Consider the following 144,179-nt stretch of genomic DNA (forward strand, 5'->3'; position numbering starts at 1 on the left):
CTTACATGCTGCTTTGTTTCTCAGAAAAAATATTATCATTCTTCCTGCTCCTCCTCCAGAAACAGCCATTTCGAGTCCCTGAGACAAACCCAACTATTTTCTCTTGTTCTTCCTCTCTTTATCAAGCTCTGTTCCCACAGCAGCTCTCCCTTGCAGCACCTGCCACAGTTCACACAGCTTTGAGGAGCTTTCCAGCTTCCTCCTCCTCCTCCTCCTCACCACCTCACCTAGCTCTGTTTCCCTCAGCCCCACTCCCAGGCATGATGAGCATCCCCAGCCCCTTGTTTTCTACCATTTTGGTGGATGGTTTGCCATAACCTGCTCAAATTTTCCTTTTAAAATTCTTTCTATTCCCACAGCTCTTCTGACTCCTCTCAGAGGAGAGAAAGCTCTGACAGGTTGATTTTTCAGACCAGCTGCCTGTTGATAAATAATGATGCAATATTTAGTGGATATTAACTGATTGCAGGGGAAAGCAAGCCTGTGGTGATCTGCAGAAAAGCAAGGCAGGGATCATCCTTCCAAGCCTCAGCAAAGGAGTTTTGTTGGATGATTAGCTCTCAGCAGCATCTGCAGTGGAAGCAGTTAATAGCTGTATTTTTAAAAACCCACGAACATAAGACTAAGAGCATTTAAAAATATCTGTTCTTAATGTTGCTACGGAGACTTTTATTGTAGCCAGTGTACGTGATGTGCATTGATTATATCCCTCATAGGTAACATTTCTCAGAGTACTAGAAACTGAGAATACTCCCACTTGTACAGGTGGTGGGAGTACACAGGCTGTGGAACTAAACAGCGCTTGAGAGGAGCTTTACTCAGCTTCTCAACCCTTAAAAATTTGTAGATGTAGTTTCAGCACTCCATTAACAGTTTCTGGCCTTTGCAGATATCCCTTGTTTAACACATTCTGCCTTTTTTTAAAGCAGAAGGGCTTAGGATCAGTGCTTAGGATCATTGTAATTGGGGTGATAAACGCAGCAATCCTATTATAAAAATAAGGGTTATCACTCATTTGGCTGGCAGTGCTTGCATTTGGAGCTCCCTCAGTAAAATCTGAGGAGTTTCAACACAGGGCAGTCAAATAAAAACTGCATTGACTGCATTAAAGATTTTGTCTTTAAGCTGAGCTGATTGAGTCACAGTACCAATGGCAGAAAATGTATTGCTGGTACTCATGTAGTTACATGGGCTGCTCTTTTGAGAAAATGTTGCTGATCAAAAGCAGCTAAATCAAAATCTTGGCAAAAAAAAACCCTCCAAGTTTTTATTACCATATTCTAAGCTTTACCCATTCCAATAAAAATAACATTATTTGGAAATATAGCCCTCACAGAACTTCAGTTTTACTTTTTAGATGACAGTTTTCATCTTTCTGGCTTTTTAAAATTTTAATATTGATTTGGATTAAATAACCTTGTAGGGATGACAAATTTTAGCAGAAATTATTCAGGAACCCAAGCTTCTTTAAGGCTTATTTCAGAGTAGTTTTAAATTTCATATTGAAAATATTTGCTTCAGTTTTTCCATTTGTTAGATGTAGAGCTCAATAAGTAAATTCAAATAGAAGTGCACAGGCTGCATTTCAGGCAGTTGTGGTTTTAGAGACATACTTCTTAAATTAGGGGAATAACTGAAAAGTTGAAGGCTGGTGGTGGGAGGAAAAGCTAATCTGCTGTGATGCTGAGGACAACAAGAAGGTTCCTCACTTGTTTTAGCCTGCAGGTTGGAATTTCACCTCCTCACTCAATTCAGCATCCTCAGCATCACTGAGTGCCCAGGAAAAGAGAGTAGAAGTTGAACAGATCCAAAATTGTACAAACATCCATGAGCTTTGCCTGCTGGCCTAATGATGCTACAGGAGTATAGTTTGTCCAAAAAGGGGAAATTGTTCTTCAGATAAGAAGGATTTGGAATTTTTGCCTTGTCAGAAGTTTGGAAGTGAAGAACTTTGATTTAAATTGCATTTCTGCCAGAGATTTACATCTACTTTTACTGATAATTCAAATGCTAGAACAACCTCTCCAGTCTGCTCATTTTCCTTACTATTTTTCTTAATAATTTTTGTTGCTTCCTCTGTGTAGGTGGTTCACTTAACCCATTCCTCTGCAATGCCTTATGCACAAAAAAAGTGTTAAAAAAAGTGTTAAAAACTTATGGCCAGCACTCCACGTCAAAGGAGTCATTGTTACTACAGAGATAATAGTTTTCCAACTTGCAAAATGTTTGTGACATTAGGAATTACTTCTGTCCTCTCAAATGTATCACTTCTTGAGTGTGAAACGTGAGGTTGGGTTTCTGGTGAATTTAAATTTGGCCAATGTTTGTCTTGCTCTGAACAGTAGCAGCACAGAGCAGTATGAAACCAGACTATTAAATAAAGTCTAAAGGGAAAATGGCAGGAATTGTAATGTTATGCTTTCTCAGCTGCAATGTGTTACTAATGGTATTTACAGAGATTTCAATAATACAGCTATTTGTCTTACACAGTTAAACTAAGTAATTCATGTTATTACAAATATGTAGTCCAAATTGATAAGTATATGTATTAAAATACAAACATATGTACATACATTAGTTCAGATATGGTTGCAGTGATTATCATTTGTCATTAAACATAGTCTTGGGGATATCTGAAGAAAATCTACTTGAGGTTGTGCAGAAATATGTTGTAAAGGGAAAAAAACTATATGTGTATAGATTAGCTTTGGGAGCTCACATGCAAATTTTCATTCCCTGAATACAGAAACATCAATAGAGGCAGGGAAAGACTGTTGTGAAAATGTATTAGTAGGAAGAAACATAAATGAGAATATGTAAATATTTACATATTACATTTACCTTCCCTGAGCTTCCCACCAATACAAAAGGTACTTTTCTTCCCAGATTTATTTACATCAAAATGCCTGGTCTACCTTTGAATGCTTGGAACAAGTTACATTCATTTTAGTTTAAACAGCTGGGTTGAGGGGAGGAAGGGCTGACCAACAGAAGGGGAGATGAAAGGATCTCTTGAGGCATTAGTTCACTTCCACAAACATGTTCACAGATGCTGAGATGGACGGCTTTATGTACAGCCCTGTCAAGGTGCCTGAGAAGCCTAAGGAATGCCAGGGGTACAGGATAATGCCATGTCTGCCCACTGCACTGCCACCAAACACACCTTCCCCATCAAGTACATGAGCTGATCAGAAATTTCCTTTTTTTTGTTGCTTTCATGGCTCAAGACCTCATACGAAACTTAGCAGCAAACAGAGACACTGAGGTGAATAACAGAAAAATCCCAGAATCTTCCTTTTCCAAGAAAAGTCCAATCTGAGCTAAAATTTCTGAGATACTCCCTCCAGCTTGGAGGACTGGAGCAGATCTCCTGTTCCTTTACTCCTCTGTCCAGCTGGGCCAGCATCAGGATGCATGGGGGGTGTGAGCAGCTGCAGGAATGCAGGACTTGCCACAGCATGTCCCCAAGCCCAGGGCTGGAGTGCTGAAATTTGATTACTGAGTATTTGCAGGAGTAATCGCTCTCCTGAGACCAGGACATGAACTGGGGCTGGGATTGTGGCAGTGCCAGGTGGTTCTTTCCCACTGCCCCTCCTGCAGCCCTTTCACCCTCCCTGCTGCAGGACAGAGGGGCTGAAAAAGGGTCAGACACAGGGGCTGAAAAAGGGTCAGACACAGGGGCTGAAAAAGGGTCAGATATAGAGGATGATAAAGGGTCAAACACAGGGGCTGATGAAGGGTCAGACACAGGGTTGATGAAGGGTCAGACACAGGGGCTGATGAAGGGTCAGACACAGGGGCTGATGAAGGGTCAGACACAGGGGCTGATGAAGGGTCAGACACAAGGGCTGATACAGGGTCAGACACAGGGGCTGATGAAGGGTCAGACACAGAAGCTGATACAGGGTCAGACACAGGGGCTGATACAGGGTCAGACACAGGGGCTGATAAAGGGTCAGACACAGGGGCTGATAAAGGGTCAGACACAGGAGCTGATAAAGGGTCAGACGCAGGGGCTGATGAAGGGTCAGACACAGGGGCTGATAAAGGGTCAGACACAGGGGCTGATAAAGGGTCAGACAGAGGGGCTGATAAAGGGTCAGACAGAGGGGCTGATAAAGGGTCAGACAGAGGGGCTGATGAAGGGTCAGACACAGGGGCTGATGAAGGGTCAGACAGAGGGGCTGATGAAGGGTCAGACACAGGGGCTGATACAGGGTCACACACAGGGGATGATGAAAAGTCTCTCTCTGCACTGCAGTGGCTGCAGCCCAGCCACGTGTGCAGCTCTGACCTTTCTGCAAGGGTGATCACCTCCAGCAGCAGGGAGAGCAGCAGGGAGGGAAGCAGGGAGGGAGGGAAGAGGCTTCTCATCCTGGCCTGATTTGGCTGAGCTTATCTGGAGCTAACAAAATGCAGCAGATGCTCCACAAGCTGCCAGACATGTCCAACTACCTGTGGACTAATGCAGGGAATTACATTTTTAATGAAGGGCAAGTGAGGCACAAAGCCTCACAGGAACCCTCCTCTCAAACCCCACATTCATCCCTGAAGTGTGTATTAACCCTTTAGCCAGTGAATCCCCGTGCAAAACAAAATTGCTTTTTAATGCAGTTTCCTGAAGCCTCTCCATCAGCCAGAGGCTGCTTTGGACTAATCCAGGAAATGAGTCAAGCATTAAACAAAAATAATGTGAGGTTATGGAACATCAAAAACATATTGACCATAGTGTAATTATACTTGAAATGGATTAGGGGAAGTAGCTAAAACAATCTCCACGCTGAAAAAGATAATTTGGGGGCTTGCAAGAGGGCCCTGGGGAGGGTGCCTGCAATTCTGAGTAGGGATGGTGAATGTGCTTCAGAGCATGTAAGGAAAAGGTACTAGAGTGAGCACTAAATGACAAATGTGATAATCACTGTCCCAAACATATCATTTGCTAAAGCTTAAGCAAGCTGGCATTTGCATGAATACCACAAGTCAGCAAAGTAAATGCAGGAAAAAGGGAAATACTTGTGACAAGTCTCACTCGCATCTGTGAATTAAGTAACAGTTTCTGGACTTAAGATGTAACAGCAGACAGGGAATAAAGGAAATCTTCAGTCAGCCTTGCATACTGGTAATATTAAAACCTGAATTTCTTATATTTACAATTAAAATAGCTATTTTAATTTTTTTTTTAATCTTGGAAAAGTTATCTGAGAGCTACAGTTCCTAAGTGGAGTATCTTTTTTCGTGATATAGTAAAAACCAGAGTCTGTGTAAGATAGTAACAGAATCCTAGTTAAGAACTATGATACTTTAAGCTTGAGTATTGTTGAGCCTCTTGAAGTAAAGTATCCAAAGCATCTTTACATTCAAAATGTTAAGCTCTTGATTAAACAAGCAGAACATACTTTAAAAGATAATTAAAGATGAGCTTCAGTGAAAATACTGGGTTTGTATTTGGGCCAAACTAAATCTTGGATGCAAACCCTCACTGTCTTTTTTTATTTTAACATGTTCTGATCGAAAATGTTTGGGCTCTTACCAAACAACACAAGTGCTGTACTTGTTGCAAAGCTGTACATAAATGACAGTGTCCCTGTTGGGAGACATTATACCAGATCTACAAATTTAGAAATGGAGTTAAAAACCTCTTCTCTTTCAGAAGTGTTAATTTGGGGGATCTACATCTTTACTCAGCCAATACAATTGTTTTGGATTTTTTCCTCCTGCTGCACACAATATTCATAATTCCAAAGTAAATTCTGTGGTTTCTCATTATCTCTGAAAACCAAGGGCTGGGTATCTCAGGTAGGATCCACCAAAAAGCAAGATGTAATATGCACTCTCATCTTGAAAAAAATAATTCTTCCAACAAGACATTTCTAGGATAGCAATAAAACCCCCTAAAATTCTCAGCTGCCATCCTCAAAAATAACTAGAGTTTGGGGGATGCATGTGTCATTTTTTTGGTAGGATAGGTGGATGCATTAATGCAATAGAGCCAATGATTTATTCCAACTGATGAAATGCTGGTGGTTCTCTGCAGCACTAACACAGCCCAAATATGATTGAGTCACCCAAACTGTATTTTTTTCCAACAAAATTCTGAGTGAGGGAATTTAGCTTATAATAGTGAAATGTACTTGAGAGATTTGGGAATTAATACGGAGCTCCAAGCAATGGATCCTCCTCTGGACAAGGAATGGGCTCAGAGGGAGCATGAGACAAATTCCTCCAGGTGAATTGAACAAATCTCCCCAGGGACCAGGGTGAGCTCTTTCTGCCAGTGCAACCTGCCCCTTCAAAGGCAGAATTTAAAAAAAAAAAAAAATCTCACCTGGTCTGAAGTTCCAGTGTTTTAAAAGAGGTTTATACCAATAAAATGCAGAATTGTGTGATATTAATGTAACACTGTGCAGAACTAGAACTGGAAGCAGTACTGATCACTGTCTTTCCTATATATATATATTTTTTTTTTTTTAACATATCTTCAGCATTGGAGCAGACCAGCTGCTCTCTGTGCAGCATATCCTCTCAGAATTTGTAGATGCCTGAGGACAGTCAAAAGGAAAAGACACCCACCAGCTGTCTGTCACAGTGTAACTTCCAGCAATCTTTGTTTTTAATAGCCTTCAATGGATTGTTTTTCCCTCATGAATTTACTTAATCACTTTCTAAATCCTGTTTCATGCAGCACCATGAGAATGATAATCTAGTTTTGGTCTCTAAGAGATGTAATACAAAAACAATAGGAGGCCCAGGAAAGAATGAAATCATTTTGCCAACAGATATTACAAAAGAAGGCAACAATTCCAGTGCAGTGATGAAGAAAATTGCTAAAACCACTCATTACAAAACATCCTGCTTTGAAAAACAATCTCTTTAGACTACTTTGCAATTCTGAAGAAAATGAAACCCACCCCATCTGTAATTGCCTTTCCAAGATTGTGATGTGGATGTTTCTTTCCTTGGTGCCACAACATGAAGTTTAAAGGGTGAAACCTTGCCTGGTCCTGCTGCCTGGGGTTACTGAAAATGCTCCCAAAGCCCAGTGATCCTTGGATCTGGCATGAGTGAGATCAATTGAGACAAATGTTCCCAAGGCACCACCACTCTGCTTAGAACAGGGCAATTGCCTCAAACACACCCCTGCTGAGAATTTATGCTACTTGCTCTCTATTATCAATTATGGAACTCTCTATATTTTGCAATCTTTGTGCACTATCATTGTTGAAATCTCCCACAAAATTTTGAAGATCTACACTTAGTGATTTGCTGCCATCATGTACCAAATTGATTTACACATGAAAAGAGTATTTTCCCTGTTTAAATACAGGTAAAATATCCCTTTTAATAAAATATTTCCTAGTGCTTTTCTTAAAGATCAGTATAAATATAGGCCTTTTTATTTTGCATGTCTTCAGTCCTATTTAATAATTTCCAGCTATTCAAAGAGTAAACAATTGAGTACATTCTACAGAGTTTTACAAAGCTCTGTGTAACCAGGGTGAAACTGGTGAGACTACAAATCTTCCTATTTTTCTAGACTTCCAGAAAATGCAAAGACCTTCCAAATGGAAACCAAAGTAAAATGTGTTCTTAAAGGCCCTTTTTAGATGGCATTAACATGAATCTCCTTTTTCTTCTCTACCGGACAAATTCAAATATTTTTTCTTTTATTTCAATCCTGTGTTATATAACATTTTTGCACAGTCATTTTGCATTCACGTTAACACATTTGCTATTTCCTTCCATTCTCTCATTCTCATTGAAAATGCTAAAACACGCCCGATTCTCGCTTCCTAAAGTGTCTTTTCAGATAACACAGCTCCTGTTGAAAATGTTCCCGGGGAAGAAGAAAAGCGATTACTGAGGTGAACATTTCAGAGGCTCTTAAGCTGCCATCAGGTGCACAGAATGTGCCAAATTCCCTATTCTGCTTGTCTAACAGAAGAAAATACTCAATTGAGACATCTGCAACGTGACTTTATTTTTTTTATCCTCCTGCTGTTCCTCCTGACCCAAAAGCAAGGCTGCTATTGCCTTTTTGAATAGATTAGCCCCTTATCTGAAAAGCCATTTAGTTGCAAATCCCAAACCTTTCCATTATTACCACATATGTCTGTATTAGCCACGGTAAAGGCCCGTAACAGAGCAGCTCAAATGTTGGACTAATGACCTCTCTGGTATTTCTATAGAAGTGCTCTGTTAAACACCCAGGCATTTCAACTTTCAGTCACAAGACCTATAAAAAATTCATCCTCTGAATCTCTAGTTTCAAACCACAGCGCTGCATCATTAAGAGCTTTTCAATCCTCCCACCCCACACGCTTTACAAAGGGGGATGGGAAAGAGAGCTTTTATCTTCTTGGTAGTAAAATTTCACATTTTCTTCTCCTCTTGTTTGCATTTTTAAGCAGTTCTGGAGGGAAAAAAAACAACCAACAACGTGAGCATGAGTTTTCTTTTATTCTATTAAAATATAACATAATCTAAGAACATTTAGCTAGGTATTTAGCTAAACATAAAAAACAGTGTGAAAAACAAGGTTAATAATTTAAGTGACTTTCTCCTCCATTGTGGTTGCCTTTCAGAAATCATAAAACTTCTATTTCAAGACTGAAAGAAAAGACTACCCCTGACAAAGGGAAGCACCTGGAAAAACAATGTACAGCTGACATAGCGCATTCTCCAGCAGTACATACAGCTTTGATCTGGCCTTTAAACGAGTTTGCTGGATTAGAACAACAGGAGTTTCTCTTGGATGTATGTTTTTATTTTCCAGTAAAAATATGGTTATTTTCTGTGACAATTCAGTAAGCCGAAATTGAATGGATCTTCTGAGTTAACCTCTCAAAATATTCAAAATTTCTGAAGAGTTACATGTTTCTTCTGTATGCTGTAGCCTTCATCTCACATTTCTTCTTTCTATCCTCGCTCACTGATTTTAATTTTCTCCACAGGTTGGGTTGGGTTTTTTTCCCTCATGCATTCAATGACGACTTCTAAGCACAAGTAGCTAGCTGAAGGGGACGGAAACAGATTTATATCTTAGCACCAATAATAGCAGAGCTGGATAAAATGCCATCTAGGCAGGATTTTTGGTTTTTGTTTTGCTTTCTTAACGTGCTAAAAGCATCTCTCATCAGCAGGAAACGAGGAGGTTTCTAGGAAGTCGCACAACGCCCACGAAAACAGAGTTTATCTCATCGCCCCTCTCCGGAGCGACCTCACCGACACCATCCCCGTGCGCCGCCGATCGCTAAAGATGCTCACTGACTGTCCTTCTCCTGCCACCGCCTCCTCGGGCCACCGAGTGCCACCCACAGCGGTCCCTTGTCACCCGGACCGTGCCCAGCCCGCCTCCCCTGCCCGGACAGCGGCACTCGGCCGCCTCGGGAGCGCGCCCGGCAGTCGGGACTGCGCCCTGGGAGCAAACCAGGGCAGCGGGTACCGGGGGAGCGGTACCGGGAGAGGGTCCCGGGACTATGCCGGGTACGAGGAGCACGCCCCGGGAGAGGGTCCCGGGACTATGCCGGGTACGAAGAGCCCGGCCCTGGAGAGGGTCCCCGGGAGCGCGCCCCGGGCTCACTGTCGGGAGCGCGCGCCGCCCCTCACGGCCGCGGGTGACCCCTCCGCGCGCCCCGCCCCGCCCACGCCGCTCCTCCCCGCGCGCACGCGCCCACCGCGCCGTGACGCCACGGCGGCGCGCAGCGCCATGACGTAACCGGCCGGTTCCGCCAATCGGAGCGCGAGAAGGACGCGGCCGGCCGCGCTGATTGGCTGTCGCCCCGCCCCGCCCCGCGGCCGGCGGCGGGGGGGACCCGGATGAGGCGGCCCCTGGCGGCCGCGGCCGTTAAACGCCGGTGGGGCGCGGGCGCGACCCCCGCGATGGCGGCGGCGCGGTGAGGGCGGCGCGCCCGGGGCAGCGCGGAGGCCCGAGGATGCCGCTGCTGTACGTGATCCTGCTCTCGGCGCTGGCCGGCTGCTGCCTCACGCTCCTGCTGCAGCTCCTGCTCGTCTACAGGCGGAAGCCCGAGCCCCCCGGCGGGAACGGACCCTACGGCGGCATCGTCTACGCCCGCGTGGCGCCCGAGCACGGCCTCAGGGAATACCTGCAGGGCACGGAGCCGGCCAGCGGCCCTGCGTCCCCGGAGCCAGCCCCCAGCCCGATCCCGGCCTCTCCGCCCGCCGCCGCCCCGGGCCCCGAGCCCGGCCCCAAGCAGCACCCGCCGCCGCCGCCGTCGCCGCAGCCGGAGCCCCCTCCAGCCCCCTCCTCCCGCGAGGAGACGTGCCACTTCCTCAATGCCATCTTCCTCTTCCTCTTCAGGGAGCTCAGGGACACTGCCCTGGTCAGGGACTGGGTCATCAAGAAGATCAAGGTGGAGTTCGAGGAGCTGCTCCAGGCCAAGATGACCGGGAAGGTGCTGGAGGGGCTCAGCCTCAGGGAGGTCTCTCTCGGCGATGTCCTGCCCGTCTTCAAGTCCGTGAAGCTCATCCGGCCGGTGGCCTGCAATGAGGAGGGCTGTCCCGAGGAGCTGGGCTTTGAGGTAGACCTGGAGTACAATGGTGGCTTCCACCTGGCCATCGATGCCGACCTGGTGTTCGGCAAGTCGGCCTACCTGTTCGTGAAGATCTCCCGGGTGATGGGGAAGCTGAAGCTGGTCTTCACGCGCCTGCCCTTCACGCACTGGTTCTTCTCTTTTATGGACGACCCCGTGATACTCTTTGAGGTGAAGTCTCAGTTTGAAGGGAGGCCCATGCCTCAGCTCACTTCCATCATAGTGAACCAGTTCAAGAAAGTAATTAAGCGCAAGCACACCTTACCCAATTACAAAATCAGGTGAGTTGTCCTGCGTCCTCAGCGTTGCTTTGGGTGGTGTGCAGCAGAATTGCTGTTTTGCTCCTAATGTGTATTTAGCATGGGACATTGCTTGTCTGCTGGCAGAGGCTTTCTGTGGAAGCTTCATTTTCCATTTGTAACAGGTGAAGAAGCCATTGCCCAGTGAGGTTGTTACGTGCCCTCATCTGGGTATAAGTGGCAGAATTAACACGTGTGAAAGGTTTGGGGATCTTGTCAGGTGTGTGACAACAGGACCATGCTGTCCCTCTTTGGAAGAGGTAGGAGGATGGCTCCATGGAGAATGTGTGTGTTTGGGGTGTCCTCCCAAGCTTCTGCCACTGGTGAGCCACCAGGGCAACACTTGTGGCTGGTGCTCACCTCTGGAGGTGAGGTGATTATTACTGAATATCAACGGTAGTGTTCACTGTCTAAGGAGTGTTTTTGAGATCCCATGATACAGGCAGTCTGCTTCTTCTCTGGTCTGCTTAATTCCCTCAGTAATTTGGGGGAAATCTGAAAGTTGATAAGAGAACTATCACCACTGCTGTGGTAAGTAAAACTGAGGAACCTTTGGGGGTTTTTTGGTTGGTTTTTTTTTCTTTTTCTCTTACAAATGCAGCATAGACTGTATTCTATAGTGAATATAATGAAATGTGCACTGATACTTCTGTAGCAGAAGTGGCAAGAGGCATATTCGCTTTGTTTCTATCCTCTGATACTGATACAGAATGTCTTACCATTGCTCAGGTACTGTGTTTCCTTTCTGTTGTCTTACCACTCTTAGGATACCATGTTTCCTTTCTCTTTTATTTGTTTTGTGTAGCTTTTGTTATGTGTTAAGTAAAGATTTTAGGTTTGTTTATCACATTTTTCTGCAATAAGGTTTTTCCCTGAAATTCATGAGGGATGAGTAACTGAAAATGCCTATTTGAATTCTGAAGTGTAATTAGCTTTGTAGTGGTGTAATTTTTGAAGCCTTTTCAGCTGGTTCCCTTGCAATTGAATTTATAAGTGTTCTCTTGAAAGTGGATTTTTAAAATATCCAAGATTTAGATAGCTCTGACAGGGCAATAAATGGTTTATTTGACTAATGTACTTGTTCTTTCAAATTCTGAGGCAGTTGCTCTCCAGAAGGGAGCAGTCCCTGGACAGCAGGGAAGCTGTCACAGCAAGTTTGCTTCCATTCTCTTACTGTTTTGGAAAGAGTGAAGCTGTAAACTGTGGAGAGGAGCCCGAAGGAGAGGTTGGGATAGCACAGTCATGGTGCAGAGTCAGCACTCTCAGCACACCTAGAAAGAACTAATGAACTTTGCACTCCCCAGACAAGTTTTTAGGGTTCCTGTGCAACCTGTGATGATGTGCTCCTCCCCTCCAGCAGATGAAGACAGACATCTTCACTTTGCCTCTGAGAGATGCACGTGGGCAGTGATGTGTTCCCATAATTTAGTTGGAGATATTCAATTTTCCACGTGTTTCTCAAACTTTCTGCCACCATAAAGAATGAATGAGATGTGTGAGTGACTGGAAGGGCAAGTGAGGAAAGAAGCAGAGTGCAGAGCCTGGGACAGTAATGAGAAGTATGATGATAGAAGGTAACTGACACTGAGAATGATATTTGAAGCATAAATGTAAAACCAAGAAGAATTAACAGCTAACTTAAAATGTTCTCTTTGGTTGAAGGAGTTGGGAATCTCTGAATGCTTCAAAGGAAAATGCAGTGTGTGATTTTCACACTGGGCTGGTGCCTGCTGTGTTCAGTGAAGCAGTGTCCAGCTCTGACCTGGTGCTTTTGGCCTTTACATTTTATGCTGTGTACTGAAGGTATCATTCCAACCCCCGTGTTGTGAAGGGCAGGACACAGAGCTCAATGCACCCTGATGGAATTGTCCTAAGGAAGGAAGGTCATTGCTGTTCCAGCTGTCTGTAACATGGCCTTTAAAGTTTCAGGTGGGAACCTTGAGCTGTCCACAGTGGCCCAAGGTTTTGTGGAACACAGAAAATAAAAATTCATCCCCAGTGTATCCCAGCTGAGTTTGGGCAGGTGAATACCCAAAGTTGGCAAGAACTGAGTGGTAACAATACACTCTGAGGTGGTGGCAGAGCTGAGAGTTCAGGTGTTACTGAAAGCTGGTTTGGAAAATCAAGTCCCTTGCTGATAAGATGCAAAAGTGGGGCTTTAAACAGAATTGTAAGATTACTTTGGATCTGGGATTATGGGTGTGCTAGTATATTTCCTAGCAAAGAATGTATAGGAGAAAGTCAGGAGTTTCACAAGTGCTAAATAACCTCTTAGCTTATTTAAGGCTTAAAAGTTTCTCATCTACATGGAATGTGACTATTCTATCCCAATTTTTTGCTATTCCCTCTATGTCCTTAAGCACATGGTATTTGCTTCCATGTGTAGTTCAAAACTTTTTTGATGTCTCCCTACTCTTGCTGAAGTAACTTTGTAAATAAAACTGGATAGCAGTGATTACAACATTGTAAACAAAAGTACTTGGGAGTGTAGGGAATTCTCTGTACTTCTGGTTAAAAGGGGCACTTTGCTACTCTCTTGGCTTCCACATTGAAGCCCACAAAAGAGTTTTATCCCATTTCAAGGTGCTTATTAACATAGAAAATATGCCATTTTCTTTGTTTTTGCATTAGGCAACTTCTAGAAGTTATTACTGAGTGGTGAATGGTGTATGAAGAGAACCTTTGCCAGTAGTTGATTTTGAACATCCTGTAACTAAGTTTATGTTACAAATCCTGGCCTGCTCTGTTATTTAGTTACAAAATACTATATTTAAAAAATGTATATTCATATGTGCATTCTCTGTTGCTACAGTTAAATTACTACACAAGTACACCACACTTGTTTCTTTCCAGTCAGGTACAAAATTTATGCAGCACAGCAGTGATGAGTAAGATCATATTTTGTATCATCCATTTCTACAGACTTTGTGTGATCTGCATAACTGTACCTTGAAAGCAGAAAAGGGCATCTTGCATTCCTGCTGCACTCCTATGAGTCTGCAGGGAAAGGCAGTGTAGCTTAGTAAGTGCATTTAAAGTTTTATAGCATTTTATACACATTTTTCTCCACAAAAGCAATTGTCTACTAATTGAAAAAGAAGGGCTGCACTTTGTGTCTAAACTAATAAGTAGTAATTTGTGTTTTACTCTAATAGCATGTAATACTTTTCTCTGTCTCTTTAATAAATGTGTTTGTGTCTGGCAAAGCACCCTATTTTTGTAGCTGCTCTGCCATTGAATGGGAATTGCTGTCTTGTGTAGTATAATTTGAGTAAATCCTTAGATGTAAGGCTGCTGGTAAAATCCAGTGAATGTAGGCTGGGTTTTACTTTCTTTTTCTTGGTCATAATTGATAAAGGATTTATGCAATTCTATTGATAATAGCAATAGTTAAATTTTTGTAGTTAATATTAATGTATTTGATGCTTTATAATAGAAATGCAAACAGCTTTTCTGCAAACATTTTGGTAGTCAGAGCAGTGTCTTGTTCAGATGTGGAGAGGATGTAATACAACCTTGTTTTCATGTAGGTTTCTTTTAAACAGACCAGGGCAATGGATACTATCAGCACAAAGTGGAGTTTATCTTGTCTTGTGATCTGAGTCCAGCCTTTGCTTTTCATTGTATACACTCAAATGGTTCTTTAATGCTCTAGACACTGTTCATATTGGTTCTGACTTTATCATGTCCTTTTAATAGTGGCTCTTAGACTGATTAACACTAAGCTGCAGCTCCTTGCATTGTCACAGCATGTTCAGGATTAGAGGCACAGAGTAAGGGCTATTTCAGGTGTCTCCTTGCATGATGGTGCTGTTGCAGTAGTCATGGGTTCATCTGTGTTAGTTCTCTAATGAGCTTTAACTTGCTCATTAACCTTTTATTAAGTTCTTTGTGGTGACAGCTTTGCTGTGCCCTCCCCCTCACCTCAGGTTTAGCAGCACACTGACTGTGCTGTGTCCAGCCTTTCTGGATAGTTGGGTGTAGTTGGTTCTTTTGTACAGCTCCTGATCTTGCTTTTGGGTTTTGGATCCCTTCCAGGCCATAAAAATACACTTTGCCATAATGAAGATACAGAGCCTATTGTGTATATGTAAAGTCCTCTTTCTGCCAAAATTTAACTTCTTGGTGTTTTTTAAGTAATGATGTAGAAAAAACCTGAAAGCTACCTTTTTTTCCCCCTCTTAAATAAAAGATCTCACAAGTTCTTCTCTTCAGATTCTAAGCAGACCAGGTGTTGCCTAAGCAGTGGATCAGTTCTGTATATTTTAGGAACACTTTGTTTCTTAGCTTGTTGCATTAAAAAATACAGATATTTTGTACTGATGTTAGCTTGCCTTGAGAAACCATTTGTTTTATTTTAATGCATGCTGCCACAGAGGGGAATAACTTTCTTTTCTTTTCTTTAGAAGTATTCTCACAAAGCACTGCTTCTACCATTTCTGTATTGGGTGTTTAGGTGACCTCCTTTGGGTGCTTCCAACATGAATTATCCTTAGAACTGATCATTTGCAATATATTTAGTTGTGTTAAATAGTTTTAGGCTTTACTTGGAAGCTGGGGCTATATTGAATTTCTCTGGGAAGAACAATTAAACAAGCCTATTTTTATTTACTATTACAGAATGCAATTTGAGAGTTACATAGTAGCTTCCTATTTTGGGCAAAACTTAAGCCTAGAAGTAATGTAAATAGCTATTGATTTGAAATGTGTTTTACAATAGAAGTTACTTCATAATGAGGAAATGGAGGTATTGGGAAAAGTATAAAATGATACAAAAGTATATATTATTCATATGATGAGGCAGGAGTACCAGAAATAATCATGTCTTGGGACTGTGATCTTGTCTTTGCTTCAGAGCCCTTTCTCTGTAGCTGCTGCAAAGGGAGGGTTTTTCTTTTTGAGTGCATTTCTGCTGTAGTTGATATGAATCTCTCACTAGTTAAATCTGTAAGACACTCCTGTTTGAAGTTCTCATTCCTTCTGCTGCTGAAAGGAAAGAGTGATTTGTTTGTTGGTTCTATTTATTGGGTTTTTTAACACCATACCTATTTTAGGTACAAAAGCATTAAAAAAGCCTCCAGGATCTGAGTCCTTTTCTGCTCTGCAAAAACTGATGGTAAAGCAGCACTGTGATTTTCAGACTGTCCCAGACATACTGCCCTGAAGGATACCAGCACAGACTATTCTGCTAATGGCAAAGTGGTGATGATTTCACTCAGTACATCTGTCTGTAGTCAGTAGTATCTTCAGATTGTATGAAATTGTATGGTACAGTGTCTGTTTGTAAATCTTATGTAGCTAGCAAGTTCAAACCCATTGCTTCTAAGGGTTCTGAAACATTTTTAGTCATCTTCCCCAGCTCCAGCACTTCATGAGTTTTCCCACTGGAAAGTGGAATTCTGAAAGAATGCCAGTTTGAAACTTGCTCATAGTACAGTCAGATTTAATGAGTGCCCAGCTACATACCAGACATTTCCCAGTATACAGGTGGCATTCTTTTCAGCTTAAGAGTGAGCCTTTTTCTCTGCTTAGTCAACAAATCATACATTTTCTGTTCTTACCTACAAGGGTGAGGAACTGACACATCACTGACCTGAGATGAATTAGTGAAAACATTGGGAGACCAGAGGTATGGGACAAAGAGAAAATCTCAGTTGGAGGGAGAGATGGATGAAGATATAGGATAAAGTCAAATGTTTGGATGATTAGTGTCTACCTTTGCAGATAGAAATCCAACAGGCTTAATTGGTCTGACATGAAAATAGAGCCTCTTGCAACAGTCTGTAAAACACTGTGCAATAATAATGTAAAGAAAAATACCTCATTTAATCCTTTGCTGGTTTGTATTAGAAGTTACTTGATCTTAGTCCTGCAATGAACTTTCCTGTGAATAGTGAATAAAGACTCTGAAAAATTTGCTGTGATTTATTCAGTACTTGATGGTGTTTTGCATGCACTAGCATTGAGACCACATTTTTATTCTTCTGGACTCTGATCTTGAACTGATCATGCTGCTCAGTGAAATGGAGCTTTTTATTCCATTGTCCTAATTTGTGTTGCTTTCAATGCATTTAAATGAAATATGAAATGAGCAGTAGTAGCGTTTAATTTTTTAAAGGTAACTTTTCAAAGTATAGATCATATAGGAGTTAATAATTTTACTGAACTGTAGGCACCTAAGAAATGTCTGGATTTGGTTCTGAGCCTGTCTGCTGGAGCAGGGAGGTGTGTTCAGGCTCTGGAACGGAACACCTGAACACCTTCTACAGGTATATTATGATTTTTAGACTGTGCATAGGTACTATGTTTCACGTTCCCCACTTGTCACATGGACCTGAACACTGGGTTTTCCTGAAAGAGATTAATTCAATGAAAAAAACAGAATTTGCAGTGTAGTTGTATAGCTCTTAGTAACTCCTTGGATGAAAAAAATGTAGGAGTCTTTTTTGTCAAACCTGTTTATATATATTAAATGCATAAAACAGTTAAGCTTTTATTGATAAATGACACTTGATCAGAAAGCTCTTCACACAGCCTGGGTAAGGACAGGAGGTTTTAGTGGGGTAGAACAGTGCAATGCTGGGGGAGCTCAGCCTCAAGCTGCTGGATTCACTATTGGAGCCAGTCCTTTCATGTTCTGGCTTTCTGTGGGAACCTGCTTATTCTGCATTCCTGCAGAGATGGCCTAAAGTCACCCAGTGTGCTCCTGTGTTTACAGTTCGTGTTCACACTTGTTTCATTTAAAACCGTTTTCAACATTTGGGAATTCTTGATACTATTTTTTCTTGAGAGTATAGTAGAAGACTTTAACACTTCTTCTAGGATTAATAAGCTTTATTTTCTAAACTCAGTATGGGGAGAAATTAGCAACCCACATAGGCAGGTTACATGAATAGATAATCTGTGTCACTCCAGTCTGTTAAAATCCCTGAATTGTGGAACTACAGAAAACTTTGATCTCAAACCATCCTTTAATCCAGAAAAAAAGCAATGATCCAGTGTGATGATGAAGATTCTCCTACACCTGCCCAAACCCATTTGGGTATATCTGCTTCCCTAAGCACCCTTCCTGCTGGAAGGACTCCTTGTGGAGTCCTGCCTGAGTCCCTGCCTCGGGACTGTTTGCTGTAGACACAGCTGGAGGCTGGCAGGGTTTTAGACCTGTCTGTGGCCACCAAACACAGCTCTGCAAACTGCCAGGAGATGCTGGAGGTAGCAGAGAATAAAAGAGAGGGAAAGCCTTAAATTTCATGAGGTAAAAAAACACAGAAATTGTGTTCAACGCTAAATTGGGCTCTGGAGAACTGCTTAGTTTTTTTTTTTTTTTTTTTTTTTTAATCTACTAGCTTCTCTAATTCATTTTAGCCTTAAAACTACTGGGTAAAACTTACCTTCTTAACACCTTAATTCCCCTGTTCAGGCTGCTGGAGTTCAGCAGAGTGGCCTGAGAGCAGCAGTGTCCCCAGCCCTCTCCACTAAAGCTGTTTCATGAGGAATTCTACTACAGTTCACACATTTTTGAAGGCTTACCAGTTGTCATAAAGCTCTGTCAGAAATAGAGTGTATGACAGTGATCAGCTGATGATAGTTACACACAGTCACATGCAGTAATTAATTGCTAGATATGACTTGCATAAAATTAAATTAGGATAATCATTTGGGAATTCATTTCTTGGCAATTTTTTGTTACTCTGTCTGAAAAATTTACAGGGACAGTTTGAGATGCAAATTCAAAAGTATTATTTCTTACTTTGTCTTTTAAAAATTATCTCACCATATCTAATGGGAATAGTAACACTTACATACTTTGTTCCTGACTTTCCTAACTGAGCCCTAATGCCAAGCAGAATATTTTCCTGCATCAGTGTAAATGGCAACATTGCTGTGAAAAATGCTCACTCAGAAGGAAATGTGTACAAATATTAAAATTTACTCTTATAGTGGCATTAAGTACAAGATTCTGTGGTGTTTGGCAGTGAAATGAAGATAGTAATACTGGTAGTAACTACTACCACTTATGTAAAATGCTTTAAATATGCTTAAACTTGTGAAAAACTTCCTGTCATATGTTTTTTATGTAGTATCTTAAAGGAAACCCATTGATTAATAAAAATTAAAATGGGCTTTTTCATGAATGTCACTTGTGTATTAAATGGTATAAATAATTATTAAACCATTATTGCTGCTTGCCTGAGCTCAAATGGGAGGAGTAGAAATGGAAGCCCCCAGTCTTGCAGTGCCATGGCACTGGACTTCCTGGTGGTGTTTGGGTCACCTCTGGATGATCTGGCCAGGTGAATAGTTCCTAAAAACTTCAACAGATGTGTGGGTTTTTGTTGGTTTGGGTTTTTGGTTTTTTTTTAAGAATAGCTGTGTACTTGCTAACAAAACTTGATGCAATATTTTAGAAGAAACTAAACAGGCCTCATGTTTCCAAGCAAAGAGCCGAGTGAATTACAAAGGGAGGTGGGGTGGGATCAGCATTGTTAGGCAGTGGTATTGTTCTAAAAGAATATTACAAAAACTCAGATTTTTTTTTTTTCTTTTCCTCTGTTCTTCTGAATGAAGGGCAAATTAGAGAAAGTATCCAAATTCATAATTTGAGCAGCTGCTTCTATCTAATGCAATCACAAGTCCTAAGTGTAACTTGCCATGAGTGAATCTTTCCTGTTAATTAACCTCACAAACCCTTCCTGTGTTTGTCAACAGTGGTGCCACAGGTCATGTCCAGAGTGAGCTTCTGTGTTACTTCATCCTGTTTACATTCTGGGTCTATTAATAAAATGCTGTGACTTGCCTGTGGTGTCATCTTTGCTTGGGGGACAGCTGGCAGTGCATGGCCATGTTGTGTCCTTGGGTCCACTTGTGCCCTCCCTGCCACTGAGTCCTTGAGCTCTCTGCAAACCAGACCCATACTGACTGCTGCTCACAGCTTCAGGGTGAGCTGTCACTCATCTCTGCTTGAAAATGCTGCTACCAAACCAGAGCTCCCAGGCTGTGAACTGGAGCATCTTCTGTCTTGTCAGAAGTGGCTGCATAAATGTAGGTTGAGGAGAAGTTTCCGCAGTTTGAGCATTTTTAAAACTAACTGCAGGAGTGAGGATAAACCTTGGGAAGCTCTCTTGCCTAGAATTCACAACAGATACCAATATTTTTTCACTTTTGGTTTACAGCCAGAGACTGCTTTCCGCAGTGTGACAGTTGTTTTCTGTCTAAGCATCTTAAGAGATGTCACTTTTTTCACGTGGGTGTAGGCTAGGGTTTAGAGCAGAGGATTAAAACTCTTCAGCTCAATGAGTGAGTCGTGTTCAGAGCTTAGACTTCTCATAGAACATCATAATCTTTTTGCTTTAACCAGGATTGCAGCCAGGTGATGTTTGTAGACTCAGACTTCCTTATCAGAGAACATTCTGCTGAAGGGAGCACAAGTTAATGTTTGCCTGCCATCAGTCACTGGGACCAGTTGCTAATCCAGCTGGCTGAAGGTAGAGTTTGGGTGGTGTGAGTTTTATTTACTTTCTTGTGTGTGTGCTTTTTATTTTTTGCTATTTGTTTTTTTCCTGCTGCTGTTTTCCTTGAATGCCTAAAAGCTGGTTGCTAAACCACACCTACTTCTCTTTGAGATCTAAGTGAACATAAGCACATTCTGTGTTTTCTGTCCCATTTGGAGCAAAGCCACAACAATTCAGGCTTTTTGGTTAGACAGGGAAATTTTGTCTTCATCCTGTCTGAATTACAGCAGGATTTTCATCCTTTAATTTGAATCAACAGAACCTGAAAACCCAGGCATCAAACAGATATTTAATTATCAAAGCTGTTTCAGCATTTTGAGAGTTTAGAATTTGATAGGCTAGTGTTCCTGAAATGCAAAAAAGTATGGTCAAGTTGATCTGGTTTGTGCTGATAAGAAAGAAATTTTGGTGAGATTTGTTTTTACCTGTGGCTATTCTAATATAGGCAGTAAAACCATATCCTTAAGACTGTCCATGTCATATTTGCAATTTCTGTCACATAAGCAGGAAAAAAATAAATGATTTTTTTTTTCAAGAAGCTATTAGACTGATTGCATTTATTCTTTTATTTGTTCTTGTGGGAATTGAGAACAAATTGAAGTTTGAGAAATGTCTTTTCTCAAGTGTGTGATTCAAAATACACCTCAGAATTACTGAGAAGGAGACTATTCTAAGAAGCTGGAAATGTGTGTAACTTCCTTGGGGGAAAAGAAAAATAGTAAAATCCTTGCCTTTTTTTTGTGTTGAGATCTTGGTTTGAAAAAAAAAAAATTGGACTGTTCATATATTGAGACCTTGCGTGTATGAACCTCGTACATGTGTGTGGCAGAATATCCTGCAAGATGTGGGTGGATTAGATCTGATTTGCAGTTTACCATAAAACTTCCTAGGAAATAAACACTGTCTTATTGTAATGTTTTTTCAGGCTGCTTGTAAGTCAGATTTTCATGGCTATGAGTAAAGCTGAAATTGGTCTTATTCATTATAGAAATCTCCTGTAATTTGAATTGTTGAAGTCCCCTGAGTGTGAATACTGATACAGTTCAGCAGCATTGTTCTTGGAGAAATTAGTGGAAGCTGGAAAATTCCTTTTGTAAAATCTATAACAAAATCTATAGAGAAACCAGTACTGCTACTTTTTTTGGTTCAAAATAGGGATAAACCTTATTTTTATATCTTCAGTGTGAAGAGATATAAGCTGTTTACATTAGAATACCTGACAAGTGCAAATGTTAGCTGATAAGCACTTAAAAAATCTCTTTAAAATTATCATCTCTTTTTAGGAGTGGATTATAATATTTTAGAATTTTTGTAGAAGTAAAACTTCATCTTGAATTGCATGCAGTGTAAGAATAGAGGACTTCTTTATATGTTAAAATATCTGACCTCAGTCACTGTGAAATTTACTCACTGGTGTTTCTGTGACTCAGGTAAAAAACACAATCTAAAAATGACTAAATTCTGTTGTGTAGTTAGTTGAAAGTTTTGATTCATCCCCAAACTGAAGATGCATCCAGCAATTATTCATTCAACAGTATTTTAGGTACTAGAATCTTTACATACAGTAGCACTTGCAAAATTGAAATCTACTAAACACAACCTTTTTTAGATTGTGGTAGAATTTTGCTTAACATTCTAGATGAAAATTAAAACTTGCAGTGCATTCAAAGTAGCTTTTGCTTGCACTTTTGATTGATTGATTCTTCCAAGGTTTAAAACATTTTGGGTTTTTTTTTAAATTCAAATGTTCAGTTAATGAAACTTTAAAATTCCCAAAACTGAAAACATTAAATCTTTATGTCAATAGAGTAGTGCTTGGATACGTATCGTACAAGTGTTTAATGTGGTCTTAAACTGCTATTCAGTAATTTTAAACTCTGGTTTAGATACCAAACTTCCTTTATAAAACTGGAGAATAATTTAAAACTTTTCCTATAACTTCCTAGAAAAATATTCTCACTTCTTAGCAAAAACTCTACAAAATCCCACCTCCTCCTGCACTCGGAAATGAAACTAAGACTTTCTGCTTCTCCAAGTAGGAGATGGAATACTGAGAGCTTTTGAATTTTGTTCCTGTCTCTGTTTAGCTCTGAAAAATTTATTGCCAGGCTTTTTACTGTGATTCTGGATATTCTTAACTGATGCAATGAGCAGACACTGAAGCATATGGTTATCATACCAGATAAATCAATATTTTTTTTAGTTCTGAATAGATTTCCTCATGCAACTAAAAATATTAAGTAGTTACTGAGGGGAGCAGTTAATTTGGAGATTAGGTTAATTAAGCTAAGGTATGAAAGACTTCAGTCCTCTTTTCTGTTAAAAGTTGGCTAAAGAACCACAAAACAATCATCACAGGACAGTGAATTTAAATTAAAGGGAATGTAGGTCAGACATCTTTAAAATTAAATCACCAAATCCAGACTTGTTCCAAGTAGATGAGTTCTGCCTCCAGAACAGAATTCTCCCTGTTCGGGGGCTGAAAGACTCAAAATGAAAGGAATAAGCCTGATGTGCTCGGGGTTTTTCTGGATACACTTTTGATCTAGAGGGAGGGAGGTGGTGATGAGAGGGAATGAGTCACTGAAGAGCAAAGGAGCCGCTGAAGTGACTCTGAAGTCTGGCAGGAGTGGAGTGTCCAAGTCCTTCACTCAAGGAGACTCTGCCTGCAGTGCCTGGGAACGTTTTTGCTGTGCCTTGTGTGTGGAAGAGCTTAGTACTGTGCTATTTTAGTGTCTACCTTTAATCCTATATATTCATACAGTAACTTTATCTTAATTGCTTTCAGGGCAATCATCTAATGCCTCATGTGAAGGAGGAGTTTTTGCTGTTTGTATTTTGCAATATTTGTTAGAAACACTCGATGTGCTACAGCTTCTTTTAAATATTGTTTCTGTAGGGCTGAGTTTTTTGCATTTGCTGAAATGTCACATGAAATTTGATTGATGGATATTCCTCTTCATATTAATGCTAGATTTTAGCTAGCATTTCTTAATAGTGTACTGCCTGAATTTCACATCTTTGGACAAATGAGTTTGTGGAGGGATTCTGGTAATTTAAAAACAAGCTGAAAAGACACTATAAGCATTTAATATAAAGCACTTTTAAAGATTTTTTTCTGCATCCATTGGTGGCCTGCTGCAGTCCTGCCAAGCAGAAGGAGAGGGATGATGATGGCTCTGTCAGAACATGTGTCCTGCTTTTAAAAGGTGGGGCAGCTCACAGGCTTTTCCTACCATGGGGAGGAAGATGGGAGAGCCTGTGATGCCTGACCCTGTTGGCAGCAGGGATTTCCTGTGTGTGGTTTTACAGCACAAGGAATGGTCCCAGCAGTTACCAGAAGTCCCCTCTGGGTCTGTATTAGTTCACCAACTCCCAGGGGGAAAGTGTTTCCAAATAAATAGTGTTGTCTTGCACTTGAATTTTATGACAATAGTTCAGTTCAGTATGTAATTGAAATCTGCAAGAAATAGTAATTTGTCCAGTGTTTAATTTTGGAAATGCACAAACTTTGTAAATTAAATAGATAAGTGCTATGATATAAATTTGGAGGCCTTCAGAGCAGCACTAAAACATTAAAAATTCATTTAATATGGGGTATTAATATCTTTATATATTCCTAGAACCATGGAAATAGGTGAAGTGTTCCTTCTTTTTTGTAATTATTTTGAAAATTAGTTGTGGTGGTAAGAATGTGAACATATTCATACAACAATTCCTTGTTGTAAATTAAATGTGATGTTGAGACTTTAATCCCATATGTGTAGAAAATTTTAGAAGTGCTGCACAAAGTTCCCCCATACCCTGCTAAGTGTTTTATGTATTATTGTACATAACTGTATTGGTATTTTAGAATTAATTCCTCTTTAATTCATTGTTGTATAAATTAAAAAAAGAAAAAGGATTTTGAAAATAGAAATCAAAATTACAGTAAACATTGTCTTAATCTAGCAAGGAAAAGGGCTTTTTCTGGGGATTGTTTCATTGTTCTGTGCTGCAGCAAAGCTTGCAGTGTGTGTTGTACTAAGTCTTTGTTCTGAAGTCACTTGAGGATGATGTTTTTGCTTTGAATGTGTAGATGGATATGTCTGCATCCTTACTGGAATGTTTCAGTCTGTTATTTTGCTTTTCATGTTTGTTCTTACTTTCAGCATTTAAAACAGATTTTTCCAAGTTTGTCTTCTTGTAAATGGCCTGCAGGATGTGTGCATACATAAGTGAAATGCCAACACTTTTAAGCATGGTATTTGCAGAAATTGGGAGAGCTAATGGCAACATACTGAATCCTCTTCCTTTGTCTTCTTTCCCTGCCAGAAATTTTGTTTCAGTAAGTCACTAAAACTCAGAATGGTTGTTGTTTGATGCTCCCATGGAAAACTGTCTGTATAAGAGATTTGGAAGAAGGCATATTGGCAGTTGCTTGTACTAATTGAAAAGTAGTTTATTAGTGCTTAAAAATCCTCAAACCTTCAAGTACCTATTCAGTCAAAACTTGGCATTATTTTCTAGTGTGCTTGCCTAACTCTTCCTTTTCTGCCTAACAAAATCTGAGCTAAGTGTGTATTTTGAGGAGGTAAAATCATTCCTAACAGGACCAGGGTACCTTTGCTTGTGCTTAAAGTGAGGAATATGAGTGGGAGGTGACCAGGCCCTGAAGTGGTACAAAGTTTTGTAGAATCAAAACAATGGGGTCATCTTGCTGGTTTTTCCCTTCCCTTGTGATGCTTGCTATTACTTTAGTAATTCAAGAGCTATAAAGGAAGATTATGAGTAAAGTACCAGATCAGTCAGTACTTGAACAAGACATATTTTGAGTTAGTTGTTTGTGGTATACTCATAAACCTAAATTGTAGCCAGAGTGATTTAATAGCCTCATATTTTTCATGCACAAGACTTAAAAAAAAAAAGTATTTAAAACTGAATATTTTTATGTGACATGTTTCAAAATGGTTTTCTTCATGAAGGAGTTAATGAGGGAGAAACTTGGAACCAAATTAAAGTTAGAAGTTGAATTGGATTTCAGGAAAATAGCTGGAGTGTTGAGTTGTGTTTATTCACAAAGAGAACAAAAGAAATGTCTTTCTCATGGCTCTGTAATAGGCTGTTGCTCGTACAGAACCAAAGTGTCTTGAATCAGAGCATGGAGCTCCCTCCCAAAGTGTGTGCTGACAGTTAAAGGATGCTTAATTATTTATTTGAGTTTCTGAAACTCTTCAGTTCAGCTCCATGTGACTGTTTCCTGAACATATTGTGATCTCTGAATGTGACAAGCAGATGCCTCTGATGGTTGAGCAAACAGTACTTATGAAAGACTTCTTTCTCATGAAATGGCAGAGACATCCTGCAGGCTCTGCTGCTCCTCTCCTGCTATTTGTAAGTCTCCACTCAAATAATTGCTGGGAGGCTGCATCAGTGACAGAGGATGGAAACCAAAGCACAAGGCAGTGCTGGGAAATGAGAGCTATAAATAAAGACAGAAAGGAGGAATACCCTGTAAGAGAGTTTTTTCCAAAAAACTTGAGTACAGATGCTGTGATACCGTTCTTTGTGCAGGGTTGTGGCCCTTGCTGTTGGGATTGCTGTATGTGTCAGCCATGTGATGGGGCTGCAGCTGTGCAGCCTCTCCCCCTCCTCCCCTCCCTCAGATCAGGGCTGTGTCCGACACCAGAGCACTATCACTTAAAAACCGAATTGGTATTTATAACTCAGCATTTTCTAATCAAAGAGACAGAATTATGTGGTGAGATAGTCGGTGTTTTACACGCGTTATCTTGAACATGAACTGCTTTTCCTGTGAATCACATGCTGCAGTGAGGGAAATAAAGCTCAAGGGTAGATGTTTAGAATACCTGTCTCTGTATTCAAAAAGACTGGCTAAGAAGAGCACCTTAAAGTTTTTCACAAAGTGAGAGAAGAATCAATCTGTGTAACTAAAGTGAACTGTTCATTAGGGTGCACCAAGAGTACTGCCATAAAAGTTCAAGCTTTAGGGTCATAGCATGTTTTCATCTTTGTGATGTTTATGCAGATAAAGGTCTCATAAGATATTTACTGTAATAGGACTCTTCTGTTAAATCATGTTTGCAATCATAAAAATACTGTGTGATTTTTTTACCAGCTTCCCACTTCCTAAAAATTATCTTTGCTGGTGAATGGTGAATGCAACTCAATCTATTCCTGTGAAGCAATTTTTGTTTGTATTGTCCAGTCTGCTACATTCAAAAAGCTTTAGTAGCTCCTACTCATTCCTTTTGACCAATGAAAGTGTAGGAATGGCAGTATTTCTCTTTTTAAAAAGTGTTAAAGATTCCTTATCTTCCTGTTAACTTTTTTGTATTTTTTGGTGTGTTCATGTTGTGCAATTTGAATTAAGTGAATTTTCTTCTATATTTTTCAGGTTCAAGCCATTTTTTCCATGTCAAGTGATGCCATCTGATGAATATGAAGATCGAGACCTCTGTATCCAGGATTTTCTGTTGACAGAAGGTCGGCTGAAGGTCACATTAATTGAATGTACAAGGTATATTTTTGTGCACTTTTACTCATTCTTGGCTAAGCAAGGACCCATGGTTCCTCAGTTTATAGTAATTATAGTTATAGGCCAGTTCTGATTCACAAAGGGGCAGCTTTGGTGTTATGATTGCACTCTAGCCAAGAAATGTACTTTTCTTGAAGTAAAAATGAGGAAATGAATGTTGCAGTTACACTCTGAGGCGCTTTTGGTTTGTGTGGGAGCAAGCCTTTGCCTTTCTGAATTTTGCCTGGTTACAAGTTAGTCTGTGCCTCCTCTTGTTTGCTTGGTTTGCTTTTCTGTCACACCAAATTATGAGTGTCTTTCCAGGACAATATAAATGTTGTAATTATATTAGTGTATTATGTAAGCAGAGGGGAGTAATGGTTTCATTCAGTCTTACTTACATAAATCTAAATCACTTTTATAAGGCCTTATTTATTGTCTTGGTCTTGAACAAAATAATGGAAAGAAATAAAATCCATTTCCTTCGTTCATTGAAGAGAATATTATTCTCTTCAAAGAGAGAAGAAAAGGTGTGTGGGCTCTTGGTTTGTTGGGGGTTTTTTGTCAGGCCTCTTGGATTATGTTAGATCTTATCCAAGTAGTGCTAAGGCTTTGATCTAGTCTTGTGCAGTTCTACTCTTTATGAACTCAACTGCTTTGCAAAAATACTCTTCTTTTAATCTGTTCTTTTCCTTGCTTGTATTCCCTTATCACCTCCTCTTTGCACTTTCTTTCTGTAGCACTGTACAGCCATTTCAGCTGTATTTGCTGTACTTATGTAAGATTTATCAGTGGTGAGGATTTCCTGAAGATACTCTTCTGCTTCTAAGGCTTCTGCAGGGGCTGCAGAGGTTATATTTTTGTGATAAAATTCCTGCTTACCTATCTCCCTATCTTTGTCTTGTTTTCTGTGGATGATCCAAGGGTGCTAAATAACATGTCTGTATTCCTTGGCCACCAGGAGCATTTCCCCTTTGGCTGTACTGAGTATGGGAACTCTGATCTCTCTTCCTAGCAATTCTCCAGTTTCAACCCTGTGGTGCATTTGTTTTTATCAGGAGAGCTAAAATGACCATGTTGCATTCTGTGCAGTTGTTCTTGGTTTGGATAGTAATCTTTTAAATGCTGCTTTTCCTGAATCTGAAACACTGTGCAGCATCAACTCTTGAGTTTCTTTGCACTGAGAACTCATATTGCTCAGTCTGACATCAACATCTGACCTCTCAGGATTTTCAGTTGTCACAGATGCTTATCAGATGGCTGGGAGAGGATGGAGTTGCTGATTTGTCAGGTCTGACATAATCCGAGTGTTTTATGCCGCTTGGAATTTTTCAGCGCACACTTGGAAATTGTCTCAAGAGACACTTCTCAGCCAAGATGTCTGACTGTTGGACCCACAGTAATTCCTCAGACCTTCCAGCTGTCCCATTCTTTTCTTGAACTAAACAGCTACAACTGCTGTCTGTAGAGTCCCTCAGTGAGTAAATATTCTTGTTGAATTTGCATCTGAAGATATTGATGAGGTGGAAAGAGAAATAGAGAATTTTGATACACTACATACACAAAAGTAACAGGGATCAAATTTCCCTTTTTCATCAGCCCTCTGTGAGTGGTGTGAAGGTTGGCTGGGCCAATTCCCAGTGCAGCACTGTGTGCTGACATCCAAGGCTTTGGCACTTACATCTACCAGAGGGACCTGAATATTTTTCACATGCTCATTCCAGAATGAAAGAACACTTCAATTTCTGTGTGGTTTTCAGTTTTGCTTAGTGCCCCAGTAGGTTTTGTATGTTCTCAGTACAGCAGACGGTCTTGGACTTAGAGGGTAACAGAGTTCTGCTGCTTCTCCCATTTAAGTCTGGACATCAGTGGTGAAACTATAGTGGTAAAATGTTTAGCAAACTTTTTCTGTATTATAAATGACTTGTTTAATTAAATTACACTCTTCACATCCCCAAATGCTTGCACTTTTTGCACTTCTTTTCTAATTGCAGGATTGACCATAGCAATTTTCTGCTGTCGTGCTGTTGAAAGAAAAATTAAATTTGCTCATAAATTAATGAAAGGATGGGAACTTTGATGTAAAGAAATAATAAGGAGTATGTCTTGAAAATCTTTATCTGACCTGTACAAAAACCTTAAGTTTTCAAAAAGAGTGATGCCCTTAAAGATCTTAATTGTTGCAAAAATGCTGTTATCTCTCATTATCTTAAAACTTCTAAGACAAAGGGAAAAACAAAGCAACATTCTGTTAAATTTTTGTTTTAATTTTTTTAAAAGAAACACTGTGAAGAGAGTAGCAAAACTCATAAATTCTGATTTTATTGGGCAGGAATACATTTCTTGCCTAATAAACTGTGCCATAAAGTGGGCACTTTTCTGTCTGTAGGATCTAGATATCTCTTTAATATATAGTCATATATAATAATGTCAGTCTTTATGTGCAGCTGTCTTACAAGGTTTGCATATTGATGGAGATACTGTTCAAACAAAAATTTTCTTAGTGTAGCAGAAGTTAAAATTTCCCCTTTATCTTTCTGAAATTGGAAATTGAGCTCCAAACTCCAGCATGAAGAACTCTCTAAAATTTAAATGTGTAGTTTGGCTGTCTTGTGCTGTGTTTGTTCACCTTACCCCAGGTGCTGTTAACCTGCTGTGAGGTGAAATCTCAGTATACCTCTTTGTTTTCTTTGTGACTTCTGTTGCAGTTCTGGAGAAAAATTGTTCTATTCCTGTTTTGGGCTGTCTTGTGTGCTTGTTTTTCTGTCCAGTACAGCAAAATAGATCCTGTGCTGATATTTTAAAAGGGGCCATAAGTACCCCTGAAAAATTCCCTAAGAGTGTGTCTAAGTGAGCAGAAGCAAACTTGAGAGCTGTCACAGTCAGAGGTGTTTACCCTTGGGTTGTCTTAATTTTACCAGTTCTAATTATGGGTGAAAGTTGTCTTCAATAGCTTTACTTAATTTCCAAAGTATGTTTACTACAAATCTCCACATCTGAAAGATGAGGTACTTTTTGATTATAAATATTTAACCTACAAGCATTACTTAACAATGTTAAGATAAACAGAAAATTGGCATGTTTTTCTATCAGCTTTTGACTGTATCATCTAAAGAGCGGTATAAAACATCACAATCAAAAATAAAATACTTGGGATGAAAACTTAGAAACTGTTCTTGTCAAATGTATATAGAAAGTTTAGGGGGAATTAAAAACTAACAACTCCTTTTAATGAGTAAGGTTTGTTTGAAGTTTTTATTCCAGAATGTTTTTCTGCCTTCAGCTATTGTGAGATAAGCTGTGAACAGCTGGATTGCTGTTCTATAGCCTAAAGTTTATGATCTGGCTTTTTTTTTTTCTTTTCTGGTACTAGAATCTATCTGAAAAGCTTTGTAGCCTTCTGGAATAGGGTATCATGCCTGCCTCTTTGTTATAAATGTTACAAAAATCATAGATAAGGGGATCCCAGTTCAGTGAAATACAAATATAAGCAGAAGTAAGCTGACTTTATTCTGCAGTAGCACTCTCTTAAACCAGCAGCAGCTTCCAAGAACTTCACATTGTGATGTTTAGGACTGAAGTGGAAGACTCTGGTGGCTATCCTTGCTCTCCTTAAAATAAAACAAAAGCCCTTTATGGAAAAATGCCAATTGAACACTTTATTTAAAAACAAGCCAACCAACCAAAAAAACCCAACACTGTAGGAAAAAGTCAACTCAAAAAAACCCCTTAGCTAAACATTCTGCTATGTTTTATATTTTTGGAGTTCTTCCACTAGAGGGTGGCAGTGTCTTTCCTTTGGTGTAAGGCTGTGCCTGTGGAATCTGTTCTCTCTGGACTTTTGCACACTGGTAATAATAGTGTATAGATTAAAATTAGGGAATTTAATGTAATGTTATTTTAGTTCTTACCATAGGTTTTTCTATTTCAGGTTACTGATGTTTGGATCCTATGAAAGAGAAACAAATGTTCATTGCACAATGGAGCTGAGCAGTAATGTTTGGGAAGAAAAATCAAGAAGTTCTATTAAAACGGTAAAAAAAGAAGGGTGTGATCTTTGCATATTGCAGTTTGTCTAATGCTCTTGATACATTGCCTAGAAAGTGTGTCTTTAGGCAATCAGATGGGTGATATAACAGAAAAAACCAAACCCAAAACATAACAGACCAGTTGTTTTCTTTGTAGTCCACTGTCAAATTACCATGTGTGGATAATATCGTGTTCAGTTCTCACAGCTGTGCTTGAAACTGTACCTGGTTTGAATATGCTGTCAGCTGTCCAGCTGCATTAAAACAAACAGTGGAAAATATGCATTTTATAGTCCTGTTATATTTACTTGGGTGGGGCAGTGTTTAGAGAGCAGTGAGTAAGATTCACCTGTCTTTGCCCTGTAAGTATTGTAAGTAATGTTTTACTAATTATTGTACTTGTTAACAGGAGCTTAGCAGCATACAACCTGCAGACTGCCTGCCTTTTTTTGTGTGTGACAATGATCTTTTTCTATTTCTTCAAAGAAGAGGTGTGATGTATGAAAGAGCCTTTCAGTTTTACATTAGAGGGATATTGTGTTAGTAATCAAATGGAATTGGGCTTGTGCTGAGCAGTAAGTGGTGTGCTTATTGAAGAAAACCCCCCAAAGCTTTAAAATGACTTCATGTTAACAGTTGGTTTCATGTAAAGAAATCAGTGGAACAAAAATGTCTGTCCTGCATTTTACCCTCTGCTGAGTGCCACTAACTTAAACCTGTGCCTTTGTTACATCTGACTGGAGTTGTGTTTGGAGACCAGCATGAAGCACTGGAGCAGCAAGAATCCAGAATTTCAACATCTCGTTCAGTTTTCCACCGTTAAATTTCACTTTGCATTTGGTCTAAAATCCTTGTAACAAATGCTGTTTTCAGCTTGTTTTCAGCTTACTGTATTTTATGTTTTGCCAAAAAAGGTGTAAGGTGAGCAACAGCTGTGTATGAAAACATGCACAGATCTGCAGGGTTGATGCTCTGGCAGTGAAGGTGGCAATGCATTGATTTACCAGTGCACTCCTCCAGACAAATTAGCATGTGATTATTTTTAGAGGTTGAGTAGCAGTGTTAGAACACAAACTTTTACACTCTAAATGCAGAATAGGAAAGGAAAAACGCTCTGCAGGGACTGTGGCACTGATGTGCTTGTGACAGCAGATGGCAGCAGGGGTAAACGAGTGAAGGTGGAATGGTTCCTGTTAAAACTATGGAAAAGTAGTCAGGGAGAGACTCTCAACAACTCATCTTCTGTGTCAGTATCTAAAGTGAAATGGCAGGTTTTTAAATGAAGTGGCAGTTCATGAAAATGTCCTAAGTTTTTGGAAATGTGGCCCTGAATGTATGCAGGGTTTTGTGTACATCTGTGGTGCACTCCTTCATTAAATGTGTTCAGACACAGCCAGAGAGCAGAGTCTCCTTCCTTTGGGTTGCTGCATCTCGAGCTCAGCTGGCACTGGAGAATTCACTGTGCTCAACCACCTTGAACTTGAGGCCCCTGGAATGGTGGGCTGGTTTAAAGATCCTGCTTTTGAAAATCTCAGTATGGGACAGTATGGAAACTGAAAATTAGCAACTTACAGAACTACTTTTTGGTTCTCAATTTATATTCAACAGATGTAGTGAAATCATGGAAATCTCTTTTCCTTAGGAAATCCAGCTAAATTTGCAAGCTAAGTTGCAAAATGTTAGGACACCTCACAGAGTGGTAAGAGTATTTTCAAAAGTCCTCAACAAAATAGGAAGTGTTGCTTACACATTTAGCACTGGAAATTTGTTCTTTTCAGAAATATTAATTGTGTGAGTTAAATAGTAAGTTTAATGAAAAAAATGTTTTACTTTTCCAAACAATAAGTTTACTTCTATCCTTAGTTATGATTGTTAGCCCTAATGCAATATTAACCATGAAGCAGTTGGTGGCAATACTTAATACCTTTCTAATATTAAATCCTTATTTTAATGCTCATATGTACAGTACCTAGTCAAGATGAAGTTAGAATGAATAACAACTTCAGAAACTATGAAGGAGAAATAGCAAAGTTGAAGTGAAAAGTTAAAAGATTCTGGTTTAACAAGGTCTAATTTACACAAGCCTCACAAAGGCATGACAATGCAACTATGTTCTACAATGTTCCTGAGGAAAATTCTCATAACTTTCTATACTTCCTGACATTTTCATTCTTTTTATTGTGTTAGTAGTAGTGATAAAAGATTAGGCAGCTCTAATACTTTGTAATGAATTTTGGCAAGACTTTAATCTGATCCCAGAATTTATGGAACATTAGTAGATGTCACAATTGATTTTGAAAAAAGGTGATGTGTTATTGAATATATCTGGAGATTATTGAAGTGTCTGTTACAATACAAAGGTGTCTCAGGCTTATGTTTGTCAGATCTGAAATAAGTAAAACTTCAGAGAGTGATTTGGCACATTCCCATGTGAAACATAAACTTCCTGAAATACCTTAATTACTAGTACATGCTGCTGGAATTATCATTAATCAGGGCATTGCTATGTAAAAATGATGTATGGATAGGATGCAGTAATTAGCATTTACTATTACCATTTACAATTACCATTTAGCATTAACCAGGTAACCTGTCTGGGTTACCAGACAGGTGTTCTGTGGTTAAATAATGAGATATCTCTACATAATGTGATGCATACTTGTAGATCTGAAGTGGAGGCTCTATCATAAATGTGGATGGTTATGTCCACTGGACTGCCAGTCAGCAGTACCAGGTTGATTTCTGCAAACAAAAAGAATTGTTCTGTTTTCCCTTTGATGAGCACATCTGTTCAGAGGGAGCTCTGGGCCCTCTCTACCCTTGGTGAGACTCTTGCTGTGACTTTACCAGCACCAGCATTTCCTGTGTAGTGTTATGAAAGAACAGCATGGTTTTTCAGCAAAAATCAAAGTTGCTTTATGTATAAAAGGAAAACACATGGAGATGAACTTGAAGTAAGAGTAGCAGAGACCTGAGGTGGCTTTGTGAGTACCCTGTGCACTGACTGCAGTGCCTAGACTGCTCTATAGATGCTGCTGCTTTTCTCTGGATCCAGCTCTGTACAGAAGAATGACTCAAAAGTGCAGTTGTAGTGAAGTGAGAATCTTGTTTCTTATGAACTGCTCTGCAAATCTTTGTAGTTGTGTTTCTTTTATCTACATTCTGATTTTTCTGATAAAGATTAGGGAGTTTTCTAGAAATTGTAGAACATATTGCAAAGAGATCAGTAGTCTGATAGTCTTATTCTCAGAAAACATGTAAACTGTAAAGGGTTTGTGCTTTTTGCTGGTTGTAGTAATATGAAATAATGGGGAGAGGTTCTCAACTGCACACCAAAAATGTACCTGTTCCAAGTTTTCTCTTAAAGTCTTTTTAATAGAAATTCAGGAGCACAAGAGAACCATTATTGATCATAAAATAAGTTACATAACTATAAGAAAAATATGAGGGGACACCTTTAAACACTGGTGTCAACTCAGTTGTCTGAGGTGGTACTGTAAGAATAACCACAGCTTCATATTTCTCCAGTTTCTTATTTCTACAGGGAGTAAGTATTGGGGCTTTTTTGTTGTTGGTAAGGATTTTCATTATGATTTTTTTTAAAATCCCTTCTATAAATATTAACTTTAGCAATACTGAAACTGCTTTTCATATTCTGCAAAGTAAAAATTTTCATGTAAAATGCCACATCTGGTAGACTATAGGATTCACTCTTGCAGCAGTTTTCTCAGAAGCACACAAATATCTCCTGAAGTAATCTAATAATGGAAAGAAATAAAGAATTAATAAAAGCTTCCCACTGCTTTTTTATGAATACTGCTTGATGTTTTCTCCAGTGCATTCTGAACATTGTGGTCAGGCCTGGAGTAACTCAAGGGGAGGACCTATAACACCATCTTTCAATCTTGCACTGTGAAAAAAAAAGAGCAATATTTCACAGCTTTTCATAAAACTAAATTTCCTTTATCAGGGATTAAGGGAAACTTCAAGGTATTCCAGTACCATAACATATGAATCTAAAATGAAAAATAATGTAAATCAAATCCAGCACCTTCTGAAATGAGTTGCCTGAAGGTACTAAACTATAATGTCAAAATTTAAAGCAACTGTGAAATGTTAATTTGTGAATACATGGAGTTAAATGCCTCACAGTTGGCATTTCACTGTGCTTATTTAACAGCCTGCCATTTCAGCATTTAATCCTATCAAAAGAAAGAAGGAGGATTAAAGCAAGAAAAGCTTTTTGAAAATGTCACTTTTTATGAAAATTCATGATCTTGTAAAACTTGGTAATATTTGTAAATACAATGGGGAATAGTTCTGAGATTTGTGCCTTACATAATATTCTGTAATCTGTCTTTCAAATAAACTTGAAGGCCATCAGGATTTTTTCAGTCTCATCCTAAACATTTAAGCTTTTTGACTTGGGGCTTCAGAAAGCTTTACTGTGATTTAATGAACAACCTTCTGTGAAAATGCACTGTTAGTTCTTTATTGCTTAGAGACTGTTGAATATGAACACTAAAAACCCCCACCAAAACCCCACTGACAGGGGTTTATTTCAGTGTATATTCAAATAGTTCTTTAGAACCCAAAGTCATCATTCCAGTCACAGTCTGACCTGGTGCTTGTGATGAGCAGTGCTTTTCTTACCTGCTCATCAGAAGCTGTCCTGTGCTGCATCCTGGCCATGAGCACCCTCCTTGGGGCAGGCAGAAAGGGGAACTTTCCACACTCTGGCATTTGGCAGCAGACAGTACTAAATGTAGTGTGTGCATCTGAGTCTGGGGCTGCCCTTCCCTGCACCTTTTTCTCCCTGTGCCCAAATGTGACATTGTGATTTTCCCTGGACTGCTGCAGACATTGACTGTGTGCGATCAGTCTGACTTGCTGAGTCTTAAATTTAAAATAGGAGGTGAGAAGATTAATGGATCTCACTCAAGTTCTTTCTAACTTGAGTGAGAAGAAGCTGTGCTGAGCAGTGCTTAGTGCTCTGTTTTTGCACTTCTCCATCCCCAGCTCTTACTTTGAGAGCTGCCAACAAGGCTAATTCATGGTCCTCGGATTCAGGAGTTCTTCTGCAACCAGATACTTGTCTTGTATAGTGAAATAAGTTTGGCTTGAAGCCACCTAATTCCAATTGAACTCTCCATTAGATTTTGTAGCCAAGCTGTATTGCAAATGCCATTGGTGATAGTTATCCAGCTGAGGTCTTCCAAACTGATATTTTGTAAGGTCTTGACCCCTAAAACATGGCAGTGACCTCCTGATTCATCACAGAGGCTCCAGCCTTTGGTTGGTTGTGTTGGGTGAATTGTCCTTAGTAAGACTTTTCTATATGACTGTTCTAGGATAAAAGGTACATGAAACTTCAGGCTTACTCAGGGGTTAGGTCTGTTCTTTAGTACTTTTTATGGAGCTAATATTAATACTAATACTAATAGCTAATACTAATTTTTGCTCTGTTTTTACTATTGGAATAGCCAAGCTGTAGTACAGATTTTATGAGTTACCTTTCAGTTGACTATTTTATGTATCATCCTGATAGTACCCAGTTTGACTGTCAGTTGTATGTTTTTCTTATCATACTTTTTAATCCACTGGTTCATATTTAAAGATATGTAACTATAAAAAAACCAGTAAATTATACCTTTTCCTTAGAAATGCTTGTAAAAGGGAAGACTGTTTCAGTGTGTCACCAGATGTGATGTTGGTGACTTTTTTTCCCCTGTTCTTGTTGCCTGTTCTGCAACATGTCCAAATACTGAATACAGTAAAGAGTTTTAAGTAGGTTTAACAGCAGCTGTCTTTCTCATTTGCAAAGAAATTGATTTACAGTGATAGCTGATCTTGCTAAATAAATAGATGGCTGATGCATGAAGGCTAACTTTGTTTGTATAAACAGTATGGCTTATTGTAAGAGAGATAACAGTGTTTTATTGACCAGAGTACACAAAGTGGTTCATGGGTAATTCAGTGTTTCTGGAAGGACTTTTTCAATTATTTTGTTTCATCCTACTGCAAAGTTGCGTGGCCAGATGAGCTGGCAGCTTGGGCTGGAGGCTGCTTCACATGGCTGAAGTGGAAGGGGAGGGACTTACTTAAACACAGCTATCTACAGCCACCTTTGGAAAAATAAACTGGTTCTATTCTCACTGGTTTGTAGCTTGTTTTCCTCTTCAGCCCTCCAGTTTACTTTTAAAATGTATTTTCTCTGATAACCTTAAAACAGTTAGCCTTTTCCTAACATAGTTTTTTTCTTTTCATATTGAGAGGCTGGGATCTGTTCTTACTAAGGAGGCAGTAACTGTATTGGAGCTGATTTATTCATCTGTGTGGATTTTAGTGATGTTGCAATGTTTCTCTACCAAATCAGGACCTCATCAAATTGGGCAGGTTGACAGCTGTTTTCCTTCCATTGGTGAACAGTTATATCTCTCAAAATAACGAAGAGGGGGAGTCTGTGCTTGAATGTACAATTACTGAACAGAAACGTTTTCCAGAGAGAAAGCCCAGGAGTGGGTAAAAAGTTGTGTAAAAGACGCCTATGGCTGTGAGTAAAAACACTTGTTAAGAGATAGCAAGGTACTGGCACTTGGTGTTCACAAACTCTCCTAAAACCAGTCACCTTCCAAAATCTGTATGAGGTGTGGGCAGGTTTGACATGACAGAGTTGCAGAGTTTTCTTTTCTGACTGCGCGTTGCTCGGTGGGAACTCGTCTGAGCGTTACTGCCACAAGCAGTTCATCATCTGGAAGTTCATCTTGCAGTTAAGGAAGAGAAAATTACACTGGAGTTTCTGCAGATTGTCACAGGGTAGGCAAGTGCTTGTAGTTGTCACAGAACAGCTGAGACTTGACTTCTGCCCTTCAGGAATCTGACACTGTCCTTGCTTCAGAGTATGAACATCTCACCTGTTCATAGACTCTGGAGTGCATTAATAACTATTGAGGAGACCATACAAGAACTCTCAGCTACTTGGTTCTGGCTCCTATTTTTTGGTTTACACTGGCTAAATTATCTATTATATTAGCTTAACAAAAGCATCATCAGGTTGTATACCAGCAAGAAATTTGGAATGGTGATTTTAAAAAATACCTTTAATTAATAACTATAAAATAATTATTTATGTTAATTGTTTAACTAAAAAAACTGTAATTCTTTAACGTAGGTATCCAATGCCCTTCAGTGGGATAGAAATGAATTTTCATACACCTCAAATAGTTAGTTGATGTCAGTCATTTTAAATTTTCTGGTTCAAGTGTCAAAATACAGGCATAGGGTGTGCTGAGTGACTGCAAAGAAAACCTTTAATTTAGTGGGAGGAATTCCTTATTCTGTGTATATTCGAATGTATTGTTACATTTTTATGAAGTCAAATGCTTTAAGTAGTTCAGATTCTTGGACTCAAGGTTATACAGTGTTGTAACATGTGTCACATCTTGCCTTCCTATAATGTAATTATTTAACTGAACATTATCTCAAATTGACTGTTTATCTTTTTGCTTTCTCCCTCTTCAGTCACAAGTTGAACCAGAAATTAAGTTCTTGTCACAGTGTTGCATACTACAACACATGGAGGCCAAACAGAGTGAATGAGAACAGTGGTGTATTTATATTGTTATTTTAATTTTCACTGGTTACTGCATTACCAGTTACTGTGGCTGTTCTGTGTCTGTGGAACAGCAGGAGTGGAATCTCACTTTGTAGGCAAAAGTGATTATTAAGATAATTATCAGTGCAAGTTAAGTGCTTGTTAATGATGACCAAGGATCTTAAAAATGGTTTCCATAATTTTAAAAAAAAACATGTAAGCAAAAATGTCCTCAGACAAGTGCAGTGCACGTTCTACCAGAGCTCTGTAATGATGGCAGAGAGCAATAAGAGAATAATGTGAGTGGGCAGTGCAGCAGTTGTCCTGGAAAAGCCTTGGGGATCAAACCTGGAATTGCTGATTCCCATCATACAAATGAAATGACTGAAAGGTCACCTGGTGTATCAGGGTTGGAGGGAACAGAGTGATGCTCTGCAAAGGCCACCTGCAGATCAGAAGTGATCAGGAGTAAATCATCCTTAGGAAATGGAGCATTTCCTTTAATGCAGTCTGGTAAAAGGCTCTCTGTCAGAGTTTGGGTAAATAGATAGTGGATAAATAGAATTTATGAACTGCCAGTGACCAAAAGTCAGTATATTCAGATCTGTACTTATGTCATCCCTTTCCATTTTTAGATGCTTAGTTTGGAACAAATATCATGTCTGTGCAACTTCAGATCCATTTGATGTTATTCAGAGCTTTAGCTTTTCCTTGGCTGAAGGAGAGAAAAGAAACCTAATTCCTTAGAAACTTGATATGCAGAAATATTTTTGGGTGTTCTGTTTGCTGGGATTTTTTTAATTATAAAAACCATCTAAAAACATATATATTATAAATATGCATATGCACTTTTTATGTGTAAGTTGTGCATATACATAAGTGCATGAACTTAATAGATACATTTATATAATGAAAAACATCAGTTGCTCTACTTCAGTTAAATATATATGGAAGTCTGATGGATAACAAGTTGACCATGCATTAAAAAAAATAGATACTTTGCAAATACAGTAAGTGGTCCTTGAGAAACTGGAATTGACTCACTTGAAGTTCATCAGCAGAGTCAAGAAATAACAAAGTTGATGTTTAAAGAGCAATTGCAGAAATCTGTTTCTAGGTTCCAGAGTAGTTAAATCACACATCTGTGGGAATATATCAGGAATAGTCTGTACAGCAGCTTGTAAACTAAAAACAATCATTTTACACAACAATGTGAGCTATATGTAGCGTAGGATTACTGTGTTCAGAACTTTTAATGCAAACAAACATGTGGTTCATCTGTAAATCTCCCCCTTTCAAACCAGTGATTTCCACTGCTTTAAATCAGATGCACATTTACAGTAGGATTTTGTTGGACTTAAGTGTACAACAAGTAACTTGCTTAAGTCACCAACTGCTGTTCACTCACATGGTGTTTCTGTGAAATGTGGAGTCCAGTTCTGTTTGAGCTGTATGGTCTGTTCTTGGGGACTGTGAAACACACCAGTATGGCAATTGTTGTATTTCTGGATTCCAGTATAGACTGTATCTCAAATTCTCTCTATGGACATGTACATATAAATAAATGAGTTTGGAAAATGGATTTTGCAAGCCAAGTGGACAACAGAGTGCTTAGGCTGCCCCTGGAAGATCTAGCATGGCCTGGGGGCTGAGGGCAGCACTTCCACACAGTCCTGGAGGCCTTACTAGGCTCTGCTTCTGCTCTGTCCTCCTGGGATACTCACTCGGGATTGGCATTAGGACCACCACTGCTGACACACTGCTGCAGCTTCCTCTGCAGGGAATGCACTTGGTGTGTTCCAGGAGCACTTTCTAATGCAAATCAAAGCAGGGGAGGTGGGGACCATGGGCAGTTCTGCCTTAAGAACACACTGAACTAAAGCTGAGCTAAAAAGCTGTGCCTCTGCACAGCAGTAAGGAAGAGCAAACAGTGACTGTCAGCTTGGTGCAGACCATGTGCAGTGATAAATACCTGCACCAGTTCTGCTGCATAAACAGAGAGCAGAGGAATAGGACAAAAATCAGCTCACGGGGGGAGAGTAGCTGTGAATATTTGGCTAATGCAGATTTTTTAAAGTGCCTGATTAATGTATATTATTTACAGGTTTGAGAAACTCCCAGGAAATATGTAGTTGTACTATCAGAAACATTTGGCAGAAAAATTGGCTTGATTCCAAGCATTTTTTTCTAGATATATATGTAGTCCAAAACAAGATTACAATGGTATCTGGACAAAGTATCTGTGTCAAGTCAGTAATTTAGAATGGAAGGAAGTAATCTGGCCCCAGCTCCACCCAGGTCAGTGCCAAGCTGGCTCAGATCCTCTTCCTGAGCACAGCCAGGCAGTGCTCGTTGATAAAAAAGTCTTTTTTCTTGGAATTGTATTTTCACTTCTGCTAAATAGTGCGTGACAGACTACGCTGTTAAACAGGGAGGGGAGGGCAGCAGAGCTGTGATTTCAACTAGTTAAAAAAAATAATTCACAAAAAGACTAATTTAGTTTTCAGACTAGCCTAATTCATCTGTAGGGATGGCTTCAGATGAAATAAACTTTTTTTGTGTAGCAGGCAGTCAAGGCTGGAGAGAGTTTTAGCTTAAAAATTTTTAATTAAATTGCATCAAGATTGCATCTGAGGTGCAGACCTGCTAGAGAAAGTAATATTAAAACATCTTCATTTTGGCTACAATGGGTGTTTTGCCAAAACATGGGAACATCTATGATGGATTTTTTACTTCTTGCAAAACAATATTTGAGAATTCATTTTTTTAAACGAATTTTTTGCCAATCCTGATGAATGTTTGTATTTCCACTGGAGTTGTTGAAGCTTCACTGTTGGAAGAGAATCTGAAATAGGAAGTATTCTAAAAATGTTTGTAATAACTAGGAACAAACTGTTGGCTGCTGTTGTGAGCAGAGGCATTCAGATCCTTGCCAACTGATGTGCAGAAATGGATGAGGAACCAAAAGTCTTGGTTGCATTTGATTGAGATAACCAAGAATTAATTCCCGAACTTTAAAAATAACTGCTAGGAGGAACAGATTTTATGACAGGGCATTAAACAATATTCCCTCATGTCTAGTTATTGTAATGAAAATAAATGAGATTTACCAGAAAATGAAGAACCTGATTCTCACTAAGACAAAAAAATTTACTTCTACAGAGATTAGTTTTATTTCTGAATTTGTTTTAACAGATGGAAGTAGTAACTTATAAAGGCACTGGAAATGTGTCCTGGACACAATACACACTTTTCTGCACATTCAGAAGTAATTTAGTGGAGCAAAGGGTTACTTTTTGATTTTTGCCAAATCCTCAACCTGGTGTATAACTCTTCAAATGCTGAGGTACGTACTTTAAATCTACAACAGAAAAGATTCAAGGAATGCTGCTGTGGCTGCAGGAAGAACAGTGCAGGGAAGGATTCTGTGTGGGTCTTGACAGATTCTATCCTGGGCCTTCTTTTCAGCAAAGTAGTGTGGGAGAGGTGCAAGCAAATTCCTTTCTCTTTCTTCTCTTCTGTCTATATCACAAATAAATCTTTGACATTGAAACTTGGCACTCTTTCTTATTTTTTACTTTTGCGTTTTACTGGGAAGTAACTTTACCAACCAGTTTCTGAAAGAGATTCTTCTTCCTTTTGAAAGCTAGATTCTTCTTTTCTTGCTGTGTGCTTTCCTGATGACTGATGTTTAGCAGTTCTACAGATCACTGGGTAAGCTTTAAGTGTTATGTATTGACAAATGCAAAGTGCAGGAGTATAAATTTCTACTGTCAATGGAACAGATTGAATTTTTTTAAGTGGAATTTCTCTTGAGACAGCAGCATAAACTCAGAACAGGAGAGCAGTGATTAATTTGTTATTACTGAAAAGTGAAAATTTTGCAAATAAGTCATGAAGTGTACAGTCTTTTTGAAGTCATTAACTTTGAGGAGTACATCTTTTTATGAATCTGTAGGTATCATCCATTTTTACATAGCATTTATTAAGGAAGGAATAGCAGTTGAGAGTGCTGAATGAGCAGGCAGCCTGTAACTATCAGTTGGTCAGAAATACTTTAAAGCAATATCTTCTGTAAGAGAAAGTGTGGCTGATATGCAAAATGTACAGGGGTGCACTGTAGATACAGACAAGCTTTTTTTGAGTTTCTATCACTTCACCTCTTCCCCAGCATATCTTTAGTTCCATTTCTTGAGTATTGCTTCCATTTATCTTGAATACTCTGTAATGTGAATGTTGGCAAGGGGTCTTATCTAGTGTATAGATTTATTTTTAACTGGTTATTGTTAGTAGTGCAATTTTTTGTCATTTAAGAATTTCAGAAAATCATATTTTAGCCACACTGCTTTAGGGTTGGTATATCAACTGAGTGACTGTCACTGAAACCTGGAGGCATAACTTTGATATCCATTTCAAAGAAAGTGTCTCACTGGAAAAGTCTCATCTTTGTATCTTTGTATTAATTTAGCTATGTCCCTTTTTTTATACTTCTGAGTGTCTGTATAACTGTAAAATGCCTTTTTTTTTTTTTTGTGGAAAGCATAGTTATTTGTAAAATAGGGTTTGAACTTCTGTTGGAAAAAAGTTGTTTACTCAGGCAGAGACTTAAATCAAGGAAGTGGCCTCGCTTGGCTCTAGTCCTCCTTCGCCCTGTGTCACTATTTGTATGGGTTTTTTTAGCTGTATTTATTTCTCAGGCATTGTACAGTGTTGACAAATTCTTTGTTCAATTTTCAATTAAATGAGTGAGTTGTGAATTCTTTGGGGAAGGTAGTTGGCCAAGGTCCCAAGCAAGCTGTATTTCTGGTGGCAGAGGAGAAGCGGGAAAGGGAAATAAAAAGATGTTGGGATATGAAACCTTGTGTGGATACTTTGCAGAGAGCTGCAGCATGCCCAGGTGAAAAGCTCAGGGTTCTGTGGGGTGAGCTGGCTGTCAGGTCCCCCCCCAGCAGGGCAGCCTGGCTACCAGGAGGGTCCTGCTGCTGTGGGACTCACCTTTGGGCGTGGGTGGGTGCTGCCACTGCTGCCACTTGTCCCCATCAGGGCTGGGTTTACCCCTGTGACCACAGCTCTGACAGCTGCTGTGGAGGAGGGCCTGCAAAAAAAGCTGATATTCTTCACTGTCTGTGTAATAAAACCATAGCTCTTATTAATTATTAACAGCTCATTAGTTGATGTTATCATTATATTCAGATTATGATCCTTGCATGCCATTTTTAACTTTGGACTGCTTTCTATGCAAAATACTGTTTCAACTTAGAAATGTGTCCTTGTATGAAAATGGCAAAAAATCAGTGATGTTTCTGCTGAAAGCATCAAACTCATCTAATTTTGATGTTTGTCTGACTTAATAGTGTAGATTTACCTGAGGTTTAATTACTTTGCAATGCTCTGGATCAGATGGTATGGGAGTATATAAGTCACAGACTGGTTTTGTGGACTTAAAGAAGGGCAAGCTGTGCATGATGAACACACATTTATTCATTATGATTTTCTTTTAGTATAACTCCTAAGTAAAAAAATAAAGAATTCATAGTTTTACTTCCTTAACTCCCAAGTTGTTTTTTTTTTTTTTCCTTTTTCAAGCAAAAAAGGCAATTCCTTTGTTAATATAGTGTAATATATCGTGGACGTCTCTACCGAAATGTAACAGTGTACATAAATAATTGAAAATTATCAGTTTTAAGCTAAATGCATTGGTTTCTTGGTAGTTGATGTGAATTAATTTTTATTAATCAGAGGTCATGGGAACGGGAAAATTAGAAGTCTTTTGCCGTCATAGTGCAGCCATGGATTTACAAACTGAAATTTTCTTGTCCAGATCTGATTTTTTTTCCATCTCCCATCTCCTTTTCCTTCCCATCTCTATATACACAATCTTTTTACCCTTTTATTTTTTTTCCCCTAAACCTTGACTAACTATGATTTTTCTGGTAGGTTTTTTCAGTGTGCTGTGGAGGTTATTAAAAATATTGAACTCTAGTGGGAGGAAAGTGGCTTTATAACATTGGGAACAAGCTGATGACTAAATTTGTAATTTTGTATCCTGAAGCTTTGCTATTGGGAATTTTCTTGGGTTTACTCTTCTTTTTACTGTGAGGTATTTCACCATTCATCACATTGCACATTGTTTTTTTCTATAGAGTCCTAATGTCTTAAGCCTGTAGGTTTTCAAATGAAATACTTTTTAAATTATCACTTTAAAAGAGAAACCTCAGACTTTTGAATGCTTGGCATTGAATGTGCCATTTATGGACGATTTTTGGGCCTTTTTTGGGCTGTTTCACCAATACCCTTACAGTGATGATCAAAAAAATATAGTACCATAGTCTGAACCAAGTCTTCAAATTATTTCACAAGTTTTCATCAACTTCTTGGATGCAATTTCCTTTTTCTTTTATAATAAGGGTCATTGAAATTGTTAAGTAAGCTGAATTATTCCTATCTTCTTCAGTATGACTTTTTTAAAAGTTAGATTTATTTCTCAAGCCTTGTACGGTATTGACTAATCCTTTGTTCAATTTTCAATTTAATGAGTGATTTCTGAATTCTTTGAAAGAGGTAATTGGTCACAGTCCCAAGCAAGCTGGGTTTCTGGTCACAGAAAGAGAGAAGGGAAAAAGGGAAGTAGAAAGATGTTGCTTTATGAAATCCCGTGGGTATTTTTCATATATATTTCACCAACTATCAATAAAATATGTTGTTAATTTAAAAATAATAGAGCATAAAACCAGAGTGTATGAAGTTATAGTGAGTGCTGAAGTAAAAGAAGTTTTTAAGCTTGACATAATTTCCTATTCATTCTTTCACTTACCTTGCAAAAGGGAGATGAGGAAATGATATCTGTTGCTTTCCTGAGCCAGAAGATACTTGGAAAAAAAGGTCAAAAAAAATGAACTTTTACTTCCTCTATGGGTAGTGTTCTGCTTCTCTTGTAACTTTTGTGGGGTTTGCTCCTAGTAAGCTGCTTCTGGAAGAATATTTCTTTTCAGCTCTTTTCCATGCTTTAGTGTTAGTGGTTTGAGATCTAAAACTGATTTCCGGAGAAGACGTAGTTGCACAAATTGTTTTCTTGTCATTCAGATAGCTGCCTATAGGGAAAGGAAATCCTACTTTCTACTAGGCAGTTATGGTCATGCTGGTTGTGTGGAGAGAGCACTGCAAAGATCCCTTCTACAAAAAGTTCAGATGTTTGGGTTTTCATGAAGCGTTTTTAGAAGCTCGGTTGCAAAGCTGGCTGGTATGTGGATTCCAATTTACAGCTCACGTTCTGTTTCCAAATCATTCTTTGGATCTATTTGGAATTGATCTTTATGTGTATTAAAAAATAATCTGGATTATTTTTTCAAGTGCAGAGGAGATAGAGCTGGGTATTGATTTCTTTTGCAAAGTGAATTGTCAGTATTTGACTGAGTTGATGTAAAGATATTTTCAGTTTAATTGTTGTGGCAATTTTTATAAGCGATGGTCATCAGTAACAGAATGAAAATCTGGTTTCTAGGTGTGCTGTTGTCTTGGTGCTGCTAATTAGATGTGACATTGAGCTGCTGTTTCACTGCCTACCAGCGACTTGTGCCCTATAACCATAAATAAATTGATTTGATGTGATGTGTTCAACAAAATAACCAGAAATAGATGTATGGTTGTGGAAACCTTTACTGGTTGTGTGGTTGTGTGTTTATGCTGCAGCATTTTGTCCAGAATTTAATTGAAAACAATTCAGTGTGGTTTGGCTGCCTCTTGAGGTACAGAAAGATTGTTATATACAAAACCTTGGCTTCTTGGAACAATTATTTGGAATAATATAAATCCTCATTTCTTCTGGCCATGGTAACATAGAATTTCAGAAAAGTGTTGGTCTGGTTTTACCAGGCAAAGAGTGGGGCTGGGGCTTGTATATGCAACAGAACTTCATTTTGATACAGATGGGTCTTCTATTTAATCTCTGAAGAGCTGTTAAGATCACGGATCATTCTGCTACATCTGCTTTAGTTCCTTTGGGCTTAGCTAGTTCAGTGGGAATGTGGGAGTCTGAACACTCCGTGGGTCACACAGGATATTATTCAGGCTTGTGCTTTAATAGCCATCTAGCCATTAATGTTGATGAGAAATGTACCATTTGCCAAGAAAATAGTGTTTCTGCAGTGCAGAAGTAACAAAATGTTCTCTTAAGTTCTATGATATTTCAAATTGTGTGATTATGGAGGTTCGAGGTGTGAGGTCCCTGTTGCTTTGGCTGTGTTATTGATGAGACTGTAATTTGTATTATCTGCTGTCTTAGTGCTTTGTTTGTGAGAGTATAGCTTTTCTGTCAGGAAAGTAACTTCTAAGCCCTTTAAAATGTGACTTTAAAGCCCATTATTGAAATCTAAGAGTTATTACATTTTAGTGCTTATAAATTTTATTGTCTATCTTATTTCCATGGAGACTAGCATATGTGATGCATATTATTGCAATCCCAGTGGATAGTAACTTTTCATATTTTCAGTTCTGATGGCAATATCCATGTCAGTATTCAGGCAGTTAATGCTGCTGGGTCCAATAATCATAATTGCTGAGCAGTTTCTCTGTGTGGAGAAAACTCTCCACTTTCTCTATTATTTCTATTATAAAGAACTTTACCTGATAGTCCAATATTTTGAGTTTATTGCAGGAATTAATAGTAGCTGTCTTATCACCATTGATGAGATACTTCCAAGGTACAGATAAGTAATTACTGTTTTAGAAGGTTTATTTTTAATGCATACGCTTAAATGTTTTCAGTTTTTTTGTTCCATTTCGGAGATGAGCAAACCCCTCACAGTGCATTAACTCACAGGTTCTCATCCATCTCCTTTGTTTGTAATTTGCAATGCAGTGATTTATAACAAGGTAAAGTTTTTATTGGTTTGATGTCACACATGGTATTATTAATTAACTTAGTAACCTTATTTCAGTATTTATTAGGCTACCTGAGTTTTGCACAAAATATTTATATGATGATCCAGTAATGCTTAAGCAATATCAGAGGAAGCCTTTTTCCAATCAAAGGCTTATATGGTGATATGAGATTAGGAGAAAAAGCGATCTTTTCTATTTCTTCAGTGCCGAAGGAAAACATCAAAGTTGGGTTTAATGAAGACTAAAAGGATGTCAGTGAGTAAGAGCACTTAAAGAAGAGCTATGTTGCTGTTTGTGCTAAATTGCTCTGCAAAGAAGAGCTCCACCTAAAACTGAAGGCCTTTATTTTACCTGCCTTTGACGCTTCAAAGTTAAATGCAGGTTTTCTGCTGCCTTGTTTGTCTTTAACTCCTCCATTCAAGTCCTATAATTGCTGTAAGAATGCCCCAGCAATTCATGGTAATTGCTAAACAGTTTGCTTTTTGCATGTCGTGTAACCTGCTTCACCATGCAATTGGAAGGTGCAATTTTTTAGGAGTATCTTAGCCCAAGAGTACCTGCAATGTGTCAGAAGGATTTGGGAAAATAAGATACAGCTCCACATTCTCTTCAGTAACAAGCCTGTTCTGGATTTTGCTGATGTCAAAAGTTTTCAGTGCTCATCAGGCAGACATGCAGATGTTTAATTTTCCTATGAGGAATTGTCACATTTATTTTCAGACAAATAGTTTATGATGGTGAAGTTAGACACGTGCATAACATTTGCCATATTGTGGCCTTAATGAATTGCTATTTTAAATATGATCTTGGTCCAATGTGTAACTCATTTCAGAACGAAATTAGGGTCATATTTTGTAACTTGTATTTTTTGGGTTTTACAAGTTACCATGTAGAACAGAAAATGAGTCCCTCTGGCTTGCTATTTAGGATGACTAGTAAGAAAATAACAATTTTCTTGTCCATACGTACACTTCCTAAAAGTAAAGCAAACCAAAGGGGAAAAACGCGGTGTTCATCTGAGGTGGTTGTGTCTCCCCATGCACAGACCACAATTCACAAGGCTGCAAAGATTAACAGCAAAAGGTATTACATCTCACTTCCCTTTTTTCATGTTTATAGTCATCAAAAATGTGGTTTTTGTGGTGTTCCACAAAACAGGTGGTGGCTATTCATTCAGTGACACTGAATGAGGCACCAAAGCATAGCCAGTGCTGTAAAGCTGCTCCAGCTGATGGGGTGTGGAATGCAAATGTATGTCAAAAATGCAGAAATTGCAAAATGGGTGATGTTGAATTAAAGGAAAGAAGCTGAAGAACTTTTTTTTTTTTTAATATATTTTCTGATACTCGTGCTAGGAAAAATTGTGTGAATAATTAGTCTCAAGATGATTTTGAGTGTTGGCTAATTCCTTTGTTTTACTGCTGAAAATTTCGGGTTAAGCAAAAAACAATTAATAAAAACTGTCTAAAATTTGAAGGATCAACCTGGTCCAGAAACCCTCTACAAACACTGCAGTGAACATTGAGTAGAAGTAAGGAATGGTTTAACTATCAAATAAGTGGCACAGAACAGAAAGAGAAATGAAGAAAATGTGGTTGAAATTTTCTTTTTATTGGTGATACCTCCTTATGGTAGAAGTCCATTTTAGTAGCTTTTCCAAACTTATTTTGGTTTTGCATGGTAAATTTTTAATAGGATCATCAAATTTCTTCTTGCAGGCAAATTGTTCATAAGAATATCTTTCTGGCAGTTGCTCAGTCATGACTGTAAAAGGAATTGTGCAGAAACAATAATTGGGAATGCTGTTCAACAAGATTTTTTAATAAGCAGCAGATCGTTTCCTTTTGATTTCTTATTGAAAGTTCTATTCACACATATATATATTTAAATGTTTAAATGTATTAATAAATTTAGTTATTTTGGAAAAAAATATCACACACCTCCCCCTTCACCTACCATTCTGTATATCTAGAAGAAATTAATTCAACATATTTGTCTGATGTTTTGTCAAAATTTTAAAAAACCGAGAGGGGACAGATCAAAGTGTTTGTCGAAATTAGCTGAATCAATGTGAACCTGGGAATGGTGGAAAAATACATTAAAATTTCCACTTGAATGATGCTAAAGATGTGTTTGTCTTTGGTATGGAGGAAGGATCACATAGCAAGGAAGAATATGTTAGTTATTGTCATAGAAGTCTTGATACAAATTGTGGAACAGTAACAATTTTAGATTTGGGATTTAGATTAAATTACGGAAAAAATAAAACAAATTTTTATTCAAACAGTCTTTTATTAATTATTTGGAAAAAATTATTTCACAAATCAGTAGATTAATTTCCAAATTTGTAAACATGTTTTCTAGAATGGCATATTGCTTCTAGCTGTAAGTAGCCGGTGTATTATGTTTTACATTACATTGCCATCAGTCTTTTTCTAATAAGTGATTTGTAATTAATGCCTCTTTCTAGTGGAGAGGAACATAACCTAAGTCTATTTTCTGTGTAGATTTAATTTGATTGCAGAGATTATTTCCTTCCTTTTAATTGATTGTCATACTGCATAGTCTAGTTATTCTGTAAATATTACTACAGCTTTTTATTTTATTTAAATCTTTCTGTCAGTGTGTTTCAACATTTCTGAACCCACTAAAGGAAATACACAGGTTAAATCTGGAGATGGAGGCACATGCACACATCTGCATCATTGCACCTGTGCATGTGTGAGACATAACAGTGAACACAGTTTATAACTGAGAATTAAGGCATACTTTATTGACTACTGAGCTGTTTAAGCATCCCAAGAGCAGTGTTAGCTGTTGAATGCTCAGAAAAGGTTCCTCTTTCTGTAATTGGGAGTTTTCTCTATGCCTGGAAATGAAAGTGTTTCTGTCATCATGGATTCCTTAGTCTGAGTTTACATCAGAGCAGGTCTGGGGTTTTCGCGCTCTGTGGACGGGAGAGCTGGAGAAGAGGTTTGGAAGAGTTGTGCTACACGGGCACAAGCTCTCTTCTTTGGCTTCAGGTCTGTGTCACAAGGAGAAGAAAAACACCTATTCCTTTTCTAAAGCATAGATTGAAATCCTTCCAGAACATTAGAAGAAAATTATTTGATTTCCTTTGTGTCCAGTGTTTCTAAGAGGCAAATCAATTTGGTGACACCCGTTTCCTTTTACTGCCTCTTCTCCCCTGTAAATAATCTCAGTCTCTTTGCTGTGCAGGTCACATATAAATAACTGTATTCAATAATAGGGTTGAAAAAAGCAATAATAGTAAAGTCAGTGTTTTAAGGGTGTTTGCCAAAAACCTTTTTTCAATAATACAAATAACTGAGTCTTCTGAAGAGAAGGAACTGCTTCCCAGTTTTTGGACTTTAATGTTTTGGGGGATTTGACATGAAATATTCCTTCCTCTCCTCTCGGTGTGCAGGGTTGTGTGGGAGAATTCAATACTTTGCAGACATATTCACAGATATTTTCACTTCTTTTTCCTCAAAACATGTTAGACTATACCTTGCAAGAATACCTAAGATACCTAAGATCCCCTCTGGCAACTTCAATGGTTTCGCAAAAAAAAAATTTTTATCTGTCCTGCAGCACTGCTATGGGCTCAGTTTCTGCTACATAGAGTGTGTTACATACCCCTGATAGGGAATGTGAACAGTTTGGAAAAAACAGTGTTCTTCTAGTGATCTAAAGTCAGTAAAATGAGAATTGTTGTTTGTGCTTGGGTGATCAAGCTTTTCTTAGCATTTATTGAAAAGAATATGACATGCTTACTAAATTTTAGTAAAGATTAATGATGTTAATGCTTACAAATAGTTAAACAAATTTAGACCATTAGAAATTATTTTACAGTGTAAAATTAAGCTTGCAAAAACAACAATTTCCTTTTTAGTTTCCAAAAATAAGCAGTTTGGTTTAAAAGCAAAAGTCTTATGCTCTAATTATCCTGCTATGGCTTAATTTTGTGATTTTCTATTTTTGTATGCACCTAATAGTTTTTAAAGTTTAGCTGAATGATATTCATAGTGCTGGTAAGAGATTGTCACACACCCTTTCCTAGATGCTGTAATCTCTATATTTATTCAGGGACATTATTTTTATGTTTTATCTTAGAAATTCTGAATGGAACTGCTGTATCTAATTTTAACTTAGGTTCTACTTACGAGACTACAGTGTTACTGATGGCATTCTTACCTCTGAATCAAATAAATCTAACTTCATATATGCAGTTTTGGAATAAATAGTAATGAGATGGCATCACATTTGTGTGTTGCCTATAAAAGGGATATTTATTTATCATCCCATTCTGTTTGTAAATTATTTCAGACTGATAATTTCATGAAGCATTTGAAGATTAAAACTGTATTGTGTTTTGACACTCATGTAAATATTTGGCCATTTAAATGATACTAGCAAGCTGTAACTTCTAATTAATCACTGTGGAGTTCACTACTGGTATGTTTGAAAAGGTTTGGAAAAATTGATTTTCACTGACATTCAACTGCTGGGCTCACAGAAAAACAAGGCAAGGAAAGGCTGAGACACAAGATCATTTTCTCCTGCATTGTGTTTCCAGAGCAGACATCCAATATTGAACTGAAAGTAGCATTGGGGTTGTGCTCTGCAGTGCCTCATACACTGGTGCTTATAAACGAACTAAAGCCTGTGCTGTGGAATCAATGCTTATGGACTTTGGCCTGTAAAAGTCAAGTGTTCTCAGCTCCACAGCAAAATATTCTCTTAATTTTAAAGTTAATGGACAGCTTGTGCCCTCGTTTGATTGTTGGCATTTGGGGTTTGTTTTTTTGTTTTTTGGGGTTTTTTTTTTGTTTGTTTGTTTTGTTTGGTTTTTTTAAATAATAAAACACTAAGGAAATTACATCCCTTTTTAAATTTGTTTTTTATTCCTCAAATAGTAATTCCTATTTTGTTACATCCTAATCTCAACAAGTATTTAATAAATAGTCTGGGGATTGCTTGCTTTTTTTTAAAAAAGGTACATTTTCTAAGCTCTGTGATACAGTTTAGCTCTAAATATTTCAATGCTAAATACACTGAATGTATGCTGTCACTGACAGTGAAGTACTAATATCTGCTTTGTCTTGCTTCTTATTTAAATAACTACTAAGGTTTGCAGGAACTAGTAAAACAGAGCTATTAATTAGACCAAATTATAATAAACTTGCTTTAATATGATATAGCTAATTGGTTAAAATTTCCCTTTCCTGAGTGCAGCTGTTAGTTTTTCTCCCTTGCAGCAAGGTTTCTTGATAATAAATGTCCTTTCATTAACAGCAATTTTCTTCTAAACTCAGTGTCATTTAGCTGATTTTCATCCTCCTCGTGTTCTGTGTTTCATAGCTCTTTGGTTTTTCACATTTATTGTCAAGTCATAATTTGAGGAGGAGACTGAAAGGCATAAAGTTGTGCTGGGTATACAAAGATATTTGGGTTTGTGAGTGAACTTGTTGGGGTGGGGGGGTGTTTGAGAGCTCCAAATGGTCTTCACCTGCATTCATCTTAGCCTGAGATAGCATGGTGTTTCTTGCAGGAATAATCAAGGAAACTATTCATCTGGTTTGGGTTGATAAATAAAACCACTTTACTTCATGAGAAAGCTTGTGACTGTGCCAAAGTTAATAAAAGTTGAGATGAACTTTGCTTGTTATGTTCAAAGGCGCTCTTCTTCCAAAAACAGCTTTCCATCAGATTCTGGATATTGGAAGTCTCCTTGCCATCAGTGAGTCATACATGTTGTAATCTGCAGGCTGTGTCCTTCCCTGCATGGGAGCCAAATGTTCAGAGATACCTACATATCTTGGGTCCCAGCTGTCCCTCATTGCTTTCATGTGGTCTCTCCCTGGAGGAGGAGGGAAGGGTGAAGAGCTGGGGATCACCTCAGGAGTTTCTAGTCTTTGCACTACAGAATATTTTCACTGTTAAGTCATTCACTGTGTAGTTCTGCTCAAAGGAGACCTTGGATTCAAAGGAAACTCAAAAGCATCAGAGTCTGTACCGACAAACACTTTAAAAAAGAGCTTTTGGTAACTTTTTTTTCCCTTTTTACTGTCTAATTATCCCCTTTCTCCATATCTGCTCATCATGTACTTTGCCATGATTGCAAGTACCGACAATGGTTAGAGATCCTTGCTGCCTTTCTTCAGAAAGTCAGATGTTGCAACCCCAGCTGTTCCTCCTGACACTCTCTTTCAGACAAGATTTGTGACTTTCTGGAGAAATGTTATCACTTGGGGCCACTCTTTGAATGTATGAGAAAGGGGTAGGTTTTCCTGGCAGGGTTGTGGTGGTCACCTTCCTGCAGTCCTTGGGAGTTTTTCTGCTCTGCTCAGACACAGAGTGGACAAGAGTTGTCTCATGTTGTGACAGAGTCACTGCAGTGTTTCTGCTGCCATGCAAAGCTAACAGAATGCCCACCCTGGACAGGCCATGACTCTAAAATATCTTGTCTCACAAACTCCAGTTCTGGGCTTTGAGATACAGAACTAATGTAAGATTTCAGAAGAAACTGTGTACAGTCAAAATAGGTGACTTCCTAAAGGAGTATAATTAAATTACCAGAACAACAGGGTGTTAAAAGGAAAACCATCTTGAGGTTTTTGTTGGTTTTTTTTTTTCCACTGTTCTAAGCATCCATTTCTTTCCTGGAATTCTCTCACTAAACAGCTTTCTACTTCAGTGCACTAACAGAAATTAGGGGGGAAAGTGGTTATAATTTGTTTTTCAGCCCTTTGTAATTTTCATGTTTGTCAGCATTCCTTAAATGCGAGTTTACTTCCTGATCTTCATTATGATAGTTCCTCTTCTATTCAAACACAATGATTTGGAAATTTTTTTTTTGAGCTTAATCACTTAGAGCAAGACTTACAAAGGAACCATCATAGGAAAACTGAGATTTGAGTACTTGGACTCTGAGCAAAGCTCAGAAATAATGGTTTCCTCATTGTTTGATAAGAATGTGCAGTTATATTATTGTGATCTTTGGATGTTGTTATTGTTGCAGCTTTGCGTGCTGCCAAAGCAAATTCATGTCATTTGTGTTTTTGACAGTTAAAATATTCAATTAGTGTTGTTTGAAATTGCAGTAATTGTTCATGTTGTTTCCTTACAGCACATTGCAACATTTGTGAATTGCTAGCTTAAAGCTATATTGCATATAAATAAAGGGATAAAGCAGATGAGCAATTCTTTTAAAAAAAAAAAAAGTTTGTTTTCTTCCACAGACATTTCTGATACTTCTTTGTTTCTTAACACTTAGTAGTTTATTATTTAGATTTTTTAAAATTTAATTATGTAGTTGTAGTTTTGGTGTAAATGAGGATGACATTTAAACAAACAAATGAACAAAAATCACCCAAAAACTCCATCAGTGTTGTTTCTGTAGGCAATTATTTACTTGTTCCATTCTGGAATAACCTTTAAGTCTTGGAACTGCAATTAAGCTTATATTGGTCTTGTTATTCTTACACAGAGTACTGGGTATTAACAATAGAAGTTTGAGAAAAAAGAGTAGGTGCCTGTGGGAAATGCAGAAAATAATGACAAAGCTTGGAAAGTTAATGCAAGTCTGCTTCTTCAAACTTGGTGCTGTTCTGTAGCAAACTGCCGAGCAGCACAGCATTCATATTTCTATAAAGATCTGAACTACAATTAAAAAAAAACAAGATGCAGATTGTTGGAAAGGAGTGACAGTCATGCACCAAGGAGAGAGCCATGGACTGAGCTAAGTAATCCACTTCCATCTGTGGAAAGCCATTGCACAAACTGAGTAAACAAACACATCCTCCAAAGAGGAGGCTCAACTCCAGACAGTTCAAACATCCACGATTGAACAGCAACAAAGTAAATGCAGAAGCCGGAGGAGAAGGCTGTCTACCTGAACTCAGTAAATTGAAACCAAATACAAAATTTCCTGTGGAGGTTTCTACACTGTCTGCCTCTCTCTTCTTGGGAATCAAAAAAGCAAATTAAATTTCTACCCTTGAAGCTGAAACATATGAGTTTTCCTTTCACATAGAATATCTTGATGGAATGATGGTGAACAGTCATTTGAAATAGTCTAACAGGAATGTGCTTTAGGGGAAAACATATTGTTAAATTCATTAGGACTGCTTTTATTAGGAAAAAAGTTGCCAAAGGTCTATAAATAATTGATCACTGCCTAGGTCTGTCATATGAAAGTCAGCTACAGAGATTGCACCTCAATTGTCCTTTTTTGTTTGTTTGTTTGTTTTAAAAGGTATTTGAGGTTATTTGAGTTAAAAATTAAATTGTCTTTATTTTGCAAGATAAGTATGAGGAAAGGATTAGCATCTTTGAAGAAACTTTTCAGGCTGTTGTTAATTGAGATTTGTTCTAAATCTACTTAAGCAATATGTTAAAACATAAGAGTTTTGTCACTCCAAACACCCTTTTGCACAGACTACTGGAGAGCTGCTCGTAGTGTTAGTTTTATAACACAAATGGGCTACATTCAAAGTGATACCTAGACTGATGGTACAGTGCTCCTAATAAAATGGATAAATGAGGTTGTGTTTAATTATAATGTTTTATTTAGGACTGGGACTTTTTGTGAATAACTCCAAAGGTGTAAACTTTGTTGGCAGACAGTTAATTAATGAAGCTAAGTCAATGGATGTCCTAATGCGTTTTCTAAATAATAATTTGTTTTTAACATTAACCTTGTATCATTTTGATTTTTATTTAAATCATTGTTTGTAGCCATGAATCCTTGCTGTCAGCTTTACTGAGATACTTTTGTCTTCTTTCTGTGCAGGCAGAACTTGTGAAAGGGAATCTGCAAAGCGTTGGGCTCACGCTGCGCCTTGTGCAGTCCAAGGAGGAGGATGCAGGGCACGTTGTCATCGAAACTGTGACTCCAAACTCTCCTGCTGCAGCTGCTGATCTGCAGAGAGGGGACAGACTGCTGGCAATTGGCAGTGAGTGATATGTCAGCTTTCACTAAGGGTCATCTTGTCGTATGCAGTTGAGCTAATCTCCCTTTCTTAATATTTACAGTTGTGCTTGGCACTCAAAAACTAACATTTATGTATTTATGGTCACTTAAGGTCTTTGTTTACTTGAATATTTTCTTGAGTATTTATTTACTCCTTCTTAGGTAAAAGGCAAAAGAAGCTTGAATAAACATTTGGCAACAACATTAAAAACAGAGCAAACAAACAACAAAACAAAACAATAAAAGCCCCAGCCAAAACATTAATGTGGGCTAGCAGGAAGTTTAACCTTTTACAGAGATTTTACAGACCAGAGCTTAAAATCTACAATGAGTTCTTTTGCTTAGGTACTGCCTAAATAAATCCCCATTGCAATACTCCAGTAATTTAAAAGGCTTTTCAGTTCCTTTGAAGAGATAACCGATGGTTGCTTTAGAACAAAGGAAGAGTCATTTTTACATGACCCCCTGCATGACTCTGTTTGTATGGTGTGCTCATTAAGATATTTTGGCTTGCATGTAATTTGGAGATACATCAAATGACTTTGAAAATTCTGCTCAGGAAGATGGTTCAGCTCCCTCCAGCCACACTGATAATGTAGTATTGTGCCCATATTTTGTTAACATACTGGAACTATTTTCATTTTAGCCTGCTTCTGTTACAATTATAACTGTGTTTAAAGATACCCATCTTTTTTGAGTCCTTTGTTAAATGTCTACTGATGAAAAGTCAAAACTTACAGTAAGAGCAAGGTTAAAACTGTTTCCATATCAAATCAACATTACTATGTAAGATTACAGTATTATTATGAGCAGCAAACTGGAGTATTTATGTAATTATTTTTTCCAGCTGCATATTTGTATGACTAAAATGGAGCAAATCCATCTGTCACATTTCAATTAAGCTCTTCTGTCATAATTGACTTCCTTTGTTACTGAGCAACAATGTGTTTGTTGACTATTTTTGGTCACTTAGATTATTATCATAATTAGAACTTAATAATGTTTGTCTTTTTTTTTTTGTAGGTGTTAAAATCACATCAACTGTCCAAGTGTTGAAGCTTATTAGACAAGCTGGGGACAGAGTTTTAGTTTTTTATGAAAGGCCTGTTGGGTATAATCAGCATGGCTCAGCTCTGCAGGATGGATTTGGACAATTGGAGGACACAGCTTTCTTGGCACCGTCAGAAGATGACCAGACTAGTTTATCAGCTGATACTGATAGCAGAGATTTTGATTCAGAGTTTGAAGACTTGGCTTGTGATTCACCTGACCAAAAGGAAGATCTGCCAACAACTCCAAGTCCCAAACGGTCGGTAGTAATTCTTGCTGCTGCTAAACCTCTTGGAACTATATCGCCCATCCTGAATCGAAAACTGCATTTAGGAAGTCACCAGGCAGCATCAAAAACGCAACAAAAAGATGGGGCAAAAGTGGCAACACCTAAGATTGAGGTTTCAGATATGTCACAGCCATTGGGTAAACAGTCACAAGGATCTAGCACTAAACCTCCTGTGCCACCTAGGCCACAAATAAAGCCTGTTCTGTCTGCTGATAGCCAAAATGTGTTAGAAACTGGAAGTGTTTGTTCTGATAAATCAGAGAGGCTACCTCTACCTGCAAATAATGGAGAAAAGTCTACAGAGAAGGTAGTTAAAATTAGTGATCAGATAGAAGAACCAGCAGTATCAAAAGTAGTAACAGCACCAAAGCAAGATACATTAAAAGATGGACTTACAGAAAATGCACGTAGTTGCAAAGATAGCGATGATCATCGAACGTGGGAGTCACCAGAAATCCCTTACAAAATCCGTCAGGGCCGATGGCCAATGACGAGAACATCCTCCTGTCTATTTGAAGTAGAAAAATACCATAAGTACCTTAATGTTGCACTGTGGTGCAGAGACCCTTTCAAAGCAGGTGGTTTTATCTGCTTAGGATATGCAAGCATAAAACTTGAAGAAATTGCTTTAGATTGTCTAGCTACATCCTCGATGGAATTTGTAAGAAAATTCCAACTGGATGCTCCTACACCTAAAGCAGCGGTCACCAGAACAGCGTTGCGGAGTTTGACAACCCATAAAGGTTTCAATGAAAAATTTTGTTACGGTGATGTGACTTTACAATTCAAATATTTAAAAGAAGGTGAAATTGATGATTTAAGCATATATGTGGAGAAAGAGAGGGAGAGTCACTTAGAAGAAGAAGCTCGTGCCCTTCAGAAAGAGGATCCTTTCTCAGGACAAGTTCTCACAGACAACAGGCATAACTTCCAAGATACTCAGTTTCAGAATCCAACTTGGTGTGATTACTGCAAAAAGAAAGTATGGACTAAAGCAGCTTCGCAGTGCATGCTCTGTGCTTACGTTTGCCATAAAAAATGTCAAGAAAAGTGTTTAACCGAGATGCCCTTTTGCGTAGGAGCCGAGAAGCGGCTCGATCGAACTGTGGGCAGCGGCAGAGCGGAGGGGCAGGAGGCTCCCGCGGCCGCACCCTCTCGGGTCGATGCCGAGGCCAAGTCTGCTAACAGAACTACAGGTCTGACCAGGCACATCATCAACACGAGCACGCGCCTGCTGAACCTGCGGCAAGTGCCCAAAGCGCGCCTGGCCGAGCCGGGCCCGGACGTGGCCGAGCCTTCTCCCAAGCACACCCCGAACACGTCTGACAACGAGAGCAGCGACACCGAGCTCAGCGGGCCCAGCAGCCCCTCCAAGCGCGCCGCCGGCTCCGGCATCAAGCTGGTCCGCAAGGAGGGCGGCCTCGACGACAGCGTCTTCATCGCCGTCAAAGAAATCGGCCGGGATCTCTACAGGAGTTTACCCACAGAGGAGCGCTTCCAGAAACTGGAGTTTATGTTGGATAAGCTGCAAAATGAAATAGACCAAGAGCTGGAAAACAATAATTCGCTGGTTAAAGAAGAAAAAGAGACGACCGACGCGAGGAAAAAAGCCCTGATTTCTGCTGCACTGGCCAAGTCAGGTGAGAGACTGCAGGCCCTCACGCTGCTGATGATCCACTACAGGGCAGGCATTGAGGATATAGAGTCCCTGGAGAACATGTTCTTAGAGAGGCAATCCAAAAAAGTGACTAAAGAGTTTGAGGAACCCAGTATAGCAGAAGAAGTGGATAGCGAAGATGGCAGTCTGACAGAGGCTCCAACATTGAACATCATATCAGAAGAACCAGTTGATCCACCTCAATCAGCAGACTGATATTTACATATTTAGTCTTTGAAGGAATGGACTAAAAGAATACTTTGCACTTAACTCCAAACACACAGAAATTAAATTAAAACACTGGTATAATGTGCGTGTCCTGCTTCTCCACAGTTAATTGCTAATAGTGGTTTTTCTCCAGCTACAGTACCATCATTTTGTTAAACTAGCTGGTCAAAACTACACTTTGGGGTTTATATTGGAAATTTATTTTTAATAACTTATTTTTATTTTTTCTAATTATGTAATGTTACCATTTCACATCAATGTGTGTGGTTTTTCTTAATGTATTATTTACCCCCACTTCCCCTCTCGGTATTATTTTTTTTTAGCTAGTGTTTTCAATGGGAAACAGGCAGGGTTTTCAAAATGTTTAGTTTCCATTGTATGATGAAAACGTTACAAGCTTGTTGCATGCCTAAGCTGATGACTGACACAGAAGTCACCGAGGGGCCAGGCTTTTAAGTGTTAATCACAGTTTTATTGTATGTCTTCTAGGTAGCTGTGTATTTTTTTTGCCAAACATATCATGAAAGCAAGCAAAAGGTCTTTCATTTTGTCTGTTATTAATACCTACTGAAGTTACCATTGCATATCATTTGTTTTCCATGTTCTTGTTAAATACAAGAACTTTTGTAGTTTGTATTTAACACGAAATATAGTAATGCTATGCTAAAAAAAAATCCTCCTTAGAACTTTGGATTATTGTTAGGTATCAAAGTATAAACTGGGATCTCATAATAATTTAATTGGGAATATTTTCAAGGTAAGAGGCTCATTGCCTTCCAGAACAAAATCATATGTTTGTGATGTTGTATTATCTGATAGCCTGATGAAGGAAAGTTGTTCTTCACAAGAGTTGGAGGTTTCATTGCCTTCTGAAAAGCATGTAATGATGGTGTAAGTAATATAAAGAAATTAATATTTTGCTGCAGATTATCATTTTGGAAAACTTAAGGTGCAAAATACAAAGTAATGTTCTCTCAACACTTTTGAGTAATCACAGAGTGGTAAGTTGCATTCAGCTTCTCAGACAGAAGATAGAGTCTGAGCAGAAGGCTCACCTTTGTCAGCAAAATGTCCTATAGTGTATATAACATGTTTTATTTCAGTCAGTTTGTGAGTCCAGTAGAGATGAGGAAGAAATTCAGCCAGCTGCTTTTGCAAAGAACTGTCTGGTCTTGTGCTATATGTAAATTGTGGATCTTAGCATCACCTGGCTAAGGCCATCACTCTTATTTATTTCCTGGAGACATGTCTTTGTTTCATCTTCTGTGTATAGAAATTTTGTATAAAATATCATCTTTATTTTAGGTACTGTGCTAGGTACTTGTATCATTATCACTGGTATTGCTGGTAGTAGAAAAAAAATGCCTTTGTGGGAGTGGAGTTTGAGATGGTAGAATAACTCCTTTAGTTTTTGAGGTCATTTATAATGTACCTCTCCTTTAAATTTGCTTCTTGGTTTAGTTTGTGATGGGCAAAATTAAGAAGCAGTGGTTTTCACCATGGAGCAGCGTGCTTGTGCTTCTAAACAAAATGGTAACTGCCAGTCATGCAACTACTTGCACTTTTTTGTGAGTTCTGGGCAGTTGATACTACTTAGCTGATGTATGGAAAACACTATCCATGCTAAAACAGGCATGTGACACACTTCTGAAATTAAGCTTCAGCAAATAATCGCACAAAACTAGCTTCCCTTCTTGTCTAAAAGTTATTTAACCTATACTTGCTTGAGATGCATATTAAGACTTCCCCACTCCATTTTCTCAGCAGCTTACCATTGGTGGTGATCTGCATTCAATCCCATCAGTGTTTGCTCTTACAGACTACTACAGAGGTTTTCAAATATATCCAAGTGCTTCATTTAAGCCCTGGTGCACATGAAGGAGCTGTGAAAACAATGCAAATACTGATTTCAAAAACACATTCATGGTTTTAAATGACTCAGTGGGTAAGAAAAGCTGGATATCGTTTTCCTCGCATAGTGTTGCTAATGATGATGATTGTAAGAGGTAAATTAAATGTAGTGCAATATTTTTAAATATACTGAATGGAAAAAGGGCAGAATAGTTGTATTTTAGTGGTAAGAAGGAAAACAAGAATTCCTATCTGGCATTATTTACAATAAGCAGTGAATCTTGAGGGGGTAATTGTAATCCTACATTCCTGATGTAATCTTTGCTTCATGCTTGACTGTAAATAGCTGAAAATAAAGAATACCACAGAAAACAAGAATATCTTGACTTAATGATATCTGAATAGGTGGCAGCTACACACATTTGCAGAAGACCTGCCTAATATGATTTTGTTGGCTATTATTTTATCATGAAAATAAGCTTTAATAAAATAGTTTTGCTAAATTATCAACTTTCTTGCATTGTGTCAATGTTTTTTAAACACTTGTATTGCAGCAGCTTATTATCAAAAGCCACCACATAAAGGAAGGATCAGGGGAAAAACAGATTTTGCATTATATAAAACTACTGGTAACTGGATTAATTGGGCTGAGAAGTTTGAAATAAGGCATCTGTGGAAGTTTACAGTTGCAGAGGAGGAATAAATACTCTGAGCAAATGAATAAAGTGTCTTTATCACACTTGAATTGACAGAGATCAAAATATACAATACAGGAAAAATCCACATTTTTCCAGGACAGAAGGGGGACTTGTGTATTTTCTGAGTAAAATTTCTTCCTGTCTCCAAAAAAGGTTTGGTTACTTATTACTCAAAAAATCCAAAACAACTGCTAAGTTTTTATTTGGGAGTGGGGGCAAAGGTGGCACAGAGATTCCAAACATGAGTGTTTGTATTTTAATTAATCTTCCTCATCTGGTGGAGCAAGAGAAGGGGAGCCACTGCACTGCATTGATCTCAGCAAATGATGGGAAGATGCTGCTCCCTAAGGCCCAGCAGAAACCTGGCTCCAGCTGCAGAAGAGGAATGAGATCCATTAATCTCTCCTTGGGTCTCAGATTAATGCAAATTCCTCCTTAGTTTTAGTGTGCTCAAAAATACAAAACTAAACCATGAAGAAAGCCTTTCAGTGCTTTTAAAAAATGAGAGTTGCTATGTTTGAATTATATACTTGTGGATTCCAGAGATACACTGGTTGAGCAGCTGGCAAAAAGATGAACAGGTCCTGTAATAATTCAGAATTCTTGCATTGGTATTTCAGTCTCAGATTTGATCAGATTAACAATTTGATGTTGAGCAAAAAACTTCAGTGAAGATAAGTAGAATAACGTCTCTTGGGGCAAAGTTTCAAGTGTGCAAATCACAGTAAAATCTGAGCCTGATGTAAATAGTCACTGATGTGCACAATTGTTACTTACCTGGTGACAATGAAGAATTCATCACAGGACAGAATCCTGGTTTTGGAAGGAGCTCTGAGAAAGGCTGAGACACCTGCCAGCTTTCCCCACACTGCTAAAGCACACTGCATAAGGCAAATCATGAGGGGAGGTGGTTCTTTTTTAATTCTTTTTTCCACTTTATTACAATAGATCATGGACTTCTGTCAGATAACTTTATTTTGATGCGTTCTGAATGCATAATTATTGACAGAGCAATACTTGAAGTTTGATCCACTATATTTTTCATATTTTTTGACCATAGTATATACGCTTTACAAAACTATATGTAAACATAGTATCTATGCTGTAGTACATAAAACATCTGCAATTACATGAGAGAAGGCACATAAAGATTTTCATTTTACAAATGAAATGGTACACCATGGCTGAGAAGGACATTGGGATTGTTTTTAAAATGCTTTCTTTCCAAGTCTTGTTTTTTTCTAAGTGCAGACAGGGACTGCCTAATACAATACTTCCCCTGTATTGGACTGTGTCCCCAAAAGTTAAGAGAAATTGGCAATAAACTCGCTTTTTCTTCCATTTTTTAAAGCAAAGAGTCTATTTGAACTCATTTTTAAAAAGAAATGCACGTTGAATTTTTAGATGTATCTGTAAGTACATGTAAAAGAGTGATTTGAATTGCTGCAGTTGGCAGCTCACTTTCAGTACATGCTAAGTCTAAATTCTGTAATACTGCAGCTTTTCCTAATCAGTCACTGAAGATGCAACTAAAATAAAGTTGAAATATGTTAAAAGATCCAAAAGATAGAAATACAAAAAACATCCTCATGCTGTTACATTCCCTGCTGAGGGAAAGGAACAGTGCATGTTCATACTGACTTGTTTACCTGGTGATGTTTGAGGGCTTCATATTGCACAACTGCTTGATTAAAATTTTGTTAAATACCAATAATAGCAGCACACTCATCTGTTTAACAACATGCTTTCCTCAACATTGGTGGTTCAGGGAGAACTCAGTTTATACTGGCAGACAAGTTGTGCCTCAGTTTTTTATATATATTATTATGACCTGAAGTTGATGAAAAAGTGATAGTGCTGTCCACACGCTGAATTCCAGCTCCTCTCAATGCACTTACAAGGGTATCACTTAAAAGGATGCAAATTGGGTAGGTTTTCTTTGAGGGTTGCTTTTTAAAATTTCCAATCCAGTAAGAAAGCCTCAAGTTTGACAGTAACCTGTGACTTCAAATAAAATATGAAATACTGTCAAGGAGGTGAAGTTAAAAACCAAATAGTTAAAATTCACATTTTATACAGATTAATACTTCACATTTAATAAAAAATAGAGTGTAATATTCAATAAAATTAAATACACAAAGAGTAACACTATACAAATGGTCTATAAAAGCTCTTTCCTCCCTGTAAGGCAGTTTGCAGTCTGCTTTATAGTCACGGGCAATAAATAATATACCTTTGGTTTTTCTGACCATTTCACTATTAAATGTACAGTACAGCTAAAACCTATTTCTGGATGAGATGTTTCACATGAACCACAGCATTTTGTACACCTAAATATGTTATATGGCTTTTCTGTTATTCATCACTTTCATATTCCTCCTCTTCTTCACCTATGGGGTAGGACTGGATGTTGTTCTGGGTGTACATTTTTGTTTTCACAGGACAGTTGTGATCCATGAGTATTGCCTGGAAGAAAACAGAGTGTGAGTATTCCTGCTCAGCATCCAGCTGAGGCTGGGGCTGATCCAGCACACTGCATGCACCTCTCAGGGATTCACCTCTCCTCTCTTGAGGAGCCCAGACTGATTGCAATTAGGGTAAATTGAGTCCACAGGTCTGTGTGAGGGGGGATCTTGGTGCTAAAGACATCTCATGAAAATTTCCAGTATTTCATCCAGGTGTTATTGAAATACACTTACCTGCTCTCCAGATACAGTAGTTTATCCCTCCCATAATTAATTTCCATCTATTAAAACCTGGATGAATGGTCAAGAGGAGTCCTAGTGCTTCAAGCCAATTCTCTTTTACTGCTCTGGTCCCCTCTTTCCATGGAGATCCAGAACAGCATAACTGAGATAATGCCAAGAGTGGTGGTCCCAGTACTGTGCCTTGACACCCACAGCAAGCTCAAAGTGGCAGTCACGGTAAGGCCAGATAAATACTAAATTCTCTGTGTTGAAATTTCCCAAGGAGTTTTGGAGCAGCTGTGTAGTCTTCATGCTGAGTGTAATTAAGTTTGGGGGTTAATAATTATGCCAGGACCACAATTTTGGGACCCTGCATTTGACTCTCCTCCAGCCTGAAAGAACTGGTACATCATTTTACAGCCATGAGCCACTTTGGGAACAGGAGCTATTCTGCATTTAAAGGATATTAGAGGTGGCAGATGCTGGAAGGTGTTGGAGCCATGGGGAGAGATCCTGTCCCCTCAGGGGTTGTGATGTTACAAATGAAACTGCCAGGGACCATGGAAGAACTTGATAAATTTTATATTGCCAGGAGAGAGCAGCTAATATTTTTTTTTCCTTTCTGTTCCTGAGCCTTATTTAATGTAAGAAAACCAAAACAAACTACACCAGTACAGTCAGCAAAGGTCATGGCAAAGGATTAACTGGGATCTCTGGGATTCTGCAGTCCAAATACAAACAAAACAGAAGGTCTCTGGCCTCACATACACCATTATTTCAGCAAGATTCAATTTTCCACCTTCTGCCAGTACAAAGTGAGCAGCACAAGCAGCAGGTGCTGCCCTTACTTTGCAGAGAGGTGCCACTGCAGAATATGATCATGACCATGCAAAATTAGTTTCTTTTCACCCAAATAAGCAACCAGCAACTACATTTTGGGCCCAGGTCAGCCTTTTTCAGGAAGAGCAAGGATGGAGTGCTGGGTGGGCCAAACTTGCAGATGGTGACACTGTTCTTACACACCCTACAGTGGTGGGGGAGCACTGAGGGCTCTAGAACATTCAGTCTTTGACAAATTTATTTAAAAAAATAAACAAAAAAAAGAGAGAGAGAAGCCCTATGGTACAGACTGGACAAGAGAAGCCACTAGTTTGCAGGGATAAGTGAACTGTGTGAAGGAAGGAGAAGGAAGAAAAAATAACTCAAACTGTTGAGAACCATGGGAAAAAAAGAGATTGAGGCACACCAAGAAATAATTTGGTCAATTGGCCAATAGAGTTCTGGCTCTTCAAGGAAAAGAGAAATGAATTCTATATTGACTCCACCACAGCATATACTGTTGCAGAGGAATGTCTGCAGGACCCTGTTTCATAAAAATCAAATGTAGCATCTAAGTAATAAAGGGTTTGCCTTTATACATCTTGGACACAAAAAGAAGGGGGAGTTCATTCCAAGTTAATGCCTGAGTGAAATACACTGTGGTAGTCCCATTTTGAGGAAGTTAGAGGCAAAGAATGTAAATATAAGTTATCATTTTTTTCACTGAAAAACCCCAAATAAAATAAAATTTAAAAATAAAAGAAACCAAGTTACCCTTACCATTTTCTCCTCTTTGGCAGGTGGACTTCGAAGGAAAAAGCACAGGGGAGCAAAGATGATATCCACAATTCCTATAATTGTCATGAGCCATGGGAATCCAATGGCCTTGGCAATGGCACCACCAGCAGAGGGACCTTGCACAGATAAAAACCCTTTTCTGGAGATGGCTCAGACACAAAATTTGCAGCAGTCACTTTAAACAATGGCAACTTTCTATCCAAAGTCCCCATCATACAAATGGATTTGAGGAATGTAAAGACATGTTTGTAATTATCTCATAAAACTTTCCTGGCTCCATACCCCACATTCCTTAAAGAGATGAGAGATGCTCTTAAGGGCATCTGTGTCATGCTCTCGAGGAGGCAGGGGGTCAGGGGGCAGATATTCCCCTCACAGACCCTCGGAACACAGCTGTGGTGTTATTTAAATGTTCCAAGGCCTCTTTCCTGGCATATCCCATTTGTGTTCAGCGCCTTCAGACACCTTCAAGCCTCCTGCAGCTCAACACTGCTGCAGAGGAGGGGAACAGATGCCAAACACCATTCCCCCTGCTCTGATTTTTGAAGAAAACAACAACCTCTTCTAATAAAATCTGCAAGTACCACTGAGATTCACATTGTAGCAGACTCCCCTTTTCTTAGCTGTGCTTTCCAGGCAGAGGAAGGCTGGACTCACCTATGGCAAAGCCCATGCAGAAGGCAACGTCAGCTATCGCGTACACGCTGCCATAGACCGAGACGTGGCGCAGATCCACCAGGTAACCCATGATGGGCATCATGGAGGAGTCCACCATCCCTGCAAAACAATTCCAGGAGAATGCTGCCTTTCTTCCCCTTCTTTTAACATCTGTGGGTGTGCTTTGTGCTAAGAAGGGATGCAAAAGCAGCTAAAAGGATGCTTATTCAAAATATTTTTGTAAAAGTAGTCTGTGTTAGGTTGGATTTTATGTTCTTTGCTGTGTCTGGGGGCACATGTGTACAGGTGGCACCTGCCAGAGGGCAGGAGAGATGTGAGTTTAGGGTGTATCCACACTTCTCACCAACCTGCCAAGTAATTAGGGGAAAGTTGTGAGCTTGCCCTGACTGAAGGCCTAAAAGCCCCCAGTCAATCAAAATTATTTACAGTGTTTTTATTATGTCTTTTGTTACACAGCCTCATTTCTGGCAAGAAACAGCACAGACAGCTCACAAACCTGCTGAGATACTTGGGATGTGAATTTGTGCCTGTAGTTTCTTTCCTTGTGTGCAGATGCCCCAGAACATTTGCTGAGCACTGCAAAGCAAGGCAGGGTCCCCACTGCAGCCTGCCTGCATGGCCAGAGCAAGGACAGTCCACACACCTTACTCAGAGTACATGTGTGTGTGAGCTTGGGAATTCCTCTCTAGGTACAAAAATTTAAGCCTATTTTTCCTGTGGAAATGTCTATACAAATCCTTTCCCACTACAGGAAAGGCTGTGGGTTTGGGGCAGTGCACAGCTTCATTTCTGTTCATTTCTACATTCATGGGCAGGCTGAAAGATCTGTTTAGGTCAAGGGAGAAATTCTGGACAGGCTTGAGGGTCCAGCTTGTCTGAAGCAGCCTGGTTCAAACTCCCTAAGCACTGTTCCTTAATCCTTGCTCTGCCTGCCAGTTTGGGCCACAGCTCAGAAACTAAACTGATTTTCTGTGTAATTTCACATCAAATCATTTTTACAGAAATAACAGATGGTAAAAACTCGTTGCAAATTTTCTTACCTATGGCAAATCCAACTCCAAATGTTGGTGCTATGAGCCCATAAATGTTTTTAGCAAAGGGTACCTAGAAAGGAAATTCAGGCAGTTAATTACGTCATGCTGCACATGCTAATGAGGTTAAGTTCTTTTTTCTGAGATAAATTCTCCAAGTACTTATGGCCCACAGATCTGAGAGTTTGATCCTTGTTCTGAGCTGTCATTTCAGACAACTGTGCCATTAAACCACTGACACACTTACAATTATAAACTGCTGAGTGACAGCTCAACAGAGGAGCATGCTCCTCTCAGAGTCATCATTTCTAAAAATAATTGAAGCACTGAAATTGGAAAGCACTCAAGGCTCTGATCTGGAACCTATTAACCATGCATTGTTTAATAACGTGTCATAAAACTCTCATGGGAAAAGTGCATGTTTGAAGATGAGCACACAAACATTCACATGATTTAAAGGATGCATGATTGTCTACTTACACATAAAATACTTATTCCCACAATTAGCATCCCGAGCAAAGCACAAAGCCACCTGTCAAAGAAGAAACATCACTCAGGGATGGGTGATAATGAGATATTAGAGCTGATCCTGAATGTTTGAAGCACTGAGTTAAACAGCAAAAGTAGCAATGTGTTTGTTCCAAAAAAAAGCAATTTTGCTCCTATAGAACAAGCTTTTATAATTTCCAATGTGAACAAACTGCCCTGAGAAGCACTGGAAATGGCACATGAAGAGACTGGAAGATGATTAGTATTTTTAAATTAAGCATACCTCCCGATTTTGTGCGCAAGTATCCCGAAAAGATTCGTCCCGATGAGATAAGAGATGCTAGCTGGAAGAAAAGCGACACCTGAAAAATATGAATGAGATGTTTTATCAGCAAGGATTTTAGTGAAGTGTTAGAAGAAACTAATAAATCCCAGACACTGCAATTTTGATCTGGACACATCTAATAGAGCCCAAAGAATCAAATATCCGGTTTGCTGCAGCCTTCCCATGAAATCTAAGGACATCATCTGTGAAATGCAGGAGCAACATGATGCCTTTGAAAGGAGTTTTTCAGCATTAGATACAAGAACTGGTCTGGGAAAGGGGACAGAACAACAAAGAGCAAGAAGTTTATATCTGACTACAATAAGTTTTGGGTAGGACAAGGGGAGCAGCTCCCTGCAGTTGAGGGCTCGTGGAGCATCTGCTCAGCACATGCAGCCAGCCCAGGGTGCTCAGGGTGGGGGAATCCCCCTGCAGGAGGGGACAGCAGGGCTGCTGGGGCTTTTCCAAGTGACAATCATCCTCTAAGCCTGGGAATGCCATGAAGCTTCCTGTTCCAGGCAGCTCTGTAGTGCCTTGGTCAAGCACAGACTGAAGTCAAGCATGTACTAATAATGTAAGGGTGAACACCTTTAAAAATTGAATTGAAATGGTTTAGCCAACATATTTTTAATTTTTTTTTTAGATAAAATAAAATTTTACAAACTGTCATAGCTTGCAGATGAGGACACCTGAGTAAATTCTATCCCTCTCATTTCCCACCTCCCCCTGGAAAAGCACATTGTTGGCACCAGCAGTGTTTTCCTATCCCATTCCCAGTGGCTGTGTCTGGAGTAGATGCTGCTGTCTGGTGGCATCTCTGGTTTAAAAGCCAGTTATTACAGTCTGTACTGGAGGATTCATCCTTTCTTTGCACAAGTCTCAGACAGGACCAGAGATTCAGAAAGCAGCCATGACATCAGGGTACACAATCCAACCTTCACGTGTATGTGCTCCTCATCTTTCACCAGGGCAGCATAGGTTTTCTCATTTCCTGCCTATCCATCTTCCTTTCCATCTCTCTGATATATTCATAAGAAAAAAACCAGGAGGTAATTTTTAGCACAGCAATATCCTGTGATTAAAAACCTTGTGGGTTACAGTGGTGGTGCTGGGGAAAGATTTAATTTTAGCTGTGTAACCACAGCTCCTTCAGTGCTGCTTGGAGCTATCTGGTTATACCAAAGGGTCACAGAGAGCAGACCTGAACAGCTGTAAAAGAGAAATAATACTGGAAAGGCTTGTTAAACAAAACTTGCACAGGTTTTTCTGTGAGCTGTGGTATACTGAGGCAGAACTATCATTTTTTAAATAGGCTTTATGCACAGAAATATTCATTGGTGAAATCAAGGTTCTCTATGCCTTCTTCAGATCATGCTTCAAACAGCTGGATTTCCAATTGCATAAGATAATAATTTGCCTAAAACCCTGCAGTTCAATTTACAGTTTAAGAGGCTTAAAATTTTTCATTAATGCTACCAAATCAGACAAAGTGAAATGGAGTAAATTACTTGCATCATTAAAGGGTTAAATTAGTCTTAATTTAAAATGGATATTTTCCTTCTGGTAACCTCTGTTCAATGAAGAGATTTGAAAAACTCTTCTATTGCACTAGTAATAGGAAACTGGTGAGGGAGGTAGATAGGCAATATTTATTTTTCCTTTTTGAGGTTAAAAATACCTAAGTTTGCATGTTCATTCTGCTGTTTTACAGGCTAGAAGTTATTGCCAGGCTCAGCAGTACATTGAGAATTGCATCTGTAGCCACTCAGATCTCAATTGCATTAATTAAAAATAAGGTTTGTGCTTTCTATGGGGTGTAGGGATACCTACATTAACACAGAGCAGGGATATCAGCTGAACATAATTTTCATGTAGGATTTTTCTTTTTCTTTCAAATTATACCCCGTTATTAAAAAATAACTTCATGAACACATCACTAAATTAATCAGAGATAGATGAAGGCTGGACATCACCTACTTGACAAGATTCACATGCACCTCTCACACATGGTTTGTCACTCACTGGAATTTAATCCACTTTCTGGTGGTTTTTTCTTGCTCTTGTTCACCTCAAAGAGAAAGCAACTGCCCCAGCTTTACTCTGGAGTGCAAATGGGTACATGGGCCATGTTCCATGTTTGCCCATGGACTCGGCTTCCCAAAGCTGAGTCCCTGCTAAAAGCCACAAGGAGGTGCAAGGTGGGGCTCCCTGCTGCTTTCTGCTGAAAGGGATGATTCAATAACCACTGAAGGATGCCAGACAGATCATTTCCAAGGGAAAGTGCTCCTTCTGTACTTGTGGCCACATTTGAAGCAGAAGTCCATCTTTCCTGCACATGTCACAGTCTGGAGAGAGGGAGTGCTGCCCTGAACGTGCTCTGCCCCAAGCACAGTGCACCTGCTGCAGATCTCTGTGCCTGCCTGGGGCAGATCAAACCAGGAACTGAGCAGGGATTCCCTTCTGGGAAAAACCAAACCAACGAGCTCTATAGCTCAGCAGGCACCTTGCAGCTGCCCTGGGCAGCACTCACTGCCAAAGCAGTGCTGGGATTCCCACTGGGGCTGGATCAGCCCAGTCCTGAGGCTGCCTGCCACTGGTTTTCCTTTAAATGTGAGTGTAGCCCATTACAGGAGCCTTATTGCAATAACATCACCCCACTGGATTTTTCTTACATACCACTGTGCAGGTTTAACACTGACATTTTACAGATCGCAAAAAATAAAATAAAATAAAATTACCCCCTGAAGCAAAGAATCTTCAACAGGACCAGAATTCAGACATTCAATAGACAAAATACAGAGATGCAGGTAATATACTGTACTTTACCAAGCTGCCATTTTTTTGAGCACATGGTCTCCATCATCCAGATGGGTAAAGCTGGTTCAAGCATAGCAATAGCCATGTTTGCAAAACAGATTGATCCTTAAAGAAAGAAGGGGAGGAGAAAAATTAGTGCTAATTATTTCTTTTGACTGTAAACAAAACACCATGCAAAGAATGGATGCTTTTACATAAAATATTGCATTTTTTACAGCCCTATTTGTCATGTGCCAGGTGGTGATTAACATTAAATAGAACACAGTGTGAAAATCACTGAACACTAACTTTTTATATGTTTCTATTTTGCTAGAAATTCCACAATAAAGGTTAAGCTACTTCATAATGTGAAAGTTTGCAGTGAGCTTGATGACATTTGGAAAGTTCATGAGGTCTGTTGTACAAATGATTAGCTAAACCTACAACCACTTGGTCTTTACCTGGTCTCCTGGGGCAATACCAGAGCCCTGTTGTGTAAGAGGCTCAGGCTCTGACCCTCTGTCATCTGAGAGATCATGCCTACATCACATGGCAGGATGTGGAGGTCTTGATCCTAAAAATACCAAGGTACAACCACAGGGATGTCTGCTCCTACAAATGAGAATTTTCTCTTGAGATCCTACAGTCAGCCAGGCTGTGCAGCAAACATAGGTTTGGCTTTGAGCTTGCACAGCCCTATGAATTTCAAATCTTTTGAATTCCTGGAGCTTTAGTACCCAGACACAAGGGATAGCAAGCGGTGGAAGTGTTGATTCAGCCTTGCCTGCCAGCTCAGCTCTGCCCTACACTGCCTGCAGACCCATGCTCAGTGGTTTGTGTCAGGTTCATCCCTCCTCAGTGGTGCACTTCAGCTTTAGTGGAGGGATTATGAAACCCATGGTATTTCTTTGGATTCAAGATGCTTTTCACACTTACTCAAAAGACCCTCAGGCACTCAAAGCTTAATGCAAGCAACAGGACATGTCCCCTCTGCTTAGTCCCTTACAAAATGACTTGTGGAAGTCACAGCTGGAACTGACAACCTCAAACTTGTGTTCATGTCTTTCTTCCTAATACTTACAATCTCTAAATTTCAGGAAAATATTCTAGACTCTTCCAGCCATTGACCATACAAATTTTACCTTTTAATTTTTTTTTCAGAAGTCAGAGAAACATTATTTCTCTTAGAAGGAGTTCCTCATCATAAGGTTCAAAACCAAATGAGCACTGATGTCATTCTTTGCTCAAATCCGTCAGAATACATCAGACTGTGTATCCACAATTCCTAAAATGAACTTGCTGGCTAGCTGGCTCACTCCCTTCCCCAGGCAAGGAGCAGCAGCTCAGCACTGCTTTGCCCTAAAGAGAAAAGCCAACTTTTCCACTTGGGTGCAAGCTCCCCGAGTGTGTCTGTGAGCAGCCCCAGCTAAACACCTTGGGGCTCTTCCAAGCCAAAATCAGCCATGCTCAAACATCCTTGATGCTGGAAAAAAAACATTTCAGGCTGCACAAAGTGCAGTCAGAGGAATAGAACCATTCTAACCAAGACAGCTTAAATAGCAAAGGATTTATTCTACTGTGAACAAACCTCACAAAGGAAGGGGAAACAAGTGTGCTTGCACATGGTTGTGGCACCTACTTCTCCTTAGGCCAGGAAGCATCACCAGAGCTCACCAAAGTGCTCAGGGATACGGTGATAAAGGTACTTCAGATCCATAGAATGTGCCCCAAGTGAAAAGTGAGAGCCTGAGCTGGTACTCTGCGATCTCAGGGCAAAGTCCAAGAGCCTGCTATCCCAGAAAAGCTTCCCCAAAAGAAAGTAATTTTTTTTTCCTCAGTCTTACATGGAGCTGACCTTTCTTTAAAGTGCCATGTGTCAAGGGCATGAATACTACATCTTCTCTCCCCTGAATGAGGTTAAATGTCCTGTGTTGGCCAGAAGGTGTGGAATTGCAGCCTTCCAGCTGAATCCCATCTCCACAGCCAAGAACCCCCTCAGCCTCTGGCAGAGTGCCACAGACAGCACTGGCATTTTCCTGAGAAAACCCAGTGAAAACTGTCCCACACACTCCCAAGGAGCTGTGTGCTCATGATGACATCTGTCTCAGCTCTGGTTTTTGAACATGATCATTTAAACTTGTCTGTCCATGCTGCTTTGTCAGGCAGCAGCACTGATTCCCTGTAATCCCTGTCACTGAGGTTTGACTTCAACAATGACACTGATTTCACTCCCTGAGCAGGGACCAGCAGTGACAAAACATGTCAGTGACATTTCTTCTGCCTGGTCAGTGGGTACTGATGGCACAGACTGTGAAGCATCACTTCTGACACAAACCAGGGCATTTGGCATCCAGCTCTGACAAAACCAAATTTGGTCTGCAAGGGGAATAAAGCAAGGAGAAGAGGCTGAGGTTAGAGAACATCAGCTATACTGTCAAAGCACAGGGCAGCCTCTGTCCTGGGAGACAGAGACCTCAGGTGCTCCCCTTAATATCCCCTTGATATCCCCTTAATATCTCTTATCCCACTGATAATCCGTGGGAGGGACTTTCTCATACTTTATATGCTTTAACTGCTGTAAGAGAAATTACTGAATCAGCTGAATGACAAATCTGATCTCTCATGACAAAGACTGTCTTCGCTATACTTTTCCCTGAAAGCCCTGGCCCAAGTCTCTTGCCTCACAGGAAGTTTCCTGGCCACATCTCATTGCCTCAGCAGGCACCTGCAAGTCATTAGTGGCCTCTGATTTGGAAATACACATTTATTTCAAATTTTCTGCCTATTGTACTTCTACTGGTACATTCATCCTCTATTACCAACACATTCTTCACTCTTCATGTAAACCAGCAAATAACAATGCTGTTAAAGCAGCTCAGCCCAAGGCAAGCCAAGAGGCCAGAAATGCCATTAATGATTGGTTTAAAGAAGGCAAAAAAGGAGCAAAGGTCTGGTACCTGCTGCAATAAGGATATATGGGTCCTTCAAAAGGGTCAGCAAAGGTGTTCCCTTCTGACTCTGCAAAACAAAAGCTTGGGATTAGGAAAGGCAAAGTGACACCCATTCCTGCAGTGTTTTACCTTAATACTCACTTCTGCCTGTGTTCTGGAGGGCTGGAGAACAAGCAACTGAACAGCTGTGGAGAGAAATCAGTGCTGTAACCCTCCTGCAGAGGGGCATGGATGGCAGAACAGGGAGGGGGCTGGTGCTGACCCAGAGAATGTACTGACCTCCATCAAACAGAGCCAGGGCTGCCAGCACCAGGAAAGGAGAGCTCTTCCCCACAAACTCATACATGACACTCCCAAAGGGGGGGCCCACTGCCAAGGAAAGGAAAGGACACAGCTGTGAGGACTCTGACTCTGAACAAACCCCCTGAGAGCGTCTGGGCATTGTGCTACTGGCACAAAAAATCCAGCCTGAAAACCCCCACAAAGATCACTGATCATGGCAATAACCACATCCCTCACTCCCCAGAACACTCTGCAATGTAAACAGAACCCAAACATCTCAGAGATTACTGCTTGAAGGTGTATCCACACAGGGAATGTGAGCTGTGGGAAAAGCTGTTCTTCACGAGCACCACGGATCCAGGCTGGAGGCTGCACAGTGCCACTGCACCCAATGAGCCCCTTCTGCTGCTGTCACAGCTCCCAGGGACATGCTTTGGGGTGGCTGGGGGATGGTTTCTTTTGCCAGCAGAGCCTCCAACTCACTGACCTAATACTCCCATAGCCAGGCCTCCAAGTGCAATTCCCATTGCGTTGCCTCTCTCTTCATCGTCCGTATAAACAGTGGCAAGCAAACCCATCCCTGCAATCAAAAAAAAAATGAGACAAATAAAAGAAAAGAGCACAACACAGAATTAGGCATCTGTGTGCTACAGTTGATGGTCATCATTTGCCACACCTACTAAACATTGTAGAGAAATGACCAAGTATTCTTGTGTGTGTGTATATATATTTATATAGATCCTCCCCACAGAATTAACTTCCAAGTAAAAATGGTTTTGGTAACGTCCATGGTTCCCAAGTCCATGTTCTATTGTGCAGTATTAGTCAGGTAATTTAGTGATGCCCCTTTTTTTTTTAGATTCTTTATTCATCTCTTTGTCACAGAGCTTTCCAAGAGCAGAAACAAAGCTTTTGAAAAGTGTTCACCATCATTTGTTTGTACTGGGAGTGCACAAAGTGACCACTCAGCTCCCACTGTGGACAGTGCTCTGGGCATGAGGTATTATGCAGAGCTGATTGCTTTGTAAATGAGTATTTCAAGTTCAGCATCAAAAAATTAAAGGATCCTTTTGACCTTTATATTCACATGCCTTATTTCTGCACTTGATTGTGAACCTTCATTTCACAAAAGGAAACATGAATCCTAATTTGCTTTTCTTTTGGTGGAACACTCAGACACTGTAGACGTAAATGCTGTAGAAGAGTCCTTATAGAAATTAATAATTCTGTTTTCAAACCAAGATTTACATAGGACTCAGTAAATAAGGTCTGCAGCTACACAGAGAAGGAAAACAATGCATTGCATGGTTGATCATTCAGTAAATACCATCCATCATGTGCACCAAAAGAGCAGAGGTCCTGTGTGGAATTCCATGTTTATTGAAAAGAATGGATGACATCAAATTGTTTGCATGAACAGCTGGAGAGCTGTTAGAGAACTGCATTAGAATTCACAATGAATGTGATTTGGGGAAATATTCTGGAAAAAAAAAAAAGGAGCAGGGGGCAATGCAAAGACAGTAACACAAAGTTGTACACATAGATAGGAATGATTGCACACACAGATGCAGGGGAGTAAATGACTGGCAGCAATGGAACACAAAACTTCCTTTGCCTGGGAGATACACAGTGAGACTCCTGTAAGGAGTCAGAGCTTCTTCCCAGAGCTGGGTCTGGCTCTGGTGCAGCACAGGGAGAAATCTGGGGATGGCAGAGAATGGCAACGAGGGTGAGCAAGGGCTCCCTGAGGGACACCTTCAGGACTTCCCACTAAAACCAGAGAGGATAAAACTGATGGGAGAGGTGATAACAGCCTTGCAATATCAAAGAGAGCCAGGATGATAAAGAAACTGTTCTTTGTTTTCTCTGAAGGATGGGAAGCAGAAATAAGTTCACATGGCAGTAAAACCTTTAGATGAGACATCAGGAAAAAACCTTCCTGACCCTAAAGGTACCTGAGCACTGAGCTGGATGCTGGGGGCAGTTCTGGAGGCTTCTTAGGTCCTGCCTGTCAAGTGTGCATGAGGAATGACAGCTATTAAGTTGATCCTGCCTTCAGGAAGGGCTGGACTAGATGGTCCCTTGGCCTTTTCTGCTCTTTTGGGTACATTGGCTTAAAAAATAATAAGTCTTGTGCTCACCTAAGAGCCCACAGCTCAAGGTGCCCCCTTGCACAGGGACTGAGTTACAGCTGAACAATAATTTTCATTCTGGAACATCTTCCCTTGGGAAAGCTTGACTTGCAACCTTAACCAATGTCAGTCTGCCATTGCAGGAAATTCTTCCAAGATTAAAATATTCAGCATGAACAAAACATATTTTCTCCAGCCTCAGCCTCAAGAATGCTCCAATAATTTGGGCTGAAAACCCATACTACATTTTACCTCATTTGAAAATGAGACACTCTTTTTGGAAATGTGGTACAGATATACTCAGCCCAAACTAGCAGCCAGCATGGCAAGCCCTTGAAAACAACATTTTATAACAGAAATTTCTGTAGCAGACAGAGCTGCTGTTCTAACTGTAATAAGTACCAACATAAGTTCCCAGTGACCTTTAAAATGGCTAAAAATGAATTTAAAATGTTGAAGACACAGGTGCAGAAATCCCAGGGAGAGTGCAGTTCATTTAGTTCTCTATCTTACTGCAACCCAAATACCAAAGAAGTCTTAAAAGACATTTGCTTTTGAGCTACTTTATATGAAAGAGACAGGAAAAAAAACCAACCAAATATGAAATTTATTCAATTGAATATTTTTGTATTAATTACTGAGTGTGCTGACAAAATTCAGTTGTAAAAAATGACTAAAAGTGATCTGCATTTTCCTCTACCATCTCTTCTCTTACCTGCCACAGAAGAACATGAGGAACCCACTCCTTGAAGGGACCTGGCAATAAATAGTAATGCATAGCTTCCAGAGAAGGCAAACACTGCAGAAAAAAACAAAACAAAACAAAAAACACTGAGGTAATTTTAAAAATCAAGTTAACTCTAACTAGGTTAAAAAGTTACATTTCTTGAAACTATCACAAAAACTCTCTACAATTTAGTCAAGTGTTTACAGTGACTTGCCACTTTCAATGCTAACTGCATTATTTTCCTTATTGCATTTAGATGTGTCAGTGTTGAATGGCTCTCAGGTGTCTAAGCCTCCAGGTGAAGCAGAATGCAAGAGCCCAAGAGTTTTAACTAATCACTCAGGATTTGATTACATCTGCTCTGGTTCAGCTGCACACAGGAGGAGTAATAAGACTTTTTTTTTTCCAACCTCACCTCTCCATGCTGTTTCATTTAAGGCTGCTCAGTCTGGAGCTCCAGGTGCTTGGGGAAGGCAGGATGTAACACACACTCACCAATTTCCTCCAGTAATGACTGGCTGGGGAGAGGTTTCCCCTGCTGCTGCCAGCCCTGTTCCAGATGTGTGCAGCACAGCTGGCTGGAGGTGCAGGGAATACAGAACCCCCCATTCAAAACCTTCAGCAAGTTCCTTGTCCTCCCAAGAGCAGAGAAACTGCACTGAGGATGTGCCACTCTTCCCAAAAGATTTAACCCCAGGCTCTCCCCTCAGCCACTCCCTGCTTTTGGGATAGAGCTCCTGGGTGCTGCACTCAGCCTGGCTGAATTCCCCATCCCTGGGAAATGGGAGTGTCCCAAAAACCCACCCACACCTCTGTTTGCAGAGTCTGGGTCATTAAATCTACAGGGAGTTTACAAAGCTTTTTTTTCAGCTCCCAACTGTTGGACACCTAAGGATTTTTGGTGGGCAGGTTAAAGCTGCAGGAATGTGTTATGCACTGACTAAATATGGGATCCACGTGCACTCCTCCCACCTGGCCTGTGGGATTGTGCCTCTTGGGGCTTTTCACCACATTTTACAAAAATCCCTGCTGTGTGGACACATAAAAATCAATAAAAATAAAGGAAAAAAAAGGATTTCAGCAGATCAGCAGTTCTCTGCCATGATTTAGGCTCACTAACCTACAGCCCATCCAGAATTTATCTAATGTTCCTGAAACACAGAGCTGTCAGTGGCTCTAAGACCAAGTCATCTTCTCTAGTACTTCAGTCCCCCTGATGATCCAGTTTTAAGATCATAGAATCACAGAATGTTTTGGGTTAGAAAAGACTTTAAAGATCACCTTGCTCAACCCCCTGCCATGGCCAGGGACACCTTCCACTACCCCAGGTTGCTCCAAGCCCTGTCCAGCCTGGCCTTGAGCACTTCCAGGGATGGGGCAGTCACATCTCCTCTGGGAAACCTCTCATTATTCTTTCTTTTATGTACAGTGGACATGGAAAACTGTTTTTCCCCATCCTCTTTTTAATTTTTTTTGTCATAGGCCCTAACACATCTTACATCAAAACAGTTCTTTCACCAATCCTCACTGGCTTCAATGAGCCTTGATGTTCTCTGCACTCTTCCTGCCTGGGCCACAGCTTTAAATGTCAGGCCAAAACCAAACACAAAACAGCAGCTGAAGCCTTATCAATGCCATTAGAGCAGGCAAATTATCTCAGCTGACTTGCAGGCTGTGCTCCTGTTTGCACACCCCACAGTGATGTTTAGCAACGCTGTGATCCTGTTGACTCATGCTCTACTCGTGAGCCACTGCAGCCTCACAATCTCTGTGATAAACCCCATGATATCTGCTTGTTCAGGGCCCTGCAAGACAGCTCTCCCATGGCTATTTAAAACTGTCTGAGCTCTGCTCCAGGTCAGAGAAACCTGAAAAATTCAGCTAAGGGAGAGCTGTGATTCCCAAGAGAGCACTTGTTCAATCCCATCAGTACCACCACCAACATGGAGCTGACTCCCTTAAATTCACCTTGGAAATTAATCCCCATACATCAACAAGAATAATTCCTAGTGAAAATTACCATGGACCATTTATTTAGAAGTTGTGCCTGGGCCAGCCCAAATAAGATGTGGACACTTACTGATTGTTGAAACAAACATGATGCAGAAGCCAGCAAACAGTGGAATCTGGTAGCCTATTCTGGAAAACACAAGGAATATTCACATTTCTGAGGTTGTCCCACTGAGGTTTTGAGTCAGTCTTACACAAGTTCACATAAACCCAACCTGTAGCTTCTTGGTAGGCTTTGAATTATTTATTGTGGGCCACACTGCCATATTTGTCCACATTTCAAGTTTTTTTTTTCATCTGACACAGCAGACTTTGTTTCTGAAATGCCTGGAAGAATTCCTTCCCATGATTGCCCTGATTGCCCTGTTCTCTTTCTGCCTTAATTGTTCCCAATAAAACCCCTCTGGGCTCCAGAGCTGCCAAAGATATGTCAAGGGAAGGCTTCCCTGAGTGTGCTGAACTTTGAAATGCTCATCTGTTCCCATCCTCGTGAGACAATGATTGTAATGAGACACAGTCAAGCCAATGGCTTTTTTACTGGAAAAATTTGTCATCAGCTTTTCTGGGAGTTTTGCCTCAGGAGCACTGGAAGAGTCCCAAAGAGCCTGAGAATAATAATACTTTTGCTTTCCATGGGTTTAGGAGTAGAAATGGAGCTGATCAAAGCTTTCTTCATCAGCCCATTTCTTCATTAGGACTCTAAACAGACTGTAGAAATGCCTGGTTGCTCCAAGTATTTTCAAGTTTCCAGGAAATAAAGAACTTCCTGGCTGGGAAGCAAATACATTTTTGAGCAGATAAAACTCAAAATTCAACAAAAAAAAAAATGACAATATATATTTTTTCACACCATTACAAATCTAGCCTAGAGTAAAAACCTAGGCAGCTCTGAAGACAGTGTGCATATTCTATCCACCACACCTTGTTCCCAGCTTCATTTTTGGTAGGACTGTGCATCTCAAATGTATTTGCCAGGACATTATTTAATGGCCAAATTCTTCAACAATGGATCATGCATTTCAGAGGAGTACTTTCAAAGGATTTCAGTTTCCAGTGATTTTACAGTGTTGTGCATTTAAATGGGCAGTATTGGCTCAAGCAGGTCCATCAAATAATGGAAGGGTCAATAATGGCCCTTTTAATAACAGTGGTCATGACATAGGGAAACCAAAATAATTATTCTGAGTTTTGTTTTTGTATTAATACTTTTATACAATCAGAGACCTTCAATAATGGAAAACTCCCTAAAGTACAGAGCTCAATATTCATTGTTTGTCCCATTCTTGTGAATGAAATAAATTGAGCTTTCACATGGTATTTTGCCTTCAATCATCACTGCATTAAAATATGATAAAAACATAGTGCACAGATTCTCCTAGCTGAAATCTGTAAGTGGGTGTTGTAAACATCCAGCAGAGACTGGTTATTCATGTGCTACTTACCTGAATTGGTGTCTCTAAAGCAAACAAAATCCCTGTCACAAACTTCCCCTGTGGCCTTAGGATAACAACTTTAATCTCCCAGCACCTTCATACATGATACACAAAAGAGCAAGACCTTTTTGTCTGCTTTATTCAAGGTGAATGATTTTTTCTGAGCCAGCCTTTCCCTTGCTATGTGTGTAATAGATATTACACAATGGGATGCTGATCTCCACTGGTGTTTCCATGCACATGAGGAAATAAAAAATTACCCCTTGCCAGCTTCTTACCTGCCTCAGAGCTGAAGTGAGCTTCCCTTCCCAGAGGGCCCAGGTAGAACAGGCCACAGAGAGTTTGACCATAATTGCTATGATTTTGAGTTTTTCAATTAAAGAAAGCACTAATAGCAGTACAGACATAAAAAAAAATAAACCCTGTAGGTATGGATACTGCTGTTGGTGGGCATTATCAGATTTTTCAGGGGTATGAAAGCAGAAGGTGAATGTGCTTATGCCTTTTCCCACTGCAGAGTAAAGTAGGGCTGGGTCTGTCCAGACCATCCCAGATGTATCTAGGATGGGACTGTGGGGGAGAATTCTGCTTTCAGTACAGACAAGCAATTCATGGACTTGACACAGGGCCTATGAGATAGCAATTTGCTTCTGCTACAAGTACATTGAAATAATATTCAGTTATTTACATGAAAAGAAATGCCATCCAATTTGGCTCCCACATTCACATTTCCATCATTACAGCAGGGACATGAGCCATGAGATCTTCCATAAACATTCACAAATTAAACATAGAGCAGTGCTACCATACTGAATAAAGGAGATTTCAGCTCTTCCAATAGGCTTCCTACACCTGGGAGCTTTCTGGTGTTTGAAGGCAGGAAGAAAACAAGCATTTTGGAAGTCACTTTTAATGCTCAGTGTAATGCTGTTCAAGCATTGTTCTTAAATTTTGCAGTTGTAGACATTATTCTTCCTTTTTCTTGGACAAGCAGGGCCACAGCAAGGTGGAAAGGGACACAAAGCAGAGAGAGGGAGTTAAACAAGTCCTTATAATACTCTGGAAGGACAGCATTGTCCAGAGCATCCCCCACAATGTGGAGATGCACAATTCTGGAGTGCTGTCCCTGCAAGGGATTGCTGGGCTTTCTCAGGGGACAGTCTGGCCCACATCCAGCTGACATTTACTCAGATATGCAGATTGTCCTTCCTGGGCAATCTCAACAAACCCTGCCTCTTACAAACCCTGCTCCTCCTGAAATAGCAGCACTAATTAGTTGGCAGTTGTGCTACCACAAATGTCTGATCTGCAGCTGCATTCCCTGGTCTGTTCTACAGATGTTAGAGAGAGCCCAGACTGGGAGGTTTTGCTGAACAAGAGCATTATACAACATAAATAATCATAAAAGAAAGAGGCACCACCTGTAACAGCCAGTTCAGGGATTCTGTCCCTTGGTCCTGGGCTGTTCATGTTCTTGCCATGTGAAAACAGTGAATATGCAGTTTTATCTCAGCCATGACATAGCACCCTCCATCACAATCACCTCTGCATGCATGCAACACCAAAGAATATTACAGCCTGTCTTCACTCTTATTTTTTCTTGTTACTGTGGCCAAGCATATAATTTTCTTGGGCACTTTCAAAACCCTCCAAGCAATTCTGAAGCAGAGTCCAGCATGTCTCACCAAGGCTTGAAGCTAAAAGTGCTCATTACCAGTATTTCTGATTTCTGAAAAAGTCTGAATCACCACTTGAAGGAGGGAAAGGAAAGGCAGCCACTGATAGAGAATGCCCAAATTAACTCCAGTCCCTGTGGTTCCATATTGTAGGGCTCTCAGGAAATTATTTATACCCATTAACAAGATTATTCTAGAATAAGACAACAGATTGTTGGTTCTGTGCAGCAGCACAATAAAGGTTACATTGACCAGGTGAGCAGCTGTGGATTATTAGAGCCTAATTATCAATTACAGTGCTGCAAATCCACTGATTCCAACCTTGCTGTTGCACAGCTCCATGTGAGCACCCCTTGCTGGCTCTGTCCTGGCTGGCACTCTGGCTCTCTTCTGCACTGGCAGTGAGGACTGGGCAGGATTTATGGCAAGAATATGTTCCTTGATGTTCTGAACCAGTGAACCATTGAATATGTGTGGAATTACAAAAGAACAGGACAGGGCGTGTGGTCCCAGCACTCCCCAGCCCCTGCTGGAGCACAGGGAGGGCAGAGGGGCAGAGTGACCTGCAGAACTGCTCCCTTCAATCTCCTGCCAAAACCTGAACAGCTCACACAGGAACTGAGCTGTAAATATGTAGTTACAAATGTTATTTATTGCTCTGCTTGCTTCTTTGTGTGTGTCTTGGGCATGAACACATTGTGCTCCCAGCTGCTCTGTCTCCCTCTCAGGCAAAGGAGTTCAAAGGTGTAGTCAGGATGATGTCAAAATCATGGTGGTGATGAAAATAGCTAAAAAATTTTAATGTTTTTTGAGGCTGATATGAATAAGGACAAGGCTAAAACTACAAACTTTTTCAGGCTGATGAAAAAAAAGAAGGGGACACAGGGAGAAGAGGCATTGATTGGCTCTGGTGGTTGAGGGGCTGGCACAGCTGGGCTCACAGTCTGGCACCAAGAGCTTGGTGAAAGTTTGGAAATAAACTGTGGAGTCAATCAGAATCACAGAAAGGTTTGGGTTGGAAGGGAACTTAGACCCCATCTCCTTCCAAGCCCATGCCATCAGGTTGCTCAGAGCCCCATCCAACCTGGCCTGGAGCACTTCCAGGGATGGGGCAGCCCCAGTGCTCTGGGCACCCATCCCAGTGCAGTTGGATAAACCAGTCAGTCATAAAGAGCAGCCCCCCCTCTTCACTGGACAGCTTTAGGCAGAGCCTTCACTCTCCCCCTGCCCTGCATCCTCCTGAAAAGAGCCCTGTGTCAAATGCTGGATGGTTTGTGTACAGTTTCTTACAAATTTCACTACCAAGAAGAACAGAATGTGCTTCTGACCCACAGCATCTTATCAGCTCTGCCTCTTCTCAGTGGGAAGTGTGCTGTTGGCTTCCCATGGCAAAGCCACCACCAGTGTTTGCTCTGCTGGGACTTTGTTAGGGCAGAGGGAACTTGCATTGTTTCAGGAATTGCAAACCTGCTCTCTGAGCCAGGTGCGCCTGGTGTTCCATGAAAAGAGCTGGGCTTTAAATAAGAAATGGTTTTGGGTTTTTTGGGTTTTTTTTTTGCAGAACATGCTCCTTGAATGAAACCAATTCTGAAATTTGTTTTGCCTCCAAAACTTTCAGAAAACCTAAAAATAGTGATTATTTGCACAGATTCATGAGTAGAACATCCTGTTACTGGCTGTAAAAAAGTCAGGCACTCAAAGCCAGTGCCAGGTGAAAACCAGCACTTGACTAAAACTCTAAACCACTCTTGAACAGCTATATTTGATTGAAAAATAAAAATCACTGTCCACAGTGTGCTATTGATCTGAAAAAGAAACTTACTGGGCATCTTAACCAACTGTGCCCATTGATCATGTAACAAGCACCCATTTCTCCTTAAGCTTTGATATTTTGCTGGAATTTTGTAGAAATAATAAAGGCAGAAAGCTTAACAGTAACCAAACAGCTTAAACAGTCTTTCTAATGAGAACCCAGATATTTCCTGTTTGATTTATACAATCACAAATTTTAGCTGATCATATACATTCTTATTAGAAATTGTCAGCTGAAGAGGGGGAAGCTATCCAATAACTTCTACAGTTAATTGATAAATGTGTTAACTAATATTTCCTGCTAAACATTTCTCAGGATAAAGGCAGATACCAGCACCAAGATACAAATAATGCATGAAAGAAAACCAGTGAACCCTAAATCTAATTTAGGGCCACTTTGCCATTGAGGCACTCACTTCCAGGAGGAAACCTCAGCTCCCAGCACTGAACTCACACTGGTGTGGTGCCAGCCCTGCCCCTGACAGGAAAGGGAGATGCTGCAAGAACATCTCCTGCCTGATTGCCAAGGTGTCCCAGGAGCTGGCTCCAGGGCAGAGGTGTGACCACACACCTTCCTCCTGTTTTGGCAGGCTCTGGAAATGGTGGTGCCACAGCAAAAGAGCAAATATCAATAGGGCAACAACTTAGGCAGTTAGGAAAATCTAGAAGCACATCCAAAGAAAAATTATAAAAACATTGTTTGATATTATATTGCTTTACCTGCAGAGGAGCCATGATCCTCACTAAACAATACAGGTAAGAAAAATCCTTCTCAGCTTGCAGCAATATTTATGCCAAAGATCTGTGTAAGTGATATGTATTGGTGATAAGGGGAAATGAGAGAGAAATGAAACTGTCTCTCTCATTTAAAGCTTTTGTGTTTAGATCAGTTCCACAGATCAAACACAGGCTTTGAACACATAACACTGAGTCCAGATGCTGCTTAGCCCTCAGCTGGATACTGAATATTTTTTATTAGATTGAAAGGAGACCCTCAGACACTCTCTCCCTCTCTCTCTCTCTCTCTATATATATATATATATACTATAAAACCTACACAAGGCAGTTTTGGCTTCAAAATGTGAAGTATCTGGCACTGAAGGGTGTTGGTTGTTTTAAATATCATCACCTATGAGGGACAGTACCTGATTAAACAAAAATGTTCTACAAGTACAAATTTCTGCTGCATATTATTTTCTGCAAGGAATAATTCTCTATTAAAACAGCTTACATAAGAAATATGCAGATCAGTGACCTGACTAAATACAGTTTGGAGTTCATTTCCTGCAGAGATTGATCTCATAGTCTGTTTGGGAGGACTGAAGCTGTGATCAGTTACACAAAATGCTAACAGTGAAATCTAATTATAAACATCAAAAATTTAAATTATATTATAGATACATACTTTTTAATCTTCATGTAAACATCATCAGTGCTTGGATTTGGAGAGGGGCTTTAAGTCATTGATATCAGTTTATAAGCTTGATTCAGGCTCAAATAAATTTTCTATAAAGTCACATTTAAACATATTTGGTTCAAAATATCATATATTTGCAAGAATTTAGAGGGAGCAATTAGAAGGCTGGGCAGAGTCATGTACTGCTGGGAATGTGAGACCCACTGAACCTGGTGATGGCATCAGCAAAGCTGGGCATTCGTTCACTTTCCACAGAAATTCACACTAATTTCCCACTGATTCTCACCTCAGACAGCTCCAAACCATCACACACCAAACCCCACCAAGAGCTGCTCATCTCAGTGAGAGCAGGGAAGGGATCTGGACCCTGCCTACAGCTTCCACATCATCTTTGCCCAATGTGGGTGTCACAGGAATATTAACAATTCACAATCTTTGTGGATACACTGCAGCATCTTTTGGCCTCCTGTAACTACATGGGAGATATTTCAACAGCATCTCAGCAAAAGTTTCTATAAAAACCCAAGGGCTCAGGAGCTGGGGGGAAAGTGATACTGATGGCTGATGTGCAGCTACTTTGGAAAGGGTACAAGTGTTTAGAAGTGTTCACCAAGTGTATTTCACTAAAATATTCCTCCAGAAAAAGCAAGAAGGCAGTAATCCAGGGCCAAGAGACAATTTAGAATAATCTGTTTGAAATAGTGATCTGGGCTAAACCATGAGTGTGAGATGCTCAGGGATGGGGCAGCAGCAGTAACATACCTGTTTGTCAGGGGCCCTATGAAGGGGTTGGTCATCAGCTGCACTGTTGCCTTTGAAGCAAACAAGAGACCCACTTGGACATTTTCATTCAGCAGCTCCTTGTCATCCTTGGGGCAGTCAGAGGGGGAAGGAGTCACAGTGACAACCATTTGTTCAGTCTGGGTCTGATGCAGCTCTCCAGGCTGTGTCTTGTCAGATTCGTTCCCAGTGACCATGGTGGAATTGTCGTAGAAGGAAAAGATGCTCTGAAAATTGTCCATCGTTGCTGAGGGTACGTTGGGCTTAGTAGTCTGGATTTCTGAGGCATTTTTCTCGTGTTCGATGCTGTAAAGGTAACTGGGAATTATTGGCACTGGAAAAACAAATAGAATACATTGGCATCTTACTGTCAGGTTATTTGTAAATGGAATGACCACGTTGTCTTGCTTGCTTTGCCATTGATCAGGAAATACAAGGCTTTCCTACACAGCACATGCAGAAACACAGAACTGAAAGAGAAATTTGCTCATGGGAAAAAACACACCCATAACTCAGAAGTGCAGTTTACTACAAAAAGTTCATTTAGATTGTTCTTTAATTTTTGCCAGATTTCATAAGATTTCCATCAAGTTTTCTTTATATACATCATTAAGCAAAATATTAGAAGTATCAAAACCCATGTCTGGAGCCTCTTTGTTGCACATGGCTACACAAGTCCTTTTATGAGGCTGCAAAAGCATGAGTAATGAGAAGAGCATTGGAATGATTATTAAAACAAATTTTAAAAATATAATAAAAAGCATTTCCAAAATAAACCACAAAAATATTGATAGGTACAAGCCATAAGAAGGAAAAAAGGGTAACAGACCTACAGCAAGGAATCAAAACTAACATGTTGGTATTTGCATGTCAAATTATTTTAAAATTTACATTGAAAAGATCATCCAAAAGGAACCATGTCTACATGTTTTAGGCTCTTAGCTGCAATGCAATTGCATTAATATGAATCTGAGACATTAGGACTTCTGAGTTTGTAAAACAAATGTCAGGTTCATTCACTTTAATACAATTGACAGAATAACCCCTTCCCATCTTGCATTTCAATGGGAAAAAGCCCAGCCTCTCAAGTCTGCAAACTATAATAATTTCTACAGCTTCTAGCATACATATTACTAAACAAGTTATTAAATATTAATATTTTTATAAGGAAGTGCATTAATGTAAAGAAATCCAAAATCAACTTGCAAAACATAGATTTTTTTTTTAACTAAGGTCTACTTTGTGGCATCAACTTTTAAGCTGAAAGCACTTCAAGAAATTCAGGAGTCTGAGTTTGCAGCATCACCTGAGAGCTGGCTCTGCACAGATGGAGTGACTTCCAGGAGAACCATGTGCACTCATTTGTGTTTGTGCCACATTCCTGAGCCACTGGTTTCTCTGCAGCATTTTAATTCACATAAACATTTGCATAGGAGGAGTTCTAAGTCTACCAATGAAAAATATTCAATTGTTTTATTTGAGTAAATTTCTGAATCTTGACACTGTGCCACTGAAGCCATTAAAAGTTGGATCTCAGACTTTGATCAAAACTTGCATTATTTTATTAAGCTAACTGATGGAACTGCTTTTCTAAAAAGTGACTTATATAGTTTTCTTATTAATCTATCATTTTAAGACCAATGTGGGGGAAACAGGAACTATCACAAGGAAACAGGCATCTCCAATGTTATCTAGCCTGTTGTTTCAGTTGCATGACCACAGGAGAAAAAACGATGACGAGCTAAAAATACTGTTATCTGTTCTATGAAGTATTAGTGGCGTTTAGCAAGAAAAAGAAAAAAAGAGAAAGAGAAAAAAGGAGTTATGAAAACCTTTTTCTACCATTCCTTATCTTGCAATTAACATGGAAATAAAGCAAGACTTTGATGTCCGCGGCGGCGCGTTCGCAATGCCCGGAATATAATTCATGGTTCCAAACAAAAATAAACGAATCAGTGTTGGAAAACGCTGGGTCTGAGAGCATTAACCAGGCACCCAGAGAGCACATCTGCCGCCGGGGATCATTCCTGGCAGGAACCGGGGCAGCGAAGCCAGCCCGAGCCCGTGTTACCTACCGACCACGGTGAGCAGCATGTTGTCCAGCAGCAGCGCGATGAAGACGATGAGCAGGATGAGTTTGCGGGACTGGCGGCTCTCCCGCAGCCAGCGGAGCAGCCCCAGCTCGCCCCAAGCCATGCTCCGGAGGCGGGGACCGGCGGGGACACGGGCAGGGACACGGGCAGGGACACGGAAAGGGACCGGAGCCACCCGGGCAGGAACCGGCGGGGACAGGGGAAGGGACAGGAGGGGAAATGGGCAGGACACGGGCAGGAGGGACACAGGAGGGACACGGGCAGGACACAGGAGGGACACGGGCAGGACACAGCAGCCCAGCCCAGCCCAGCCCAGCCCAGCCCCGCTCCGGCCCCGCCGCTCGCTGCCAGGCTCGGCAGCAGCGGGGAGAGGAGGAGCGGCAGGAGGAGGAGAGGAAAGGAGAGGAGAGCGAAGGAAAGGAGAGGAGAGGGGGCGGCACCTCTGTCCCCGTGTGAGCCCGGGGAGCGCTGGGGGCACTCCTCTCCTCTGCCCTCTCTGCGCTCCCGGCTCTGTGCGCCCGCCCCGGGCGGGGATGCTCCGGGACAGCCGGGAAGGGCCGGGCTGCGGGGTGTGCCAGAACTGCTGTGTGCACAGAGAGCCCCTGTGTGCCCAGGGAACCCCTGTGTGCCCAGAGAGCCTCTGTGTGCCCAGAGAGCCCCTGTGTGTGCCCAGAGAGCCTCTGTGTGCCCAGAGAACCTCTGTGTGCCCAGAGAACCCGTGTGTGCCCAGAGAGCCTCTGTGTGCCCAGAGAGCCTCTGTGTGCCCAGAGAACCTCTGTGTGCCCAGAGAACCCGTGTGTGCCCAGAGAGCCTCTGTGTGCCCACCGAGTTGTGCCAGAACAGGGGCAGGGCAGGGAAAAGTCGCTGCTCAGACATCGCAGTGCCATCACTGCAGGCTTTGGTGAGCCACATGGAACAACTGCCTAAAATGAGGAATGTCACAGGATCATAGAATATCGGAAGGGACCCTCCAGGATGATCGAGTCCAGCTCCCAGCCCTGTGCAGAACACTCCAGGAATCCCACCACGTGCCAGGGAGCATTGTCCAAGCATTTCTTGAGCTCAGACAGTCTCGGTGCTGTGCCTACTGTCCTGGGGAGCCTGAGTGCCCAACCACTGGAGAAAACTTCCTTCTGATATCCACCCTACACCTCTCCTAACTCAGCTTCATGCCTTTCCTTGAGTCCTGTGACTGATGGTGAGAGGGGAGAGATCAGTATTTGCCCCTCAGCTTCCCCTCATGAAGTTGTTAAAGACCACAGTGAGGTATCCCCTCAATTTCTCTCTTCTCTTCTCTTCTCTTCTCTTCTCTTCTCTTCTCTTCTCTTCTCTTCTCTTCTCTTCTCTTCTCTTCTCTTCTCTTCTCTTCTCTTCTCTTCTCTTCTCTTCTCTTCTCTTCTCTTCTCTTCTCTTCTCTTCTCTTCTCTTCTCTTCTCTTCTCTTCTCTTCTCCTCTTCCTCTCTCTTCTTCCAAGTGTTTGACTCAGCCTTATCAATTTCTTCTCAATTTATATTAAAGAAGAGGTTACCCACATTGGCCTGGCCAGGAAACACACTCTAACAAAGGTTTCCACTTTTGTAAAAAAGTCTTTTGTGTCACCTAACACAATACTTTATTACAGAGTCATCAAATATGGAACTTTGTGAACTGTTCTTTGCTTCACAGAGCTCCACTTTTGGAAAAACCCACTGAAAGGGAGGGAAGTCTCTTGAGGAGCTCAGTATCCCCAGATCCCAGTGTCCTGCTGAAGATAATGACATCATCACTATGCAGCTCATTTATTTCCGTATTTCTGTAGCTGCATTGCCTGCAGTGCATTTTAATCCATTTAGTGGTTTCCATCTTTGGTGTGATGTGATTTCACTGCTGATGCAGGTTTCTTAGGAAAGTGCTCAAACTTCTGCTGGTGCCTCTGTGGCAGCAGCCTTTTGGTGCTGTAAACACCCAGATTGAGAGCAGAAGACATTTACACTGGAACTTTGCCAGTGTCAGTTATAGTAGGAGATAAATGTCTCTGGTCTCAATTGCTCTCTTAGGTCTTAACCAATCTCTGGGTGAGGTTTAACAGATCTTGGGAATGGGAGTAAATTTTCAGAACAGTGAGTTATTTGCTATACACAGATTTTTCTGAAAAGAATGAAAAGCAGAAGAGGATCTGCTGACAGCTCAGCTCTGTTTGCATGCAGGTAGCTTTGATTTTATTTGACATGTCCACCATGTGTTATTTCTATATAGATCCTATTATGCCAGCACATGACAAGAATCACCCAAGTGATAAGTATTGATTCTTGAATGATGGCTTATAATTGGTTTGGGGTTTTTAAACTTTTATAACCAGCAGCTTCAGGAGTTGGACACATTCACATTTGATGCTGGATTTCCAAAATAGGACTTCTGTATTCTGAGGAAATAGAAAAAACACAATCGACTGGACTGAACTTAGGAGAAATGCTTCATCTTTTAAGTGTCAGATACTGAAGGCGCTTAGTCAGAAAATGGCATTATTTAGTTGACAACTTGCATGGATTGCAGTAGGAGGAGGGGAGCACCAGCTCTGGCCAGCAGCAGAAGCAGCATTAATATGGAATGCATGTCAGTGGGATGTCAACAGCAACATTTTACCAGGAAAATGTGGGCCTGGGTATTTGTTATTCCCAACAGTTCACAGGAGAGTGAATCAACAGCAATGCTGTTATTTTGTCACCTGTCAAAAAGCAGATGTGGAGAGAAAGAAGATGTTTTTCTAACCATTCCTGAAGAGGGACATGACTGTAGAAGCAATTTGTTTCTGTCCCTCAGCACCAATGACATGACAGGAGGCTTCCCTTCTTCCTGCCTCCTCTCAGTCCTTTCTTCTGGCACTTTTCTCCTCATCATCCCTCTCTTGCTGTGCTGCTACAACACACTGACAATATCTGCTCACTTTGCTGGAGTTTTGCATCATTCCCTTTTCCTGCTGTCCTGGCTTCTCTTGCCTTCAGCTAATTGATTGTTTGGTAAATTATGCTGAAATATAAATGCAGAATCATGCCTGTGCTATTAGCATGGGTGGACAGAAGAGCACTCCAAAACATTAATTTGCATGTGGAGATGCCTGTTGGTGCATGGATACTTTTGCTGATGGGATTGTGGTTACCCCAGGCAGGGAGCAGGGCAGAGCCTGCCAGGATTGCTGCTCTGCAGTGTGAGCTGCATCCAGGCAGTGATTCCTTCCCTGGTACCCATTTGCCTTTGATCACTCATCCCTGTGCCTACTGAAGAACCAGCAGAAAAGGGGCAGGAACACAGCCAAATCAGCTGTTGATGATTTTGAGTTTTTACTATTCTGTAATTTTTAATTAATATTGGTCAAAAAAGAGTGAAGGAAAGCCAGGGAGTTTTTTCTTCCAGTTGTTATTTTAGCTTTCAGCAGAACAGTGGAGCAAAAATGCTCAAAAATCTTTCATGCTTTGAAGAATGCTTCAGCTCCATCTCTTTTGCTAAGTCTCTACTTTGTATTTGCTTTGACTTCTTTAACTGTACACATGCTTTTTAAACCCAGTGATAATGTGATCACTTTATTAATTTTAATAAGAAATTAATGTGAAATAAACTTACAAAGGAAAAATTTAAAATAAATAGACCTGAAATTAGTTCCAAAAGCAAATATTTATTTAGAAATAGATTTTTTCAGGACTTATACACACTTCCCATTCCTGGGAGTGTTCAAGGCTGGGTTGGATGGGGCTTGGAGCAATCTGGTCAGGTGGAAGGTGTCCCTGCCCATGCCAGGGACTTTGGAATTAGATGATCTTTAAGATCCTTTCCATCCTAAAGTATTCCATGATTCCATTGCAAGCACCAGGGAGAAGTGAAATTTGGTTCATTTGCCTTCAGGTTCCTTAAATGTTGAAATTTAGAAAAAAACCACTCCTGGTTCTCACAATCCAGTCTGAGAAATGCACTACCTTGCTGGCTTCTTTGGGAAAAGTAATCCCTTTTAAATCTGTCTCTTTTTAAGATTTACATTTATTTTTAGTGCTTGGAGTTTTAATTTGCAATACTTCATAATTAACTTAGCTTTCTGTATGAATTAATCATTTGCAGTTATTGCTGCTGGGGAAAATTCCTGCTATAAATAATTCTTACCATTTAAGTTGGGAGGCATACCTGGCAGCTTATGTTTTACTAACAACAAGTAATGCACTTAGTCAGCTTTTTCATGCTTTGCAGCTCTTTCCAGACTTTTTTCCCCCCTCTGTGCCCGACAGTCATGCTGCTAATTACTCTGCAGTGAGACTGTGTGGTAGTTAGTTCCACTGAATAATGCATCTCCCCTTCTCCAGGCACAGAGGGTGTGCATTGTATTTTAATCTGCAGAAATGATAACCTACAGAAAGTGTATGTGTGAATGTGCTTTTCTGTCTATACAGCTACTCACTATGGCATGTAACATTCAGGGGAAAGAAAAAAAAAGCAGAAAGTTTGTTTTTAAGAGAATCACTGACCAATTCATCAATAATGCTAAGCACTTATTTGGCTGAACAGCTGTGTGTGTGATAACCAGGTCTGACATGCTCTGAGGGGATGATTTTTAAAGCTGGAAAGGTTCAGGGCAGAGAAAAGGGGTGTGGGACAAGAAGAGAGATTGAACAGCTCCTGTGTTTCTGCTAAAAAAGAGTAAAATATCATTTCTTCCCCTTTGAATAGAAACAAGAACATTAATTTTAATGTCAGAATACAGGGCAGACACTTCCCCATCCACCAAGAAATTACACAGGAGGTTCTTACACATATGGGCAAACTGTGGTGGAAGAGTGGATGAAAATATGAATATAAATAGGTAATGCTTTGTTGTGATGCTTTTGGAAAACCATGCATGTATATATGTGTCATGGAAAAAATCCTGGACTTCTACACATAATTTCATGGGCTGTCTATATGCACTAAATAATTCAACCTGTTTAAAAGTAAAGTTTTACAAGTTAGGGCACTTATTCTAAAATATTGTTCACACATAATCTTGTCCCAAAATTGTAGCAGTCTGAGATGGGGCTCCTGCAGGTTTGCTTTTTACAATTCATGCACACAAAACACCAAAACAAAAACAAAACAAAAAAACCATCCCACAGTATTGTGAGGGTTTCAATGAAAGTCTGAAAATTTAAATGCATTTCGAATTTAGGAAATTGTATTCTACAGTAAAACGTCTAAAATTAATTTTTAAGCTGTTTTGCTGTCCACATTAGAAAAAAAAGCATTTGACAATTCAGGACTTGGGGAATTGCTTGAATAGAAAAGCACAACTTAACCCTGCTCCCTGTCTAAACCCCTGAGAAAACATCCCCTGGGATACTTAAACGAGTTACAGCATGAAAAGAGTGTTTAGGTATAGATGGGAAAGTATTTATCTACATGTATGAATGGCAGCCAAAATAAGGGCAGAATCACCACCATGAATGGTGCATCAGGGGCAATGGTCTCCTGGTGTGCCAGCTACATCCTCACCTTTAGACTTGCTTGAAAATTTAACCTCAAGAACCAGCAGAGGAGGGAGAGGCTCTTCCACCCCACACCCCCAAACATCATCATTTCTCTGCTGGCTTTTTGCACCCAGACTATTTTTCATTCCTGACAGCAAACATTACCAAGAGCTGCATGGGGCTGAGGGTTTCATGTGTCTTTCCTCATGAGTTGTCCAGGAGAACCATCACACTGCAAGATGGCCAGGGAAGCTATTTTTAACATTTCCATGGCAGGCTTTGTCTGAGTACTCTGGTATTACTGACCACAGGTTAGGGATGGAGAGATCTGGCTCTGACGTTTCATTGGGCAATAAAAGAAGCTCTGCCAAGCACATAAAAATCTGGAAAATAACTAGGCTACATAATACTTTGTTGTATCTGTTCTTTCCAAGCTGGTTTTCCTTCTGGAGTGAACACAGCCCTGAGGCCACTCTTAGCTCCGTGATCAATGGGAAGAAATGCTAGTCTCAGTTTAACAAACCTAATTATTTTCTTCAGAAATCTGTCTGAAACTTAAAAGCCTCTGAGAAAAAAATAAAAAAAAATCCTTCTTCTCCCTGGAGCTCAGAGGAATTCAGTCATTGCATGTGAATTGTGTTTATATTGACTGCTTGCACATCTCTTGAAACGGTGTCGGCTCTGCAAGAAAACACAGCCCCCTCCAGGCACAAGCTGTGAACTCCTGTTATTAAGAGAAATGTTTAGCAATAAGAATGCAGTGTGAGTTTGTATTTACAGACATGTGTACACGAAGGGATGTGTGTGTCTAAGAGCAGTTATTCAGGTGCACAGCCCACTCACCCTGGGGATTCTTGTGGAGTCCTTCCTTGTTCATAACACAGTGCAGCTGGCTTTAAGCTCGGTTAAACCAAGCTGTAACTTTGTCTTTTTAAAGGGCAAGTTAAGTGTCAATAAAATAAAATAACATTCATTTGCCATTTTAAAGAATCATGGTGTCACAGTACAGTCCCTTAAATACACAATCATCAGTGAAAGAGGTTTCAAAAAGTTGCCTTGCTTAATTAACATTTAAGTGCAAATCCCATCCATCATGAAAAGTGAATCCACTCTAAAATCCTTGAATTGCCTGCCAGACCTACATCTAAATGTATTATCCTGGAATAAATCCTGTGGAAAATTCATAATGAAAAACAAGCCAACCACCCTGAGCAGGTGTGACCTGCAGGCTGCTGAACACTGTGATTGCTTCCCATAGATTATAATTTTAGCAACACCTGGGCTGAATGTGCTGTGCTGATGCAGCAGCCTCATGGCTCCTAATGAAATAATTATGGGGTAAGAGCACAAAGAAACGTTCAGAGCTTGCAAGAAAACAAACAACTGTAATGCAGGAACAAAGATACTAGATCAGCTGGGGAACAAAAAGCTTTTGTATGGCCTTATTTATATTGGTGGCATAAATGAAATCTCTTCCTTTATGCAATATGTTAGATATAAGTGCAGTCAATGAGAAATGTTAATTGCCTGCTCTGGAGAAAATCACATTAGTTTTACAGGACAAGGCTTACATGAAATATTCTGGTGTTACAGGAAAGATGGGAAGGCAAAGAAGAGATTTCTGCCATCTCCCTACCTCTGCAAGCAGGAGCAACCCCAGACAAACCTGAGAAGTCAATGGGTTTTTCTTTTGGTAGGTGATAGAGGTCAAGTTCATTGGTGAAATGTACCAAGAAATAAATATATCCAAAATAAAAATGCATGAGAGCCCCTAAAATATCTGAAGGTTAAAAATTGACGTTGAACCGTTCTGAATCTTTGCAAAATTCAGTTCTGAGGTTGTTGTGAATAATGCAGCAGAGCATCAGTGGAGTGTGGGGTGCATGAGCTGTGCCTCTCAGCCATGTCTGGCTCACTCAGGATCTGCTTGGACACCCAGAACCATCCATGGACCTGCTCCCTCACCCACTGCTAATGGAGGAAATTCAAAGATTTCTGCTCTGGTACTCTGACATATCTAACAGGTACCCACATGTATAATCCCTGACTTCAAGATGTGACTTTGCAGGACCGGATCTAAAATGCAATAATTATAAATATTAAAGTATTTTTAAAAAGAGGCTTTTGGAACAGCTCTCTCTCGTGTAACTTTTAATTAGAAACTATATTTCTCTGAAATATCTGTTCTAGAGCCAATGAAGAGACAAATATTAAGCTTACATCTTGCATGGGATTGTTGAATTCTTAACACAGAAAAACATGATTTACAATCTAAAATGACTGAGACCCTTTGCTTCAACAAACCAGTCATAATCTCTTAGATACCAACATACACAACTGGAAATACTGCAGTAAATTTCTTCAGCCAAATTCCTTTCTAAAGATCTTAATTGATTTTCTTCCACCAATAGTGCTTGTGGTTTTACACTGGTTTTCAACAGGAGATTTTTTTTGTCCCTTGGACCATACAATCTTTGTATGAGTCTAAACACACTTGGAAAAATAGGAAGCCCTGCCTGGGAGTATAAATTGTACTGCTGTGCTTAGTCACAAATGGCTGAGCACAATGAGATTTTACAATAAACCAGAAATGTCTGTGTTTTGTTGTGTCAATAAATGTTCCAGTGATGCTCTTAAAGACAATAAATTACTGGTAATGGAACACTATCCTCAGCATGTAGAAGTCATTTTCCACTTCCAGACATTCTCAGATTAGGTTTAAATTGCTATTAGAAAATCCTAAATGTGTTTGGTTGAAGAAAATCTTTTTAATGCCTAGAAATAATCTGGCAGTGGCTGGCTAGAGCAGAGTTAGCAAGAGTATTCCTGGGGAGAACAGTTTACACATATGGAAGGGAACTTGGCTCCAGCAGATCCCTACCACTCAGAGGGAACAATACACAGAGATTTCAGAGCCTGTAATTTTTTGCAGCTGCTCAGATGAAGGGAAAACATGTCAGTGCAAAGGAAATCATTGTGAGGGGTTGAGTTTACAGCAGGGCTGTGAGTCCTGGGCTGGGCTGCCCTTGGCAGAAATGTCTTCATAATGTTTGTTCTGCAAAAGCCTCTGAAGTGGCAGAAGTGAGGGATGGACATGGGAAGCAGGGCAGGAGAGAAGGCAAACAGGGAAAGGGAAGAATCATAAGAGAAGGAAAGAGCAGAGAACAGGGCTCTGGTGTACAGCCATTCCCTTCTGTGTGAGTGGAGCTGTTGGTTTCCTTGAGGATCCCCTGAAATCCACGGTGTATCTATTTGTATTTATTTGTATTTATTTGTTTTGTATTTGTATTGTATTTGTATTTATTTGTTCACATGCTTGTGGTGCCTGCAGCCCAGCCCTGAAAGTGCAAATCCTGGGGTTCTTACACACCCTCTTCTCCTCAGCATTGGCTTTAGCAGTAGAAAATCAAAGCAGGACAAAAACCTCCCCCCTTTTATTTCCCCTTATTAATGGCTGTGATACTAAAGCCCACAAAAGTGTGTGTATTTCTAAATGTAACAACTGTGTACAACCTTCAGGACTGCCACACTCATCCTGGTCCTACACTGAAAAATAAAGAGTTAACTAGGGGTGCATAGAATTAAGAGGAAATTCTGTATTGACTTTTTGAGGTTTTTGCAGAAAGAAATCCATGAGGGACTGAGAAGGAATTTTCAGAGGGACTAATTAGCTCCATGCTCTATGAGGAATATCACTGCTAAACTCAGGCTCTGCTGGGCTGCACTGCACTATCTCCCACACTAATGGCCCCAAAACATGGGGCAAATTATTCTTTCCTGATCAATGCATTCAAATTCAAAATTACATTCCCCTTAGCATAAAGCCTGCTTTATTTTGTATTTTATTTTACTTTGTAGAACCCTGAAATAAAAGGAGAATTAATTGTTGCTAGTGGATGTATTTCCATTAGCTGTGGAAGGGCTTGCCCATAGATGTGATGTATGGCCTGTGCTCTGTAAGTGAAAAATAAAAGTCACTATTTGTTGTCAGAAGCCAGCAAAACTGGCTGTGCTCCTTTCTGTTTTCTGTCAGTGTTTCAGGCTTTTGTGAGTCTTGTGCAGTCTTAATGTGACAGATAATTTTGTATATGTGCATATGTGCAGGTGTCCCACTGATGTATAAACACACATATTTATATGTAGGTGTGGATGCAATATATTAAAAAACAGAGCTCTGCAGTTTTGTTTTCAGTCCTACTTAAAACTGTATGTATGCATTGCAACTGGACATTTACATTGCAGCATATTTGACTGAGCTTTTCCTGCTGTCTTTATGGACATTTTCCAAGGGAACACAACGAGGAAAAGCATGAAGCTGTGTTAAATGCATTCAGAAAAAGAGGAAGCAAATATGAGCCAGAAGGCTCCAAGCAGTGAAGAAAGTTCTGGCCATCTGTGAAGCTGCTGCATATTTTCATGTGAGATTCCACTTTTAAGGCTCTAAACTTTCCTGGTGTGTTAGGGCTGCTGACAGTGACAGCTTCTCAGAGCCACAGGAGTCCAGATGAGCCCTCAATGATGCATGGGCTAGAGGAATTCCATGAATCTCCCAGGGAAAGCAGTTCAATAGAATACCTCTTTACACTTGTACTTTCCCATATGCCTTTATTTTTGCCATTTTATCCAAATAACACAGCAGAGGAGCAAAGTTGGCTTGGTGTCAGATGGTTAAAAAACCAGGAATCAACAGGTACAATGGCAAGGAGTCTCGACTGGTTGTGTCTGTCATGAGGAAAGGGAGGTGTGCAGTGTGGAGCTTGTGGTGTCAACAAGCAAAATGTCACCAGCCTTCACACAGGTGAGGAAAGAGATCAGCAAGGGCCCTCCTGGGGCTGGCAGTTGGATCAGCTCTCAGGTGAGACTGCACCAGTCACTGAGAGCCACTGATAGCACCAATCTTCCTGACAGGGTCCAGGGATGGAGAGATTCAGGTCTTTGAGGTTGAAAAGTAAATACAAATAACAGAGCCAGTGCTGAACCAAGAAGCCATGAACTGTAAAAACTAAGCTGAACTGCTTTGCCTGAAAGCATTAAAAAGGCTTAGTTTGGCAACAAGAGATTTTTTTTAATACAGCAGAATGCAACACAATGGATAAGACCATAGAAGCCATAAAGTCAAAAATGTGATTTGCTGAACAAAACCCTTCAGTATGTCCAGCTTTATCCAGGAACCAGCCCTTGAGCAGGAGAGTATTTCTGCAAAGGGAGTGAAGGGATTCCTCTATGCATGACATCAAAGGTATGAAATTTTCACTATTTAAACATTTTTGGCTTTCTGAAAAGGAAAGAGAACTTATGTAAAATCAGGATTCTATGACATGGACTATCTACTTTGTCATAAAATCCTGGCTTTATATAACATTTTTTAACCTTTATTGTTTTATACTATTTTTCCTTCTATTTTTCTGTGTAAACCCAAAATATTTGGGGACAGCTTTTCCAACAGTCATAAATCCTTCTAGCTCCTCTGCTTCACATGGCAGGCTGACCACAACTGGTGCTTCGATCCAGGGAAGGTTAGTTAATTCTTGTGAGGTTTAAACATTTTAGGGGAGGGAAGTTCCACATTAGATATTCAGAGCTGATGAATGTTCAGCATCCTGCATGTGAGGTTTGAGGGGAGGTGAGCTGGTGCAGGAGTTGGGACAGCAGGGCTGAGTGGGGCCAGAGGGGCTCAACCTCCCCAGCCCTGTGACGCTGCCTGGGCTCTCTATTAAATTAAACATCCACGTTTTCCAGCCACCAGATTTTCCCCGCAGGAAGAGTCAGTCATTGTCAATATTTATAAAGCCTGGTGAGACCTCCTCACTGTAGGGTGAAAAGTGTTTCATCATGACGAGTTTCCAGCTCTTCAGTGACATTTGATGAAATCATATTAAAGGTAATTGTATTTGAGGGGTGCACGTCAAAGTTCTAATGAGCTTTTATAGTTATTCATTATCTGATTTCTTCATTTTCATTTTCCAAAGGTTTGTTTGCTTCATTCAGCCAAATTAAGGGAGAATCATGTTCTGAGCCTCTTCCCTTCAACTTTCAGGTCCTTTGCTGTGTTTTATGACTCTCTGCAGGTAATATTTGCACACAGTTTCTTGATTTTTAGTTTCTAGGGACTCCATCATATGTGAGAAGTTATAGACAAGAATAGTTTTATGAATAACAACAAGTCCCAGGTTTACAGGCTACAATTTTTTGGTTTTTATTAAAAGAAATTCTTACATGGAGAAAGTGGGTTTTGCTTTTTCAGAAATGACTGCAGTTAGTGGGATGAAATCCAGGCACTACAGATGCTTCACACAAGAATTACATGCAGATTTAAAGCAGAAATCCCATTTTGACCACGTATTCTGGATTGAAAGGGAAATGGACTGAGCATCACCCTGACTCGTACTAAAGATGAATAACTTCTCTGCTTTAGTTCATTGTTTGAAGCCCTGATGTGAGGAAAAGGCTCTGGATTTTAACAGAACATTCATTTTTTCCTTCTCTTTCTGTGCCTTTTCCATGAGGAATCCAGGTAGGATATAGCCATGAAAGCTGTAAATTATATCCATAACCTAATTAGAATTATAATTACCATTAACTATCTAGATCACCTGCAGTAAGGCGCCAGTTGACTTCTGTGTTTTCCAACAACTTTTCCTGATTTCTTATTAAAAATCCTTTTTCAGGGAAAATTAAGCATGCTTTTGAAATTTTACACCATGAACAACCACAAGGAAAAGCTATTTCTGATATTTCTGATTTTTCACATATTTCTGGTAAGAAACATGAAGCACCAAAATATTAACAGAGCACAGTTTTTCAACATTGCATATCTGTAACTGAATAATTTTCTGAAATAAATATTCCTAATTTTCTAAATGAAATAATGATTTTTAAAATGTAAAACCTTTTTCCTGTTTTTTCTTAGACTGTCATGAAAGTATGTAGCAGATCCCTCTTAACTTTAAGGCACAGGAAACCCAAACCAAGGATCTGAGAATCAAATTCCTGTAATCCTCAGGAGTTCTGGAAATTCAAAATTCAAATCTTTATATTTCTACATAGTCATTGTTTTTTATAATCTGGACATCTGTATTCTGCTGTTTGCAGTGTCAGTTTGAATCCAATTGTATCTTGAGCATCTCTAGAATTTCACTTGCAATTAAATACTATGTTTTTCTTTCCATATGATTTCTCTTTGTCAAAAATAATCAGGTACCCCCACTTCTTTGCAAAAAAAAAAATTACCTCTGATTTATCTCTGCTAGAGCCTGCATCCACATGAAAGGAGCTTTCAATAGGCTGTCTCCATTGCCTCTATTTTCAAATCACAATATTTGCACAGACTGTCTCTTCACAAGAATAAATAAAAGAGAGAAAGCAAAGCAATAAAAGGAAAATTCGAGGATAAAAGAAATAATTTGCAATCCTAGTGAAGGCCAAAGCATCGTGCTACATCTTTGTTTTTCAGATAACCCAAACCAACTTCAAAGTTAGGTTCCAAAGGCAGGATCAATATCCATAGCAACTAATTGCGTTTGCTGCACCTGCTGGAAAGTGCAGTGTCCACGAATAGCAGAGTAACCAGGCTGCTTTAAATGGCAGAGCCTGGTGAGGGTGTGCCCTTGGGCACCTCTGTGCCAGCTTCAGGATGCTCCCCTGCTGATGCTCACACTTATGTTTTTAATAAATACGTTGTCCTTCGTCTTCTGCTGTTCTTGACACCAAAAATGTTCTCCAAAGAGGAATTAAAGGAACTCTGTTGTCCTCCCTCAGTCGATGAGTACAAAAATCCTGGCACAGTGACACAGAAATTGCTGCCTGCTTGACTTTAGGCAGGGCCACGTCCCCCTGGTGCTCCTGCATGCAGCTCTCCCTCTGCTGTTTGGAGTACAGTAATTTCACGATTATAAGCTGCACTGAGTATAAGCCGCACTTCCGGGTGCCAGCAACTTTTCATTCTTTGTCCATACATAAGCCGCACCTGATTATAAACTGTACATTACAATACAGAGTGTGATAAAAGGTATCTGTTCTATCACCATCTGTTGAGAGTGGGGGCAGTGATCCTTATCTCAATGGCAGATATTCTGCTAATGGGCCATCCATTGAAACCAGGCAGGGCATTGTTCTTTATCTTTTCACAACCCATCCTTCCTCCAGCCAGTCATCTTCTGCTCATGGCCATTGAGTCCCGCTGTGGGACTGATAAAATTACTGCATCCCTTTGGGAGCTGCTCCAGCCAGGGGGAAAGAGCCCAACATTTCTTACCAAGATAAAAACAGAGGCTTTGGGACACTAAGGGAGCCCCTTTCTCCACTGGACTCCAGAGGAAAACCGGATTTCTCCACATCACCACTGGAGCTCCGGAGGGAAACTGCACCTTGTACAGGAGCACTGCTCCAACTGAGCCACATCTGTCACTGCAGGAGGATGCAGCCACCATGGGATGGGACTGCTGCCAACACCCTGCCTGACGGGTGTCAGGCTGTACTCTGACTGTGTCAGGGTTTGCAGTTTGTCTCTTTGTAGTACTGTATTTCTATTTTAATTTCCCTAGTAAAGAACTGTTATTCCTAATTCCCATATTTTTACCTGAGAGCCCCTTGATTTCAAAATTATAATAATTTGGAGGGAGAGGGTTTACATTCTCCATTTCAAAGAGAAGCTCCTGCCTTTCTCAGCAGACACCTGTCCTCCAAACTAAAACAGCAACTTTTCATTCTTTGTCCATATATAAGCCGCACCTGATTATAAGCCGCACTTCCGGGTTCGGACCAAAATTTTCGTCAAAATGGTGCGGCTTATAATCGTGAAATTACTGTAACTAGATGTTACTCAGGGCAGGCGTTGCCTTTACATTCTTTGGTTATGCTGTGCATAACTTCCAGTGCTGGGCTGGGACTCCAGGCTCGCTCCACAGCAGAACCAACACCTCAGCAGGGACTGACCAACACCCTGTGCAGCACCCCTCTGTCAGACAGCACTGAGCACTTTGTGACTTTGCAGCCTGAGCATGACCTCCTAATTCCAAACAGCATTTCCATCAGCCACCCAGCAGTGCTGTGCTGGAAATGTTTACAAAAGCAGAACAATATCCTGTGGCTGGAACTTCTCCTTGTGGATATTGCACATGCAGAACACTCCTTCTTGGTGTTTATCTAATATTGTAATCCAGCTGAATTTCTTTGTGAGACAATAATGCATTCAGTCTAAAAGGCTGATAATATTAGAAACTCTTGTGTGTGTGGTTTAGTCCTATCTGACTGCACAGATAACATGCTTCTGTTCTATTTGTCAGTTTTATATACACAACTTGTAGAGTCAGAAAGAGAGCGGGGTCTGAAATGTATAGTGAAGATTATTGAACAGCAGCAAAGACATCTTTTAAATGTTACCATTTCCTTTCTGGGTCCTGTAAACCTTGCCAAAAATTGCCTATGGATATATGATCTTACTTAAAGCACACTGCTTTTGTGATAAGTGTTCAAAAGGTAACTCTGTGAAACAGTTCTTGCTCTTTTTAAAATTTGCTTGTCCCAAAAAATTGATAAATATTACTTAATACTCACCAAAATAATTTGCTTGCTCTGATACAACCCTTGAGCCTTTTGTTACAGCTTTCCAGCCAGTCTTTTCTAATAAGAGAAGCAACATTCATTGGGCAGATAGCAAAATGAATGCTTGGGCTGATTTTCTGTACGTGTCCAGCCCCTCTCCCTCCGTGTGTGAGCAGCCCTTCTGTTTTGTCTTGCTCTTATCTGACAATCAGCACTGCCTGGGAAAGCAGCCCCAAGTCACGGAGCCACAGCCACGGCTTGCACAAACGTGAATGAGGACACTGACAAAGCCCAGAGTAATAAATCTGTGTTGGGAAGATGGGTTTGGGTCAGTTTTCAGCCCTCTGTGCAGCCAGGATCTGCAGAGCAGCCCAAGGGGCTGATGCTGCCCTGGCCCCTCTCAGAAGCTCTCATTGCAAACCCAGGGTGCTCCATTCAACACTGATTTCTGCCCGGATTTCTCTCTGAAATGATGTGAGAATTGCCCTGGAGGAGGCAGGGGAACAAGAGGAGGGCAGACAGGGAGGACAGGGCATGGTGGCTGCTGTGTTTGCTCAGCCCCTGCTCTGTCTTCTCCTTCAAAAGCAAACATGGAGAAACCTGAAAGCTGCAGCACTGGGGGACAGCAAAAGGACAACAAAAGGGGCAGGAAAAGGGGAGAGAGCAATAGGGGAGAGCAATAGGGGAGAGCAATAGGGGAGAGCAATAGGGGAGAGCAATAGGGACAGCAATAGGGACAGCAATAGGGGCAGCAAAAGGGACAGCAATAGGGACAGCAATAGGGGCAGCAAAAGGGACAGCAATAGGGACAGCAATAGGGGCAGCAAAAGGGACAGCAATAGGGACAGCAATAGGGACAGCAATAGGGACAGCAATAGGGCCAGCAGCAGGGATCTGCACCATTCTCCCTCCTCCTCTCAGCAAGGCACACCAAGGTGGCACAGTCCCCTCCATGGCCCAGCAATGACACTTAGGAGCCTGTCACCCCTGGTTAACATCTCCTTTTCCTTCAGTTCCATCAGTGATCCCCAGGTACTGATGGCATGGCTGGCAGCCATCCTCTCTCCCTGTGCATTCCATTTCCTGCTCCATGCAGGGCAGGGAAAGTTCAGCATCCAGAGCAGCATTCAGAGGGGTGGTAAGGTCGGTGCTGTTCTGGGCTGGGGCTGTGGTGCAGGAGCTGACATTTTGTGTGTTCACATCAGATCTGCCTGCTGCAGTTACCATCAACCATGCCTACCAGGACTACAGGCTGCAATGATTCAGGTCCCCTGGCCTCTACCACAGGAACTTAAATTCCACTCAAATAACAGTAAGAGAAACTGGAGACATTTAAGCAGAAGTCTGGGCTGAGTATAAGCAAGGATGGAAGGGAACAAATAAAAGATTATCTGTCCTTTGAAACACCTCATCTTCCTGCCAATTCAAATATTGACTGGCTGCAGAATAGGAAAAATCACTGCTTGCAGTGAGATGGAAATGGCAGAGTTTGCTTCAGAGATAACCCAGGAAGTAAAAATTATGTTTGAAGGCTTCCAACAAAGACCAGGGCTCCAGAGCAGGAGAAAAAGGCACTGTGTGCCTTGAGGGAGATATCTCAGGGATGTTTTTTACTGTGAAATCTGAGTGAAGATAAAAATTTCACATCCAGAATGCACTGTGGAATTTAGTATTCATAGATTAGAATATCCTTGGTTGGAAAGGACTCACAAGGATCCCCAAGTCCAACTCCTGGCACTGCTCAGGGGTGACACCAGCTTTAAAGAGTGGTTGTGGAAACATCCTCCTTGCTACTTGTTTCCATGGACATGGTGGGAAATGCAGGGGGAACTGATCTGACTGAAGAGAAAACTCATGAATTCAGGATATCCTTCAACCAGATCCATTTCCTTTCTCTGTTTACAACTCTGAAATGCTTACAAACACCTTCCCACTGACTCCTGAAGGGATTACCCATCTCACACCACCAGCTGTACATGGGCTGTGCTTGCTGATATGACTTCAAGAACCCCCCTGTCTTCCAACACAGCCAGAGGTCAGCATTGTTCTGGCTGTGTTAGGGTCTGCTTTTAACATTATTTTAATTAGAGTGTGATGGATGGTGGTTTGGTTTGACTTTTCAAAATTTTTTATGTGCATCCAGTGATTTTTTTGTCAGTACAAGACAATAAATTTCCAAATAAGTCTGTCTGTCTGGGATGTTCACTTTTCTAATGCTAGAAAGGCCTGTAGAGATCAATTATGGGAACAAAGAATTAGAATCTAGCTCCTCCTCTGGTATTAATTAAATCTTTTATCCTATGGTGAGCAAACAGCATATTAGGCTTTGCCACAGTCCCTCAAAGGTATCATTACCACACTTCAATGGATGAGGGCAAATAAAGCCAAGGGAGGCTGTAATTTGCTTTGGGTCATTTTTCCAAATTGATGCAAAATAAAAACCAGAGATGAAAATGCCCTGCTGTACATCAGTTTCTCTTGCCATCACAGTGCTGCCCCCATGCATGCAGGGCACTGTGGCAGTGGTTTTGCCCTTCCTGGCTCTCCTTGCATGTCACAGGGGTTGCAAGGGACTCGGTTTTCACTGGCTGCCTCCCACATGGGCTGTGCTTAGGAACTGGCACTGCCAGCTCTCTGTCCCTGCTTGGGGCAGTGATCCCCAGGTCCCACTGCAGGGAACTCTTTTCACCTCCCGAGAGCAGCAGGGATGGGAGGGAGGGAACAGCCGCACTGTGGAGTCAGCAGAGCCAGATGTGGGGCTCTTAAATCTCCTGTGCCTCTGTTTGCCCATTATGGCCATGATTTAAAAATCTGAGATCTTGCAATGCTTCCTATATATTTTTTGTCTAAAAGGAATGTTAAAATAAGAACTGATCAAGGAGCATTTTAAAATCTGTGCTCTCTCTATGCAGATAAATACAGGGCATCAAATAAAATTATCTTTGTGGCCCCTTTCTGCTCTGTTCTGTATAAATTTTGTTATTCTTTCCCTCCTAAACTTCATTCATATGCCCCTCCTTTTAAGTCCCCAGCTAACAATCCCACTGTTGCCAATGTCGCACAGAATTTTCTAAGGCATTCTCTGGTTCGAACGCTGCAGAACAAACGGGAGGATCTGATTCCATCTCAGCCGTGCCATCTGGTGGCTCTGGGCTTCCCGGAGGAACAAGGTCTGCTTGCACCATCTAGTGGCTTCAAATAACCGAGCCGAAGGGATTTTCTGTTTCCAGCACACATCCCGACAAGCCTGAATAATTACAATACAAATGAGGCATTTGCAATTTCAGGTAACTCTAAGTGAACACAGAGAATGCAAAAAGCAAACTCACCTCCACGGATAAAATGAGAATTTTATCTTAATCAGTTCTTTCACCCCACACACGAATTTTATTTACCATTAACACCATGCTAAGCCCCCCCCCCAAAAAAAAAAAAAACAAACAAAAAAAAAACCCCAAAAAAAAAAAAACAAAAGCAAAATCCTTAGAAATAAAACAGGGAAGAAAGTTCTTCCTAAACATTACAACAGAAAGCATCTGTCCAATCTCACTTCCAGGTTCGATATTATGGAGTTCAGGCTGCGATCATTATCACACTCCTTCCTTTTGCAGCTGCTTAAGAACAGTTTTGCTTTCCTCCAGAGAGAAGCAGAGCTGTGAAAGCAGAGCTACAGAGAGAGTGTCTCATCACTCTTATGGAGTGAATGGAAAGAAAAGCATCTCCAAAGACTTCAGAAGTACAGCTGGAATGACAGGAGCTGCATTAATGACAGAGTCACATTAAAGGTCTTTGGGTTTTCACTGAAGAAAATAAGTTTTTCAATTGTTGCCAGTCCCTCTGAGTGTGGGAATTTACCTGAGCTAAGCAAGCAGCACCTTGTTCTCTCACATGCAGATCCATGGTCGTGCCAGGGGATGGAAAACCTCCAGGGAGAGAGAAGCACTTGGCTGTGAAGTTCCAGGTTATGTTTAATGGATGGCTAAAGATTTCTTAAATACAACTGATTCTTTCCTCAAGACAGCATTATATGCATAGAAAGTAGAATACATCCACTGTGAAACACACAACCTGCTAAACCACCTGCACAGAATTCTTTATAAATTATATCCTTCACTCAGAACAGCCTTTGAGTCATGTTAGAACAGAAGCACATTGTGGTTTGGAAAACCTTTCTAGGAGTTGAGGCACTTGGAGCTTGCCATAAAGTGTTTGTTTTAGGACCTTTCAGGAGCCTCTTTGGTTAAAAGGCTCTGGGACTTTCAGAGAATGTGAGCTCGAGCAGACAAGTTTTTATGCATATTGTTTTCCTCTTGTAAATACAAATTTAACATCTCTTCACTCACTGTGTCCTCTGGGACTGAAAAAAAAAATTTATAAAGGCAAATAGTGCAGAGAGGTTATCCCTGTGTTAATCTTGCAGGAAGGAGCAGGGGTATATTCTCCAATCTGCAGGGACCCAGAGCCCTCTGTGCAGAGCTGAAGGAATGGAAGGATGCACCTTGCTTTGCTCCAGAGACCCAAACAGGCCTGCAGAAGTGAAGGGAGGGCTCTCCTATGCCCAGGAGTTCATCCTCTCCCAGGTTTGACAATTATAACCTACCAGACCATTTGTGCATTGCCCAGCTCTCTCTCAGACATTATAATCTGCTTTGCCTTTGATTTTCTTTCTTTTTCATTAAATCATGTTGTTTCAAACCCTTCTTGCTATGAAGCCTCTCTTCCAGCTGAGCATCTTTCTGTACCATTTGGACAAATATTTCAGGGAGTGAGCCAGGAAGGCTCTGAATTGAAGCATCTCCTGTAAGGGTCTATTAGTGTCTCAGTATCTTCTCAACAATAACAAGCATTTAAGTGTGGTTACTGTCCTGACTGATCTCTTTTCTGCACCTGTTCCAGCTTAGTTCCAAGGTAATTCTTGCCTGTGAACAAGTGATGCTCGTGGACCTCTGATTCTTTTACTATAAATCACTTAATCTGGGCAATATAATAATATGACTCTAAACACTCCTATGTAAGCACTTCTCTGACACACATGCCTTCTAGTCCAATCCATAAAATGTGATGATGATTTGAAATTTTGCAAGTTTATCACATTTTTCACTCTAGAGGGGGGGAAAGTGATTTCCTCTGTCTGTGCTTGTCCAATTTTGGCTGTGCTGGATTACATCACTCTTCCAGCTTCCCAGGCAGCTTCAAGGACCTTGAACAAGAGCTTCCCATCATCATGAAAACTAAATTTATATCTGAAGGCTGACAAAACTCATGCTTTCCTCAGTATTCAGAGTTATCCAAGAGATTAATCAGTAAAGATATTTATAAATGCCATTTATAAAACCCATTTATAAACCCAAAGGCAATGCATTGGTTGGGCATTCCCTGATTGATTGGCCAGCCCCAAATGCCCCCCGAGCTGGAGCACAGCTGGTGGGGTGAGGTGGCACAGCTGGAGCAGGACAGATGAGCAATGCAGACACTTCCCGTGTCATGAAACTTCATGGTGTGCAGGAGGCTTCTGCATTCACAGCCTCCTATTTCACTGAGCTTCTTCTTTTTTGAAATACACCACAGCTGCTTCACAGATCTACTCAATCACCCAGTGACACATACTTGTGCACGTGCCATAAGGAGGTTTCTCTTTCTTGCTCAGCCAGGACAGGCAGGAAGTGATAAGGGCTGCTTTAGTTTACACTCTGCAGCAGGCATGCAGCTAGAAACTCTCAGATAAATGGGAATTTTAAGTCCTTATCTAAGATGCTCCAAGGAACTGCTGTAATAAAAATAATGAGCTCCAGAAATAATAATTATTAACAGAATCAAAGAGCCCGACCCCAATCCCATGTTGGGTTTATAATTTCATTTTTTTTTCTGATTTTGACAGAGTGCTTCCCTTGATACTGCTGGAAGTGTAATCAGAGTCAGGGACCAAATCTTTTGGCCTCCTTATTTATAATTGAGCTGCTCTGAAAGGTTGTATAGCCCCATGGTGATGCTATCCAGAGTAAAAAGCAGGTGAGATCTTTAGATCAAAGCAGCATTTGCCAAAGCCAGCCACTTCAACTCCTTCTGTGTGAAGTGATAGGCAGGAGAATTTTACAGGAAGAGACTCCCTAATGGTTTTTTATGACACCTTTTTCCAAACATTAGAAACTCTGAGAGTTTCTAGCATGGTTTCCCGTTCCCATCAGTAAAAGCTTATAATTGAGCAAATAAAATACCTGACTCTCAAAACACTGGACTTCAATTACACTCAAGTCAAAGTGTTTATTGGAACATCATCCCTAAAATCTATTTTAAAGTCACCTGGGGGCTGGGTTTAATGACTGCCTTAGCTGCTGTGTTTATAGTGTTGTCATTATTGATGCTGCTGCTTCCCTTTTAATGGAAAACAAAGCCACAAGAGGGAATGTATCCAGGCTAGTCCATGGAAGAAGTCAATCTCTGACCCATGGCAGGGTGAGCCTTGTCCCAGGGAACATCTCAGGCCCTGCCTGAGGATCCAGGGGTGTGCTGAGCCTTTGATGGGAACTCACGGGGCTCTCTTCAAAGCCAATGACAATGGCAAACATAGCCAAAAAATCTAATTAATGAAGACATGACTGATTATATAGGTATAAGACACATCTTCATTTTGTCTGGCTTTACCAAGAAGAATTTGGATTTATTGAGAAATTTCCTTTTCTCCTGAGTCTGTAACCATGTCCTGATTTCAGGTCAGTGCTGCTGACCTGGAAAAATATCTATCCTTTCAAGAGGAAAAAAAAACAAGTATCAGTAATTTAGGCAGGTTTTTGTGGGAAAAAGCCTTCCCATGCAAGAACGTTAGGCATGAAATGGCTCTTCTAAAACCAGGATCAAAGTGATTAATGGCAAAACATATTCTATTTGTCACTTCTCTCCAAACCTGGTTTTTCTAAAGCACTGTGAGCTTTGCCATGGATATCAAGAAGCTCAGCATTCAGACCACCTTTTCTTAAAAAGCATTTATAAGTGTTTTTTTAGAAGGCAAACACATGTACCATGCCAGTCCTTAATCTCTTTGAGCACAAAATGTGTTCATTTCCTTGGCAGAGAAAATTGCTGTAAAAACCATTTGGCAGTGTACTTTTCTTGCAGGGAAGACAGAAAAGAGGTGTGTTGGCTGTCAAATGTTAGCCAAGCATTCACTATTTACAGACCCATTCAGAAAATCAGACTTCTTAGCACAGTAAATTATGTCCTGCTTTAAACTCCAAGGAAAATTCATGAGCCTCCATTTGCTCTCTTCTTTCCAGGTAGTACAAGGCTGTCTTGTCATAAGGCTATTTAAACTATTTAAACAGCATGGGAGGACCACAAACAGCTTTGTCTTTCAGGTCCTTCCCTTCTTACCAACATAAATGGTTCATCTCACAGAGTCATTCAAAGGTGGAATTGTTAAAGTCTTTCCAAAAGCTCTCTCTTCACCATCAACATTTTGTGGTTCAGCCAAAAATACCACTCTACACTCAGATTTGCTTTGAAAACACTTGCAACTTTTGGCTGGCTAGTGTGTTTGGAGCATCATCCATTAAGCATCAGTGGAATCTAGGCTGTGAGAGCTCTCCTGAGAGTTTGGATGGTTGTGTGAGCAATAAACAGCCTAAAACCATGTGCATTATCAAGCTGGTGAGCAGAAGGTTTAATACAGAACTGAATTCCCCAAACTCCCGAATTCCTTTAGCAGCAGCTCTTACTTTCCACAAGGAAATTATAAGGTGGGGAAAATATTAGAAAGTGTGCCCACAGTCAGAACCCCAGGCTCCAGCTCTGGTACTGCTTCTCAAATCTTTTTGCCACGTGTGACAAGACAGTGAACTCGTGGCTCTCCCCCACAGGGCACAGATCAGAGCACGATGACAGTCTGCAGTGCACAGCACATCAAGGGACTTTCTTCCAGCAGCACATCAAGTACACTGGCAATTTTATATGCTGATTTTGTGGTGTTCTCTCACTCAGTTTTCCTGTTCACACTGGAATTTGTGGAAGCAGATAATGTAATGAATCAATGTTGTTAGACAGCATCGTTACCCTGATTTCTCATCAGTAGATGCTTAACACAGAAATTCATTTTTCACTGTCAAATTTCTACTCTTTTATTCTTTCTTTGCTTTCATTTCCCTTCTTGCCCATTGCTTTCCATTTCCTCTGGACTTTAGTGCATCCTGAAAATGCACAGACATAAAGTTTTGTGCACAAAGACCAGTGTTGGATGGATTCTGTCTCCGGCCAGATACTGAGAGCTTCATCAGTTTGAAAAAGCCTGAACTAACCTCAAAAGAACTACATTTTATCTACTCAAAGACTGAATTTTTAACTCAAAGGAAAAAAAAAATAAAAAAGGCTCAGATTCACATGCAAACCCAAAGCACACAACCAACTAACATTTGTTCAAGCACTTCCCAAAACTCTCTAATGAAAACCACGTGCAGACAATCAGTTATTGGCACGTACCAGCAATGCATTCATGGACTTCACTGCTCATGAAGGTTTGCACTTAGACCTCAGACTGCTATCCTAAAAACATTGGCTTCATATATGAGAGATCTGCTGTCTTCACATGGCTGTGATTTGCTGTATGAGTGATGGAGAAATTCGTCGTACTTCTGCCACTATCTATGCCTGTGTCCTTCAACACAGAGAATTGAAATTTATCCTGAGCAACCTGATCTCCCTTGCTCTGTGTGTAACTGCAGGCTGCCCTGTTGGATGGCTTGAAAAATATTTTTTCTACCTTATAAGTGGTGCATAAGGTAAAGACTTAAATTGGTGTTAGAATATAGCACCTCCCAGCAGAACATGCTGAATACAGCCTGTGGAGTTGCTTAGTAATAGCAATAATAGCAATTTAAAAAAAAATTGTTGTATTTACATATAAAAATAATAATTTTTCAAAAAGTGTTTGATTTATGAAAGCCAGGTTAAATGATAAGACCCATCCTTCTGGGTTCACAAAACATTCACATTGCATGCAACAGCCACACATGCTACATTTGGTGCTCCCTGTGGTCTGCAAATGAGGATCACAAGGTATGCTGGCAACCTGGAAGCGAAGAGGACTGCAGGGACTGCTCCCAGCTGGAGTTCCAGCCTTTGCCTCTGCTGAGCCTGCCACCACACATGCAATTAGCATTCATTATATGGCAGTGTTTTTATGATGTGGGTGCATCTCCACCTGGAACAAGTTGAAAAAGCATAAAAGCCATCAAAGTGTTATCAGATGTTATTAATGTTGAGCCCACTAAAATCTGGACCACATCTGAACTACTGGCACACAGATGACAAGTCCTACATCCCATTAAGAATTTCCTGAGTCCTCAGACATACTGCTCATGCAAAAGATGCTTCTGAACAAAATGCCATTCTCTGAATGACAAAGCAGAGGATAAGAGGAATGTTTCTGATGGTTTCATTATTGGCCTTTCAGTCCAGACCCTGTATCTTCTTTCTGACACTGTCTTATCTCTCAGGAGGATTCCTTGCACAGACTTTCTGCCCTGCTGTGGCTGCTGGTGGTGAGACCTGTGCCAGATCCCATTATCCATAACAACTGTGCTGGTTTAAGAAGGGCTCTCCAACCAAGTTGGCTGCACAAACCTCCCCAAGCCAGAGGAACCACCCCCCTCTGTATTTTCAGTCTCAAGCACCTCTTCACCATATTTATATCTACACAGAAAATGGCTTTTTCCTCCACCACTGCTGTTTATCTCCTTCTAACCCTTCTGCCAAAAGATTGCTTTCCACTCCCTCCACTCATTCCTCCGTGGTTCCCCTGTGATTCCCACTCCAGGAATACCCTGCCCTCTGCTCCTGAGTGCTCGTGACAGCTGCCATCTTGGCCCAATCAAGGGTGATTGATCCAGCATCCTTCAGCGTCAAGTGCATTTGATCTGTAAAGCTCTCCAGCTGGGGCTGTAATAACTCATATCCGCTGTGGGTTACACATCAAGCAACTCTTTCCCCATCAGTCACGTCTTTCCTGATAGAAGAGTTCTTCTGTGAAGCCCTTCACATCTAACCCACCATCTCATGCAGATTGTGATGGGGAAAATTTATGAAAAGCAATATTTTGTACTGCTTTGAAGCAAAAAATGCTGATCTCCATGTCAATGTTGTTGAATAAAAACTTCTGTGGGCAGAGACTGTGAATTCTTCCAGGATTTAGTCCATGATAAGAACAGTCAAATCATAAATATTTATGCACTAAATGAGCCATTACTCACTACTTTGTTTCATTTTCTTTAACTCTGTGACTATATTTACAATATTTACACGCAGAGCCTGCTCTGCAATGTGAGCTGCTGCTGTCACTGCCAGCCCAAGGCTGCTCTGCCATCTGGAAACTGGCTCCCAACCCTGAGAGTAAGAGAACCAGGCCCAGACATTCCTGTTTGTGTGGAATCACTATTGCAGTGCACCTGAGCAGAAGGCATAAACACATTTTTACACCTGACAATGCAATTGTGTCCAAATCTCCACCCTCTTTTAGGCTCATGGCAAAAGCCAAATGACCACATTATTTCACTGAAGACTGGCTGGGTAGCGTTGTGTTGCTGTTGTGTTGTTTTGTGTTGTGCTTGTGTTGTGTTTGTGTTGTGTGTTGTGTGTTGTGTTGTGTGTGTTTGCTGTTGGTGTTGTGTTGTGTTGTGTTGTGTGTGTTGTTTTGTGCTGTGTGTTTGTGTGTTGTGTGTTGTGTTGTGTTGTTTTGTGTGTTGTGTTGTGTGTGTTGTGTGTGTGTGTTGTGTGTTGTGTTGTGTTGTGTTTGTTGTTGTTTGTGTTGTGTTGTGTTGTGTGTGTTGTTTTGTGTTGTGTTTGTTGTGCTGTGTTGGTGTGTGTTTTGTGTGTTGTGTTGTGATGCTGTTGTGCCCTGTGTGGTGTGTTGTTTGTGTTTGTGTGTGTGGTGTCGTGTTGTGTGTGGTGGATGTGTTGTGGTTGTGTTGTGTTTGTTTGGTTTTGTCTGTATATTGTGTATTGTCTTGTGTTGTGTTGTCAAAATCACAATTTTTGGTGATATGTCTTGCACAGTCAGACTGAACTGGTTTGTCCACCTGTCACACAAATATGAAACTAAATATCCATTCAGGCTTTAGATTTGCTGAGTGTTTTTTTAGCTCTATAATATGTTTCTATGCACTACAGGCATGGAAATCAGAAATCAGAACAGGATGGACAGAATGTTTTCTGTCTCTGATAGCAGGTTGCAAAGGAAGAAAACAAGGACAGCAAAATCTGTAGAGAGGTTTCTCCTCATCTCCCAATTTAGAACTCAACGATTACTGAGCCAGAATTGTTATCTTTGGATTTAATTGTTTTTAAAGTTTTTCTTTCATAGTTTTGTCCCATCTCTCATTGATCTAATGGGAACTTTTAATTGCCACATTCTCCCACGACAAAGGGTATCTAAGGTTTAATTATATGCTGTGTGAAGCACCATTTTCTCTTCTTTCTGTTTCTTTTCTTAAGCCTGTCACACGTGGGATTCATTTGTCAGCCCAAGCTCTCACAATGAGAGACGCTTGAAAATTATTCCATCATTCCTTCTTTCCCTTCTCTGAGCCCTTGTAATGTTACACATCTCTCCATCAGTCTCTCACCTCTTCCCAGAACAGAGAGCTACTGTACATATCCTGTATGAAAGTTGTTCCCTATTTTTGTTCATCCTTTACCCTGGGCTATAAAGTTTTTTCCAAATTTACACATCCTTTGGGAGGTGAAGGACCAGAGCTGTCCACAATATTCAACAGTCAGGTGCATTATTGATTTATGGAGGGGTAATGGTTATGTGAGTTGTTCCCTCTCCTTCTACAAAATCAATTTTTATCCCCCTTAACTGACAAATTCTATACAAAAGAAAGCTGTTTACTGCCATCCCTTGGTCATAACTAGAATGATTTGGTGCAGAATCCCTATTGTAAACCCAGCCAAAATTCCCTAAATCCATAAAGTAAATGGGAAGGTATTAAGGTAGTGTGCCAATGAGAAATATGTAGGGTATAAATTCAGGATTAACTGCTCTCCATAAATGAGACCCTGCTGATATGACAGAAGCAAATTAAATTCCATAAATTTATTTACCAGTTATTAAAAATGCTGACTGGTTTAGAATATCCCAAGGAAAACCTTGAAGAGTAGGAAATGCAGTTGTCTGATCCAAAGCCCGTGATATCATCTAAGTCCTTTCATTGTTTCCTGAGAACTTTGACATGGTACTGAAGTTCTACACTGGTTTTAATCTGAAAACACAAAATTGAGTAACATGAACGCAGTGACATGAACAGAAGGACTTGCTACGTAAGGCCAAAATCACAGCAAACATGAGAGTTAACTGAGGTTTCTTCCAGTTCTGTAGTTTTTATTTTTATTCTTATAAAACACTTTTCTATTTGCTATCAGTCATTATATATCTTGCATATCATCAATGCTAAATTTCATCTAATTATTGATAAGAACTGAATACATATTGGAGTGTAACAGACATAAGACGGCATGTAAATATTCTGAAAACCTCAGCTCCTATTGGTAAATCTGTTAATGGAGAATATTGTACATTCTGTCATAATCAAGCACTTTTTATCATCTACAGATGTTCACACTCAGTGGGCATGCATATCATCTATGAGTTAAAAGGTGGTTAATTAAAGTTAGTGGTTTCTTTTATATAAATTATATATTTTTATTCTAAATTATTGGTTTAATTGAAGTTGACAATTATTGACAATTCAAATTATTAATAGTATAAGCAAAATCTTGAAGAAACAACATTATTCTCATTGTAATGTGCTCCACAGTTATGTAATTACAGGATCCTCCCCACATCCAGTGAAGCAGGTGGGCTTTTCCTTCCACAGGTGTGTCAAGGAGCTCCCAGAAGTGGAGTAGTCTGTGCAGAGTGAAATGTGGGTGAGGACTGGGGATTTCTGGGGTTGGTGTTGAAGTTCTGGAGCTTCTCCTTCAGCAGCAAGGACGTGGAACCTCACTCCAGGGCTGCAGCCAGTCCAGGTTTGCTCTGCCTTCCCCAGACACCCCCAGGAGCAGAAGTTGCCATGAGCACCTGGGCTCCATAGGACAGGCACTGACTCCAGGCTGAGCACAGACGTGGTGAATCACCATGGAACAGGAGTGCTTCAGCCCTGAGCACATGAGCAATTCTCTGACTGGCTTCTGGACAGATGACACAGATGGAAAATATGTTGTCCTTCCTCGCCATGGAGCATTTCCCTGGCTTGTGCAAGGTGTGGTGGTGGCCACACACAGCAGCTGGGTCCGTTCCTCTCCCCCCCCAGCTCTCTCTGATGGTGAGTAGCAGGGTGTCACAGCTCAGGACAGACAGCCACAGCCAAGCTGGCTGCAGAGAAGGTGGCAGGACAGCACCCCCAGGAGATCTGGGCCTTGCTTGGACAAGTACTGAAAACAAAATTCCTGAATTGGCTTGCAGTGGGAAGGGGACAGAAAGGCTTCTTTGAAAAATACGTAGGGAGAACTGGCAGGGAGAGCCTTCAGCTTCTTCTTCATCATGCAGCATCTTTGATTATTTAGGACAAGTGACCCTTTGGAAAGTACTCCCTGGAGATGCCTTCACCAAGTGCCTCCAGAGGTATTCAACCATTTCACAGTCATTTCTCAGAAGAAATCAGATTAAAATGGCACCTGCCAGCCCAAGGCACAAACGCACGGAACAATTTCATTGTGTTGCTGTGGCCAATGCTGACAAGTGAAGGAGAAATGACTGTTGTTACTTTGGATATATCTTCTTTGATGGCAGATTTTTCTCTGCACAAAATGAAATCACCTTTTTATACAGAACAATTAAGCGGTCTTGGCCCAGCTTAAAAGCAATGAAGACAATTTCCATGCCGATGATAATGTAGAGGGAAAAAAACAAGAAAAACTTGGGATGTTCTAGTTTTGTATCTCCAAATCCAATAGTAGTCAAAGTGATAAAGCAGAAATAAAAGGCTTCCTGAAAATCCATATTTTTTTCCCACTTTGGAAGAACAGCAGCTGCACAGGAGATGTACACGAAGATAACGAGCACCATCAATACAATGGGCACATCTAGTTTTTCTAACTCTTTTCCTATTTTGTCAAAATTCTTGATTACTCTGGACACCGTCTTTTCCCTGGCTAGTTCAGGACATGAACTCCATCTCTCCATGCTTTTATTTCTCACTGGTTGTGTGTTTTCATTCTCCCTGGCAATTAACATTTCAAAAAGTTCCACGTTGCGATATTTGACCGACCCCTGTTTCACACCTGCCTGACTTCTCAGCAATTCCATAATCGTCAGGGGCTCATTGACGACTATTTTAGAGTGTGTCCTGCATTTCAGTTCATTCCTTTTGCAACATGTGGATCCAGAACAGAGTTTAGAGGCAAGAATTTTTGACTGAAGTTCCCTGAACTCGTTGTAAGATTTGGATAAAACAGTTGCAAGGATGTCTCCCATGTCTGTCAGGACCAAGAACATCAGAGGGATCCCAAATAAAGCATATAACATACAGAGATACTTCCCAATCCGTGTCACAGGATAGGTATTACCATAACCTTGAACAAGAAGGGGAAGAGAGAAGGGAAAGAGAGACATGTGATACTTAAAATGGTAGCAGAAGATATGCCCTTTCTCTAAATCCAATTTGGGTATTTGTATTTCCTTCCTCTAACATATTGGATATGAAACTCAAATTGTAAGTCAGTGCTTTTCTATTGTAGTGGGAGAAAACGCTGGTATTATAGTAACTGTATTAAATTTAAACAACCATTTTTTCTCATCCTTCAGAAGACATTGAGTATTTCTTCTCTGCCTTCAGAAACGCTGTTCTTTCCTAGATGAGCTTCTGGGCCAAGTACTTAGCCTGTAAGATTATTAGCTCATATGCTGAGGTATTGTTTCCTTCATTTTTTCATCCATTTGTGTTTTCACGTGTGGCTGCCACAGCCTTTGGTCTGAACCCAGCCTCAGTCCCTGCTTTGCTGTGAGGCACTGAAATACCCTTTATTCTTGGTCAGTCTCTTCCCCACAGGCTAACTGGGAATGCTAAACTTTACTGTTGAAGCATTTGGGGAAGATTATTGTTGTTATTGCACAGAGTTATGTTATTTATTCTTTCTTAGTTGATTTCTGTGCATTAAAATACCGTGACAAGTTTCCAGGCTTAAAAATTATCCTGAGCTTAAATTTAGCTATCCAGAAATCTATCCTAGCTGAGCGGTGAAGAGATGGCAGTTCAGACCATCAAACTTCAGGCTAGTTGTCTCAATTCTCCCAGAAAATTCAAGGTAGATAATTTGATTCTATCCCGAGGTGATTTAGCAGTTCCTAACACAGCAAATAACAAACCCACCGCAATGGAAATAGCCACCTATTCCATCTATTAGCAGCAAATATTCCAGATTTTTTACTGATCCCAAAACTCAGGTCAAAACTGAGGAAGATGTATTGATACTCAGTGCTATGAAGGCAGAAAGTACCAGCAGTTTAGAAATAAATATATTGGGTTGGTGTGTATGGGGGCATTTGTCAAGTCTCATGTCAATGGTAAATACACCCAGGGAAGACATTTCCAACATTTTGCTTTTCATCAGTTTGCTGAAGTCAAAGCTTTCTGAGAAAACATCCCCTTTGAAAAGTTCTTGGCTGCTGTGTCTGTTTCAGGCAATATTCACAGGGATGAGGATTTTGGTTGCATCCCGAGCGTGTCTCCAACCACCCAGACTTCTGCTTTCAAGCTGCAAGAAGCTGAGTTTGAGCAGGCACTCACCTAAGAGATGAGAGTGTGAGGTTCGAGCTGTGACAAGCACACAGGAGCTCTGAGCCCATCAGCTCTCACACTGCTCCCTGTGTAGGATAAGCTCTTTTTTAAGGTTCCTTTTTCTTTTCCAGTAAGATGCATACCCATGCTTGAGCATGTCCTACTGCAGAGGAGAAATGTCTTTGCAATTTGATACAATGCTGTGGGAATATTTCCCATCCAGCTTTGATTATGACAAATTTGGATAGACAGTGCCTGTACTTGCCAGCATTTGAGAAAGATTAACAAAAGGATAAAAGTGGCTTTGGGAATGAGCATGAGGAGTTGTATTTAGCAATGCAGAGGGAGCCAAAAGCAGAGCAGATGTTTCTATTTGATCTAGGTCCTCCTTTGAAATATGAAGTCAGACAAAGATTTCAAAGGTGTGACTTAAACACTATCATGTGCTGTTAACCCTGAGAAATGTGAACACCATGGTTAATTACAGAACCACAGATTAACAAAACTGAATTAGACATAAGTAACTGAGAAGCAGCTGAAAAACAATATATGCATTATGAATTACCTTTTTCAGAGAAGAAAACATTACTCAAGAGGACACACAACAGTGGGAAGGATAAGGTTTGACTGAAAAAATGGAGATTTCTTTTTAGTTCAATAGTTCTGTGCACATCATACATGAATACATATTATAGTATATATATATAATGGTGCAGTTAATTAGTGTGTACCATCCCTAGTTACTAAATTCTGACTGATTTCTGTGACTCAGCTATGTCTCTGCAGTCTGTGTTTGCAGAATTACTTGCAGACTCATCATCAATACTCAGGGAAAATATTCAAGGGGATTTGGGCTTTGGGTTTAGAAGGGGTGATTTTGTTTGTTTTTTGTTTGTTTGTTTAGCATGGGTTTAAGTCTCTGGAAGAAATGCATTACAGAAAGCAGCAACAGGAATTGATTCTGAAGGGAGTTACTTTACCTCTGTACTTACCCACAGTTGTGAATACTGTGCAGCAAAAAAAGAGAGATCCAAAGAAATTCCACCTATCTGCTGGGTTGATGAACCAGACTGGGTCAGCAGTGTTGAAAAGATCATGAATGTTCTTCTTCAGCATGTTCTCATTTTCTGTCACGTTATCTGTCACAGTCACAGCAGGAGCACAGTGAGTGTTTGCAGACCCGCCTGTTACTCCAGTGAAATGTACTCCAGCTGAGGATTTGCTCATATTCTCTTAAAAGATAAAAAAATTCACCTTCTCACCCTCCCCTCTGAAGGCTTTCACTCCCACCTCTGAAAAAATCAGGTGGGTCCAGTGGCTTTGGTGAATAAAAACACAAGGAACAAATAAACATAAATATAAAGAAGCAGGACAAGATGTTTGAATAATCAGCTTCCACCCTGAATGTCCTGTTTAATTTTGGACTTCCCAGGAGATTAGTCTTCTTTTGACCCAAAGACACTAAGAAATGTGGGATCAACAGTAGGCAACAGATATGAAGCACTTGGATGTCAGTGCCCATTGCCCTGCTGTGAATCCCAGAGCCTCCAACCCTTCTTCCTCCTCCCCATGGCTGAGCCTTACTTGAAAGGAAAATATTTACATTATTTAATTGCCCAAAACAGATCATTGTGTCAGCACAGCTACCTGAGGGAAACTCCAAGCCCAGGCACAAGCCCCATCACAAATCCAGGAGGGTTTCTAACCCTTCTTTTCTCCTCTACCCCCTCCAGTCAGCATCACTGGGTCTGGGGTGCAGAACTGCACCTGTCTGAGCATCCCATCACCAGAGGGCTGGTAGGGAAGCTCAGAGCAGGGGAGAGGGAGCTGAACAAACTTTGTGACAGAGAGGATTCAGCCCCCAGCAAACTGAAGGAAATACCACAGGAATCTCAGCTGCTCGTTAAGAACCTGAGCAAAAGGTAACCTGGCAAAGGGGGAACACAGGCATGTCAGGAAAAGTCTTTCCAGGCAGGAACACAGGGGCTGGGGAAGCTTGCAATCAAAAATCACAGCTAAGGAGGAAAACAGCAGTCATTAGCTAGGCAGATGGAAAATCCTGTCTGCAGGGTCAGCTGTTTGTATTTTGAATGCTTTAAAAGCAAAAAACAAAACAAACAAAACAAAAAAAACAAATTAAAAAAGCAAAAGAATTAGTGTGTCCCTGTACAGTTAATTAATTTTGAAATTCCAGTACATACCTGATAAGTTTCTGGCGAGGTACGTCAGGTTCTGCAGAAATATTCTGTATTCTTTACTTTCAGTAACCTCCCGGGTACCTTCAATGTGGGAAAACATGAGAGCCCCAAGAAAAGCATAGATGACAAGAGACAGAATGAAGCAGGCATGAGGAAACACTGCCCAAAATATTTTTTTACATGTCGTTTTACCTCGCAGAGGCTGTGATGTTGTTGCCATCCTAAGCTCGTCTTGGTTTTTTTTTTTTAATATATAATTTTGTGGAGAAGACACAGCTTTTAGAAAGAAAGATGAGGATGTAAAAGCTTTTGCAGCCACGAAAAGCTTCTCCTGTGAAAACAAGGATTGTTCTGCCTCAGGCTTTCAGATCACATGTCTTTATAAGTGAAGATTGCACTCCAGTCCCCACAGAAGGAGCACAACCGATCAAACCCTGCAATACTTCTCAGTTGACGCCACGCCACTCTATCCCTGAATTATTATAGATCAGCACTGTAATGCACATGGATCACCAGCTCCTATCAGCTTCCATGGCTGGAGACAACTCCTGCCTGATGTTTCTTCTCCTGAACAACAGTTTCCCATTGATAAAGCAGAAACACTTCCAGCTCCCAGGAGGGAAAACGCACACTGTAAGGGATGGAGTTCTGTAAAGAGTTGTCCCAGAAACAAACAGGAATATTTAAAATTAATCAAAATAAGGGGATGGCACTATTTGTAACCCTGGACAGACCATAGAACTATTAATTTCTCTTTCAGAGAGGTTACAAAATCTCTCTATACCACTCACTCTTTGTAGAGACAGTCTTTTAAATTTCAAATGCTTTTTCTCCCAAGAAAAAATAAAATAAAACCAATCACGAAGATTTTTCCTAGTTCTCACTTGAATAAAATCTTCCTATATAAATAGAAGTTTCAGTTATGAGATTCCCACTGACCTTAGTAAGTCAGAACTGCAAGATTCAGTTCGGGGTTAGTGATGTTTGCAAACTATATCCAACTTTAAAAATCAAGCTTTTCTTTTCATCCTTCACTCTAAAACACTTGGAGCAACAAGCAGCATCCCTGCCCTGCAACTTTCGTAGTGTTAGTAAGGGAGTTGGACTTTACAGAAAGAGGTATTAAATATTTCATTTCCAGGCATCTTTCATTAAAAATTAAAACAGTCTGAGCTGCATACAAGGAACATGTCCACATGTCCACACAGAAATCCTACATGCTTACAATGATTTCTTCTAGGTCAAACTCTCAGCAAATTCCATCAGAAGATAGTTTATCATCAATATGCAAGTTTCCACTATTAAAAAGGGACTTTTAGGGCAAGACAAAAATAAACCTTTGTGCTTGCTATTTTTCATGTTATCTGCCTTGTTGGCTCAGTTTTGCTTTTTGGCAACAGATTTACAAATCCTCTTATTGCAGTCAATCTCTGCTTTATTTTTTTTCCCCCTGACCTGAAACACAGGGTTAAAAACTGCTAATGTTCATAATTAGTCAAAAGCAACAGAACTTCCTGAGAGGTCGTACGTGGAGATAATGTGCACAGGTTTGGTGTCCTTTATGTTGGGAATTGTTACAGTAGAGACTAAAACATTGGACAGCTGCAGGGGTTGCACACACCTGGAGGAGTCAACGTGGCTCTGCTGCCCTGCTCTCAAGTAGCACAGTTAAAAACTGAGAAAATTTCAAAAGCAACAAGGATGGCTGAAGGTGTGGACAGCTTTCAGACAAAGAATGACTGAGCAGTCATTGGCCAGGAGGGAAATTGTGACTGAGGAACTAAATAGAGCAGTCATCAGATTCCCAGGTGGTCTGGAGAGAGCAGGTGAGGGATCTGCAGCCTCTCTGGAAGCAGAACTGAGGACCATCAAAAGATGCAAGTAGAAGTCTGATTCAAAACAAGACAGGATTGTTTTTCACACAGCTAGAAAAGTCTTTGCCAAAGGTTGTTTGGTTTCCATACATGAAAGAGATGGAGAGATGTTCAGTACAGTCATTAATGCCTGACTACAAACCACACAGGGCTCAATAACCCCCCTGAACTGAAAATAGCTTGCAGCTGTAAAAATAAGATGGGGTACTGGACCAAATGAGCCCCTGTCTGAGGCAACATATTCACACTGATGTTCTACAAGAGTTTTCACTGACCAATATGGTAATTCTGATACAATTTGTCCTGCACAGTTTTTCATCTACAACTCAGATATAAACATCTTTCCTACAAAGTGCTCTAAAATCTCAGCCTCCTCCTACACATGGTACTGCAAACTATTTAGCAATTCCCAGGAGCTTCTCAGCCATTTGCAGCATCAAGCTCTAAGCTTGTGAAAACAAGAAAATTTAATAAAAATAAAACCAGAAATGATTTTTACATTATTTGCTTAATCTAAACCATTTCCCACTATTGCTGTATTACATATTTGAACTTAGTTGCTTAAAAGCAAATCCCACTAACCACAAGTTATTCCAAATTGAGTTACTGGTACTTGTATTGAGAAGATTTTTGCAATACACATTTCCTATTCACATTAATGGATAGCAAACCTGCACTTGTCCCAACTTCCATTTCTTTGATTAGGGAAAATATGAGTGCTCTGTAAGGTGCTGCTTGAAAGGGAAGTTTTTGACCAGAGCTCAAGGTTAAATAATTCCAGTAAAAATATACTTACAATGAAATTGCTATTTTATCTGATGTTTCTGGATTACATAGGTTAAACCTAGAAGGTCATGGTTTGGGCAGAGAGAAATGTTTTTCAGTAAATAATCACTAAAACTCTCCCTGCATTGCCAAAGACCTGCTGTGTTACCCTCTCAATGAAACACCTCTGGATTCACCATCCTGTGCTGACAATGAGTGTAATGTTGTCCTTTTCTTGAGAAAAATCAAGTGACTTGAAGGAGGACAATGCTTTTTAAAAATAAATGGCAATGGACTAAATGGTTTGCTTTTCTTTACAGCTGGCATTGATTCTGATGGGAATATTGTTTGATGGAGGACTGAGAGCTCAGCCTGGCAGCACTCATGACAAGGAGAATTAAAAACATTCCATTCGAGGCTGAATGCTAACAAGGATCATGGAAGATTTGATCCATTGCCCTACCATAGCCTCTGGAAAGTATTTCCAGAATGCATTAATGTACCTAAGCTCCCCCAAGAAAAGGAATGTTTTGGTGATATCACCCCCAAGCACCCCAAAACAGCAAAAACGAGTGGCAGCAGTGGTTGCACTAAGAAACAATCTCAGGCTGTGTGAGCATTAGATTTGATCCAGACACAAGGACACACCACCTGGGCTCAGCTGGGTGGGCAGTGTCAGTGAAGTTCACTCTCAGCATCCTCAGCACTTTCAAAGCACTCCTCCCAGCTCCCACCCACAGAGGTTATCCCAGTCCCTCCCAGCTCTGGGGCTCTTGGAGACCTGTCCCTGTGGGGTTTCAGCCCTCAGTGGGGCTCAGGAGCAGTGCTGGCCCAAGCACAGACACATGACATTTGTGCAGAGCAAACAGACCCTGCCAGGTGAGCCACGAGCTTTTAAGGCGCTCTGCAAATATTTTTCTCCTCACAACCCCACATTCCATATTCCCTGGAATATGAATTCCCCTGACACCTCCAGCTCTTACCACTGTGCCCTGACACTCACACTGCTGGGATGGAGAGAGAAATGCAGGAACTGGCAGTGTAGGGTGTGCTGGATGCCCCAGGGAAGGTTTAGCTTTCTTTGTATCCATCTTTAAATGTCTCAGCTTTTGCTTGAGTCAAGTGCTTGAGCTTGTAACCTCTGGGAATATTTGAGAGCACTCAGGGCTAACATCCTGACACTACATAGAAAGCTAAGTGGATTCAAAGATGTCCAGGACTCTCACCCTGAAAAGAATTTCCTATTTCATTCTTTGTTCACACCAAAGCCAAGCAAGGGTCCCATCATTTCACTTAGGAGAGAAAAACACTCTCAGTATGCCCCAGGACCAACCAAGGCTTGGGTATTAGTTTCTGCTCCTCCTCTTTCTTTTTAAGAGGAATGAAGTCACATAGTCAGAAATCCCTTTGATGGGAGTCTTTTCACCTGGTAACTAAACACAGGACCAGTCTTGTTCACTCACGAGTTAACCAGCCCCTTGATCCCCTGTCCCCCACTCCCAAATCATTGCTTGGGTAGGAAGAATTCATTTTCCCTTCCTCTTCCCCAAACCTGAGCAACCACAAGAGCTGGAAGGCACAGAGCTGCCCCTCAAAGGAGGAAATATTACCCTTCCTCCCTTGGGAACTGATGGCATCTCTGCCCCAGAGCTTCACCCAGTAGCCAGGGTAGCTCCCCTGGAGGGTTTGGCTGCTGAGGTTTCCACACAGCAGAGCTCTGTGTCAGACACTTCTGCTCCTGCTGCTCTCTGAAACATGTGGGAAGTCAGAATACACCCAGGGCTGGGAGGGGAAGCTGCTCTAGACAGACAAAACTCTTCCAGACCCTTGCTAAGGGGCCACGAGCAAAACCAGACTCTGGTGGATAGAGAGCAACAATTCTCAGTCAGGGTGGGGATGGGCTTTGCAAACAAAGCCTCTTCACTGCTCATTTCGTTTTTGTGACTCCTCTGGATGCTGTGGCACCATTTCAGGGTGTTGTAAGCAGCAGAAAGGTTGATATCACCACCCCAGCCTCAGACCCCACGGTGCAGGAGCCCTGGGTTTCCAGATAAGCAAAGGGGATTACTGAGGTTCAGCTACAAGTCTTATGCCAAGTCTTTACTGAGTTAATGTAGTGAACGTAATGCTGGTATAGTGGAGACTATCTCAGCACAGTAGTTCATTTTAAGGCAAACAAGCTCCCTGTAGAGAGATCAGAAAGCTGCTTCTTAGGAATTTAATTAACATCAGAGTATGTGAGATTATATGCTGCATGAAAGCTAAGCATGATGATTCATGTCAACACTGCATTATTTGCAATTCTGCGTTTATTTGAACTGGCAAAAAACCCACATAGATTCAAGATGACACATCCACTTTGCTCTTAAAAATGCTTATTCTTTATTTATTAATGTGGCATCATATATATAAGCAGTTTGAAAGAGGGGAATCTTAAACCCCAAATACAAGAACCAACTTTTAGCCATAAATATCCAGCATTCATGTGAGATCTCTGTGACTGGCACAGAGCCTCTCAACTCTCACATGCAAAATACTAATAAAAAAAAATCTGTTTGTCTTATTTCCAATGTCACATACAAGTTCAGTCAAAGAGAACATGGATAAAAATCTTCCTTTGTAGGCTGCAGCATGGGCCAAGCACTACAGATAACACTGAGGTCAAATGTGTCAAATCTGGAAGAGCTCCAAGGTCACTGAGGACTGTAAATCCCCAAAGAACCCTGCTTACAGTATTTTCTACCCTCAGTCATCCACGGCACTTTACAAACCACAGGCAGGAGTCTGTAAGATGCCCACAATCAGACACCTCTTTTTCTGCCTCCTCTCCCTGGCAATCAGACTGGGCATGGTTTTGTGTCAGTGGCTCAGAGTTTTTTGAGTGTCAGGCTAAATTTTCCATCACTTGTTTTCATCCCAATTTTCCTAATACACTAAGCAATTTCTCTTCCCCTTTTGTGTAAAGTAGTCTTAGAAGAGTTTAAACTCCATTATCCTACCACTCATTAGTCATTGGATTTGAGGGGTGGAAGACACTTTCACAGATGGGTGTGCCTTGGGACAACACTGACTGGACACTTGTCTTCAAATTTCTTTCAATTCTGCTGATTTTCTTTAGCTCTGAGTAGGAATACATGAACTTTTCAAATCCCATCCCACCCATTCCAGCTAATAAACCATTAATTGCTCACCCTTTGTAATGCTGTCCTTTAAATGTTTTAGCTGTCATGGGAACAGCACTTAGATGCTTTTTAGTGAGTCACTAAACAACATTTTGCCACCTTAGTGGGGGACACCTTTCTGGTTCTGGGTCCATGGAGCTTCACCTATTTAATTAATTTTAGACCTAATTCCTCAATGATATGATCCTGCCTGGGTTGATGAGTGAGGCCACACTATGAAAGCACCTTCTGCAAAATATTCTGGGTTGGGAAAAAATGCATGCAACATTGCCCACCTTTTCTGTAGAATGCCTTACAAAAATTGCATGTGGAATTTTTTTTTTTCTCCACAAGGAAAAATCCTTTAGCACTTCTAAATGAGCTGTCTGGGCCACAGGCCCCAAATGCAATGAACCCTGTGGGTTAACCCAGGGACTGTGGGCTCTTCCTGAGACTGCCTGGCACCCAGACTGCTGCTGGTTCTCAGACTGCAGGAAAAAGCCATCTAAGTGGCACTGGCTTTCTCCAGGCTCACTTGGGAATTTGAGATGTGGGCAGCTCAGCTGCAGCATAAGTTCAGTGAGGGTTAATGTTTGCATCTTGCCAGGCAGCCAAAGCCAGCTGGTTGCATCATACTCGGAGATGGGGCTTTAGGTTACAGCTTTTAGGGATTTATAATAAACAAAGGACATCAGAACACATCAGAAATGAAAGGTTGAGCAGCTGAGAGAAACAGGAGGTTTTAGATGAGTCCTGGAGGTCGTGCACACACAGAGGAGGAAGCAGGCAGGGCTGGAGGTGGCTGCACCTCCCATGAAGTGATGAGTGCTGGCAGTGCTGGTTGTGAGAAGCACAGCTCCTGAATCCTACAGCCCAAGAACCTTTGCTCCATCATTGCCCTCTTAATGCAACAGGAGGGAAGAGGGGATGGAGAACAGCAGCACAGGGTGTGTCCACATCCAGGGTCTGGCTGAAAACAAGGGCCCCCAAACAATGGAGCTGCCAGCAGTCCTCAGCACAGAGCAAGATGAAGACTCGTGACAAGGTGCCTCACAGACACTGCTGCATTTCCTCATTTTCCAGCCTAACTGCTGGTGGAAGGAGAACTGCAGTGGCAGCCACTCTGTGATGTCCTCTTGCACACTCTTCAAGAGCTGTTGCTCAGTTCTTATCTCTACCCAACAGTCCCATGGCATCAGCTCACTTCAGCTGTTGGGTACCATGCAAACCTGCCAGGATTTCTCAGTCTGTTTGCCACCGCTTTATTTTTCTTTTTTCCAGAGGAAATATCTGATCACAATGCTGAACAATTTGTTAGAAGGCCACCCTAACAGTGTGTGAAATGCTTGCCCCTAAACAGGCCCACATCACATACATTTGCAGATCAGCTTCTCTGGCTGGTGAACCCCATCCAGGCACAGCACAGAGCAAGGGCACAGCTCCATCATCTCCCTTCAACATGTTGTGGGTCCCAGCTGGAAACACAGCAACTGCTTCAGTAAACTGTCACACCAGGGTCCCCTCAACAAAATACTGATGCCATAACTGCAAGATGTGCCCAGCCCAAATCTCCTGCTCTTTGTCACCAGAATCACTGCTCTAGAGCTCACCAAGCCTAGATTGGCTCCAGTATTGCTGGTCAAGCTCCTGAAGGCTGAAGGAGGCATCTCAGACCCAGGAGCTCTGGGCGTAACAGGGGTTTGTTTCCAAATGCACAGAGGGTTGCCAAAGGACAGAGAAGCCCTCCTTGCTGAAATTTTGTTCCAACCATACACAGAGCCTCTCTTCTCCCTTGCAGTCAGATGTTTACAGAAACAAAAGTATCTTGGATCTTTCCCTTCTGAAATGACCAGAATTTTTGTTCACTAATTTGAAACTGTTGTTTGCAGTCCAACACTAATAGCAGAAATGTGCCATTTACATCAATTAAGCATTCATCTTAATGCCTTTATATAGCTGAATTGTAGCAGAATTTGGTCTGATTCTGCTTTTTTTTAAAACTCATGCAACACAGTTTAATGGATATGCAAGTAGAGTTAGCTTTTCATTGGTTTGGGGTTTTTTTTCTCTTCTAATAAGCCATTGCAGACATCCTAGCTTTCTTGGGCTATAGCAGATTTCTGCACACAGTTTTTCTGATTCCAAAAGGGGGTGATTGTGGCATAGCCAGAGGGATGGTAAGCAGCCCAAAAAACCCAAAGCCGAAACGTGTGTAGATAGGATAAGGGAGAATGACTTTAAGCTGAAGGAGGTAAGATTAGGTCATATTAGGGTGAATTTTTTCACTGTGAGCATAGTTAGGCACTGAAACATCCTGCCCAGGAGAGCTGTAGATGCTTTATCCATGGAAGTGTTCAAGACCAGGCTGGATGTGGCTTTGAGCAACCTGGTTAGTGGAAGGTGTCCCTCCCCATGGCAGGCAGGTTGCAAGTAGATGGTCTGGAAGGTCCTTTTCAACCCAAACCCAAACTTGATTCTAGGAAGAGATGCACCTTAGCAAAAAAAATCTCTTTTTGCAGAACCCCGTTGCAAGTGATTCCCAAAGAGCATTTCTGCCAGTGCCCTCTGCCCTGCCACAGGGGCATGGGACCACACCGGGGCAGGGGCTGGAGCAGGAGAAGGATCCACCCAGTCCTGCTCCTGCCCCCCTCTGCTTCCATCAGCAGCTGCTCAGTGATATTTTCCCAGAATAGTCTTTTACCCTCAAGCAATTTGCAGTTCATGGACTTTCTGAGCCGAAGATGGTGTTTCTATGGCAAGGAAATAATTTCCGAGCCCTTGAAGAAACAGGAGTTGGTCGAGGGGTGGCACCTGCCGGGAAACCTGTCCGGAGGCCGGGCCGGCTCGGCGTGTCCACTATCCACCTTCGGCGCTGTTTCCCAGGAGAGGCGGCAGGAATTTACCGAGGGAGCAGGAGAAGGAGGGGAGGGAGGGACGCTCCTGCTCCGGTCCGGCTCCAGTTCCGCCGCGCTGCCGCCAGAGAGAGCTCGAAGCCCGCGTGCGGCAGCGCCGAGAGCATCCTGCATCCCGCATCCGCATCCCATCCCGCATGCTGCATCCTGCATCCCGCATCCCGCATCCTGCACCCGCATCCCGCATCCATCCGCATCCCGCATCCCGCATGCACCCGTATCCTGCAATCCCCATCCCGCATCCCGCATCCCACATCCTGCATCCTGCATCCGCATCCCACATCCCACATCCTGCATCCTGCATCCCGCATCCCACATCCCACATCCTGCATCCCGCATCTGCATCCCGCATCCTGCATCCCACATCCTGCATCCTGCATCCCACATCCCGCATCCCGCATCTCGCATCCTGCATCCTGCATCCCGCATCCCACATCCCACATCCTGCATCCTGCATCCCGCATCCTGCATCCGCATCCTGCATCCTGCATCCCATCCTGCATCCTGCATCCCACATCCCGCATCCCACATCCCGCATCCTGCATCCTGCATCCCACATCCCGCATCCCACATCCCACATCCCGCATCTGCATCCTGCATCCCGCATCCTGCATCCCGCATCCTGCATCCCGCTTCCCGCATCCTGAATCTGCAACCCGCATCCCGCACCCTGCATCCCGCATCCCCATCCCGCATCCAGCATCCCGCATCTGCATCCTGCATCCAGCATTTGCCTGCATCCCGCATTCACACACCACATCCCTCATTCCACATCTGCATTCTGCATCCTACATCCACATCCCGCATCCCACATCCATATCCCCATCCCAATCCCACATCCCGCATCCCAGCGGGAGCTCAGACAGCTCCAAAGGGCTGGGATAGCTCCAGGAGGACCGAGGGCCATCCAGCACCTCTGTCAGCCCGCTCAGCCTCTCTAGCACGGCATCCAAACCCCTGCAAAGCGAGTCAGGAAATGCAAGAGGGATGGAATGGGATTTTTTTCAAGAGCATGGAGTTACGGACAAGGCAGAATGGCTTCAAACTGAGGTTTGAAGGTTTGAGGTTTAGATAGGATACTTGGGAAAAATCCTTAGAGTGAGGGTCGTGATGCACCAAGACAGGTTTCCCAGTAAAGTTGTGGATGCCCCATCCCCATAAGAGTTCAAGGCCAGGTAGGATAAAATTCTGAGCAACTTGGTGTAGTGAAAGGTGTCCCTGTCCATGGCAGGGGTTTGGAACTTGTTGGTCTTTAAGGTCCTCTCCAACCCCAGGCCATTTTATGATTCTAATATTCTGTGCTATCAGTGAACTCCTAATGGTGAATAATTGACACCAAATACACATAAAAAAACATAACCCCTTGTGACCTCACTTACACATTGGTTTATGTTTTTACACCTCCCCTATATTGTTTTATGGATTAGCCCTTAAAGATCTGTCAGTGCTGGGTCAGTTGACCAGATGGATGTTCTGGGGGAACTGCGGCAGGAGGACAGGCAGCAGCCTGGAATAGTTGTGAGGTACTTTGAGGACACTGTGCCACTTGTGTGCTCATCATTGCCCTCCTGGGCACCCTGGCTCTTTTTCTTAAAGTTCTTGTTTGCAGCACACCAAAGAGCAGCCCCTGGTTTTGCAGGCAATGAGGGGAGAGCGAGAAAGGAAATCTCCAGAGCTTTGCAATGGTGAATAGCCTGCATCTATCCAGCTAGTTTGAGGAGTGTCCTTTTAACCATTAAAACCTGGAGTTTGTTATAACATTAACCCTCCCCTGAATCTCATCTGGATCTCACTCACTCCTGCCTGATCTCTAAACTAGCATGAGAAGAAAGGGAATAGAGACATCATGAGAGCATTTCCTTTCACATCCTCCTCGCCAGATCTGCCCAGTGTCCCACAGGATGTTCCCCCAGGGCTGCCTCCCTGTCACACAGAGCTGTGCAGGCCCTGCACTGGTGCCAGTGATGGAGAACTCTCCATTTGTGCTGTGTCTCTTCCCATCTGTTGCTTTTTACACATCTTCAAGCCAGCCCAGCAGACTGAAGGCTCATACCAGCACCCAGGGATAATTTGAATGCTCCTGACACACTTGAAGGGTTCAGAGCCCTGGCAATGGCTGACATTCATCCTCATACTTTAGTCACCTCTATATGCATAATCTTTCACCTTTAAGGCCCTTTAAACATTCCACAATATCATTACTTTCTTGGTAAACTTCAAGGTCTTACAAGAAAACAAATATTAGTCCGGGCATGTAAAGAAATCAAGTCACAATTTTAAAATAGACTAGAGAATATATGTCCTTTCTGACAAGGGTTTCATTAGAGACTTCTGATCTCATCCTGAATTCTTGTCTTAGGGTATCCTTCCAACCACCTTCTGGCTGGGCCAAATCCCTTTTCTGATTGTTCCTGTCCTATGGAAATGAAACTATGTAAAATGAAAGCTAATAATACATGTTTTTTTTTTTTCACACAGATGTAATATTTCGTGAACTACTCTTGTGATTTTGGCATTAATTTTAAAACGGGATTCTCAACCTAATCTTAATCAAATGGGAAAATATATCCATCGTTGTGGTAAAAACTGTGGAGGAGACAAATTTTTTCTAAGTAGCCCTTTCCTTTCTGCAGTCCTTTCTTGCCCAGGGATCAGGGCTGCTTGCACTCCCTTTCCTTTGAGCTATTTCATTCACTTAGCAGAGATCCCAGATGCACTCAGGAAACCACTCGTGTCACAGATGGCAGCACCACAGCATCTCTCTTTGGAAGCAGTCCTGCCTTATGCCAGCTTGGCCAATCACTGGAAAGAGATCCCACCTCAACCAAGTGGGTGATCACTTTTGGTGTCTTCCTAGCAAGCAAAATGAGGACTGAGGGACTGAGAACTGGCCTGAGCTGCAGCACTGAGCAGTCAGGCCCTGGCAGGAGCTTGGCCAGGGGGCTGCTTTGTGCCTGAGTCCTGCCAGAGGCTGCTGTGATTCCAGCACAGGCTGAGGGCTGTGTCCATCTTGTCACACGTGTGTTGAGTCCCTTGGATTAACCTTTCTTAATTACACACTTCAGGCTGAATACTCTGAATGCAATATGAGGGGAATATGGCTTACACAGATCTTTCTTGGCCCCTTTCATCATTTGTGCTGAGTGTCACCTCTGGCCCACGTAGACTTTAGAAGTAAATGCAAGGACTGAATCTAAAAGTCATCAGTGCACCTGATGGGATTGCCTGTAACATATTTTTCAGCCTTAAGCCTTTTCAGAAGTCCATAAAGCATAGCATTTCCTTGTGTATTTTTTCCACTAACCATGCTAATTTGCCATCCCAGTCGTGCAGATTGTGCTGGGGCAAGAGGTGTTCTGATTATTTCCTTTGTTTATGGTATTAGACTTAAATTATTGTTGATCTTATTGTTCTTATTTGTAGTGTGTTCACCTCACTAGGACAGTAATTGTGTCAAGCAAGTTGGAGTCCAATCTGCAGAGCTGAATATTCAGAACTGCAAAAGAAAGGCTCCAATTTTTCAAGCAGCGGGCATATTACTCCACCATTTGGATTATTAAATTCTAATTATAGCCTGTTGATCCAGTTACAATGTTGTTTGTAAATCTAAATACAGTTCTCTAAAGCCAGCATTTTATTTCTTAACCTGTTGATGCTTAGCAAAAAACACCGGTGTGCCCAATAGAGCAGGTGGAGCTTAACTTGCTTGTGATCAAGCTCTTTCTTCCTCATCTGTATTCATTTGATATGTTTGGGAATGAGTGCTTAACATCAGGAAGAGCCATGACCAGAGCACTTCACATATTGCCTTGGTACCTGTGGACTCAGCAGAGGTGTGGTTAGGAAGAAATTTTCCATTCAGTAACATTAGAGAGGATTCCCAGGTTTTTTGGGAGGAGGGGAAAGGCAGTTGGGTTTGGTTTCTCTGCTCTTTGGGCAGTTACCCAAGGTCTTCTAGGAATGGCACCTTAACCATTCCCTCTTACACAGACAATTCTTTTAGTTCCTTCTCTTCTTTTCATGCCCTTCTCTTTCCTCTGTCTTCATGAACGTTAAATGCATGGAAAGCAGAGATGCCCAAGCCAGAGGGTGTGAGCAGCAATGGTTCCCAGGAACTGCTGCATTTCATGTGGCTGAAAAGTCTCCACAGCCCTGAGCTGGGACTGCACCTGCTGCTTCCTCCCTCACCTGTAAGAGCAGAGAAGTTTTGAGTAAGAAACTACCATGATGGATGATTGTCTGTGTCCATAACCACACTTCCATCACAACCTTATTTTTTCTTCCAAGTCTCCTTTTAAGCTCCAGCCCCCTTGTGTGCTCACAGTTCACCCAGCACAAGTTTTAGCCAGGCTTCTCACTGACCTGGTGAGGGAACCAACTGTGGCTTGGCTTCTGGACATGGAAATCACCAGGTGCACACTCGGGGCTGCCACCAAGTCTTGGAGAGCTCCCCCCTGAGCCAGGCAGAGAAACATCACCATGGCACAATAGTGGGAATGGCTAGGAAGGGGTTGTGGATGTTTTGACAGGTGGTGTTGGAGAATTAACCCAATTTCTCCTTTCATCCTTGTCACTCAGAATCCCCTGGGGAAGAAAAGAAGGGAGCTGCCCTTCCTGATAGGAAATGAAGGTCTCCTAGAGATTTTCTGCTGAGGTCTCTGCCCATGAGCCTTTCACCAGGAATTTGGGATACAAACGACCAGACAATGGACAGCTCCAGGTACTGCTCTTCCTGTGGATTCTTTCCCATGGGTCCCACAGGGAGAGTCACTGGGGTGATGGGGGTGGAAGGTAAAGCCTGCTTCCTCCCCTTGAAACAGCATCTGAGCCCACAGTCTTGACCTGGGAAAGTGAGGAGCAAGGAGGAAAAGGATTGAAAGATACTACAAAATTCCAACAGCTGGGATGGGATGGAATGGGGGACAGGGGGGAAAGGAGCTGGAGAGCTGAATGCTGAGATGAGCAAGGCAGGGTGGTGCTCTCTGCTGGGAGGAAAAGTGCTCTTTCCCTGCAAAGCCCGGTGGGTCAGCTAAGAGGGCACAGTCTTCAAGCCATGGGAAAGGCCTGCCTGTGGCTCTGCTTGCATCTGTGTCCTCCTGGGTGGGGACAAGAGGGTTCCATCTCCTCCAAGCTATCACTGAACCTTGACAGTGCCCCCACGAAGGTGTGAAGGAAACTTTTCACTTCTGAGATGGCTGTGACCAATGGAAATAAAATTATTAAGCCTAGGAGCTCTGCCAGGGAAAAGACAAGTTGGGCTGGAGGAGAGCAAGGGCACTGCTTCTTCTACAAGGAATGAGGCAGCAAATCCACCTCTCTAGTCAAGCAGAGAGCAGCGTGGTACCCTCATTGATGGCTGGGACAAAAGGCTTTTTTTGACCTTCTGCTGGCTTCATCCCTTCTGGAGCAGCCTCATTCCCTACACTTAGTGTGCATGCAATGGGGGAAAAGAGGCTTTTCCTGCATTTAGATGCTCCCAGCAACCAGAGACCTGCAGAACTGACCTGAGAGGTGAGGGAAGGACCCTCGCTCTGCCCAAAGGAGAGGCACTTGTGCAGTAAAAAATCACTGCTTAGAAGGTTTCTAAGGATCCCTGAAAGCCAGAGGGAAGGGATGTAACCCCTGGGATGTCGTGCTGCCTCTCATCCCCTGCAGTCCCCGGTGCTGAGCTGAGGGGTGAAGGTGCTGTGCCCTCCCCACCCGCAGCATCCGCCTCTGGGAGCGCCCAGCGCCACTCGGGGGACATCGAGGGAGGCAGAGAGGGTGAGAGCAGGGGCAGCAAGCAGTGTCACCCTTGCCTGGCGGGGGGACATCGAGGGAGGCAGAGAGGGTGAGAGCAGGGAGCAGCAAGCAGAGTGTCACCCCTGCCTGGCGGGGGGACATCGAGGGAGCAGAGAGGGTGAGAGCAGGGAGCAGCAAGCAGTGTCACCCCTGCTTGGTGGGGGGACAGCGACGGGGGAACGGGAGAGGAGCAAAGCGCCGACTGCGCAGCTCCCGTCCGGCATCCCCGTGAGCCTGGGCGTCCTGGACGGGGCCGCTGCCCGGTGTGAGCACCCTCCGAGCCGGGGTCGGTGCTGCCTGTGCGGCAGAGGCTCCTCACCCTCCGGGGCTCCGTGCCCGCTGTGCCGGCCGTGCTGCGGCTCCGAGCCGCATCTGCCGGGCAAGAACCGGGGCTCTCCGCTTGGGTGCCCCGCTTTGAGTTTTCCAGCGCTGAGGATTGGGAGAGGGCGCAAGGGTGGGCTCGCTGCTGGTTGTAGCGGGGAGTGTCCGAGGAGAGGCGCGGAGCGGCTCTGGACACAGCGGCACCGGCTCCGGGGGATGCTCCGGGGCACCCGCGGCCCAGAGTGTGCCCAGCCGGGCCCGCAGATGCCAGGGATGGCTGTCCGCCCGAACCAGGCAGAAAATAAAGAAAATCAATGGAAAACACCCTGGTGGAGCGCTCGTCAGCCGCTGGCGGGGACGGCAGCGAGAGGGATGGAGCCGGGCAGGGATGCGCGGCTGGGCTGGGGCTGCGGCTCCCAGGGTCTCTCCTGGTAACCACTGCCCCCTGCCAGAGTCACCAAACTGCCTTTGGCTGTGGCTAAGAGCCTGTGGGGAGCGGAACTCCGTTTATTCTGTAAAATAATAAAAAAGGTGGGAGAGCTCCGGTCTAAAATCCTGGAAACAAAAGGTTCCAGGCGTCAGCCGGGGCTGGGACCGGCCGGCCCAGGTGCCGCGCTCTGTCTGCGCTCTCCTCGGCCCCGAGGACACCCCATCGAACTCTCGAACTGGCACAAATAAATCATCTGCAGCATCTGCTGGCGCGATTCCGTTTGGTCTGTATGTTTTCTCTCCTTTACACGAAAGTTATTTGGTTATTCCGTTCGATTATCCTCCGCCACGCTCCCTGTGCTGCTGTGGTACCCAAAGACCGTCGACGACAGAGAAGAAAACAATTTTACCGAGAAAATGTGAGAAAAAAAATTCAGTATTTTTTGCTTTTCAGAAACCAGCCCTGACACCGGTATACCGAAAAAAAAAAAAAAAAATTAACAAACGCAAATCTTTCAAGATCGTCTCTCATTTGAGGTAAAATTCGACCAATCATTACAGGGAAAGATTTTAAAGCAACCAGCAAACTGTCAAAAGTTTGTTAAAATAATAAAAATCCGTTTAATTCTTCAATGATTCTAAACTGTAAAATATCAAAGTGGGTTTTCAGATGCGAGGCAATACTTCCAAATACCAGACCACCACCATAAACGGATTTTAGTTGTGCTTCCGTCTGCATGGCACATTATCGAGAGAATAAAATGTGCCATGGACGTTCGCCGATCCCCTTAAAATTATATTTGATCAAGATAAATTAATTCATTTCAGTTGTCAAAGAACACGTTAAAAGCATCGTAACTCGTTTTCTATATTTACCCCCTTCCCTACATTTCTTTCTTTCTTTCTTTCTTCTTTCTTTTCTTTCTTTCTTTCTTCTTCTTTCTTTCTTTCTTTCTTTCTTTCTTTTTCTTTCTTTCTTTCTTTCTTTCTTTCTTTCTCTCTTCTTTCTTTCTCTCTTTCTTTCTATTCTCTTTCTCTCTCTTTATTTCTCTTTCTTTTCTCTTTCTTTTCTCTTTCTTTTCTCTCTTTCTCTCTTTCCCTTTCTGCGCTTTCTTTCTTTTTCTTTCTCTCCTATTTTCCTTCTTCCTGTCACGAAAAACATGCTTCACACTCTTATTCTACAACGAGATAAAGAAAAAATTACGACTCAACGTGAATTTATCTCTTCATTCCTAGTCCCTTCAGCTGAATAAAACGCCAGCCCACGGTTTTCCCGAGGTGCTGTGAGCTGGGTTCCTCACTGCGCTCGGTCGCTGCGGGCCAAGGAGGCAGGGCCGGGAGAGGCAGGGAACCCATCCCCGCCTGGGCAGGGGACTCGCAGCGCTAATCCCGCTCCATCTTGGGAGGTGGCACGCACGAAAAAAAAGGGGCGAAAAAAGGGTTTTGTTTCCCCATTGTGCCTATGTCCTGAATAGAAACCTCTGCGGCTTCCGCCCGCCCGGGAGCGGCTGGGCCGGGGGAGGCTGGAGGGGGGGCTCGCCCCGGTACCCCCGGGGAGCGGGGCTGCAGAATCCCGGCGGCTCCGGCTGTGGTGCCTCTGCCGGGCTGGGGCAGGAGCCGCCGGTGCCTTCCCGAGGGGCTCGGGAGCGGTGGGGCGGGCAGGACCCGCGGCGCTCGGCTCGGTGGCCCCGCGGATGCGCCGGGAAGGGCGGGACGCGCGTGGGGAGCGCGGGTGGGAGGAGCGCGCGTGGGCGGCGCCGGCCCCGGGGCTGCCCCGTGGGGATGGACGGCACGGCCGGGCCCGGCCGGCTCGGCACGGCCGGCTCGGCACGGCTCGGCACGGCTGGCCAGGGCTTGGCGTGGGAGCGAGGCCGGGCGGCCCCGGGACATGGTGCGGGCGGTCTCGCATCCCCCAAGCGCCGGGCCGGAGCTGCTGTGGCCGGGCCGGGCTCGCTCCCTCTCGCCTCCCCGGAGCAGGTGCAGCCCCTGGACCGGGCCGGGCGATGTCCTCGGAGCCGGGAGCGGGTCGGGCACAGCCTGTCCCTGCCGGCCCGGGCTCAGCCCCGCTCCGGGCTGGGCTTCTCCTGTCCCGAGAGCAGCGGGGCTGCAGCGGCGTCAGGCCGGGCGGCGGCATCGCCGACACTGCAGAACTGGGTTTGTTTGTCTAGCCCCCTTCTTTTTTTTTTTTCCTCACAGCAATTTTTTTCTTTTTCTTTTCCTTTTCTTTTTCGTTTTATTTTCCTTTCTTTTTCTTTACTTCTCTCATTTCCTTTTTTTTTCTTTTTTCTTTCTCTTTCTTTTTCTTTGCCTTTCTCATTTCCTTTTTCTTTCCTCTTTTTCCGTCTTCCTGTTTTCTTTTCCATTTTTTTTTCAATTTTTCTTTTCTTTTCCTTTTCCTTTCCCATTTTTTCTTTCTTCCGTAGTGCCAATCCACCGCAGTTTAAAACAAAGCTATAAACACCAAGCATCGAACGCCACTTTCCCAACGAACAACTTCCTTAAAGCCCCCCTTCCTTCGGCTGGCGCCCGATGCAGCGGGATTCAGGGAGAGGAAAAGCCATTCCTGCCGCACAGGGGAGCACCGAAATGAGGGGGCAGGTAAACTGGCAGGTACTTGAGAGTATAACCTTAACAAGAGAAGTTTGACAGCACTAACTCTGCCCATCATCCCGAGGCTGTTAGTCATTTTAATTTACACTCGTAATCTATTTAACACGCAAATCTGACACCGTTTTCCGAGCGAGCTGGCCCCTCGCCATCCGAACGATGCTGTGAGAGTTATGGTTCCCAGGACCGGGGAACCCAACGATTCTGTTTTCCCCACCGTCGAGGTGGTGATGGTTTTTGTGTAGTTAATTCTAAAATGCTTGGCAACTTGCCCGTCAAGCCATAAGCAATAGAAAAATGCAAACAAACTCTCTGTTTAATAGTGGCTGGACAGTGCAGCTAATCCACTGTAAACTGCTAATGGGTATCGATGTCAACAGGTACGCGGCGAGAGCCTGATACTCTGCACTCAATGGAAGACACTTCCCTCCTGAATGAGGATTATGTGCAAAATGCAACTTGGCAGAAGGATCCAAATTAAATTCATGCTTCAGTTAATTCAGATTAATTTTCCTGATTGCCCTAGTACACCAGACAACCAAATCCCTGTGTATATTTGCTCCTTTTCTTTTAAGGAGTTGATACGAATCTCTTCTCCTGGGGAGTGTTGCAAGATGCATATGCTGAAGATTGTGATTCTCTCAGGCATTAACTAGAGTAATAAAATACCTGAGATGTATTTTTTATATCAGTTATTACTACAAACATTAGTTTAGGGTACTGGATCCACTATGTGACCGTGTTTCCAGTGTTTTTTCACTAATATGCTGCAAGCAACATTCCAGCTAATCACCTTAATGGAAATTAGAGAGGAAAATGGTCTATTAGGCTATTTAATCTATCCTCACTCAGTAGCATTTTCTTACAGTTTTCAGTCCAGCCTTAAATTTAAAAATAGCCATAGGAATTATTCTGCTGTCTCCAGAGGTTGTTATAGCTCAGAAAAGCAGGGAAATACACTAAAAAGAGGTTGCTAAGAAATGTTTTCTGATGGTCAGCTTTATTTTCTTTCTTTATGTTCTATGTTCTCTAATTGCTATAAGTCACACATTCCTCTGACAACCTAAATAAGTGTTCTCTCTTCTTCGTCTGTACTCCTGTCACCATGACCCCACCATGTTTTTACTGGGGGAGTTTTGGGGTTTGTTGGGGCTTTTTTCCCAACAGAAGGTTAATAAAAGAATGTGGGTTTAGCTCGGGCTTCATTCCAGGCAGCACCTTGACTACTCATTTATGTCCAAATTCTTGCTCTTTTTCTTTTCCCTTATTTGACACCTTGGTGGCAAACAGCATAATCTTTCTTGTAGATTTATTTTTTACTCTGCAATGATAGGAGAAGTTGGAAATTTGTTTGCTTTTGCCCCAAGCTGCTTTCTCTGCTGTTTCCTCTATGAAACATTTACATAGAGCTGGTATCCCACAGAGAATAAATGTATGGTACGGCAGCATGTGGGAGCTTTCTGTGTCACAGTAGTAGATTTTATGTCACAGCCTCAATATAATTTTACACTCTTACTAAGAGCATGGTCTGCCTCGCCCTCTCCCTGGCAAAATTACTCCTTACACGAGGATCTCCTGGTCCCTTCTCCATCTTCACTGCACTCCCCTGTGCTTGTCCCTCCAGCACACCCCCGTGAGTGCAGCTGATCCAGCAGTGAGGACTCCAGCTGGGGGGACACAGCCGTTTTCCGGGTGTTGTTTTATTCCATCTGCTTCCTCATGCAGTTACTTAGCTGGCACCACTGGGAGAAGCAGCCCCAGCAGGATGATCTGCAGGGGTGAGGTGCAGAAACTGCTTAACCAGGCTCTGTCACCAAAATGATGTCAGGTGCTGCAGCTTTCTGTCGTCATGTGAAACCTCTTCTGGCGTACATCGATGTGAGCCATCGACCTGGCCTGCTGCTTTTGGTGGTGGTCAGAGGCTTAGACACAACCATGTCCCCTCCTGGACTGCTTGCCCCCACAGGCTGCCCTCTGGTCAGATGATGTGCAATTCCCTCCCTAGACTAGACTGAATGCAGTCCAGTAATTGCCTGAGGAACAATAAATCATACATGAGACAAAGCATTCATTTACACCACTTTATTTCTGTAACAATGAGAGAAACTGAAATGGACCATTGTTAAAGATCACTATTTCCTGCTCTGTAATAAAAGTCTCATCTTCCCTGATGCTTGTTTATTTTATAAATGTCTCTGCTTTGGCTTTCATATTTAGCTGCCAGCAGGACACCATTATTCCCTGACAGCATTCTGTTCCTTCTCCATTGTCATTACTGCTGCAGTGATGTTATATTGCTGTGTTTGGCCTGGATGGTGGTGCTTTCTTATCCTGAATTTCCCATTGCTTTTCCCATCCAGGCTTCCAATGAGGCACAGAGCAGAGGTGGCAACACTTAAAAAGCAATGTTTTCATGGAGTACTAGCAATTCTGGTTTTTCCTTTAAAAAACCTCAACAACAAAACCCCCACTGACTACTGCTGTTGATTATTACGTTTTCAAGGCAAATTGAGAAGGACTGAGTTGAAGTGCATGGGTTGTACCTACACTTCAGTCCTGAGACCCTGAGGACCAAGGAGGTCTCTGCTGTCCCACTTGTGGAGACCACACCAACATGGCAGAGCCCCCAACCTGCAATGGACTGTGAGGAAGTGAAGAAAGGCAAAGACTCTGGGACATAAGTGCTGTTTCCACATTTTTTTCTTGAGTGAGGGTTTGTGTGTTAAGGGCAGGGGTAAGATCTCAACCCTGCTGCCTGTGCACCTTTCAAGGGGGGGCAGGGCTGACCTGTCCAGATCCACATGCTTGAGAAGAGCAGAGTGCCTGTGTAGGGTGGCGAGATGAGCAGTGCCAAGCTTGAAGAAAATCTTTGCAGAGTCAGTGGGAGCACTTCCACAAATTTCAAGGACTTTGTGTTACGCTCTTGAACATCTAGAAATGAAAGATACTGTACCCAAGACAATCTATTTTTAGGGCCATGCTGCCCTGCTGCCTATTGTTTTGTTGATCTTAGAGCATCACCAGCACAACAGCAAAACCAACAGCAAAGTCCTAGTATGTACCACTCTGCTTCTCCTTTCATGAGCTGAAATCTAATAATCCCCCTAACTCTCCTGTCCTTCAGTCATGCACACTGCATTCCCTTTAATATTGCTATGCCTCACTTCTCCTCCTTCTTCTTTTCTTTTTTAAACAAAATTCCCAAGTGGAGGTATCAAGGTTTTCCTACAACTCTATTTCACTTAAAAATAATTGGATCGTTATTTTCTATAAGGACCAAACTTCAACAGTAAGTAATTTCTAGAGATGTCAAGTGGCTCAGCATAAAAGTTAATCTTGATCTATTGGTTTGTTAGGTGTGTTTACATCCAACCAGTTAGCTCTCCTTAAACAAGAGTGATTTAAAGCCCTTTCTGGAGAGCATGAAAATGATTCCCCCAGCACTTAGATCCTCAGGGCCATAATCCAACAAAAGCAGGCTTATCTTTAAGCATATGAGTAGCCCTGTCAAAGTCAATGGGGCTCCAGATGTGTTTAAAGATAAACACATACTTAAGTGCCTTGCTGTATTGGAACTCCTTGACTGTTTTATTTCCATTTAATGTCGGTCGTAGACCTTAAATTTTGTATATAGGGGCAGAGGATTCTTGCTGGATGGTACATTAGAATATTATTTTCAAAGAGGTTGAATAGGGAAATCCCAACATCACAGAAATAATTTTTAATTATTCAGATGGTTTATTTCAACTGTTATGGGTCTATATTGTTTGATTTGTTTTACTTGGGGCTTCAGGACAGAAGCACTGCAAACATGGAATTGAGCAAAGCTCTGCAAGGCTCCACTCCAGTGCCACAAGTTCAATATCCCACTTTAGGGAAGTTGCTTCACCTGCTCAAGCTTCATCTCATCTCTGCAAAAATGAAGGTTATTAACATTTTCTTGATCTTACTTCAGTTGCCTAGTAAATGTTTGGACAAGGACTTGATAACAGAAAATGCTGAAAGATGCATCTATTGAAAAAGTAAAACTGGAAAAAATTATTGACTGCAAACCTGTTTGGGAAAAAAAAAATATTTCTTTGCGTTTTCAACGTGCTGTAGCGATCAAATTGATCAAACAGCAATTTTATGTTCCTTAACATTTCAGAGAATGAGCTCTGCTATTCTGGATGACTGAGCTCCAGATGAAAGTGCAGCAGCAAAATCATCCCAGGGAATTAAACTGAGGAAGCTGAGCTTTATGCTCAATGCATTGTAAGCGATGATCATCTATACGGCCTTTTCTGTGAAATGCAT

At 41.4% G+C, this 144,179-nt stretch overlaps 3 protein-coding genes across 4 annotated transcripts; 1 reads left to right on the forward strand and 2 right to left on the reverse strand.

Moving 5' to 3' along the window:
• Positions 1-9,829: 9,829 nt before the first annotated feature.
• Positions 9,830-61,942, forward strand: PDZD8 (PDZ domain containing 8). The gene is made up of 5 exons (XM_033066379.1): positions 9,830-10,831; positions 26,759-26,881; positions 30,810-30,912; positions 56,178-56,340; positions 57,381-61,942. Exons 1-5 carry the CDS (start codon positions 9,933-9,935, stop codon positions 59,567-59,569), a joined length of 3,477 nt encoding a protein of 1,158 aa, XP_032922270.1. The 5' UTR covers positions 9,830-9,932; the 3' UTR covers positions 59,570-61,942.
• A 1,086-nt stretch (positions 61,943-63,028) lies between these two features.
• Positions 63,029-89,292, reverse strand: SLC18A2 (solute carrier family 18 member A2). 2 transcript variants are annotated; one of them, XM_033066480.2, is made up of 15 exons: positions 89,049-89,292; positions 86,956-87,307; positions 79,926-79,984; positions 77,834-77,917; positions 75,474-75,566; positions 74,984-75,073; positions 74,846-74,889; positions 74,711-74,771; positions 71,784-71,879; positions 68,916-68,994; positions 68,624-68,675; positions 68,153-68,216; positions 67,092-67,211; positions 66,417-66,550; positions 63,029-64,596 (listed from the first exon to the last, which is right to left on the reverse strand). In XM_033066480.2, the coding sequence occupies exons 1-15, from the start codon at positions 89,167-89,169 to the stop codon at positions 64,486-64,488; spliced, it is 1,560 nt and encodes a 519-aa protein (XP_032922371.1). In that variant the 5' UTR covers positions 89,170-89,292; the 3' UTR covers positions 63,029-64,485. The 2 variants fall into 2 exon arrangements, with proteins under 2 accessions (XP_032922371.1, XP_032922372.1); XM_033066481.2 differs by lacking the exon at positions 89,049-89,292 and adding an exon at positions 88,280-88,357.
• Positions 89,293-117,818: 28,526 nt separating this feature from the next.
• Positions 117,819-122,253, reverse strand: KCNK18 (potassium two pore domain channel subfamily K member 18). The gene is made up of 3 exons (XM_033066670.1): positions 122,037-122,253; positions 120,828-120,974; positions 117,819-118,630 (listed from the first exon to the last, which is right to left on the reverse strand). The coding sequence occupies exons 1-3, from the start codon at positions 122,251-122,253 to the stop codon at positions 117,819-117,821; spliced, it is 1,176 nt and encodes a 391-aa protein (XP_032922561.1).
• Positions 122,254-144,179: the final 21,926 nt, after the last annotated feature.

The sequence above is a fragment of the Catharus ustulatus genome, chromosome 8, assembly GCF_009819885.2.
Source record: "Catharus ustulatus isolate bCatUst1 chromosome 8, bCatUst1.pri.v2, whole genome shotgun sequence".
In the NCBI taxonomy this organism is placed as follows: domain Eukaryota; kingdom Metazoa; phylum Chordata; class Aves; order Passeriformes; family Turdidae; genus Catharus; species Catharus ustulatus.

Coding starts and splice junctions, on each gene's coding strand:
- PDZD8 (XM_033066379.1), top strand. CDS start 9,933: ATGCCGCTGCTGTACGTGATCCTGCTCTCGGCGCTGGCCGGCTGCTGC. Junction 26,882..30,809: donor ACATTAATTGAATGTACAAG/GTATATTTTTGT, acceptor TTTCTATTTCAG/GTTACTGATGTTTGGATCCT. Junction 56,341..57,380: donor CAGACTGCTGGCAATTGGCA/GTGAGTGATATG, acceptor TTTTTTTTGTAG/GTGTTAAAATCACATCAACT.
- SLC18A2 (XM_033066480.2), bottom strand. CDS start 89,169: ATGGCTTGGGGCGAGCTGGGGCTGCTCCGCTGGCTGCGGGAGAGCCGC. Junction 71,880..74,710: donor ATATATCCTTATTGCAGCAG/GTACCAGACCTT, acceptor TCTTTCTTTAAG/GATCAATCTGTTTTGCAAAC. Junction 68,995..71,783: donor CTCAAAAAAATGGCAGCTTG/GTAAAGTACAGT, acceptor CATATTTTTCAG/GTGTCGCTTTTCTTCCAGCT.
- KCNK18 (XM_033066670.1), bottom strand. CDS start 122,253: ATGGCAACAACATCACAGCCTCTGCGAGGTAAAACGACATGTAAAAAA. Junction 120,975..122,036: donor CCTCGCCAGAAACTTATCAG/GTATGTACTGGA, acceptor TGACTGTGACAG/ATAACGTGACAGAAAATGAG. Junction 118,631..120,827: donor CACAGTATTCACAACTGTGG/GTAAGTACAGAG, acceptor TTCTTGTTCAAG/GTTATGGTAATACCTATCCT.